Source organism: Periplaneta americana, chromosome 7, assembly GCF_040183065.1.
Source record: "Periplaneta americana isolate PAMFEO1 chromosome 7, P.americana_PAMFEO1_priV1, whole genome shotgun sequence".
Classification (NCBI taxonomy): domain Eukaryota; kingdom Metazoa; phylum Arthropoda; class Insecta; order Blattodea; family Blattidae; genus Periplaneta; species Periplaneta americana.
Genome location: NC_091123.1, coordinates 82,217,844 through 82,362,022, shown reverse-complemented (window position 1 = coordinate 82,362,022; position 144,179 = coordinate 82,217,844). Strand labels below are relative to the sequence as shown.

The window sequence follows — 144,179 nt, the reverse complement described above, 5'->3', positions numbered from 1 at the left end:
CATTGTATCATAGATGTAGAAACGTCCAATATCTTGGATCTGAGTGTAGAATCCATCAAGGAACGCAACGAGAAAAAGCTACCTATTGGGCCATTTCCAAAACATTGGATTATTCTGCTTATTTGACGCAGTGCAAGAATTCAGTAAACTTGCGTCATATAAAACTCCACAAAGGTCATATCACACGACTATGTAAACATTAGCAGCGACCCATTTGAGAGAATGTGTTCATAAAAATATAAGAACAAAATGAAGTGACGTGTGCGCCACTCCTTGGAAGGCTATACTGTATACTTATAGCCACTTTGTGTTTGTGTGTGTGTGCTTGTATTCGTTTTCAATATTATTTATCGTTAGATTTTGCTTCCAAGAGAGATATATTTTTTTCTTTCTTGGCAAGTTGGCTTCTCTTCGACCACTGTATTCTTAAGAAAAAAACTGACTTTTCTTCCACTCCACAGTTGGTCTATTTTCCTTCTGACACACAATACCAAGTGTTGCAGGGTTGTTAGGATGAGTAAGGCTTACTTACTTACAAATAGCTTTTAAGGAACCCGAAGGCTCATTGCTGCCCTCACATAAGCCCGCCATCGGTCCCTATCCTGTGCAAGATTAATCCACTCTCTATTATCATAGCCTACCTCCCTCAAATCCATTTTAATATTATCCTCCCATCTACGTCTATTTCCCTCCGATCTCCCAACTATATGCATTTCTGGATTCGCCCATACGTGCTACATGCCCTGTCCATCTCAAACATCTGGATTTAATGTTCCTAATTATGTCAGGTGAAGAATGCAATGCGTGCAGTTCTGCGTTGTGTAACTTTCTCCATTCTTCTGTAACTTCATCCCTCTTAGCCCCAAATATTTTCCTAAGAACCTTACTCTCAAACACCCTTAATATCTGTTCCTCTCTCAGAGTGAGAGTCCAAGTTTCACAACCGTACAGAACAACCGGTAATAAAACTGTTTTATAAATTCTAACTTTCAGATTTTTTGACAGCAGACTAGATGACGAAAGTTTCTCAACCGAATAATAACAGGCATTTTCCATATTTATTCTGCGTTCTATAGGAGGCTAGTAATTAAAATTACATTTTCATAATTATTTTTTATAATATGTGTTAAGTAAACTATTATACACGACGGAAGTGAAACAACATAACTTGAACTATTATTAAATATGAGAGAGAGAGAGAGAGAGAGGGAGAGAGAGAGAGAGGGGGGAGAGAGGTGGGGGAGTGAGAGAGATATTTTACGCAAAATCTGAACAATATATTTTATTACGTCTACAGCAATAATTTTCAAAATTATTAAAAATTAAATTATTTAAAAACTATTAACTAGCCCAGGAACAATATACATTGCACTTGATTACAGCTTGTTTCGCGAGTATCGACATACCGGCCGCCTAGGTAGCAGCACCAGCGTCATTCGCGCGCAGAACTGCTAGCTGTCCGGTATTATTATGGTAAGGTATTTGGTTCAACTATAGGCTAAAGACTAACATCTCTTAGTCTTTATATCTATTAAGTTTTTTCTTTTTTTTTTTTTAATTTTTCCTCTGTGTACTTTTTTATATAGGCCTAGTTTTTTTTGTTACACATACCCTAATTATTTATTCACACCATACATTCACTAAGTACACTGAAGAACAGAATGCAAAAACACACACACACACACACACACACACACACACACACACACACACACTTGAAACCAGCCATAATCTTGTACCTTGAATGTACTTGTTTTAAAGTTTTAAAGGTGCAATGATTTTAGTTGCTGTAAATTCTGATTGTTCATGGCGTTGCACTTTTGCTCAAATTTGTGACGTTCTGTTGCGAGTATTTTCAACAACTCTTCCATTGTGTGTACTGATGCCGTCAGTTGATAGTGTAGAAATCCTGCAGCAAGCCAAACCTTGACGAAAACTGCATTTTCAGCTGGAGGGTCTACTAACAAAAGAGTTTGATGCTTATCATTTAATTGTGACGTAGGCCATATCTGCTGCAATAGATGTTTTGCTCCGTCCCAAGTTGTTCTTGCAGTTCCGCAATTTGTTATTCTGTGTTTCAGCGTGTCTAAGTAACCACATGTTTTACATGCAGACGAGTCCGTCAAGTGGTGTCGGTGTTTTCTTTCCTCCGTCGGTATTATGTGATTGATGTAACAATAAACTGTTGTGTGCCATGCAGTGGGGATATTGGCCAGATGTATGTTGTGCCAAATTTTGTGCCAGCGTTGATTGGGAAATTGTTCTGTAATACGTGGGGACTGAAAGTTGTTCTCCATGATGTGTTTATAAATTAATTTGGTTTGTTGTTTTGTGTCCGATGTGATTAGTTCTGGAGGATATGACTCTATTAATTGCCATAAACTTTGTATAGACTTCGGTAGCGGGGATTTTCTGCTGCGAAATGGTAGAATTTGTCGCTCCCAGAAGTATTTGTCCATTGGATCGCTTTCTCCTCGCTGTCCTCTTAGAATGTTCCGAGTTATGAGTGCTTGGCATTTTTCCTTCACTGCTATCAATTGCAGCCCTCCTTTCCCTTTTGGCAAACACAACTGTGTTTTCTTTAGTTTGTACAGGTACCCTTTCCAAATATAGAAACTGACTGCACGTTCAAGGACCGTAGTGTATTTATCTGGAAGTGGGAGAATTTGTGCTAGGTACCACAATTTGGACAAACAGAACACATTAACATGCCATACTCTTTCAAAAAGATTTATATTTCTGTGTATCTGTTGGAACAGTGCAGCTCTTGTGAGAGCAGTTGTCTTTGTCCAGTTGACTTCAATCATTTCATCGAAGGAACCACATACTGTCATTCCTAGAATTTTCGCTTGGCGTACCGTAATGATATCATTAAATGTGTGTCTGTCAGGCCAGCTACCCAGGGGTAATAAGAAGGACTTCCGTGCGTTTATTTGTGCACCGGAGGCTGCACTGTATATTTCTAAAATACGTGACAGTGTCGCACATTCTTCTACGTCACGAAGGAGAAAGACCATATCATCTGCGTACACTCTGCTAGTGAATAGCGGGGATATTGTTCGTGCATCCGAATTTAAGTTCCGATGTGCCATTCGAACAAGAGGTTCCACACTGAGTGCAAACAGGAACATAGACAAACGAACATCCTTGGCGTACGGACGATTTGATGGGGATTCGTTGCGTAAAAAAGCCATTAATTTGGACTCGGGAATGTGCAGTACTATACATGTTTTTGATAATGTTAATTATTTTATCTGGTATGCAAAAACGTTTCATGACATGTTGTAGGTACTGGTGATTAACCCGATCAAAAGCCTTGTTAAAGTCCACTGAGAGCAATGCTCCTTTATCGTCATGATGTTCTTCAAAATGCAGAACCGTGTCGCGAATTGTGGAAAGGTTATGTATAATGGATTTTTCTTGCACACTGAATGTCTGACCAATTTCAAAAATATTCCGAAAGGCCGGTTTCAATCTATTAGCTAGTACCTTCATGAACAGCTTGTAATCAGTGTTGAGCAAAGTAATGGGGTGGTACTCTGACATTGTAGTTGGGTTAGTCGTTTTCGGAATTAAAGTCACTAGACCCTCACTGAAACCATCGATTACTGAACCATTTTCTAAAATATAATTCATCAGCTCTAATAGATATTCCTTAATTAAGCGCCAATGGGTCTTGTAGAATTGATAAGATAATCCATCAGGACCGGGAGCAGTATTCTTGGGCGCGCTTTCTAATGCTGACCGAATTTCTTCTTCCGTTATTGGTGACTGGAGATGCTGTTGTTGTTGTAGACTTAGATGTCTGCTCACACTTGTCAATATGTTTGCTGTTTCCTTCTGTGATGTTGGAGATGCAGCATAAAGTGAAGTAAAAAAATCTTCAGCTTCTTTGATACAATCTTTCGAAGTGTTTACAATATTTCCTTCGGCAGTGCGGAGCTGGCCTATATATTTTATTCTACTCTTTCGTTTTTCCTTTACCAGATGGTAAAGCGCACAGCGTTCTTCTTCGTGTACTGTCGGTACACGAGCCCTGACCATCACACCATTCATGAGTTTTTTGTGCATCTCACAGATTTTCAACTTAGTTGCAACGATGTCTGCCCATTTATTTCCCTCTGTTTTTTGTGCCTCATGAAGTTCAGCTAACATCTGGTAATAAAAATGCAATGTTGCTCTGATTTCTTGTGCTCGTTGAATCCCTACAGACTGATAAAAGGATTTGACACCAGGCTTCACTATTTTCATCCATTTTTCCATTATATTGAATTTTGAATTTCTGACTCTTATGTTTAGAGTTTTGAAATGTTGAACAAATTGGTCTCTGTAGTCAGGTATAAATAATAAAGAGTCATTAAGTTTCCAGTAGCTTTTCCCATAGAGGGGGAGTTGTGTATCTGTCTGCAGTGAAATGCAGACACAATCATGATCCGAAAAAGGTGTCGGTATGACTTTTATTCTGTATACATCTGTTGAATGCGGACGCGTGATATAAAATCGATCTAATCTGGACGATACATTCTGTCGACGGAAAGTATACTCTACATCATTACCATGAAGGAGTTCCCAGGTATCTATTAACTGTAGTTCTCTTGTTAAATTTTCTAATGCTGGCGATGGATTATATTTGCCTGTCTGGTCTTTTGCGTGTAATACACAATTCCAATCTCCACCTATAAGTAGCCGATTGTATCGGTGACGCAGGTAGAATGGGATTTCTTTACTAATAAAATTCTCTCTCTCCTGACGATAGTTGGTTTCCGAAGGCAGGTACACGTTTATAACTTGTGTGTTATTAAGATTCATGGATATGACTCTGCCACTAGGATGTGTTTCCACTTGATCGATATCCATCCCCGCACGATAAATAATTGCAGTACCACGATTATTCTCACCGGTGTTCACAACATATTCATATTGGGGACCCAAAAATTCGAAATTATCATTGTTTACTTCTTGCAATAAAAGCACATCGATATCGTTTTGCCTAATGAATGCATTAAGTAACTGTTGTTTGTGTTTCCCTTGTATACAATTGACATTTAAAGTAGCATATTTGCGTAATATTACCATCGAATAGAAGATCGAGAGGGCTGTGAGAATAAACAGACAAGATCGCTGACGTACATCCATCCTACACATTTAACGTGTCCAAGTCTGTAATAACCTCAAGATTGGTGGTAGAGTTTATATGTCCTTTCCGAGTCGATTTTGCTTCAACACAGTCTTTCTTGTTGCTGTCTTTGAGTAACTGTTGTTTGTGTTCCTCTTGTATACTAGTTATATTTAAAGTAGTGTTTTTGTATACTATTACCATTGATAGAAATCTAGAAGGCTATAAACATAAACAAACAATACCGCGGTCGTGCATATGTCCTACACAACTTATATGTCCAAGTCAGTGATACCTTCGATAGTGTTGGCAATGTTTATATGTCCTATATGAGTCGATTTGACTTCCACCCCTCTTTCTTGTTGCTCTCTTTGACTGACTGTTGTTTGTGTTTCCCTTTCATATAATTGAATTTTAGAGTACATATTTGCGTAATATTGTTATCGAATGGAGAATCCAGAGGCTGTAAACATAAACAAACAGGACCGCGGACATACATACATCCTACACATCTAACATGTCCAAGTCAGTAATACCCTCGGCAGTGGTGGTATTGTTTATATTCCCCTTCTGAAACGATTTCCCTTCAGCACCCTCTTTCTTGCTGCTCTCTTTGGTACGTCCATATATAGCATATGGATGTGGTCTCGTCGGACTATTCTTTGTTTTACTACTCGGATTTACATGTGGCGAGTTTTTATCTGTGGCTGCATTACTGGGCCCCGCGTCTCGACTTCGCAAACGTGGGTCCCTTGAATTTTCCTGTTGTGTTGTGGGTTTTAGTTTTTTTGATGGAGTTTCCGTTGGTTCTTCTAATTGTAAAGTACAGCTTACCTCGAGTGGAGCATTTCCAAATTGCGAGGGTGACTTCGATTCTGGCGGGATTACTGTTTTTTCCATTAACTCCGGAGCTGCATTTCGTCCGTCTGTGTTGACCTCCTCTGCTGTATCCTCTGTCCGGTCTGTTGTCTCCAACGTAGGCTGCTCCGTCCTGTCGGTCACTACGTTTGTGATTTCTGCTGTCTCGGAAGATGTATCTGTGTCGTCTTCCACCGGTGCGTCTCGCTCCACGGGCCGTGTCATCGTTCGCTCTTCTTTTGATGTCGATGGTCCTTGTGAAGATCTCCCCATAACTATGTCACTCAATAACATTTTCCGTGACTGAACACTAACTGATAAGATTGTTTTCCTTCGTGGGCAGCTTCTTTTTTGTGATCAGGCTCCTGGCACACAAAACATAAAATCAGTTGACCAATGTATGTAACATGTGCATTATAGCCCGCTATCGGTACTGAGTCTGGAATATTTTGTTTCACTTCCATCTTTAGAGCACGGATACCGTTATTAACAGGAAATGGGAATGCTGTGCTCCATTGTTCGTTTCTCACTGAATGGATAACACCATATCTAGTCAAAGCTGTCGTTACCATTGAGTTGGGCACCTCGGGAGGAAGATTAAATACTCTGTTATAGCAGGAGAATCAGCTTTACTAATTTTAATTTGCGTTTGTTCACCGTTGCCGTATTTAAACTTTGTTTCACCTTCATGTTTTTGTACTATTTTCTCATACACAGTTGGCGATATCACTTTTATATACAACGATTTTTCTTGCATGTTCAGCTGCAACATATCTACTTGATCCGTGTTTATGTTCAGAGTTTGTTGTATCCACACGTGTAACTCCATCGCCGTAGGGCGCGAAGCACTTGCTTCAAATTGAACTTTTATTGTGTTAACACGACGTATAGTAGCCATGTTCTGTTCAAATTGTTCGTTGCACTGTCTTTATAACACTCGAAAACAAAAAAAACTTACAAAATAATAATATATATAAACGCAAAAACACTATATATGTAAGAAGTTATACACTGGATGTGCACTGTTGTTTATTACGCGACCAAACGACTCGGCACTGTACTCCGTCAGCAATGCTCGCGTACACAATACAACTGTACTCTACCGTGGTCGACGCCACACTGAAGTTCACTAATCAGGTAATAGGGCATGAGGCAGTTTAACATTCCCATAGTACATACTGTAAACATATCGAAGATACTTTTCAACCAAAGATACGCTTGATTCGACCAAGACGATCGGTCGACTGTGATGCTTTGGTTTGGGTGTTTTGCTTTCATGCGTAGTCGGTACACGCGCAGCCAGCCTGCTCCGTATAATAATATTCAGCAACCGACCGCACATAATATTATGATCCTCGATCGGTTGTTTTTATTGGAATGCAGACCTCTAATATGTACAGATAATACAGGCTGAAGTCACATCAAGATTAGAGCATTACTATACAGCTGGATTCCATTCAGTGCTGTTCAGTTTGGTTCGTGACAATGCAGTACACATTAGTACAGCGAATCTGTGCTTATGATAAATATATTATGAAGAAATTGTACAAAATACGTACTGTATTTTTACGGAAATTTCCTGGAGTTCAATAACAATCTCATTCAACAATTCACAATTTAGTGAAAAAAGTGCAAGAAGCAGGCTCATTTATAAATAAAAAAAAAGACGCATAATCGTATTCTAACCGAAGAAAAACTTGATGACATATGCCACAGGCTAGAACAGTCTCCCAAGAAATTGTTAAGAAAGTTACCTCAACAGGCAGGTTGGTCCTATTATGTCCAAGATATAAGCTTGGAAAACGATGGAATTGTTTACACTAAAGCAATAGTTGTCCATAAATTGAATGAAACGGAGTGCCTAGCGTTCAATTCTATCGATAGAGCGAAATTCAGCTTCTGTTTAGAAATCTTTTCAAAACATGCGAAATGTACATTAGGGAGGATGGTCGATTGTTCAATACTTATTTTGAAATAAGCCAGCCACCGGCGTAGCTCAGTCGGCTAAGGCGCTTGCTTGCCGATCCGGAGCTACGTTCGGGCGCGGGTTCGATTCCCGCTTAGGCTGATTACCTGGTTGGGTTTTTTCCGAGGGTTTTCCCCAACCATAAGGCAAATGTCAGGTAATCTATGGGGAATCCTCGGCCTCATCTCCCACATATAATCTCGCTATCACCAAGCAAAATGAAATAAATGAGATAAGCCAATAAATTGCATACGTGAAGTATGTTTAAGTTGCGAGATTTTACTTCCTAAGCTGACGCTTTAAATCCTCGCTAAGCGATCTGTTACTCATCTCACTTTTCGAACGGTTCCGTACTAAGCGAAACCTGTATTCTGGCGTACACCAGTTTTTGAAGTTGCTATCACTATTAAGAGACTGCCACAATCTTAACCAAGTTTCGCATTTCTCTCCATGAGAGTAGCTGCGTTGAAAGTTTATAATAACTTTTTTTTTTGGTAATCTTTCACGATACAGGATACAACTATGAGTTACTGAGCTTGTGAAAAATCTGCAATTCATTAAACTTTTCTTTACACTGTATATCCTGCTTCTTCTTTGCTCATGCCTTTATTTTCACCGATATCACTACAACTTTCAGTCCTGTATTTACTAAAGGACCTGATTAAGTGGAAGGACCGTCGCTAATTAATATAATCTTCCATAGGATTTTTTATTAGGTTATTTTACGACGCTATATCAACATCTTAGGTTATTTATCATCTGAATGAGATGAAGGTGATAATGCCGCCGAAATGAGTCCGGGGTCCAGCACCGATAGTTACCTAGCATTTGCTCATAATGGGTTGAGGGAAAACCCCGGAGAAACTTCAACCAGGTATAACTTGCCCCGAACGGGAATCGAACTCTGGCCACCTGGTTTCGCGGCCAGACGCGCTGACCGTTACTCAACAGGTGTAGACTTTCCATAGGAACATGCATAAGCAAATTTATAAAAATACATACTAGTGTTTTTAATGAAACCTTTATACTAAATACATTTTGATAACATAACATCGAACCACGCATATTCCACACTGTGATGTGTTAGGCTTTCACGGTGTGTTCAGAAGTAGATTTTGGGGCATTCCACTGTGTGCCCGCCTGAATAGGTGACTCTTTAGGACTTTCTATGTATAATTGTCCTGAAGATGGAATGCATTTCAGAAACGTTGAAAATAACTTACGGCACATGGTGGTAATACCGAAACTCTGGTTCTGAATACTATACAGTATTTTATGAAAATGCAGAGTGATCAGTTTGGGTATGGATAAAATAAAAACACCGTAAAACATTTACTACTGAACTTTATTTGTTGAAACTTTGTGCATACAATATTGAAAGATGGGAGATTCCTCAGAGCTCAACATGACTCCCATTGCTTTTTGTTTTAGTATGTTATTTTACGACGCTTTATCAAGATCTCAGGTTATTTAGCGTCTGAATGAGATGAAGGTGATAATGCCGCTGAAATGAGTCCGGGGTCCAACACCGAAAGTTACTCAGCATTTGCTCATATTGAGTTGAGGGAACACCCCGGAAAAAACCTCAACCAGGTAACTTGCCTCGACCGGGAATCGAACCCGGGCCACCTGGTTCGCGGCTAGACGCGCTAACCGTTACTCCACAGGTGTGGACACCCCCAGTGTGCACCCTGCACAAGTCATAACGGTGATGCAATTCAGCCCATGTCAGTTGTAACATAAGAGGGGTGATTTGTTGAAAAGCTTGAGTAATTTTTACTCTCAACTCATCAATGTTCCTGAGTTTCTGTGAATAGACAATGTCTTTAACAAAACCCTACATGAAGAAGTCAGGAGGGGTTAGATCTGGGGAGTTTGGGGACCAAGCCAAAAGGTAGCTGCTTCTCGTACTGGGTTTCGCCTGCGACCTCTTGCTTTTTTTTTTTTAATACATAGAACCTGTTTCTACAAATGTTCGATACCACAACACTATGGAATCATGTTTAGGTACATTACGCAAACCATACTCACGTCGAAATTCCTTTTGAACTCTTTTATAACACTCTCAAATTTAGCATACCAAAGAACACATTGTGCCCGGTGTTGATTTGCAGTAGCCATTTTAATCATCTACGATTTTCATTTGTCTTTTCAGATTATGCATTGTTGATTGTCATATATGGAAACTCCCACCTTTTAATCATAATATAACCAGCAAGAAATTTTTCTTACTATCATAATAGCTTTATAATAATAAATTAATATTATCCATATCCAAACGGTTCAGACTGTAATATTGTAGAAATCTTCACGTTGAAAACATCGCTAATAAGACGTGTATGTGCCCTCATGCTCAGAAATGGCCGGAAAATGTAAACAATTCACTTGCACTCCAACCCTACTTTGTTTGTTGATAAATAAACACGACAGAGCCAGTGGCGGACGGTAGGAAAGGAGATAGTCTTTGCGTGTTACTTCTTCTGTATGGAAATACAATTTAAACTATACAAATAACAAATGAATCAAATTTCAATTTCATATATAATCATAACTGTATTTATGCAACTGTTATTAATAAAATAAACTTGTTTTAAGTGTGTTAAGTAAACAAATAACACCGAACGAACGGCTCTTTAAAGCCACATATCAGGAAAGAAAAAAAAAACAACAGAGAGATTTTACACCTGACTCTTCAATTTAATTTGATACGAAACAATAATTTAATTCCTCAATCCCCCCCATACACAATGCAAATTATTTAATACCTAATTAATTCTGTCACTGTTGCAGTCTACCACAGACCTCAAATGACATGACACTGAATTAATGACATGTTCGAAGAAGTCAAGATGGCACTGAAGCTCCTTGCTGAATATGCGCAAAGCTATCTCTTCAGGAGATGTATATGCCTTCCGCATATAAATAATGATTTATCTATTAATGAATGAGAGATTTGGAGCCATTTTTACAATTATACTTAATCCCACTGAAGAGTTACTTTAAATGTGTATCCGCGACTCCACTGCTTACACTACGTCGTTCAATTTGCTTAATTTGTTTTTTTTTTGTACTGCTTTTTATTATAACCTACAAAAGACGTAATGAGCAAAGACTCTTTCATTTTCCACAGTTCGCCACTGTGTCTTTCGTGTTTACTTATTAACGTTCAGCTCGATTCAGAGATTTTGGCCCCTCCAAAAAGTAAGTAGATAGACTAAGAGCAAGTTACTCATCACTGCTGGCGGGCTGGGTCACACAGATCAGGCCGCACAGTCATAACATCTAACACTTCCTTCGTATCATGTCGCGGTACACTCCGTCTTAAAACACAATATTCTTCCACACGTCCCGTTACTAACCACTTATATTTTCTTGACATGAGTGTCCCTCAGCTTCGAGCATAGTTACTGTTCTCCAACCAGGAGATTAACCGTGGAAGGAATGTGCTTACCATTGCGTCATCTATTGGAGCGAAGTAGATAGATAATACTACCGTTATAACGTCATATGCATATGTTATTTCCTGTATGGCGGGATTAAAATACCAGGAAATTAACCGTGATCTAATTTTGTAACTAGGGTAGTATAAGTATGTGCGTATCAGTGTTATCGTTTGTGGTTTGAGAGTTAGCCAGTGGAGATGCGTGTACCCACGTGTGTGTGACCTTATGACGTCTTATAACATCAACATTCATTCATAGCATCACCCTGCTGCGTCTCATTCCCCTGAGACTTTCTCCTGGTTGGAGTACAGTATTATTTTCATTCTTCCTCTTTCCTCTTCCTCTCCTATGCACATTTGTGATCAAATTTCTTTCTTATGAAGCAAGACACAGCTCGCTCACTAGCCAAACAACCAAGGACAGGGGGCATTAACGCTGAATCGAGCTGTAACTGCGCGCTTCTTTTGTCTTAAGCAGAGGCTTGGAGCATAGATATTCTATTTACGTTTTCCGGACATTTCTGAACATGAGGGTACACACAGGATGAATGACCTATTTGGAACAGGTAATTAAAATCTTTCATCTGTGCTGTTATTTTTATCATCTGATTCTTGTACTCTCTGATTCATTGCCTTCAAAGCCATTTTTTTAAATAGCTGTGTTCTGAGGTGTGATGTTCATTCACATACTGCTGTTCCCGACGAAAATAACGTAAGAACCACATATTGTTTTAGTTTTGCTACTGTTTTGTTGCAGGGAACACAAAGGTCTCGGGGAAAAAATAACGTTGTGGCATGATGGCAACATTAATCATGGTTTCCCATCGCATTGCAGGACATTTATTTCCTGCGATAAACAACACAAGACCGACGATAGATTACAGCTGTATGTTTATGCACATGAAACGTGATGCGCAAGAAAAATTTCAAACGTGTTTTATTACGCGTGCTTACTGAACGAAGCTTTAGACCCCTAAATATATTATATTAGTTAATAAGCCGTATGTGAACTTCATTAGTCTGACCTCCTCTTTATGTTTCTTAACGACAAAAGTTGTTATATACTCTCATCAATTTTACTTATTCACCGATGTAGCTCAGTCGGTTAAGGCACTTTCCTGCCGATTCGGAGTTGCGGTCGGGCGTGGGTTCGATTCCCGCTTGAACTGATTAGCTGGTTGAGTTTTTTCCGAGATTTTCCCCAACCGTAAGGCGAATGTCAGTTAATCTATGGCGAATCCTCGGCCTCATCTCGCCAAAAATCATGCTATTACAAATTCCCATCGACGCTAAGTAATCTAGTAGTTGATACAGCGTCGTTAAATAACCAACTAAAAATTACTTTGTTACATTATTATACAGAGTGTACTTAAGTACATATTTTGTACCCAGTAGTGCTGTGGTATGTGGTTGATGGATAAAAAAGAAATAACAGTATAAAAGATAAAAATGTAGGCACTTCACCGCGGAATGTAGTCATTCGCTCGATGTCAATATAAAAAAGACAGCATAGTTCAAAAAGCCGCTTTCGTTCAAACTGTATCTCACAATAAATAAATATTCGAACTGTGCGCCATTGACTTCATTGAACAACTACATATAAGCAGCGGATTACATATCCTTGGACATTGAAGATTACTGCAGGTCCTTATCTTACACTTAACCTGCAGCAGCTGTAATTAGTGCTACTATACCTAAGTTATTCTCAGTTTTTACGCGGTTCTGTTACACAAGATATCTCCAGAGAAAATAATCAAATTTCGTCAGATCGGGTGACCTTGCTAGTCAATGAACCGGCCCATTACGGCCAATCCAGCGTGAAGGAAACGACTCATTCAGGAATGATCGTTGACGGTAACTGACATGAACAGTAGCTTCATCGCATTGAAACCACATTCATCTCCTGTTACGCAGTGGCACATCTTCAAGACCTAGACATGCGTTCAGTAACACGATATTGATGCGTTTGGGACCATGTGTTTCTATCTTTAAAATGATGCTCTACAAAATATGTACTTATTTCAAAGACATTCTGTATTTTTATAATATAAGAAGTATTGTATTAATATATAAACATATTATTCGTATGTTTCAACCATTGTTTATGTTCACAAACATGAAACCACTCACAAAATTCGAGATGTCTGTCTGAGGCGTACTCATTTACAGCGTGAAGCAACCTGAGAATATAGGACCTCCACTTTGATTGCATTAAACTTTGATGGACACTCGATTTGCTTACACCTGACTGACGCGAAGCTTGCTATACCGACTTCCTTGGGGATCTGGTGAAAATCTGCAACATGCTTTCATACTACGTTCGTCCGTTTTTGTTCTCTTCCTGCAAAACCATCCCTTCTTCACATCACACAGTTTCTTCCCTCGAACTTGTCGCGTAATGTCATAATTGTTGCGCGTGATGGTGGCGCAGTATTGAATTCTGTCCTCCATTGTCTCTGCATCTCAATCATGTTTTCACATTTCCAAAAAAAAAAAAAAAAAAAAAAAAAAAAAAAAAAAAAAAAAAAAAAAAAACTTTAAAATCCGCTTCCCTTACTCGAATAACTTGTTCACTACAAATTTTGTCTATACCAGATCTGCAGAACTGTACCTCCTCAGAGCGACTGCCTTCGTACCCCTCTACCCACCCACCTTTTCTATCAGTGTGGTCATAGCGTTCTAGTTGCGCTCGGCTATATCAACATTCATTCTCGCGGCGTCAGGTACACAATACGCTATCAAGAATTACAAATAAACAAATAATAAAATCCTTAGGAACATATCTTTGGAAAGTAAGAGAAAAACGAATGAGGGAAATAAATAAGTTAAAATATTTGTAAAATAAATTTTAAAATGTGTGTGTGCATATAATCACACAACTGCAGGCATTGTATTCTTCACCTGATATAATTAGGAACATTAAATTCAGACGTTTGAGATGGGCAGGGCATGTAGCACGTATGAACGAATTCAGAAATGCATATAGAGTGTTAGTTGCGAGACCGGATGGAAAAAGACCTTTGGGGAGGCCGAGACGTAGATGGGAAGATAATATTAAAATGGATTTTGGGAGATGAGATATGATGATAGAGACTGGATTAATCTTGCACAGGATAGAGACCGATGGCGGGCTTATGTGAGGGCGACAATGAACCTTCGGGTTCCATAAAAGCCATTTGTAAGTAAGTATGTGTGCATATAATGTAAGATAGTCTACCAATGTATGTATGTATGTATGTATGTATGTATGTATGTATGTATGTATGTATGTATGTATGTATGTACACTACCGGTCAAAAGTTTTCGATCAGCAATGAAAACAACTATATACTTTATTTCAATGCACAAACACATCGGAAAAACTAAATAGACCAACAAAATATATATGTTCTCTCTCTAGCGTTATGATATATAATATTCAAAACGAAATCCCTGTTTTAAGCACAAATCCATAGTTGTGATAGATGATCGAAAACTTTTGACCGGTAGTGTATGTATGTATGTATGTATGTATGTATGTATGTATGTATGTATGTATGTATGTATGTATGTATGTATGTATGTATGTATGTATGTACACTACCGGTCAAAAGTTTTCGATCAGCAATGAAAACAACTATATACTTTATTTCAATGCACAAACACATCGGAAAAACTAAATAGACCAACAAAATATATATGTTCTCTCTCTAGCGTTATGATATATAATATTCAAAACGAAATCCCTGTTTTAAGCACAAATCCATAGTTGTGATAGATGATCGAAAACTTTTGACCGGTAGTGTATGTATGTATGTATGTATGTATGTATGTATGTATGTATGTATGTATGTATGTATGTATGTATGTATGTATGTATGTATGTATGTATGTATATATGTGTATGTATGTATGTATGTATGTTATGTATGTTATGTATGTATGTATGTATGTATGTATGTACACTACTGGTCAAAAGTTTTCGATCAGCAATGAAAACAACTATATACTTTATTTCAATGCACAAACACATCGGAAAAACTAAATAGACCAACAAAATATATATGTTCTCTCTCTAGCGTTATGATATATAATATTCAAAACGAAATCCCTGTTTTAAGCACAAATCCATAGTTGTGATAGATGATCGAAAACTTTTGACCGGTAGTGTATGTATGTATGTATGTATGTATGTATGTATGTATGTATGTATGTATGTATGTATGTATGTATGTATGTATGCATACTATATAAATTTTATGTTGATAAGTAAGTGATATGACCGGAGGTCAATGCTGTCAATCAACATTGTAACGCACTCCAGCCAAATAAATAAATAAATAAATACATGAATGAATGAATGAATAAATGAATGAAGAAATAAATGGTTGAATGACTAAATGAATAAATGAATTGAAGAGAACTGTAACATGGCAAAATCTAAAACGGCGAAGAAATACTAGTTCCAAAGGAAATGGGAATATAATAATTTTGTTGTTGAAGAAGAAGAAAGAATTGCTTATTTACTGTGTCCCACCCAATTTATTTCTACTTGTCATTTCAATATTAAACGACATTTGAACAAAGCCCATATTAAGAATTATATAATAGAGAAACTTTCGGGTAAGTTCATTATTACGAACTGTGTACTGAATATTTATTGATATACTGTTAAATTAAAGACATCACTCGTTGTGTTCATTTTGTATTGAGGTGAATAGTGACATTTATATTAATTTCAAGGTTCATTAGTTGAATGTTACAAATTTATGTTTCCGTAGGTGGTGATAGGAGGAAAGTTTTGGAAAATCTAAAGCAGGTTAGATGCAAAGAAATCTCACAGAAATTACAGACAGGAAATCTAGCATAATCGTAAACCTTGAAACGACATAACGGATTATAAATACAATGACTAATAGTTCCTCTTTGAAAATTATAATGCCGCCACTTACACAGAAGTCGATCATCCCCAATAGAAGTGGAGTGAGGGTGACGTCATATTTCCATACTAATTAATGCCTGCTCCTCGACGGGCTGCAACTGAACTAAAAACAGCAGAATGACTACACGCGCTCGCACACACTCAGCGTAGTCATTAGACCTTCAAATACAATCAAATCAGGTTGTCTTTAATACAAAAGGTTGGATAAAAAGTAATGGAATATCTTGTACTACATCAAGCACCAATAACGTCATTTCAAGTGCCATCCGCATATGTTCAATTTCAGTAACTTTGGAATGCACGTTATTATTCATTGCAAAGATCACGACGAAAATGAACATCACTCAAGCATGTGTTTACCAGTATAGCTTCATTCGGTGTTTTTGTGTGTCTATTTCATATTGTTCTAGTGTGTTTAGTTTCTGGCTTTTTGGTTGGATGTGTAGTATTTCCATGCTTGTGTTGATGTCTCTGTAGATGTGGTTAGCATTTGCGATGTGCTCTGCATATGTAGAAGTGTTTTGTAATTTTGTTATGGCTGTGATATGTTCTTTGTAACGTGTTTGAAATGATCTGCCTGTCTGTCCTATGCAGAAGTTGTTGCAGGTGTTACATTTGAGTTTGTATACGCCTGTGTGGTTGTATTTATTTGTTTGTGTTGTTTTTGTGTTGATGTTTTTGTAGACTGTTATTTGTTCTGTATGCGATGTTGTAATTTAATTTCTTGAATGAGGTTGCACCTTGTGTGTGTTTTTGTTTTCGTATGTATTTTTTGTGTTCTTGTTTATTATGTTTTGTCTTAGTTATTATGTTGTCTATTATGTTAGGGTTGTATCCGTTTTCTTGTGCTATGTGTTTGATTGTGTTTAGCTCTTCGTTGTAATCATGTTGGTTCATTGGTATGTTGAGTAGTCTGTGTATCATTGTTCGGAATGCAGCTTGTTTGTGTTGTGTTGGGTGGTTGGATGTGTTGTGTATGTGTGTTTTTATTGTGGGTTTTCTGTATGTTTTGAATGTGTGTTTGTTGTCTACTTTTGTTATTGTGATGTCTAGAAAATTTATGGATTTATGGACCAAAAACACACCCCAATGAAATTCTCAACACACAACTCAATTTCAGAACACACACACACACACATTCTTTGACTCCACATTACACCACACAAACACACCCTCACAGGAAACAAAAAAAGAGGCGCCAAGACCAACAACGACCAGTTCTGAGGATGACCCATAATAGGTCGAAACATGTTAACCAGGTACGATAGAATTTAACACAAGAAAGTCATATAATACATATTCCGAAAAGATAATTTATTTTTAAAAGCAATCATGTGTGTCCGATAACCTGTAAATTTATTAAATTAATTGAATACAATAAGTCCGTCTATACTTATCTTAAGTTAATAATTAGACTTCGTTGAATTGCCACACGCAGCATGCAATCAGGTTGCCCGGTCTCGTAGTATAAGCAGTTCATGTTAAGAGATGTGACCGGTACAAATATATATAGCAGCTACAGCTAATGTATGCCTATGTAAGCACTTGTTTTTACATTACTGTGGTTGGAATAGTCAAAGATTAACATTTGTTCAGTGCAGACAAGAATTCAATCAAATATACCACAATGAGTGTGTTGCTGTTCCAAACAATTGCCCCTGGAATACCCTTACCCCCGCAGCCAGTCTTGACCCGTTAGAAAACGTGGTTGGCTGCTGTTAATTATTATGAAAAATATTACGGCAAAATAATGGAGGTAATTGAGGCATTGGATAGCACAGACAGTTCCGCTGTTGCAGCTGTAAAATCATTGCCTTCTGAACAGCTATTGGAAGATATTCTGTTCATTGATTCTAATTTTAAAATCGTATCCAAAAGCATCACCCTGTTAGAATCGTCTAAAATACAACTCTCAGAAGCCCTTAATATAGTGTATAAAGTATCACAAACCGTTATCCAAAATAACAATTCACTAATTTCAGAAAAATTGAAATGTAAGTTGATATACATTATTGCTAAAAATTCTGCCTATTCACAACTTCGTATTATAAATGATGTACCATCAGGTCACGACAAGACATCTGAAGTTGGTGTACTAAAAAGTAGTGACTTTCCGTTCTTCAAATATGTACAGTTTCCCTGAAAAGGAATGAGACGATTGAATATTCCTAAGTCTCAGATGTAAAACACTGCGCATGATCAGAGACCAGAGCACTGATACACAAGATAACGAATATTGAGTTACTTAGATTCAAGCTATTTGGTTTGTTACTAGCATCGTTCCGGAATTCACTTCAAAAACTGCAAAAAATATGATAATATTACGTAAATAAGAGATAAATATATACGTAAACCGTGTAGTTAAATCGACAATGGACCTTCATGACTAGATCGACACTCCGCACAGAAAGTAAAGCTTTCGTGTCGTTGCAATAGCTCAGACGCTAAGCTCTCTGCGTGTTGTGTAGAAGAGAGCGAGTTCGATTCTTAGTCTATATCAACGTCTTTTTTTTTTCTAAATAACGTTGAAATAGAGTTTTACAAAGTCCTCAGATTAAGTGTTAATGATCACAGAAATTACGAAATTACAAGTTATAATATTATAAACGTTAATCTAATGAATGCATTTATACACACACACATACAATGTAAATGCATATATATATATATATATATATATATATAATTAAAAACTAACAATTAAAATGAAATTAAAAATATATTCCTAAGCCACACAGACAAACGATTACAAAGGTTTAGAGTCCTTAGGCCATGTCATTTGTTGAGTAATTATTACAATATTTTATTAGTAGCTTTCCCATATGTGTAATAAATGCACTCGCACAAAACAATTTTTGTTAAAAAAGTGTGGCTTTGGATTATTTCATTCTCACCCCTTCAGTTGATTTTAACTATTTTATCTACGTGTTTAATTTAATGTGCATTCAATTTAATTCATGTTATGATTGAATGTATAAGCACTGTTGCAGTTATTGATTAATTACATATATTAATACTAACTATTAAATGCATGTGTTAAGTAAATAATTGCAGTATCTTTTGCAAAATCTTGAATGTTTAAGTTGTCAATAATATTTCTGTACTATATACTATAAGACGTTAAAAGAATTTGCAATAGATTTGGGATCCTCTACTTTATAATCACTAATTTTAATGAAAAAATATTTTCTTTCTTAGGATATCTACAAGTTTAACTTTAATAATATTCCGAATAGCTTTAATTGCATTATCTGGATTTTGTGCTTTCTATTCAAATGTGTTCTATTTCCCTCTTTCATAAATTTTGATAAATTACACTGTACTTCTTGTAGTATTTAAGAATATGAGGATAGTTACATTGCAACTCATTACATATAGATTCTTCTTTTTAATACATGAGATTTTTAAGTCCCTGCATTATCTACATGATTTTACTTTTGAAAATTTTCACAACATTGAGTGGAGAACATCCACTAAAGTGATTCTGAAATGAAGTGAAAAATATAATACATTTACTCTTAATATCAGTAGTACCAGTAACATATACGTTTTTCCAAGATTCATTTTGTAGATATAAATGTAAATAATCACTAGATACAGCATTTACGACCCTTTTTTAGTTTTTAAATTAGTATTTTGAAATTGTTCAGTAACACTGGAAACAGGATTTGTTTATCATGTTCATACAAGCCATTGATTATAGGTGCTGCCGAATATGAATTCAGTCTAATTCAGTGTACAAAACTTTTATCAATGGCTGTGCTACTTCAGCTTGTATGCTGGTGGAGAAATGAGTCTACGACTAAGATTTCCAGTTTCAAGGAGTGAATTTAATTTACTTTTGCGGAAAAGTTCCGAGAGATAATCTATGTCTATGTCACTACAGATCACAAATTCCATATGAGATTTCTAAAGTCTTTTCTTTACAAATTCAATGTTGGCTATAAATATTAATAAATATTAAGAAATATGAATGATTGTAGTTAGAAGTCTGATTTACATTATAAAAAGCAAGAAGTTACATTCCTCGGCAAGATTCGAACTTTTCGATGCTTGGTTTTGTCGTCCAACACATAAGCACGGACCTATTCAATGCTTATGTTAATAACCTATAATTTAGCTGTAGCAATGTGGTGTCATAAGTTGGGGTTTGTTTACTTAATGTAATTAGATTTAATTTGATTAGCTTCGCAACAATTGGACTTCCTGTTATATCCTGTTATTTAAATATTTAAGTTAGAGTTGCTTTATTAACTCTTACTGTGCAAGATGACCCTTATTTCAATAATTCTATATCACGTTAAATAGTCATTGTCTACACTAAAGTATTATCATCATCCCTCATTTCTCATCTTGTTGGCGAACCGACGTGACATGAGACAGCGAGTTATAGCTCTAGTTGAGGCTGGATATGGGGCTAGATCTGCTGGGCGTTTGGTCGGTGTTTCTGGAAGTACAGCCGAGAGGTGGGTTCATCGTTACCAAAATTCAGGGGAGGTCGAAAATCGCCCTATTCCTGGGCGTCCCCGGATTTCTTCATTGGAAGAGGATGCTCTCTTATTCGAGGAGTTCGACAGGGCCCCTTTCGGACTGCTAACGAAATAAGAGCAGCATCTAACTTTCCCGGTTCTTCACAGACTGTGATCAGCAGGTTGAGGAACCGCGGTATTAGGAGCCGGAGGGCTGCGCAAATGGAAATATTGGGGGAAGCACAAGCTGTCGACCGTCTTGCCTTCGTTACCAATCGAGTCCGTGTCTATCGTGAGGATGGTCTCCCACATGATCAGCGCTATGTGCACCGACGTGAAAGATCGGGGCGCTTTAGCATATTGTCACAGTCTAGTATATACAGTCGCGAAGCTCAATACGTAGTAAATATGCAAACATTAGATTGTTGCTAACCACTAGGATCGCTAATATCGCCTCATTACAGGCAATTCAAAATAGTACCCTCACAGTCTATTGTTTCTAGCACCCTCAAAACTCAAGCTTCGTGACTGTATATAGTAGACTGTGATATCGTGTTGGGGTGGATGTCTTACGATGGATCTGGCGTTATAGAACGCATCGATGGCCGGTTTAATACGGTAACTTACGAGCACAATCTGGAAAATATATTCCTTCCTTCCGCCCCTAGAACGTTTTCCCGAAGGAACATTGCTGTTCCAACAGGATAACCATCCCGTGCACTATGCCGCAAGCATTCAAAGATAGTTTCAAAGTAGACCCGAGATCGAAATCATTAATTGGCCTCCGAAGTTACCTGATTTGAATGTCATCAAAAATTTATGGGCGAAATTGAAAAAGAGAAGGATAGCCACCTATGCCCACCGACGCCCTCGAAATCGAGACGAATTGTGGGATCAAGTTGTTGAAACCTGGGAAGATCTCGCCGGGGATTAGAATTTATTCCACAATCTCGTGACATCCATACCGGACCGACTTAGAGCTGTAATAGAAGCTGATTACATGTGGACAAGATTTTAAGTTGACAGGTCTCTTTTTGTTTCTTGTGATTTTTGTTTGAGGAAAAATACTCTTAACTTTCAAGTAAGATTTCTTTTTTGACGAGGTTCAGCCCACTTGTAAGACCCAGAAATTGGGCATAAATTATTCATATTTTTCGACAAATTAGATAGTCTAGGAACTCTGAAGAAATTAATTACACCTCAATAAAAAAAGTTTCACCTGGGATCGAACACGAAACGTTTCGGTTAAGCAGTGGAACCGACACGCTACTATACGAGCTACCGAGACAAGACAGTGACAACAGCAGTCTGGAATGTAGATCCCATAGCAGGCATTTGCCATTCGGTACAGAGAAGCAATGATAGCTTGTGATCCTAGCTATGTTGTGAAATCGTGGCCTTAAATGGCTGTCTGCTTCGTGATTCTTATTTTGGTCCTTGTCCTTGTTGTGGTCCTCGTAACAAATCTTGCTGTATTTCTCATGTTATGTATCGTTACGTCGATATCGAGTGAATCGCGCTGTAGAACTTTAACTTCCGACGATCAAGAGTCGTCTCATTCCTTTTAAGGATAACTGTACGTATTACATCGTGTGATGTTGAACGTACATTTTCCCAATATAAAAACTGTTTAAGTAACCATCGGAGGAGGTTACTTTGCAGTAGTTCAAAATGTACGTAACTCTTCACTACACATATTCAAGGATGATGTGAGTATATTACATTAAACTTTAAGAGTTAATATATCTCACTACAAAATAATTATGTATTTACATGTTTAGACATTTGCTACTTCAATGATCATTCATTATATTTCTTGAATGCAGGATACAGGTTTTATTTTTACCGCAGTATACTGCTCAGTGTTTTCATCAGAGGCATACTCTATCCGTTGCACGCCCCTTTCTCATACAGTCTATACCGCGTGCGTAGTAAACCTTACGATTCTGGTGGTAATTCCACGAAGTATATTAATAATTAATTTAATAATTATCAGAAAGAGAGTTTGTTTCATGATGGTTGATGTTATACGAATCTACCGACACGAAGTTCACCTCAGACTAAAATCTATCTTCTACCTCCACACCCATTGGTGATACAGCCACGGTACATGATAAAGTCACAGGACAGGTCCTGCCTCCTCTGTTGTATATTTATCTAGCTGAATTTTTTCTGATCTTGTAGTTAAGTAGTATTCCACCTCTTAACGTAAGAATTTAATGTCTTCTGATTTAATATTTCTTTTTTCTGTTCAAATTATACGTACCAGTCGTTTCGTCTTAAATTACATTTTATATTACTTACAGTTTATAAAAAGAGGAAATTTAGGGCGATTATCATTGTCGGAAGAAATAAAGATGCATTAACATTTTATATATTTTATTTAAAATACATAACTAAGAATTTTTAAATAAAAAATTACGAAATGGAGGTCAATATTTCTTTACACACCAGTCATTTGATTAAAAATATTGCAATGACATAAGCTATGACATAAGAAGTTTTGCATGTAGGATTAGAATTGAAAGTTAAGTATCATACACGAAGAGTCTTATCCCACTTTCCAGAATCTGTGGCTACAGGATAGGATGAGTTCTGAACAGTGATAATGCGACATGGAGGAGACAACAGATAGAAACGAAGTGACTAAAATAATAAAAGTGGGAAATTAAAGTGAAAGTGAGTGGTATAATTAACCCTTAAATTGACAAAGTATCCTATAGGTTACACAGGTTAATAGGCTATATGCTATAAATAGAACAATAAAAAAATTGGTAGGAAGATTAAATTTCACAATTCTATAATATTGTACAACATATAAAATATGGACATTGCGATAGTTGTTTTCTTTACTATCCTACAAGGTTTAATAAACTAGTATGAAAAATGAAATTTGCCAAGTTAAGGGTTAAGAAGTATATATATATATATATATATATATATATATATATATATATATATATTATCCGACCATACTATAATACGCTAATTACATGTGACGTAACTTAATATATATGAAAGTACTGCTATTCATTATGTTATTTCAACTATCGATTTACACTAAACATATGCGATTTTGATAATACCGTACGCGCAACAATCCGCAAGCCTTGAAAACAACAATCGAAAATGGCAGGCGCGATAATAATAATAATAATAATAATAATAATAATATCCTAATAAATTAAGTTCATTTCCTTTGTTTTAATGTGTGTTGCTTTGAGGTTAAAATCTTCAAACCAAAACCTGCAAAAATCAATAAATACTGCGTAGATGCAATAGTGCTCCGTGCCTGCCATCTGTTGCACTAGTCTGGAACACGCTGAAAAGACGCTCATAATCCGTGCCTGCCATCTGTTGCACTAGTAGAGGACACGCTGAAAATACACTCATGGTCACCGTTTCATTATCAGTAAAGTAACAAGGTAAGATATTTGTAAAAACTCGAAACATAGACATTTAATTATGGTTGAACAAAAACAGTCGTATGCATCTTGCCTATAATGATAATTAAGAAGCTGTAATGAACGTTATGAAACTCGCGTCGTAAGTAATATTATAGGATTGTTGTATAATATACTATTAAGGCATATTTTACTTACATTAAAATACCAGTCGTATTTATTATCTTAAAGTATTACTATAATCAATACCTTCGTTATAATTATAATGAATGCCATTTATTTTTGATAATATATTATTCACTAACATGACTATTATTATGACTGAGTTGCACTATGTGGTGTTTTGATGTATTTGTCATGTTGTAAGATTTCCTAGCCGGAATTATAGAGGATTCTTTTCCACTAAGTTCGGAATAAATTGAGTCAATACTTCTATTTTTAGTCTCTGGTATGAAGAAAATAGAAAACAACGCACCGAGCAAGCAGCATGCAGCAAAGAACCAATAAGATCCGTAAACTCCTACAAGATTGCTGAAATCGTTATAGAATCTTGCAACAATGAACGCTAAGAAAGCCATCACGAACGTTGAAATGCTTGCAGATGTGCTTCTGAGATGCGGCAAGAATATTTCTCCTAAAAGAATCATATTTATAGGTCCAAGACCTATTCCGGCGGAGAATAAGTGCACTCCAAGACATAATACCGGAATGAATCCTACGGAACTCAAGTCAAAGCCTTGTTCTAGGAGATAGAAGAACAGTCCTAAAAGTGTCAGACACATGCTCATAATGAGTTCGGAAGACACTAACAATATCTTTCTTCCAAGCCTGTCCATTAGAGGGCAGGCCAGTATTGGCGCGATGAAAAGAAGTGCTCCTACAATCATAGCCGATATATGGGGCGGGATATTACTTCCGGTCAATTGGAAAATAGATGCGATGTAACTCAATATAGCAAAGATTCCCGCAAGCATTTGCGTTGCGGACACCGCAACACCGATAATGAGGGCATTTCTTGAACCTTTATCTAGTAATAAATCCTTGATCAAATTGCTTTTGCAGTTATTTCTCTCGTCTATCTCCTTAAGTATTAGCGACATTTTCGTTAGTTCTTCTGTCAAATGTTCACCCTTTCCGCCTCGGAGCCATTTCAATGAACGTTTGGCTTCTTTGATTTTACCTTTCCTCAGTAAGTAAATTGGAGTCTCTGGCATCCATAAGAATGTGATCAGAAATAATATAGGCAGTGAGAGGCATATTATTGCGAAATCATAATATAAAGTGTAGGAGCCCACAGCATAGGCAAATAAAATACCTCCGTTTGCAAAAACTGACAAAAGCGTTCCAAGAGTTCCTCTTATGTAGTCTTCAGCTATTTCGCCAACGTAGATGGGGACTATCACAAGAACGCCACCAGTATTCAAACCCATGATGAAGCGCGCTGCAAAAATATAATAGACATCAGTGCCAAATATAATGAGGAGCCAGCTAACGATGGCAGGAACGGCTGTAAGTAACCCTGCGATTTTTCGCCCAAATTTGTCGGAGAAGAAGCTGAAGATAGGCGTGCCACATATAAATCCGATGAACATGAGTGATCCTATCCAAGATGCCTCGTCTTCTGTGATGGGAACGCTGCCCAGAGGAGTTTCATCTGACTGCAGTATTGGCAGCATTGGTGACGGCCATCCTACACTTGCTCCATATGCGAAACTGGCCAAGTTAACTGAAACAAGAATTGAAGTTGGTAACTATGTATTTTTTTGTATAAATGAATATTTCAAGAGTAAGATGCTTGAGATATTTTTCTAACATGAAAACGTTCATATTCGATGGTCAATTGAAAAACATTTTGGGACACTTTAACATCTGACGTCACTTGCTTAGTAACAGCAATAGCCTATACAGAGTGGTTGAAAAGTCGCTTTTCCCAAATACTTCCTTACATTTAATTACATTCAATTTACATTTGATTACACATTCCTTTACGTATATTGTTTAAAATGGAAGTCGTGTTTCTCAATACATAAATTTACAGATGGCAAAACAACTCACGACTTTCAACGATTTTCACGAATGACTGTTCTATCATCTATCGCTGCGGGGTATACTGAAAAATGATACTTTTGCTCATAAATCGCAGCATCTGCATCAGTTGCGACACTTTGAGAGAGGAACAGAGATTAAGAGTCTTTGAGAATAAGGTTCTTAGGAAAATATTTGGGACTAAGAGGGATGAAGTTACAGGAGAACAGAAAAAGTTGTATTCTTCACCAGATATAATTAGGAACATTAAATCCAGGCGTTTGAGATGGGCAGGGCATGTGGCACGTATGAGCGAATCAAGAAATGAATATAGTGTGTTCGTTGGGAGGCCGGAGGGAAAAAGACCTTTGGGGAGGCCGGGAATTAGATGGGAGGATAATATTAAAATAGATCTAAGGGAGATGGGATACGATAATGGAACTAGATTAATCTTGCTCAGGTTAGGGACCGATGGCGGGCTTTATGTGAGGGCGGCAATGAACCTCCGGGTTCCTTGAAAGCCGTAAGTAGGTAAGAGTAATTTTCAGTGATTTTTGTAACCATCTATGTTTTATTACTCCACGAATGCCACCATGTGTTCTGAAAATATTATAGAACATGATATAGTTTCCTGTTAATTTATATGTCTATGTGAACAACAGTGACTTGTAGGTAATTTATGAAGATCTGTTGCAATGAAGGGAGAATCTAATTTGTTTCAAAATAGTAATCAATAATTTGTAAATAATAACAGATTAATGATCACAATATATAGATGATACAATCTAAAAAACTAAAATATATCCTATTAATAGTTTCTATGAAATAATTGACGTTAATAAAGATATTTTGAGCAAGCTACATAAAACATTGTAAATTGTTCGGATTATACAAAATTACGTCCGAACCAACATTACAATTTGGTTTCTGAAACTTATGTTCCATAAAAGAAAAGGTAAATTTCTTAAACCAGTAATGGATTTCATACCAACAAATAAAATTGAAGACGAAATTATCCGGAACAATCTACAAGGTGGAGCAAAAATGTATGGTACGAAAAGAACAATGAATTATAGAAGATTATTTTCAATACATACAGTTTATTTGCAAACAATGTACACATTTTGCCATTTACTTAATGCCAAGAGATGCCTATTTTTTTTTAAATTACATCCGGTAAATGCCCTCCGTTCACTTCACGAGTGTGTAGTCGATTCAGGAAACTATCCATCACATGTACCAGCATGTCGCGCGGAATGCCTGCAATTTCATTATGGATGGAAGCCTGTAATTTCGCAGTTATTTCTTTACGAGCGGAATAGATTTTCTCCTTGAGGTAGCCCCATGGAAATAAATATGGAACTGATAAGTCTGAGGATCTGGAGGGCCAGTGAATGTCACCAAAGTGAGAAATGAGTCGGTCCGGAAACAGCTGTCGCATTCTGTTCATGCTGATATTGGCTGTGTGGGCAGTAGCCTCATCTTGCTGGAACCATGTGTCAGGATGTCCTGTCCTTAAAGGTGTTGAGCATTTGAAGGTATCGTTATGAGTTAACAGTAACAGTTCTGCCCTGGGGATCCTCGAAAAGTATGGGCCAATAATTCCAAATCTGGCTACACCGCACCGCACTGTAACTTTAGGGTTGTGTAGTGGAGTTTCATAAAGCAGCTAAGGGTTGGTGCCTGACTAGGGTTACCACCCGTCCGACAAAAGGAGGACATGTTCTCTTTTTTAATCATTTTATCCTGTCCGGCAGGCATTTAAAAAAATTGAAATGTCCGGCATTTCGTATTTGAAATAGAATTATTATGCATATTGAATAATGTGCGATATTATGCATAGAATATCTAAACAAATGGTGAAAACCTATGAAAAAATGTAACTGCTTTCAATGGTTGAAGCTAGAGCACATAAAACACATAAAATATGATGACCTATTGACATGCATTGAATTCTTACACTCTAAAAACACTCTTCTCGTAGTCACTACTCATGATTCTAAGCTATGTTATCAATTTTATTCTGCAATGTACAAAGATATGCTAACCAAGTTAATTTGGACAAAGATTTAAGTTTAGATAAACAATGGTGCAAATTCTTCAATACCAATAGTTGTGCGAGCACTGAAACTTTCTCAGAATTCTTAAAAATATATATTATTATAATGTACCGAAGTACATATGATATCTCCATGCAGATATTCTGCGTCATCATACGATGAAAGAGTAATGGAACGGAGAAAAATTCTCTCCGGCGCCGGGATTTGAACCCGGGTTTTCAGCTCTACGTGCTGACGCTTTATCCACTAAGCCACACCGGATTCCACCCCGGCGTCGGAAGAATCGTCTCAGTTTTAAGTTCCAACTCTTGGGTTCCCTCTAGTGGCCGCCCTCTGCACTACGTCATAGATATCTATGAACCTAGGACCGAAGTCCACACATGTGCTGAGGTGCACTCGTAATGAGTGACTAGTTGGCCGGGATCCGACGGAATAATCGCCGTCACTCATTACGAGTGCACCTCAGCACATGTGTGGACTTCGGTCCTAGGTTCATAGATATCTATGACGTAGTGCAGAGGGCGGCCACTAGAGGGAACCCAAGAGTTGGAACTTAAAACTGAGACGATTCTTCCGACGCCGGGGTGGAATCCGGTGTGGCTTAGTGGATAAAGCGTCAGCACGTAGGGCTGAAAACCCGGGTTCAAATCCCGGCGCCGGAGAGAATTTTTCTCCTTTCCATTACTCTTTCATCTTAAAATATGTCAATTCTATTTATTTATCCCAAGTCACAATGGAAGTGCTGAGAGAGTATTTTTCCTAATATCTGCTCAATGGACAAAAGAACGAAATCGCATGCTAACGGAGACAGTCAGAGGTATCATCATGGTGAAATATAATATAAAGGACATGTCCTGTGAACAATTCCATAGTTATTTGTTACAAGATAGAAGTTTGTCTCTTCAGGCTCTTCTGCACAGAGTGGGCTCCAGCAATAAGTAGGGTACAGATGTAATACTAATTCAGCACCTAGTGAGAAAATTAACTAAGGTGAGCCATTGTTTTATCGTTTTTTAATTTTGTTCATACCAATTTTGAAAAGTCCTCCTTTTTTCAGCAATGTCCTCTTATTTTAGATTCCATGTCCTCCTATAGAATTTCCTCTCATGGTAACCTTATGCCTGACCAATACTGGAAGTTTTGCTTGTGAACAAATCCGGTTAAATGTAAATGTGCTTCATCCGACATAAGCAAATTAGGCAGAATATATATAGTTGTTCTCAGCAATCATTTCTTGAAGATGCGCACAGAATGCTATTCTCATCTGCCGGTCAATTGGACGTAACTCATGAACAACTTGCAGCTTATAAGGATGGGATTTCAGTCTACTTTCAATATCTGGTGAAGCGATCGCCGGCCGATTTGCATTGTCAGCGAATGTCGACGGCTGAGCGCTGTGAACTTCCCTGCTCGAACACGATTGACATTCTCAGGCGTTCGGACGGTTCTTGGCCTACCTGACGATTTCTTGTTTTCCACTTTTCCATGTTCCCTCCAAGACTGAATCCATCGCACAATTATCCGTCTGTCAGGAACACGATGATGACGATGTCCTTGGCGAAAGAAACGCTGATCTTCGATTATACTGTTTAAGCGAATGAAAGTTTCCACAACCAGAATACGTATTTGTATGTATCACTGATTAATCGCAAATGAAATGGCAGACCTCCTGAAATAAACAATTCCAAAGCCGCCGTTGCTATGTACTGCCACAGTCTAGTACAGGTCTCGCAAGTAGGGAATACCGACGGAAGGAATGCGAATGAAACACTGCGATAAGGAAGAGCGGGCGACAGGAAAGGTCACGAGATAGCTTGAATGATATTCAAGAGTACAGTCGGAAGAGAAATGACATCGATAGAATCAGTCTTACGTTGTGATAGTTACATTACGATTAGTTTGTTCCATTGCATGTGAATACGTGTCTTGTATCGCAAGGTATTATTATTTCATTCGTAAACATATGTTGCGCGTTTAATTAGCTCCGAATTTTTCTCTTTCTATGTTCTTTATTTCCACAGCGATATCCTCATTTGTTCATCTTCTTGGAAGACACAGGACTTCCATCGGCTCGCACCTCTCCCCGCTCGACGTGCCTACATACTGTCCGTTACTCAGGAGAAGACGAGGGGCAAGAATGTGACCTTCTCGACTATCGCTGTTATTATAAACATCTCTCAGATAAGCATCCCAGTATCCAGGTTATTACTCGTGCAGGAAACATGAGTAACAATGCGTATGGAAATTAAACTCAGTTGAACAGAAGGAGACCTAATGTTTCCGCTTACTGCAGTACAAATATTGACGTGTTATCGTACGTTATCTGTTCACATCCCTTCCCCCTCAGTCCGCTCTCTTTTTCTCCTGAGTCACCGATAGTACACACGTCAAAACAGACAGCAACGCCACCATTGCTTTTCGGTAATCGTTCCTTGCGCGCAGTGTTGCCAACTGGACGGAAATTCCGTCAAAACCGACGGAATTTCAACGTAGAGGACGAGAAAAGAATGGTTTTGACGTGTGACGGAGTTTCTGGTGGAATTTACGATTTACATCGTCTTTTGACTTTTTAGCTGCTGACATTTTAATTGTTTAATTTTTGGGGGATTTTACTTTTTCTTTGAACAGCCCTGCCTGTGCCGTACCATGTTGAAGAATCTCCTGTTTCAGATTTCGTCGTAATCAAGCGAAAGATCGACGAATTATTATCTTAATCAAAATTGGTGAGTAAGTTGAGTTAAAATTTTCTTTTTATTTGTATATAGATATGTCAAGTGCATATATTTTTATTGTGACGGATTCTGACGGATTTCTAGGTATTAGATTGACGGAGATACAATTTATGTGTTAGCAACACTGCTTGTGCGAGCTATATATACAGTCACGAAGCTTGAGTTGTTGAGGATACTAGGAACAATAGACTGTGCCGGTACTTTTTCGCATTGTCTGTGATGAGGCAATAGTAGCGATCCTAGTGGTTAGCAACTATCTAGCATATTCCCTACTTATTAAGCTTCGTGACTATACACTAGACTGTGGTACTGCTATGTAGCGTTGTATTATGTAAATGTATCAAACATTTTGTTCCACCTTGTACAAGAAAATAATATTGTTGAATGTAGAGAGTTGAATTATATTGAACCAAATGAAGGTAACATGTAATACATTTAATGATGTAAATTATGGTAGAAAGATTGAACCGAATATGATGCCAGACCAGTTTTAAATTTTGAGTCTAATAAAGAAAAATGTTAAAATGTTATGTTTTATTTAATGATGCTCGCAACTGCCGAGGTCATATGAGCGTTGCCGGTATGCCGGAATTTTGTCCCGCAGGAGTTCTTTTACATGCCAGTAAATCTACTGACATGAGCCTGTCGTATTTAAGCACACTTAAATGCCATCGACCTGGTCCGGGATCGAACCCGCAACCTCGGGCATAGAAGGCCAGCGCTATACCAACTGAGCCAGCCAGGCCGACTCTAAGAAAGATTCATGAGACTCAAACCAAAAATGTACGTATGGTGGTGGTGGTGGTAATGGTTGTGATGATGGTAAAATTATAAGGAAGAAATAACCACGTCGAATTTGACTGCACATTATTTTTTAGCGCCATGAAATTCTTACATGACTCGTCAGGATTTCAACCTGGTCTGTCATGGAATGTCCCTAGTACTCATTTTTGTTCGTCTGAATGCCATAGTGCGGCCCAAAATATTAGATTAATGAAGAAGATCCATAACCCAATCGGGAATCGAACTCGCGACGTTCCGGATTTGCATCATTACTCTTTAACCAACCACAACTACAGCGCGTCCCCGTAGTAAATGATACTCCATAAAACACAATTGTAATAGAACGTCGATGATCTGTTTTCGTGGCCCTTCTTACCTAAAATTGCTGCAACGTATTGAGGCTGCTCTCTACGCGAACTGCGAGTATTTCTAGCTTGTTGCACTACGTTCACATCCTTCGGCGGAGTTGCTGCTACCTGTGTGTCACCCATGACCCAGCAGCAACGCAGTATGTGTGTGACTGTTAGGAGAGGACGGGTATTGTTTTTAACCTTGAATCTGATGCAAGTTTAATGAACTTTGTTCATTATGCTTGAAGTAAATCTATTGCAAGTCCCAACATTGACACCTTAAGCCGAACCATGCGTACGTGTGTTGGTTGTTTATTACAGAGTTGTCTTCCATTGGCTGCATCGAGGAGCGATGGATAAAGGATACATCATAAGACTATGAAGGCTGCATGCTTTTAAGTAGACAAACAAGTTGTGAGTTATAGTGACTAAGATAAGATTGTTACATAACAAAAACATGTGAATCAATGTCATCTGGTAATATTTAATGCGCCACAGACTGTACCACCTGCAGTGGTGATGTAACCATGCTTAGCATTACACCCTGGGTTTACAAGTTCAAACTAGCAGTGAGGGGTTTATTTTTAAAGAGAGTCAGAATCCCCTGCATTACTTCCTTCGACAGGGAAGTAGAGCTAGGGAACTCTGACCGAACAGGGTAGTCGAGGATGTATCGTTTCGGATTCACATTCGAGAGGCCATGGATCCAATCCTGAGGCCGGCTAACCTAAGTTTGGAATTTATCGGGGTTTTCCCCACTCGCAAAGGTGAATGCCGGTTTGGAATTTACTTTTCATCTACCCCGAACATTCTGTCCGTTGTCTGTTTATGTGTTCGTTTTGTCTTTAGGAGGTGGTCTGTGCTTCGAGCTGATCCTTCACCGGGGAAGTCCCTTCGTTGTCCATATCTCGTGTAAGGGTGTGAATTGAAGAGCTGTGATTTTGTCGCTGTGACAGGTTTGCCGCTAATTCCGACTGTGACTGTAGTTTGAAAATCACAGCTCCGAGAAACCCCTATCTCTACCCGATATGTGATTGATACTAATGTTGGCAAACTTACGTATATAACGTGACCACATGTGACAGCTTCAGACAACTGCTAGTCAGAAGATTCATACGAATTGAAACGACAAGATAATTGGGATCTAATTAATTATTAGTATTTATTTATTTAACCTGGTAGAGATAAGGTCATCAGGCCTTCTCTGCCCCTCTATCAGGGGATTAAAACTATAATATGAAGAATAGAATTACAATTAATATTAAATTTACAGTTACAATTACAATAAAAATTAAAGTACGACAAGATTACCTGATTAATGAAAGCTAGACAATTTATCATAGAAGTTAAGAACAAAGAATATTTTGTATTTACTGAATTACAAATTAAACCTAGAATAACAAAATTCTATAGTGATGAAATTACCATATATTGAGAGAACTATTTACAAGAAACCATGTCTGAACGAGTCTCAATTACTGACCAAGTGCCTAGTAAGTTTGCGTTTGAATTCAATTTTATTTCGACAGTCCCTGATGCTAGCAAGTAACGAATTCCAGAGTCTTGGTAGGGCTATTGTGAAAGAGGATGAGTATGAGGAGGTGCGATGGGATGGTATTGTTAATATTGTTTCATGGCGAGAGCGTGTGTTGAGATTGTGGTGGGAAGAAAGGTAAGTGAAGCGAGACGACAGGTACGAAGGAATAGAAGAGTTCGAAGAGAAGGAGAAGTGAATGTAAATTTCTTTTCTTATCTAGTTTAAGCCAACCTATTGCTTCCAGGGATGGAGTAATATGATCATATTTACGAACATTGCTTACAAAACGTACACACAAATTAGGAGTTGAAGTTTCGTTTTGTTGTCGCTGGAAAGGTCAGTCTGTAAAATGTCAGCATAATCAAAATAGGGAAATACAAGCGTCTGCACAAGGGACTTTTTTTAAGCAAGAGGGAAGATGAACATTTACCCTTTTTAGCATATGGATAATAGAATATAGGCTACTTTTCTCTTTTACTTTAATTATCGGCTCACTCTATATACGAGCGACGTTTAGCCGCCAAGATCGACTGCAAAAAGCAGTCGACCTTGGCGGCTTGTCGCGGGAATGCAGTCGGTAATGCATTTAAATGGAAAACGCCGGTTGTTTTATAAACGGACGACTTCTAGCCGCCAAGGTTGGCGACAAATAGTGGTACAAAACGTAAATCTAGCTGGACAAAATAACTTTCCTCCTATTTAACAGATTATCATGTAACTTTGTAGAGCAGTTACAAGTAGTACTTTTTTTTTTTTTGTATAACACACGAGCGACTTTTAGCCGCCAAGGTCGACTGCAAAAAGCAGTCGATCTGCCGCCAACATGAGCGGTTCTTTGACTGTAGAAGCAGTCGACATGAGCGACTCTGCAGTCGATACGGGCGTTGTGTGTCATCGGTTCCGGCGGCTGTCGAACTGCAAAAGGTGTGCCAGTTTTCACTCGCATTATAATAATGCACGTCGAGGAAGAACTATTTTTATATCTTCTCCGTCCTAAAAAAGACGTGTTGAACATAGAAAGTATTGGATACATCGGATTCTCCTTCAATGAGCGCATTATGGCAAATTTCATTTCCTTTTTCACGAGCTTCGAGCCCAGGAAGATAATTTTCTTCACTACTTCAGAATGTCAGGGTTATCATTCGATCATCTGTTGGAAAAAGTGACAGACTGTGCAGACTAGGAAACTTTTTTCTGAATCTTCTGAAAGTTATGAGAGAAGGAAAGCTAGGAACATACTGCAGACCACCGGCGTCAGTCGGTTGAGTTGCTCACCTGTCGATCCGGAGTTGCACTCGGGTGTGGGTTCGATTCCCGCTTGGACTGATTACCTGGTTGGGTTTTTCCGAGGTTTTTCTCAAACGTAAGCGAATGTTAGGTAACCTATGGCGAATTATCGGTCTCATCTCACCAAATAACATCTCGCTATCACCAATCCCATCCTAAATTACCTAGTGTTTGATACAGCGTCGTTAAATTATCAACTAAAAAACATACTGCATTTTCAAAACAAGGAGTAAATTCTCTTTCTTACACAGATGAGCTTGAATGATCAGGGAAAGAAAGATGCTGCTAATATTGTCAAGGAAATTACAAATTACTGCGTGCCACAAAATAAAAAGAGCGTACATGTCAGCTGTCATGAAGCCTATTCCACTAACTTCTGAGAAAGTTCTGCCCTTTGTTACAAAATAAATATATTACTTCTAACTACTGTACAAAATTTGATCACAATCTGTTAGATAGATGGAAACTTATCAAATTTGTCAATACACCCTTATAATGGGGTAGTTTCCTTACACAAATATAATTAGAGCTTGTATACAAAACAAATATGTTAACCTTAACTACTGTACAATTTTGATGAAAATCTGTTTCGTATGAGAAAAGCTACTAATTTTACCTAAATTCACCCCCTGCAATGGGACAGTTTCTTTTACACAAGTGTAATGAGAGTTAGTATACAAAACAAATATACTACTATAATTATTGTGCAAAGTTTAATGAAAATCTGTTAGGTAGGAGAAAAATAATTAATTCCCTATAAATTCACTCGTTATAAGGTGTAATTTCCCTCAAACTTAACAAGAGTTTCTATACAAAACAAATATACTACCTCTACTGCTACTGCTACTGCTACTGCTGCTGCTGCTGCTACAGTACAAAGTTTCATGAAAATCTGTTAAATAGGATAAAGTTATTAATAGTTATTAATTTTTCTCTAAAGTCAGACCCTATAAGGAGTAGTTTCTCTTACACACACCTAATCGGAATTTGTGTACAAAACTAATATACAAGCTGTAACTACTGTAGGTACGACGTTTTATGAAAATCTGTTAGATAGGAGAAATGCCATTAATTTTTCTCTAAATACACTCCCTGTAAGTTCACACCTGTGGAGTAACGGTTAGCGCGTCTGGCAGCGAAACCAGGTGGCCCGGGTTCGATTCCCTGTCGGGGCAAGTTAGCTGGTTGAGGTTTATTCCGGGGTTTTTCCTCAACCCAATATGAGTAAATGCTGGGTAACTTTCGGTGCTGGACCTCGGACTCATTTCGCCGGCATTATCAACTTCATCTCATTCAGACGCTAAATAACCTAAGATGTTGATAACGCGTCGTAAAATAATCTACTTAAAAACCCCTATAAGAGGTAGTTACCCTTGTACCAACGCAATCAGAGTTTGTATACAAAACAAATATGCTATCCAAAACTATTGCACAAAGTTTTATGAAAATCTGCTATATAGTCTAGGAGAAAAGTTGTTAATTTTCTCTATATGCACCTATAAGGGATAATTTCCCTCATAAAAATGTTATCAGAGTTTTCATACAAAACAAATATACTACCTGAAACTACTGTACAAAATTTCATGAATATCTGTTAAATAGGAGAAAAGTTATTAATTTTCTCTAAAAGCACCCACTATAGCTGGTAGTTCCGTTTAAACAAACATAATCAGAGTGTTTATACAAAAAAAAAAAAAATGTACTACTTGTAACTAATGTACAAAGGTACATGACAATCTGTTAAATAGAAGAAAAGATATTATGTCCAGCTAGATTTACGTTTTGGAGCACTGTGTGTCGCCGACCTTCGCGGCTAAAAGTCGTCCGTGTGTATGCAGAATAGCCAGAAAAGGTCTGCCGTCGGGGTCAGCGCACAGTCAACGTCGGGAACTCTTCGATATTCAAGCTATAAAAAATACGTCCATACATCGCCGATGCACTTGTGACATCGTCCACGAATGATTCAACTAATCATTCATAAATATTCTTGGACGAATATACTCGCTCACATATCTCGACAACACCGCGTGTTTGTAGATATTTATGAGTTTAATACGTATACACGGGAGGAGTGATAGTAGGTGGAAGACGAATAAAGTGCATAAGATTTGCTGATGATATGGCGTTGTTAGCAGAAGAGGAGATGATACTAAGGGATATTCTTTACATGCACTTACCTTGAATGCTCGTAGATGGCGAAAAACATTTTATTAAGCTATTTCTTTTCTAATTCATACGCCAAATATTGTATGTTATCCGTATTGTGTTATTGTAGTTAAAGTTTTAAACAATTTCTAATAGATGGTGTTTGTCATTAACTTTCTCCAGAGTCCGTGGATGTAGTAATGGCAGTATATAGGCCTAAATGACAATCGGGAGGAAATTAAACGCAGAATAAATATGGAAAATGCGTGTTATTATTCGGTTGAGAAGCTTTTGTCATCTAGTCTGCTGTCAAAAAATCTGAAAGTTAGAATTTATAAAACAGTTATATTACCGGTTGTTCTGTATGGTTGTGAAACTTGAATTCTAACTTTGAAAGACGAACAGACATTAAGGGTGTTTGAGAATAAGGTTCTTAGGAAAATATTCGGGGCTAAAAGGGATGAAGTTACAGGAGAATGGAGAAAGTTACACAACGTAGAACTGCACGCATTGTATTCTTCACCTGACGTAATTAGGAACATTAAATCCATACGTTTGAGATGGGCAGGGCATGTAGCACTTATGAGCGAATCCAGAAATACATGCAGAGTATTAGTTGAGAGACCGGAGGGAAAAAGACCTTTGAGGAGGCCGAGACGTATATGGAAGGATAATATTAAAATAGATTTGAGGGACATGGGATATGATAATAGCGAGTGGATTAATCTTGCACAGAGACCGATAGCAGACTTATGTGAGGGCGGCAATGAACCTGCGGGTTCCTTAAAAGCCATTTGTAAGTATTATTATTATTATTATTATTATTATTATTATTATTATTATTATTATTATTACTGTATTGATACAGGGGTTTGAATACAGGTTTGCCTAGGGCCTTGGAAATCCTAGCGCCGCCACTGTACGTATAACCAACCAATTACAACATTATACTCTTGCATCCCATATCTCCTTGATAGCTGAATGGGTACCGCGTTGACCTGCGAAGAAAATGTTCGTGTTCGAACTCTAATCCCGACTCTTCTTTATTATTACAACTTTGCAATTTGAACTCATGTTACTCAAAATTGCATGTTTTTAAATACATTTTGGGAAAATTAGTCCTGAAAAGGGTTATCTTTGCGTGTCTCACCCCAATGACCTTTGTTTCACCGACTTCTTGTAGTCGAATGGGAAGGAATACATTAATTCTGAATGTTCGCGGAAGCTTATTATAAGTCTGAAACGGTTATATAGACCAGAACAATAATTTATAATATTGTCAACTATAATATAGGCCTATGACTATCGTTATCACTGTATATTCTACTCTATAGCGAATGAAGAACGGGAATACGAGTAAAATATTTAAAACTTTCGAGCTAAATAAAATCTTCATAAATTAAATAACTAAAATTTATTTTCTTTAAATGAAACTGTCTGTTTCGTATTTTTACAACGTTAATATTATAAAAACGTTAACGATGGAATATAAAATAAAATATACCTACATAAAAGTGAAAGGTGTATAAAAAGGTTAGGCTGCGTAAATTTAATGACTGGATTTTAAAAATCATTTTTATGACGAAAGACAAGGCATAACTCATTAAGATTTTTTATTCTCATGGGATTTGAACATGGAAACTGCACGAAGAAGGAATCTCTAAACTCGTATATTAGTCAGTACACCAGGAAGTGCAGATAGAATTATTAAATAAGGAAAGTCCTGCCAAAGCTATTAAGTAAAATTGTCACTACAAAGTAATTTACGCAGCAAAGTATATATATTACACACACACACGCACGCACGCGCACACACAGACACAGACACAGACACAGACACAGACACCTGTACAATAAATTAATAAATGTAGGCATATGTCTTACTTTCCGGCATTATGAAAAAGTGTTTTCGTTACTAACTAAGGAAAAGAAATTTTATAATCTCATATTATTTAAGTGTGAAGTGCTTTGTGTGGAGTGTGGCATTGCATGGGGCAGGACATTAGGACGAAATGAAGAGAAACGAATAGAAGCATTTGAAATGTTGATATGGAGAAGAATGGAGCGTGTGAAATGGACAGACAGAATAAGAAATGAAGTTGTGTTGAAAGGAGTGGGTGAAGAAAGAATGATGCTGTAACTGATCAGGAAGAGAAAAAGGAATTGGTTGAGTCACTGGCTGAGAAGAAATTGCGTACTGAAGGATGCACTGGAAGGAATGGTGAATGGGAGAAGAGTTCGGAGCAGAAGAAGGTATCAGATGATAGGCGACATTATAGGCATTCGACAAGGAAAACTCAGTGCGCAGAAACCAGCGGGCGTGACTGTCCCGCGCAGATGACGTATGCGCCCGTTCCCAGCATGCTCTCACGCCTATTGCAGGGGGATAAGAGGGATATAGCATGCGCGCCGCCAGGAGTCCGAGCTGAGTATTCCTTTTAGGATACCTATAAGATATGTGGATCATATGCGAAGATTAAGAGGAAGGCAGAAAATAGGTAAGATTGGAGAATGCTGGGTTTGCTGTGAAAGACCTGCCAATGGGCAGAATATGTATGTGTATTTTTTATTTGTTTCAGTAGGTTATTGTACGACGCTTTATCAACATATTAGGTTATTTAGCGTCTGAATGAGATGAAGGCGATAATACCGGTGAAATGAGTCCGGGGTCCAGCACCGAAAGTTACCCAGCATTTGCTCATATTGGGTTGAGAGGAAACCCCGGTAAAAACCTCAACCAGGTAACTTGTCCCGATCGGGAATCGAATCCGAGCCACCTGGTTTCGCGGCCAGACGCGCTAACCGATACGCCACAGGTGTGGTATGTATGTATGTATGTGTGTATTAAGTACAGGAAATGATTCCATTTATATGTATGTTTGAGTATATATAAAAGAAATCATTTCCTGTGCTTAAGTAATACATACATACATACATACATACATACATACATACATACATACATACATACATACATACATACACACACACACACACACATACCACACCTGTGGCGTATCGGTTAGCGCGTCTGGCCGCGAAATATAGAAAATAAATTACAAATTATGAAATTAATTTGTACATAACATGATAATGAACTAATACGTTGAGAAACACATAAGACGTCTTTATGACAGTTTTTTATTAATGCAGAGATATATGACTGTTACGCCTACATTAATTGATATACACCCATATTTATGTAGTGCCAGCTATATTCTTAATCGCATAAGAGATTTTATACTTCAGTACATTTGAATTTAACTTATCTGCCATGATGGTTAAATGTGTTTACCTTGCATCATTTAATATCATATAAACTTTTGACATTGAACTACTTCACGATGTTTTCACTTCTTTATCTGATCGTCGTCACCTGCTTTTGGTCTTAGGGATATAATTTCTGTTTTCTTTATTTTTCTATTATCTTCTCCTTTTCCTCCTCTAAGAATCCTTTTTGGTACTGGCCCCTGATAGGCCTAAGCAAGTACAGATGCCTCAAACTAGCAAGATGCCTCGTTCGCGCAGGCGCATAGAGCACTTCTCCCCTACCACTGTCCTCCTACTACTGTGCACTGTGGACTAAAACGGTACAGCTCAGTTCTAATAACAGTTGAGAAGGCTGCATAGGGAGGGTACATCTTGAATACATTGTCAAGAGGTCAACTTTTCAGATAATATGACTATACCTGGGTATCGGAGCCTAGGTGGGCCCCCTCCGTTAGCTCTACTACTTCCCCTCTCCAGGCAGCTTCCTAGTTTGAGGCATCTGTAATTGAAGCGCAGAAATCCCTAACAAAAGGCTCTAGCTTTTCTAGCATTGCACGGATTTTGCTCACCTTGTGAACAATTTCAAGAGTAATTATACTATATTTCCACTTTTAAAGTATGAAATAGTAGCAGTTTTCAGTTACATAATTTGAATTGTGAACAGTATTATGTAAAATATCGAACTAAAGATAGATCATTCAAAACTCTGTAGTTAAAATACATCTTTGCTTCGTGCTTCATATTTCATAAATATATTTCAAAATGATTATCATTTTTAATTTTCTTCCGTATCTCTTGGTTGTTTATGTACAAACCCAGAAAGAAAATTCAGGTTGCCCAAATTTTGTTTGGATCTGTACAATTATCCTTCCATCGTCTTATTGAAGTAGTGTACCGTAACTTTATACAGAGTGTTTCCGGGCTGGTGTTACTAACTTTCAGGGATGATGAGGAAGGGCACATGTATCAATTTGAGATAGGGAACCCTGGTCCGGAAATGACTGAGTCGAAAGTTACAATCAAAAATAGTTGTGTGGAAATGAAATTGGAATTTGGCACCATGTGCCCTCCTTCCCTTAACCTTTGGAACCGTCGTGGAAAGATGGTATTGGCCGGATGTCTCCTACGTTGGTACTTGTCCCGATACAGTCTGTGAGCTTGTCTACTGTTCCCATTGGCTCGTCCGTATTCGAAAATCATGTCTGCATATTCCGCTCTCGTGTACTCCTCCATTTCACTAGGATTGATCGACTGGACACTGCAACTTGTACACATACACTGCTGTTTACAGACGTGCATATCAGGACCGACTATGTCCGTTACACATTACGCCGTCTGCATTGCTTTAGTGTAGTTTCCTGTCCCCACCCCTCAGACAGCGCACTGAACGGAATACTGTAGGTAGAGAACGTAAACAACGTCAGATGAATACAGTATGTGTAAGATGTACACATAAATAAGATGTACAGAGGAATAAAATTATTTCATTTCCACACAACTATTTTTGCTTATAACTTTCGACTCGGTCATTTCCGGACCAGGGTTACTTATTTCAAATTGATACATGTGCCCTTTCCCATCATCCCGGAAGCACTCTGTATATAATTTATTTCCAAGAAATCGTCTGCCCAGGCATCCTGGGTTGCCCAGAACACAGAATAATATTACACATACAAGAATAATAACGGATTACAGTAAATAGTTCAGTCAAATTAAATGTGAACTTAGAGCTTGAATAAAAGTTCGTTGTGCTTCCTATTTTAACTTGAAATATTTAAGTGGAACCCTATACGGATAAGATTCTCATTTTCTTGTAATACGATGAAGGAAAGAAAGAGAAAAAGAAAGAGAGAAAGAAAGAAAAATGAAGTAGGAGGAGAAACGTTTAAAAGTACTAGAACACGAGTTCTTGCAGGGAAAATTTGGACTGAGAAGAAGTGTCTTTGTGAGCTCCAAGTGTGAGAATTTTAAAAGGGGAAATTCGATGATGGACCTAACCTAATACCTACCACTTGAGGGGAGGGGATGTTGAATATCGAAAGCACGACAAAACAGCAGCAGGACAGAATCATTGAGGATGTTAAAAACCTGAGCAGAGCGATTCGAGAGCTGGGGGTGCCGTAGTCCTCAAAAGATAAGAGATCCGAGCCCTAGCGCTGTGCAAGTGACAGTCGAGTATGTTCGCCCTGTAGTACCCAAGTCGACATGCGAAAACAAAGGCGATGACATCACTCGTACCATGGAAACAGAGTTGTGGCGTAAGTAGTTTTCAGTGCGGTCCTTCTTGCTCTATTCTCTATTTAATGTGTCCGCGGCCATCTAAAAGTTATACAGACCTTACACCAGCAGCCAGACCAGACGTCACAACAGATGTGCTCGTGGCTAGACGTGCTGTCTCTCGCATTCGGGCAACTTAAGTCCTATACCAGTACGATTGTTTTTTTTTACATAATATGACAGAAATAAGGTAAAAGTGCCCTACATACCGAAACTTTAAATAAATAAACTAATTTTAACACAACAAAATTTAAATTTCAAATATAATAAAAACGCAAATGAATTGAGGTTATTCATCTGAGTTTTATGGGTGCCGTGAGAGAATTATTTTGCAGTAAATGTAATTATTTTGCGTGTAAGTAAACAGTGTTCTTATTAATTATTATTTTTGTAATAATCATTTTTCAAAATGAGTGTTCCCCAAACTGTTTCCCACAATATGGCTGACCTTTCTAACAACAATCATTAACTCGACACCACTTGTAGCCTCGTACATTTGTCATACAAGTCAGTAACCAATTTTTCGACTTCAGTTTTCTAAAGGTTTATAAAATGGAGACATAAGCATATTTACCTGGTTCTGCGCGGTGTACAACAAGAATCCACTTTTCTCGTCTTTTTTTTTTTTGTCACAAGGAAAAGAAATGTTGGAATGGGTTCTTCCTCACATGAACGGTAATTAGATGTAATTACTGGTAATTATTTTTAGTGGTATTATAGCCTTTAGCCTATGTGATATTATAAAAGTGGTTCTATATTTACCGAAAGCACGCCTTGTATGAAATAGAAGCTGAACGGTCAACGAAATACGGCTGCCGCGATGTGTCTCAGTGTTTTCCGCACAATAGTAATGGAAATGAGGTATAGGTTATGTATATACATGAATATGAAATAAAGTACACTACAGTATAGTGTTAAAGAAAGTACATATTATATTTTATTACTTCAATTCCAGTAGATATTTCACGCAATCATTAGGATTTTCTTAAATGCAGTATCATCGGATTTCATATCTATTTCAGGTACTTCAGTATTACATTTCGTTGTGTATTTGCAAGTCCGTAGAACTCGCACAGTTCTAATGCAACCCCAAACAGGGTCGTACTGGGTGTCTGTTTACAGTTTGAAGCTCCAGGCGGCGTTTGCATTGTCGATAAGCGTTTCATAGCCTATAACATCTCCTGGTTCTCGCGTTATTCAGCGGTATTCAGTGTTGAGCAGCCGTCAGAGTGGCTCGGTTTACGTGCAGTGTTGTTTTTTCATGGTTCCATATTTTGAAGAAGTATATACTTCCTATGTTAGTAGCTCCGTGTGAAGGGAGAGTTTTATACTACAAATTATACATCGTGAGAGAGGTTAGTTCTAAATTGTAAGAAGTTATTTAAGTTCCAAGGCTCTGTCTTCACTTGTTGAGTTCTTGCAATACTTCTTCTAAGCTTTTGTTTTTTGTTTCTGGAATATACACTACGTCGAAAATAGCACCCATAAGACAGATCGAAGCAAAAATCCAAAAGCAAATATGAACCCCTACCATTAGAGAGATTGTGATGAAAAATTTACCAACGAAAAATGCGAGTAGCCACAAAACAGATATGCATAGCCACGAGGCCATACCTCTTATATTGGGTGGAAATATTTCTGATATCATCACAAATGGCACTGGGCCCATTCCCACTGAGAATGAGAGAACAAATAGAGACAAACCAGAAATCGGTATCCATCTGATGTTATTTACATCAAGATCTAAATGTTTCACGTAGAAATATGAACCGATGCTAACCAAGCAGATGACCATCAACACGTTTGATATGATCATCAGAATCTTCCTACCAGCACGATCCATAAGAGGTGGACACACGAAGGAACCAATGAGTTGAAGTAAACCGAACACGATGGTGCACATGTACGGTGAGAGACCACTCTTTGATTCCTCGAACAACATTTGTGCGAAAATTTGAATAGCGAATATTCCACAGAGTTGCTGGTTTACTACCAGGGCTAGCCCTATTACCAGCGCTCTACGGGTTCCCTTCGTTGATACGAGATCTCTGGCAGTCACTCGGCTTTCATTTGTGGCTTTAGTCTTTCTGACCGTCCTAGTCAACATTTCAATTTCTTCTCTCACAACGTCGTCTTCGGCGTGCCGTAACCACCTGAGAGACGCAGCAGCCCCCGTCGGATTCTCTTTGGAGATGTGATAAACTGGGGTTTCTGGAAGCCAGGTAAATGTTGTGAGCAACAAGACAGGAAAAACGAGTGTTGTTAGAGCATATGCATGGTACGAAATAAGTCCACCGATGATGTAAGAGAATAGTAGGCCAGCGTTGATGAACAACACAAGGAATGAGCCCAGCTCTCCTCTGATACTATCTTCGGCAATTTCTGCGACGTACAGAGGACACACAGTCAACATTCCCCCGGAACCAAGGCCGATAATAAAGCGTGCGATGAGGATTGTTGTGACGGACGACCCGAAGTAAGTGAGAATCCAGCCGACGATGAAAGGGATGCACACCAGGTATCCGGCTATCTTCCGACCGAACTGCTGCAATACGTAGCTGTAGACGGGCAGGGCAGACACTGCGCCGAGACAGATGAGAGAGCCGATCCAGGAACCTTCTTCAGGGGTTATGGGTTCGATACCAAGCTGATTCTCCTTGGACTGTAGCTTAGGCACGGCTGATGATGACCAAGCCACACTTACTCCATATGTGAAAGGTGCAATATTCACTGTAACCAGACGTTTATATAACATACAATAAGCATATCAACTTCAAATAATTTAAAATAGATTTTAGGTAACAAAACTGATTACAATGAAGAAATGCTTTAAAATGAAACACAGATGTAACACATTAAATAAAACTTTATGAAAAATAAAGGAAAATGAAACCGACAAGTGCATATAGGGTAGAAGGTGTATCTATTGCATTAATTCACATTAATAATCAAGTCAATGCGAATAAGTTTTGTCAAATAAGTTTTTTGATACGTCCAATAGTTATGAGATGAGAATAGGAAATTCAACGTTTGCAAAGAGTACCAATGCTTCTTGAGGTCATTGCTCCGTAGTGGGTTGAATGTAACTCGGGAGTTCATCAGTTGAGCGCAAGACAAAATGCTACTCTCGTAAAAATGCTCGTAACAATAAATTTGTACTTGTCAGAATTTAAAATGCTCGTACCGATAACTTGGTACCGTACTTGTCAGACTTTAAAATATTTGTTTCAGTGCCAGTAATGGATTGTTTAATATCTAGATCACTTTCTTGGATAATAGTAGCCACTCTCTGTAGGGAACCAATTCTAGTAATATTTCCCGTCTATATCTACAAAGTAATTCGTCTATAATATGGTGTTTCCTTCTTTTATGTGTAGGATTGACTCTAACAGTATTCCCGTTGCCATTCATTTTAATATATCATCGTTGTTCCTGCAGTAAGTCCAATGTGCAAAATATGAAAATTTTCAGTAGGAAGAAAAAACACGTTTATTCTTCAATGGTAGTAGTGCATAGAAGATTGTGAATTCTTACATTTTCGAAAGAAAGAAATAGAATTACATATAGAAGATTTTATTTATTATTTGCTGTATCACTATTTAAGTTTTTTAATAGAGCAAAAATATGAAAATCGATAAATATGTCACATAGCCGTTATTGTCTGAACAACGACGATATGTGCTAGTTTGTGTATCAATAATTACTTGAACAAACTACTATACTGTATACGAGGGTGAGCACTATTAAAATTGAGAGAGAACGCTTTGTGGAACGTCTCACATGCATTATTAGTTCTGTCTGATGTAACAGTATCGGAAGCCCATATTTCAGGAGTAAATAACGAACCCAGTTTTATGAAATTTGATACCAAATAATCAGCAAAGGCTGTGATACTTTCATTAACAGGTTGGTTGCTAACTAAATCTTGAAGAAATGCATCTCCGACTTCATTTGGAGGAAGAAATGAAATACCGAATACCCAGTGCAACCATTTACCGTTGTCAATATTGTTACCTTTATACTCATTAGAAAGCCCCAAGGACTGAATTTTTCTTCACCAAGCGTGACTTACACTACACACGCTATGTGTCACCACTAAACCCAAAGAAAACTGACCACCGTGCTCAACTGATGAATACCCAAAACTGACCACCGCGTTCAACTGATGTATACCCAAAACTGACCACCGTACTCAACTGATGTATACCCAAAACTGACCCTGCGCTCAACTGATGTATACCCAAAACTGATCCTGCGCTCAATTGATGCATTTTTAATCCTTTCGTGTTCAATTGATGTACACCCTGTAACTCCACTTCGCAAGACTTATGAGAGGAAAATGTAAACAAAAAACGTTTCATCAGATATGTAATACTTAATACATTACTTAACATTATTGTAAACTTAGGCCTAATTTATTTTACAAATTAATTTTTAATTTCTTCGAACGTTGTTGTTTAGTCAACTGTCCGAAGACACGTCTGAACCTCTCAAATGATACCAACAAGGCGCCACTTATGAGGCAACTAGGCCAGGAGATAGTGGGATAGGATGGCCAGTTCCTTTTCCCCTCCATTGTACACATCGCCGATTAACTACATATTACACTAATCAGATTTCAGATGCATACAAACAATAATTGTTCCTCTGACACATATCAAGTGAGGTGTACTGCCTGATAATAATAATAATAATAATAATAATAACAATAATAATAATAATAATAATAATAATGATTTATTTAACCCGGCAGAGTTAAGGCCATACGGCCTTCTCTAACACTCAACCAGGAGTATGATAATAGAAGTACATATCAGAATGTGTTCCGTAACAATGCTATTTTGAGTTTACATCAAATGTAAAGGAATCTTTAATGGAAATAGTTTTGTGTTATAAGAATGTACATTCTTTACTATTTTGTAATTACAGTACATAAAAGCAAAGAAATCAACAGATACTGCGAATACTGTAAATAAGTTTCATGGTTATTAAATTTAGAGTTAAAGAGGTTAAGGGTAATAAAGAATATTAAAAATCAAAGAGTTTGCTTAAATAATTAACTGAATACTTTACTTTTTGATATACAGTATTTTGATCGAAACGTATCTGATGAGACATTTTTGTTTACATTCTCTTTTCGCAATCTTGCAAAGTGGATTGAGTTACACTCATCCCCACTGCGGAGTAATGACCTCAAGTACTCTTTGCACTGTTGCAACACGTTACATTTCGCATTCTCAAAACTGTTGAAAGTTTCAAAAAACTTATTTGACAAAACTTGCTCGCATTAACTTGATCTGTTACCTCTGTGAATTTATGTAATATATTCTCTTCCAACCTGTATAAGGATACAAAATGCAATACGAGACACATTACACACAATAAAATTAATGCTGGGTGTACATTTTAACATCGTAGTGTGCGGAACTTTGCTGAGTACCGTAGAGGTCACTTCAAGGTTAGAATCCATCTTAGGGCAAGGATGTTTTTCAATGTCAAGATATGTCCTGTGCCAACTGATATGGAGACCCGGCGTCGACGGGTCTTATTTCACAGGAGTTTCATTATGTATGCATTTTGTGATAGATAGATAAATACATAGTTCACAACTGGGCCAAGAATAAAATCCCCAAATGACTATGAAACACTGTCGGTACTTTATATTATTAGACACTGGATTTTATAAATTAAACTCTCTGTTTTAGCCTTATTACGAAATTGGATATTTTTGATACAGCTGTCGGGTGTGTAGTAAGAAAATACTTGTATCTTTTAAATAAAACATTAATGAATGTCTAATCAAATGAAAGCAGTTAATTAAATGAAACTTCATGGAGTTATAAAATTATAGCATATCTGAAATATTTAACTTTGACCTTGTAAGTATTCATAGGAATGTACAGTGTCTAAAAGTATCAAGTATCAGTCCTCACTGGTGCCGATTTTTTTTCGCGGTCTGAGATTTAAGTACGTTTTTTTTTTAAATATCTTTTAAAGGAAAGGATATTACATTAAGAGATCAGTTATGTTCAGGAAAAAAATTAGAATTGTTTCAAGTTGACCATACAATTTCCTTGTTAACCCTAGGATGCAAAGCGGGGGTCTTTGAGGCCTTTCATCAATTTTATCACTCTCTTAAAAGTGTTAAAGTATTATGAAATTGCACCAAACTTCATGTACTCTTCTGAAATATATCTAAGAACATGTTGTATGTTCATTTAAGGAGATACATCAAGATAAACTGTTCAAAATTAATTTTTGTTAATGCTACACGTATAATGCACAGCGGAGGCTTCTCAGGCCTATCCTGCTTTATTCATTATACAGCTATACAATTTTATGTTTTACTGCTAATATGTGAATATTGACACTTCTACATTTGTATCCTAGTGGCAGTTGTTGCAGCGTTTTAATTTGTATCCATTTTTGGATTTAGCATTGGCAGAGTAAGCTGCTGTTCTTAGAGCTGTGGAATGTAAGTATTTTTAGTACTCTAATTGTGTTTTTGTGTCTTACTAACAGAAAACATGTCCACAGCTGTGGTCTCGTGGTAACCAGTGGCGTATACTGGTTAAAGGGTTTGGGCTACCACTGACCCTATTATTACACAAAATATATCTAACAATTACTTTAATTTTAATTACTATGGTAAAACTAATAATACAAAATTATTACATTATGTTATATTATAACCTTTTTCTTTTGTAATTTCCTTGGGCTACCGCCGGTAGCCCGGGTAGTCCGCAAAATATGCCCCTGGTGGTAACGTGTTCGCTCTCAAATCCAGTGGGTCGGGGTTCGATTTCCCGCTTGGGACGAGTTGTCTTGGTGAGGTTTTTCAGGGTTTTTCCCTCACCCCTATGGATGAATATCAGGTACCTTTATCAGGCTTATGGAACTCCATTCTCGCCACTTCCTTTCCTCCCCCATCATCCTTTCCTTATCATTCCGGTTGTCTTTCTTGGTCTTCAGATCACGCCTGCAGCTCCTAACGGTCTCGACCGGCCTCCATGGATATCTCAAAGCATGGTAGTTGGTGACCCAGCAACGGAACCCACTCCCCTCCCGACGGGAAGGGTGGCCTACACCTCAAACCGTTGGCCAGACGGGACGGGTGACGTACACCTCAGACCGTTTGAGAGGGGAATGTGGTGGGAGCTGTTAGGATGGAATGGTACACGGAATTAGAGAGACGGGACTGGTCGCTAGTGTGTTACACGTTAGGTCGGTTCGGCGTGGGTGCTGTCTTTGGGCTACAACTCATCCCAGAGGCGCACAATAGACCTCAGGTCGTGGTGTATAGGGATGTTCCCCTCCCAGCCTCATAGAGAGAAAAAATTGAAATCATGCAAATGCTTATTCTTACTTCTATTTACATATTTATTTCTAAACTTAGAAAGTTGTATTCTTTTGTATAGAGTATGGCATCAACTAGTGGTTCTCAAGAAAGGCGATGTAGGCCTACTGCAAGTCAATACCGAAAGATGCATGGAGCTACTTCAGCACAACTAATATTGTAGCCTATTGTATACTGTACAAATCTGGAGGGACGACGTTTAACAGCCATAGGAAACAAATATGGCGCGATGTTACAACCTTGAACTTATAAGACCACATATGAAGCACAGAGTCAACAATCCAAACTTGAACATGAATATCCTTCAAGCATTTTCCCGGTGTGGATTCAAACGGCCCCAGCAGGTGGATATGGATTTCATACGCCCAAGGAAAATGCCAAGAAGAAGATGCTTTTGTGCCCACGTGACTTAGAAAGAAAAATTGCGCAGCGTTGTTCAAAATGTTCTAAGAATGTGTGCAATGAGCATAGTGTTCTTGTTTGGGAAGACTGTTTTCAGTAAAAGGGCATTGGACTTCACTTTATATAATAACTAGTGGCTTGTGCAGCAATTGCTGCAAACTAAGTCCATAAAAAGTTCAAATAAAAAGTGTTCAGATTTATTTTCAATGAAGAATATCAGACATTTTGATAGTTATTTGCTTCTATAATAGTGAAACATACTCCCTCTGAATGTTTTTTTTTTTTTGCCAAATACTTTTCCTTGAACTTATCCGTCTTCAGTTCTTGAGTTTCAATGCGAAATCGCTAGTAACAATGTCAGGACGATCAGTGGGTTTTTCATGTGGGAGTAATGCAGTAGCTATTTCGGGTCATTGCGGATTGTATGTGAAAGTTAAGAAAATGTAAGGTTTGTCATGCTTTGAACAAAAGACTTAGCATCTTGGTATAGCTGCTGCATGTTTCGTGAACTACCCTGAAATGTAGAGGGCAGAATCACTTTTTCCCACTAAGAGATCTTGCTGAGGTGATCAAGAGACTACAAAATCTTGTAGGCCTCTTATTTTATCAATAAGTAATACCTTTTGGTCTTTTCTTATGAATTGTAATTTTTTGCGCTTCTTCCAGACAGTACTGATCTATCAAATACTGCTGGATTAATTTGTGTAAGAATGAATGTTATTTCGTACATTTTCTGTAATATAGGCTGTTGTGAGGAATTTATTGCTGAGATATGGAAAATGAGGCGAATGATATGTCAGAGTTGTAGAATCTTATATGCGCCCTAAATAAAATTGTTAATCGTAAATCGTTAGCAGCTTCAGTGTTTCATTTGTTGCTGGTAGCGGGAAATAAACTTACTCATCACGGTAGCAAGAAGTGAAATGGCATGCTATTTTCCCTACAACAAAATATGCTTGGCAGCGATCACAAATCTAATCAATTAAACCAAAGAAATATGAAATTAATTTTGATGTAGTTTAAAGACGCAGCTAAAATAGGAAGCATGACTCAATTACTACCAAGGAAAGTTAGAGAATCAGACATATAAATATCTATATCACACTGCCATTACATATATGAAAAGGACCCACACCACTTGATTAATAATTGTAAAAGTATTTCATTTTTAATAACAATATTGTTACCTTACGTAAGTTTTATAGTTTTCAGTAACATAAGTTTATATAGGCTTATAGCCGTTACTCGGTAAATTATAGAAATGAAGATCTAATATAAAATATTCTTTCTCTGCGTCTACTTACATAAAGTCCCAAAGTTTCACTTTCATATATCAGTATAGCATTATGTGTTGCATTAACTATAATAATATTTCACTTTTAATGGAAATAATGTCATCAAACATTCTTAAGTTTTGTAGTTCTTAATATCCAATACACAGCTGTACTCGGAAAACTACAGAGCAGAGTATCAGACCTGTAAATTATTTTTATACGTTATCAAAAAATTGCACAAATGAAGATCGACATATTGGCATTATGATGGGAAATAATCTGAGCCGTCTGAACTCTGTCAGCAATCCTGTAGGTCATGGCCTTCGTGTAATAGCCTATTGTTTATTGTGTGTGTTTTGTTTTATTCTGAAATGCAACACGGCCGACTTGATGCTCGCTTCGCTTAAGGAAACGAACATCAAGTCGGCCGTGAATTGAATTAATTAGTTCTCAAAACTGACGAAAGATGGATTTTGGAAAAAAGAAAAATGATGTAGGAAAATTGACATTTCACTGAAAACTACTATTTTTCTGAAAAACTTTGGGTTCCAAGCTTCAAAATGAGGGGTCATTTATTAAAATCCGTTCAGCCGTTTTCCCGTAATTTCCATTACCAGTTCAAATTATATAATAATAATAATAATAATAATAATAATAATAATAATAATAATAATAATAATAATAATAATAATAATAATAATAATAATTCGAGGCACGACAGCCCCTAAAGGGACCATGACCGACCAGGAGGCTGCTCGCCTTACGTCCACATACCGAAACAGAGGTGGACGATCATCCAACCAGAATGGAGGTATCGTGTGGTTAGCACGATGAGCCCCCTAACCGTTATAGCTGGTTTGCGTAACCGGATTTCGCTACCTATCGTAGCTCCCCAAATGCATCACAATGCTGGGTGGGCATCGGTCCCATACACTGGCCGAAATTTAATTAGAAAATATCTTCCCTCATGGGGAATCGAACCAGCTCGCATTTCGTAATGCGAGTGTCTAGGCAGGATGCCTTAGACCAGGGCCGGGCATGAGAGCGGCTCAGTCTAGCCGGCCAGAGCTGCTCTCGCTCCGCAAAGCACTTCAATTCCAAGCCAGAGCACAATGCTCACGCAGTGGCGGACTCGCATTACAGCTACCTTCCCTGCATTAATATAACAAGAGCCACGGTTGTTCTAGTCATTCGGTCTGTCAGTACATAATAGTTTATAAGGATATTACATCAATCCATTGTACATTACAGAATTTATAACACTCTTATTAATTTAATGAAATAAACTTCGCTCTATGCACACACACAAATCATAACGCTTATTCACATAACCCATACGCACATACTGCAATCTCCTCAACACGATTCTACGACACAGGCATATGGCTTCCACTTCCCCTAATTGCTGTGGACAGAGTTCATCTGCCAATATAATTAAACATCGCCTGATGAATTCACCTTCGTTGAATGTTTTCAATTCCTTTGCAATTTCGTGGAAAATTTTGTAGCTAATTCTCATAGCCGATTCACTAAGTGTATTATTGTCATCCTGTTAATATATAATATAATATAATATAATATAATATAATATAATATAATATAATATAATATAATATAATATAATATAATATAATATAATATAATATGTGATGCAACGCGATGCGATATATGATATGATAATATGATGTGATATAAGATATGATATGACCATAAATTAATACAACTTAAAGAAAATGTTTCTCAGGTACATTATATTAGAGTACTGTACCTATTCGATATTTATATTGCATTATAAGTTATTATAATACATTTAGTAATATATAATTTTGAATTATACAAATATTATGATATATCATAGTATAGTATATTACAGTTCATGATATATAATATGACATTATATATCATAATAATTGTATAATTTAAAATTATATATTACCAAATGTATAATAACTTATAATGCAATGTAAATACCAAATAGATACTCTAATATAATGTACCTGAGAAACATTTTCTTTAAGTTGTATTAATTTATGGCGTTCATTACCAACATATTTGTCATATTCAGTAGCATGTTGTAAATAATAATGTCGTTGGATATTGAACTTCTTAATCAGTTGGAGTATTTTATGACAAATTAAACACTTTGCTAGTGTATGAGCGGAAGCTCCGTCTTCAAAGTTCGCCATCATACAGCAGCGTCAACACTGCACCGACACTGAATGACATACAGTATGCATACGTCACACCGCTCGCAAGACCCGCTCTTTAAAGCACACAGCGCTCATTTCTCAGAATCACGTAATGTGCCCAGCCCTGCCTTAGACTACGACCACAGTATAAAGAATACTGTGCCACGACGCCAAGGCGCAGGACCACTTTATATATTGGAATTATAATATCAGAATTTGTGCATATAGAGAAATTTTTGTCATACTTAGATACTAAAAACATATACATGGTGTATAATTATTGTTATAGCACTGTATTGATTATGTAACTGAATAAGAATATCGCAACATTAAAATTGAACTTAAAATATAAGAATATCCATTGAATTATTTATAAAGGGGACCTTTGAGGCCCCCATTATGCATTGATGTAAGTTCAACATTTAAATTGAACTTTAAAATATAAGAATATCCATAGAATTTATAAAGAGGACCTTTGAGGCCCCATTATGCATTGATGTAAGTCAATACAAAGCTATAAATCGTACAGTTAATTTCATTGTTTGTAGCAAGTCTGCCACACAATTCTACTTGTACTTTGCATTGCAAGTTTCCGTTAGTGAGTTTTCTGAACTGTATTTACAAATATACTTTCAGTCATAATTTGATACACAGTATAACAAATCATAATCCTCGTTGAAATATTCCTGTATCTACTGAAGTCGCACGAGTTATGTTTTCGAAAGTTTTCGCGGATTTTATTAGAGACCATGGGCCCCAAACACTGATAGAAGAGGAAGAATGGATTCATCTCCTACTCATTGCAAGCGCGCTTTAAGTTTAAAAACGTCACCACTAATTCCGTTCTTTCAGTGGCGGATCTACGGTTTACAATGCCATTCTTGCTTTATAAAAAGATAATAGTTGATTTTCCAAATCACATCCAAATTCTTCGATACGCGAAAGAATCGCAGATTAAAAAACATCTACTAAATTAGAGCACACTTCATCAGCTGCTATTATGAAGCAGTTTTTGATAAATTCCCCTTCACTAAATGGCGTCATATTTTTCCACCGCAAATCTATACGAGAGCTTGACAACATTCTCAATATTAGGAACATAATTTGGTATTCCCAAGAAACTAGTTCGATTAATTAAAATGTGTCTCAGTGAAACGTACATCAGAGTCCGCATAGGTCAGTTTCTGTCAGATGCGTTTCCAATTCACTGCGGGCTAAAGCAAGCAGATGCACTATCACCTTTACTTTTTAACTTTGCTCTAGAGATGCCATTAGGAAAGTCCAGGATAACAGAGAGGGTTTGGAATTGAACGGGTTACATCAGCTGCTTGTCTATGCAGATGACGTGAATATGTTAGGAGAAAATCCACAAACGATTAGGGAAAATACGGGAATTTTACTTGAAGCAAGTAAAGAGATAGATTTGGAAGTAAATCCCGAAAAGACAAAGTATATGATTATGTCTCGTGACGAGAATATTGTACGAAATAGAAATATAAAAATAGGAAATTTATCCTTTGAAGAGGTGGAAAAATTCGAATACTTGGGAGCAACAGTAACAAATATAAATGATACTCGGGAGGAAATTAAACACAGAATGAATGTGGGAAATGCCTGTTATTATTCGGTTGAGAAGCTTTTATCATCCAGTCTGTTGTCAAAAAATCTGAAAGGTAGAATTTATAAAACAGTTATATTACCGGTTTATGGTTGTGAGACTTGGACTCTCACTTTGAGAGAGGAATATAGGTTAAGGGTGTTCGAGAATAAGGTGTTTAGGAAAATATTTGGAGCCAAGAGGGATGAAGTTACAGGAGAATGGAGAAAGTTACAAAACACAGAACTGTACGCATTGTATTCTTCACCTGAAATTATTAGGAACATTAAATCCAGATGTTTGAGATGGACAGGGCATGTAGCACATATATGGGCGAATCCAGAAATGCATATAGAGTGTTAATTGGGCGGCCGGAGGGAAAAAGACCTTTGGGCAGGCCGAGACGTAGATGGGAAAATAATATTAAAATGGATTTGAGGGAGGTGGGATGTGATGGTAGAGACTGGATTAATCTTGCTCAGGATAGGGACCAATGGCGGGCTTATGTGAGGGCGGCAATGACCCTCCTGGTTCCTTAAAAGCCAGTAAGTAAGTAAGTAAGTAAGTAAGTAAGTAAGTAAGTAAGTAAGTAAGTAAGTAAGTAAGTAAGTAATAAGCTTGTGGTTTGAGATCCGGTTTCTCCTGGAAATAAGCAATCCTGAATAGTGATACAACTACTATAAATTAATTAGATGGAAATGTGATTAACTCATAACGCACACACTAACAATTTACAGTTTAACGTTGCGTTTACATGCCTGAGAGATGTTTACCATAGTCATTATGATGGTATTTATTGAAATGTTTATTGCAAAAAAAGAAAAACAATAGCTACTATCGCAATCTAGAATTCAGAGATATTCTTCCCATTCTACATGAAAGTTGTGTCTTGATGCTAGGACGACATCCTCACTGATTTACGTCACTACGGTTTAAAAGGAAAATTCACTAACGGATCACACCGCTGTTAAGAGACTTACACACTATTTCAGTTATGTAATAGGTTACGAAAAATATATTCCGTTTTCGATAAGAAGAAACGTTATCCGGAGCGTAAACACAACTCGTATGGCTTCTTCTTGGTTAGTATAGGTCTCGCAAGCAGGGAATACCGACGGAAGGAAAGCGAATGAAACAATGCGTAAGGAAGAGCGGGCGACAGGAAAGGTCACGAGATTGCTTATATGATATTCAAGAGTGCAGTCGGAAGAGAAATGACATCGACAGAATCAGTATTGCGTTGTGATAGTTACATCACGATTTTACTTTGTTCCATTGCATGTGAATACGTGTCTTGTATTGCACAGTATTATTATTTCATTCGTATACATATGTTGTGCGTTTAATTAGCTTCGAATTTCTCTCTTGCTACGTTCTTTATTTCTACAGCGATGTCCTCATTTGTTCATCTTCTTGGAAGAGACAGTACTTGCATCGGCCCGCACCTCTCGCCCCCTCGGCGTGCTTACATACACACGTCAAAACAGACAGTAACGCCACCATTGCTTTTCGTAATCGTTCCTTGCGCGAGCTATACGTTTCAACTAGAGACCGCCAAATGAGACTAGACTCACGCCCGTAACTGCCTGCCGGCAGGCTTGGGTCCCGGCGCAGCTGCACAGCAGGTTAAAAGTTGAGACTGGCCCATTCTGCCCGGGTTTTTTAATTCCAGTCCAGGTGGGACTCGAGAAAGCCTGCCTGTATGCTCGTATTGTATAGTGACTTGCATTCACGAAAGCCAGCCTACGCTGGTTAAGATGAAACAGTACTAGTTTGAAATCTGAGTTCGTTCGCTATTTAGTCACTTCAAAAAATATTTATTTTCTGGTCCAACACGGCAGAAAATTCTTGATTAAAGTAACATAGTTTTACAATTTATTGCTCTACAGAATTTCATACAATAAGATAAATATTTTACATTTCATATTTCTGCAAAGTGTATCTGACTCAAGAAATAAGGGCAGATAATTCTTGATTAAAGAAAACGGTATTACAATTTATTTCATAAAATAATAAGATAAATATTATACATTTCATTTTTCTACAAAGTGTATCTAACTTAAGAAATGATTCTTGATTAAAGAAACACAGTTTACGTTTATTGCGCCACAGAATTTCATAAAATAACAAGACAATATTATACATTTTGTATTCCTGCAGAGTGTATCTGACTCAACAAAATAGTAACATTTCGTAATTTGTGACTAGTCGAAGGGAAGGGAAGGGAAGGGAAGGGAAGGGAAGGGAATGGAAGAGGGGTGGGATGGTGAGAGGAAAGGCGAGGAGAGATTATAACAATTATTATGAATATCAACAACTATTATAGGAAAATATTCCATTTTAACTTTTTCCTTATCAACAATTAAAACCTTTTGAAGATCTTTAAGTTTAAAATAGTTTTTCGTTCTTCAGAATATTGATTTGCTATTTAACTTCTGAGGGAAAGATTTCTTTTTATTTATGAAGCTGAACGTTTGAAGGGTTTGCATTAAATTTATATTACTATGATGAAAAGAAAAGTGTAAGTAATTTATAATAACTGGTCGGCATTTAATGGATATTATGTTGACGAGACATAGTTTTCTTTGTATTTATTAATGGTACATTTCAGAAGACGACAAATTAAGTTTTCAGTAGTTTGTCTATATCCGTATACTTTCTGTCAGGTTTGAATGACTTGGTTGATATTTATCGTTCATCTGAAAGCAGCACAATCTGGCGCAGGTCGGCGAAACACAACAGTCCTTTCGGGTCACTATTAGGACTGTTTGATGTCATATGCAACCACACTGCCTGTCTGCTTGTGTGGGAAGGTTGGAGCAGGTGCGCGTAGTCCACTCACGAAGCAAAACAGTCATGGACAGGTTTGAATGAGGATTCGCCGGTCTCTAGTTTTAACAGGAAAATGCTTTGTTGTACTGTGTATGTAACTATGATTGGAATTACACCATTTCCAATCAAATTCAGGGAACTCACTAACGTAGAGTAACAATGTAAATTGTCAACATAATTGTCAAAAATGAACTTCCTGGCTCTGTAAGAATACCAGTAAGGTGGGTTTGGCTCGCTATGCATATACAGAGTGGCCAACTTCACTCTTCCACCTCCAATAGCGCGTGAAATATTTCAAATATGCACAACCCGACATTTACAAGTTAAATTATATCGAAAGGGACATCTAATACACGTAATGTGTTTTGTACACGAAGTAATTTCCAAGATATTAGTCAACTTTCTGTTTTTAAATAAAAACCTACTATATTTTGTATTGCGAATGTTGCTTTAGCTCTGTCTAAAAACAACTGACTACTTTACTGTTTGAATGTCACCGGTAAGAGTGAACATAAGCAATGTCTGACCAAGGATCGAACAGAGGGAGGACAATTGAAGGGTTCAGAGCCGTAGTAGGCCAAGCGCCATTTATTAAAAACGGAGACAGCAAGGGTTAAAGTTAAGTGAATACCATAGTTTAATGAAGATTGACATATCATTTAGCTTGAATGTGTATACTTTATATTACTTGCTATATGTTTCCATTGAATTATGGTAATAACTTCATTTTAACCCTTGTTTTCTACGATTTTAGTAAATGGCGCTTGGCCCACTATGGTTCTGAACCCTTTAATTCTGGTTAGAGTTGTGTGTCAATACTATGGAAATGTTGCACATGGTGAAGTGAGACATAAAGTAGCGTACAATAAAAAAATATTCAAAAAACAAAACACAAAATCTCCGGTTTGCAATCATATGCCTAGAAATGACTGATATATTAAATTCATTTCACGTTTAAAACATTCATACCAATCAGGTGTCCACATCTGTGGAGTAACGGTTAGCGCGTCTGGCCGCAAAACCAGGTGGCCCGGGTTCGATTCCCGGTCGGGGCAAGTTACTGGTTGAGGTTTTTCCGGGGTTTTCCCTCAACGCAATATGAGCAAATGCTGGGTAACTTTCGGTGCTGGACCCCGGACTCATTTCACCGGCATTATCACCTTCATCTCATTCAGACGCTAAATAACCTAAGATGTTGATAAAGCGTCGTAAAATAACCTACTAAAAACAATTAGGTAATTGTACAATACACTAGTGGAATGTAGCTTAACGTACTTCACTTCCACGCGCGTAAACCTTCTAGAGAGCCGTTCCGAAACACTTCGCTGATGTCTTATCGTTCAATTGTGCAGTAAAGAACTGAAGAAATAAGAGTTGTATTGGCTAGTGTACAGTACTATGGGTGTGTTCGATCTTCAGTTACGTCAACATTATGAACTAGACATAAAGAAGGGTGCGTCAGACATTATTTATATTTACTCCTACCGGTAACATTCAAACAGTCGGTAAAGTAGTCAGTTGTTATTAGGAAGAGCTAACGCAACATTTGCAATACAAAACATAGTTGGTTCCTACTTAAAAGAAATAAAGTCGACTCTAATATCCACAAAATTATTTAATGTACAACAACTACATTACGTGTATCAGATATCTCCTTCGATGTAATTTAACTTGTACAGTAATTCTCTGTTTATGTATATCTGAAATAGGCTATTTCACACGCTATCAGAGGTGAAAGAGTAAAGTGGGCCACCCTGTATAGTATTAGTATAAATTATATATTATCCTAAATGTTCGATGACTAGTAATTAGCATGCAATTTTATATTTTAGATTATTTATTTGATCATTTGGCCGGGATACAAGGTCAACCTAGGCAAGGTACACATCAATTTCAGTTGAAAAAAAATAGGTATCGATTTCTTTACGTGAAGATTAATTTTTTGGTCCTAGAGAATACATCTGTTACGGCAATTAATATTAGAGGAGAAAAAATCGCTCCGACGCCGGGGATCGAACCGGGTACCTTGGTGCTACGTACCGAGCGCTCTAACCATTGAGCTACGCCGAAGTTCAATCCACAGCACCGGATCGAATTCCACTCCTCCAGTGTTTTTCTCCTCTAATATTAATAATTGTTACCGTAACAGACGTATTCTGTAGGACGAAAAAAATTAATCTTCACGTAGATTCTTCGAGCAACAGTGTATATTACTGTGGAATCCCGGCCACCAAGTCACTCAACTGAGTGCGCTCCTTGTATAATGGCAGATGACGTAATATGAAAATGTTAACATATACTGTATGTCGAACTTGGAGTCCGGCCACAAAGGGAAATAAAAACACTGGAGGAGTTGGATTCGATCCGGTGCAACTTCGGCGTAGCTCAATGGTCAGAGCGCTTGGTACGTAGACCCAAGGACCTGGATTCGATCCCCGGCGCCGGAGCGAATTTTTCTCCTCTAATATTAATCTATTTTTTTGCCAAGTCTTGAAACTGGATGTATTAGATTTGTAGTAAACTAGTGTTGTGGAATTTAATCGATTAATTGATTAATTTCTTTTGTAAAATTAATCTATCAAAATATTTAATCGAATAATCGAGTGGATTAAAATTAATCGGTTGTAGCTGATATTAATTATTATTTTGTTAATACAAACTCATACTAAAAATTCCGACAATATTCCTCTCTGGGAAATTGCTTACTTAAAAGCACAATAGTACTGTTATTTTGTAACTGTAAACAGGTAGCGTAGGGAAAACCTTTGCACAAACGCTTCAGAAAGAGATGGAGATATGAGGACAGTGACCTAGTCTACCTCTATTGAAAGTTGAAACACAATGCGAAATCCTTATTAAGTTTTATGGTTTTCCAAGAAAAATTCCATCTTGTTGTCAGCTCATCTTCTTAGCATATGAAGTACATACTTTTCTAGGATTCGTCCCCCTCATTCTTTGTAAAATAGCCATGTCTACACTGAGTGCAAGTGAGAGCGTAACTATCTTCTTCTCTTTCTAAAATCTGGTAATTCGATTACAATAGGGGCCAGTCTTCTGTATCGACCACTGTACTTTTGCAGTTGCAGTTTCTATACTGAGTTTATATATGAAAGTTGTGTTTAGTTTGATTTAAAGAAAAAAAAATTAGTTTTATTTGGTCTATGAAAAGTGTAAACTCAGTTATGTCATATGAGAATTTGAGAGGTAAACCCGGCGAAACGTTTGGATTTAAATTGGAGAAGTGCTTGACAGAAAAAAAGTTTTCTCCTGTTTAGTGATGCAGGAAACATTGTTACTAAACTTAGAGCGACATTTAATTCGGAGCATGTGAATGCACTCACATGTTTAAAATCATGGATGAAGCAGTATTAACTAGATGAGTTTTCATACTTTTTGTTATTTATGTTTGTCTAAAACATTCCTGGAGAAATTGACACTATAAATTATAAGACTCATAATAAATGTTACCGGTATTAAATAATTAAAATAATTGTTTTGTAATATAACGATGCAATACATACAGATATACTACATTTAATAATTATGTTTATCACAGAACAAAAGTTAAATTTAACAATAATTGTGTATTACAGTATATTAAACCTTTTTTAATCTATCGATTAATCGATTAAATTCAAATAGTTAATCGATTATATATATTTTGATCGATCAACAGCACTATAGTAAACACTTTACCGTGTTTAATGGGAAAATGCTACCGTTAGTTGTAATGATAATGTACACATCTGAAAAATAATTTAATTATTGTTCAATTAAGGTAAACAGTACAATTTGTCCAAGTTACATTTCCTTGCCTATTTAAATTACGAGTAGCCTATATTAATCACAAATTGATTATGTATACAAAAAGGAATTCTATTAACACTGAATACGCCTATGTAAACGTTCTGTATATATTTAAATACCAAGTCAACGTAGAAAATATATATGAATTAACTTAGTTCAGTACCATAATTGCAGTAATTCTAATACAGAACGAAAAGAAAACTATAATCTGATGAAAACATTTGCTTAGTATGAGTTCTTTAATGTTGTGGTATCCATTATAATATAAAAACAGCGCAGCAGTTTGAGATGCGATTCTTGTTTTTATTAGATCCTGAATGATTAAAGTCTGAGATAAAGTTGTTAGTAGTCTATGATAAAGATTGCCAAGTATATATATAAAACGAGGAAAATGAGATGACGTTGGGTTTCGAATTAAAATGAACCACACAGTTTCATCAAACCTAACGAAGTTTGTTATTACTACAACCCTTTTAATAAAACTTTTGATAACTTTCTTGATTACTGAGAAACCCAAGGATTCCATCCATGTAACTGCTTTACTTAGAGACTGTCAGATTTGGAAAATTAACTTACGTCAGCTCGTTCGCCTTGCACAATATATTTTCTTTATTAAAATATTAAAATGTAAGTTAAGCGATTCCACTACACTTCCATATGAATTAGTATCATAAAATTCTATAAGCAGTTCATAACTAGTCGCCATATAATATTTCAATCCAATTTTCACGTTCATGGACAATTTGGCATTAGGATATTATTTTCTAATATGAGTATTTTACTGTAGGAATCACAAACTGTAAGTACTATTTTGAATGCTAATTAAACCTTTAAAGTAGAGTTATTTCAGCAGAAACGTTAATATTGTTGTTTGGTTGAGTAATTGTATGAAAATAACAGGTATATTTTTATCATTCTTCGTTTTCTTTTGGCAAACACATAATCTAAAAATTCATACAATGAAATTTATTGTGTTGTTAGCTCTTAAAGAAGTCATGTCAATTTGATGCCACTAGGCGCAAGCGCGCGCTTTAGAGCTCAGGAGATCCTGAGCGCTTTACAGCAGAAAGGAAAGAGACATATGAAAGAGGTACTCGTACTATATGCCGCTTGGTCGAGCTATATACAGGGACGGCTAGCAATGATTCAATAGATAAAGGGAAGAGAACTTATTAAAACTGTATCCATGTTAATTTTTAGATTCGTCTGAGCAGTATAAGTGCATTATAAGAATGTAACTTTTCATAATTAAATAATTAATAATAATAATAATAATAATAATTACTAATTAGATAATTAAAAAAATCTTTAATATTCTCATAGCTAGCAGTGCATATTTCTGTACAGATTACTGTGCACTTAACTGCGGAATCTCGGCCAAACAATCATTCAGTTGAGTGCGCCCCTTGTATAATGGCAGCTGACTTGGACATAAAACGTCAACGTATATGCCTAACTTGGAGTCAGGCCATAAAGGGAAACATCGAAGGAGGAGAGTTCGATCCGGTGCTGTGGATTGAATTCGGCGTAGCTCAGTGGTCAGAGCGCTTGGTACGTAGAATCAAGGACCCGGGTTCCATCCTCGGCGCCGGAGCGAATTTTTCTCCTCAAATATTAATTAATCCAACAGGATGGTTATTCCTCCTTCCATAGCTAGCACTTGATATCCGCGCACGACGTCAAGGTCAGAAAAATGCGCATGCTTTGACATCACTGTCTTAAAGGACCCATAGTTCCTCTAAGAAACCATTGTTCTAACTTACAAGTGTAAATGTCTATATTTCTTTATTTGTATACAACGTGAGTCATAAGTGTGATTGGAAAACGCGTGAGTATGCTCCCTAATCAAAAATAAGAACAATTCCTTGAATAAAAATTTGACGGAATATGCTTATATACGGAAAAAAATAATGACTATTGTTTTTATAAGTATCTGATCATATTAATGGGTTTGGTTTTGTTTTGATTTTATACCAGTGTTTGTTTACAAACAACACAGTGACAAGACAGTACATTGTTTTTGTTTTGATTGGACGCGGTGGTCCAGTGTCTTGGCCACCCAGATCACCGACCTATCATTAGATTTTTACCTTTGAGGTCACTTGAAGGCTGTCGCCTATGCAACACCAGTGAATGATGCAGAAGAGCTATTGCAACGTGTTGAAAATGCATGTCAATTGATCCCTGATGAGCGAACTCGCCAATCGTGTGTACGTCGTGCTCAGCATGTGTAAGCAATGGAGGGGACACATTGAGCACCTTTTGTAAACGTTAAATGACCAGTTTCCAAACATGTACTTGTAACAAAACAAAAAAGAACAAAACAGAGTATGACTATTTATCCAATAAATGAGCATTTTCCGTCAAATTTTTATATAAGGAATTGTTCTTACTTTTGATCTAGGAGCACGCTCCCGCGTTTTCCAAACATACTTATTGCTCACTCTGTATTTGTATAAATCTTTGTTATCGGTTTTAGATAAGACTTATATAATGTAATATTCATTAGAGATGGGTAAAAAATAACACAGCAGTTATTTTGGAACTGTTCCGGTGTCGGAATTGTTGCTAAAGTGAACAGTAGATCGGAACCTGCTGTTCCGAAATAACACTGTTCCGACTCCGAGCTGCTCACTTGTACAGTTGTTGCGGGCCCGCAGTGCTGCATTGCGTAAGGCATGTTCCAACTCCGAGACAACAGAGAACAGTCGGAACCCGTTCCGTTGAACCATGACAGCACCGGCTACACTATTCTCGTTCTTTATGTTGTACTTGGAACTTCGATGGAACTTGAAACTCTTACGTGGATGGATGGAGAAGCATGGAAATTGAAATCCTTGGAGTGTGATCATGAGTAATGACCAGGCTTCGGCCTAGGGACACATAATAACCAGTATGAAGTTTAGAGTACACGGAGTATAAATGACGTCATGACCCGTGTGCAGTCACCCGACTGCAACAGAACAGATGGGTCCGTAATGTGAATTACTGTTGTGTGTAGGCCTATTGGCTGCTTGGCTACGGTACGTGTAACATTCTTCGGCGTAGGGACACTTGATTGAAGGTTACAACTCACGTTAATACTTTAATTGTACTGTATATACTGCATCTGTACAGGGTGAAATATATTTTGTGCCGTACTGTGACGGACTGTTTACACGTTGAGATACGAAGTAACGGCGCGCTCCATTTCCCACTCCACTCGACCAACACAACACTATCGTCTGTGTGTTCTCACTTCATGCGTTTCTGTGCCCAGGACCGAAGCCTGGTAATGACACAGAGCGAGGTGCGATGCGAAGTTTAAATTATTACACTGGTACAGGTGCGTTTCTAACATTTTACTAAGCCAATGTGGGGGTTTCAGATTTCACTACTGCTAATATATAAATATATAGTTATATCTTTTTTATTATTTATGAAATTATAATGTAATTATTATAAATAAGCATTAAGGAAAGTAAAAATAAGTATTAATGATTTTAGTTTTTTTTTACTACGTAAACGGAGAACAAAAATTACATTGTACACGTTTCAAATGTCATGTTAAATTTTTGAGTTGGTTACCGTGTCATTATGACTTTATGTACCAAAATTAAGTGTTGCATTCTGACCTTGTATTCAACAGCTGTTTATTTACTAAACATGAAGCTTCTGCCCACATACACAGCAAGTTTCCAAAACCAATTCGAATGTGAGTTGAAACGTCATCTATTGAGAAGCATGTGTGTTTTGTCATGCCGATAACGTATTAGGAGGAGTCCGAGAGATGGGTGCTCCAACGCTATGTGGAAGCTGCTTGGGGAAGAGGGAGGGTACTCTTTTGAACGACTCCTCAAAATGAGCGAGAGTCAAAGAAATGACTCACATCAGTGAACGATTCCGACACATCTCAACTTGTAACTGTTATTTCGGAACTGTTGTTTGGAATATAGTATTTTTCCGGAACCGGCACAGTCGGAACTGTTCCGAGAAAAGAACAATTTTGCCCATCACTAGTATTATTTTTTTATACAAACAAACACATTTCTGGAGTATACTTTGTCCTCGTGGCAATCTTCTAATGAGAAAAGTACTTGGTATATTTTGCAGCTATATTTTACTACTTAATTAACTTATTATTCCCAGAACATGAATTTTGCCAGCAATCGAAAAGTATTGGGAATAAATTTGAATAAGGAAAAAAAAAAAAGTTTCCTTCCCAGGCAGATTCGAACCACGAAAATTTTAGTTACCAGTCTGTCGTGCTCTGGAGTGAACAAGGCTCTGAAGTATTAAAATGTACAGTATACATTGTGATTGTGATTTAATTGACGCACAACTGTAACCAGAATTGTCCTCCCTCTGTTCGATCCTTGGTCAGACATTGCTTATGTTTACTCTTACCGGTGACATTCAGTCAGTAAAATAGTTAGTTGTTATTAGACAGAGCTAACGCAACATTTGTAATACAAAACATAGTTGGTTCCCATTTAAAACAGAAAGTTGACTCTAATATCTTGAACATTATTTCATGTACAAAAAATACATTACGTGTATGAAATGTCCACTATGTATGTATGTACAGTATGTATGTATGTATGTATGTATGTATGTATGTATGTATGTATGTATGTATGTATGTATGTATGTATGTATGTATGTATGTATGTATGTATGTATGTATGTATGTATTTCTTTTTTCAATTTTATTTAATAATTTAGATTATACCTACTTCAAATTTAATTTGTTTCAATTTAATTTCATTAGAATGACACATTTTGAATTTTCAGTGTCCTCATATGAAATAATTAAAAATATGCCTGAATAATTAATAAATTGTAACTGATCTCGATTTATTTCTCTTTTTGTTACAGGTAAGGCACGGACTACTGCCTCTCGTATTAAAAAAACAAAGGAATGTTGAGGGATTTCATGTTGACAATCGTAAGCTTGCAGCACCGGTACAAGTGATGTATCATGTTGTTTGGGATGTAGTATACAGCTAACCACGTTTATAAATATCCTCTGCAACAAGCTATCTCAAGGCAAGTTGATTTTTTTTTAAATAAACATTAATGAAATCTCGAGTAATGAATTAGCTAGTATAGAATTTACAAGTAAAATAAGTTATTGAGTTTGACTGTGCATACTTCAGAATAAACTTAATTTTTAATTTTAAGTTTTGGAGATCATTCAGACATTTGAATTACTTGTTTATTATTTATGCCGTAATTATTTGATATACTGTACTGTATTTTGTCTTCATTGTTGATATATTTGAGCAAATATGCGTCTTTATTTATGCAATTGATTAATAATTTATTGAATATGATGTTGAGATAAAATATTTTACACCAGCAGCTTCTAATTGGAAGTAAGTAATATAGGCCTAATTAAACATACATACAGATACGAATTAATTTATTTTACGTATCATTTTAAAATCGATCGTACCTGGAAGAATATGAAAGATTTAATCGCAACGTGGCGTTTTTATCTCGAGAAAAACGTTTACGATATCCTAAATGAGGTTTTTGGGTCATTTGAACATGGGTAAACTTAAATATACCAAGAGAAATGTAAAATTAACTTAGAATTTTGGAGGGATTCACACTAGGTACATCTTTATACAATTTCCAAACTACTTACGGTATAATGTGACATTCAAACACTTGCTTTATGCTTGTAATTTACTGTTTACCAAGTACCTAAGTCGAGTTCACCTTAATGAACTGTAATATAGTGCTAATTTTATCATATTTTCATTATTTCGTCACGAATATACACCGTATCCCTCTTAGAGGGTTCTAGAAATAAATGCTCACCATTTAAAGTCAGATGAAGATATCGTTGTGATTTACATCTAACAAGATGTAGAAACTATCCAGGTTTATGCACCAATGGTTTAAAAACAGTTGCATGTTCATGCGCATGCGCACTAATGTTTATCGTGAAAACAAGCCTGGGGTCATTGGACCATTTTTCTTCATCGAGGCAACAGTCACAGGGAATGTGTATCTGGACATGATGCAGAACTTTTGTTGTTTGATCAACTCCTCCCAGAATAGGTTTTTCAGCAACGTGGGGCTCCGCCCCATTACTATGGAGCAGTGCGTGCAAACTTTCCCAATAGGTTGATCGGAAGAGGAGAACCCTTGTCTGGCCACCTAGGTCAACCGACTTGACGCCCATTGACCTTCCTCTGGAGCTTGTGTACCAACGTGGTACAGTTTACACTTTGGAAAAACTGAGACAACGAATTATAAATACAGCTGCGCTAATCACTTCACAAATGTTATGGAACACTTGGCAGAAGGTTGAGTACCTTTTGGATGTCGTCAGGGTAGCTCGAGGCGCACACATCGAGTTGCACTGACCATTTTCCGAAACTCGGAGAGTTTTTACATCAAGTTATACAAAAAGTTATGTTATAAAACCATTATTTATACTTTAAATTAGCACTTATTTCTCGATCCCTCTAAGCGGGACACAATGTATTTTCTGTTTTTGTTAGTATTTATTTACATCTCCAATTATTCTCTTTTAAAATTTCTGTAGGTATGTTCTCTTCTCCTTCGGTGTTTGTATTAATTTATTTTATTCTCGTTCACAATTTATATGCATATTTCGTATCGGTTCCTGGTTGTTAGGGCCAATGGTACAATATACTCTCTTCGAAAGGTGTAGAGAACACTTGACCATGAACATTATCCACCGACTTTTTTGTTCGCAGACAGATATGTCCGTAGTAAATTTGTGTACTCATTATATTATGCCCAGTGGCTTTTACTATGCATTCGTTATGTCCAGTGGCTTCTCTCCTACTCAGGTTTCTACACACATGTAGAAAGTTTATGATCTAGTGATAGATGTGACAGGACAAAGAATTCAGTAGAAGAATGACACTGTAAATATAAAAACCTACAATAATTCACCATGAAAACATTTAATAGTTAGTTAGGTAAAGGCCAAATGAAAACAAATCATTACTATTAAATCGACTTTTGGCAAGACGTAATATGATTGTGCATCATCCTTATAAATAAATCTTTCCACGACGTATCAAGTAAATGACATGAAATTACGATCTATGCAAGGGAAGCTGTGTCACTGACAGATGTGTCAGAGGTATCAGCTAGGGATTGAAATTTTGTGATGGAGAAATTTTCCGCGAATAAAATAATGGTACCGGTAACTAAGAAAATTAATGTTATTTTGTTTTACGGTAGCTTATTTAACATTATTACAATGACTGTATAAAGTGTAAAGAATTCACACACGTCATTAAACATTCACATAAGTAAATTATAGATCAAGGTACATTGGATATTTCTTTTAATGAACATACTCGTACAATTGTTGGACCTGGCTACTCATGGACAAACACACGTATGGATTTTAGAATTATAGACCAAAATATATTGGACATTCTTACCTATAAAATTATTGATTTCAGAACAGCACAATATATATATATATATATACATATACATATACATATACATATACATATACATATACATATACATATACATATACATATACATATACACAAGTTATGTTGAGACTGTGGACGAAAAAAGTCGCACATTCAATTTTTGCACATAAGGCGCGGTTAATATAGCTCCTTGTAACAAATTTTATTTTAATTTTTTATATTGCTAATTAGATAGACAGACAGACAGACAGATAGATAGATTTGCAAAAACATGTGGAACATGTATGGCATTGTCATATACAATTAAAAATACATGATATCATACAATGATACAAATTAAGATACATGAATATTAAAAAACTCATCGACATCATACAATGGATTTGCCAATAATATAGTCCTAATTCGTGTCCTAAAAATTCGGAATGGAAGATTCCTTATATGAACAGGTAGACTATTAAAATAATTTAAAAGCAAAGAATAAAAAACTATTTTGAGTAATACTGTATTTACATTTGTCAATATATAAATTTGTATTATTTCTTGTAGAATATTTATGAACAGAAGTACATGCTATATAATTATTAATGTTATTCCGAATGTAAAGAAGACAGGCCAATACATACATAGACGGCAATGTCAAGATTTGTGACCTTATAAAAAGAGGTTTACAATGAGTCGTATTTGGTACTCCATAAATTAATCTTAAAGCTTTCTTTTGTAATATGAAAAGAGCTTGAGCAGAAGTATGGTGACCCCAAAGAATAATACCATAATTTAAATGACTTTGTATATGGCTATGAAATATTGTAAACAATACCTTGTTAGGTAAATTATTCCTTAACAACCTTAACATATATAGGGCTTTACTTAATTTCTTAGCAACATAGTCAACATGAGTTTTCCGTCCCATTCTAGGCTCAAGAAAGATGCCCAGAAACCTAACAGCAGTATTACTAACAGTAGTAAGACGATTAATACCAAAGTTTAATTTAACAGTTTTGTTAGAATTAATCATAAGGTTATTCGCACTACACCAATCAACAACCCTACTTGATACATCAGCAAGTTCCATAGACAATATGTCACTATTTTTATGAATAGTATTAACGGCTAAATCATCAGCAAACATAAAAGAGTCAGAACATCCATTCCGAATATAGTCGGGAAGATCATTAACATAAATAATAAACAATAAAGGTCCCAAAATTGAGCCTTGAGGCACACCATGTTTTAATACCTGATACTGTGACCTTTTACCATTTGCCAAAACAGATTGATGCCTATCATTCAAATAAGACGCTAAAAATTTTACACTAAGACCATTAAAACCATAATATTTGAGCTTAAGTAAAAGTGTTTCATGAGAAACTGTGTCGAAAGCCTTTGAGAAATCATAAAAACTACTACTAATATGATAACCATTTTCAATACCCACAAAACAACGTTTAACAAAGGACACCACAGCCTCCACAGTACTATGTGAAGTCCTAAAACCATATTGACAGTTGGTGAACAAAGAATTAGATTCAAAGTAATTGTAGATTTGTTTCTTAAGCAAAATCTCAAAAACCTTCGACAAAGTAGGTATTATACTTATAGGTCTATAATTAGATATCTCATTTCTACAACCTTTTTTAAAAATAGGTATTACCTTAACAAACTTAAAAGAATCAGGAAAAACTCCAGAGTCTATACAGCAATTAAAAATATGGGCAAGAGGCTCAATAATGTATACCGAGGCAATCTTCAATATTTTAGAATTAATGCCATACACATCAAGACAAGAGCTATTGTTCATACCTAAAATAACATCATACATTTCATCAACACCAAAATGTTTAAAAGCAAATGTCTGAATAGGTTTGACTCTATTAACTAAAAAATCTTGAGCATGGTGATTTTTTGTGAGGTTATTAACAATGAAATTAACATTATCAATAAAAAAATTATTAAATTGGTCAGCATTAATATCTGATGAAGAAACTTTAGATTTAGACTGGCTGTTTGTAAGACTAGAAATAATTGACCAAGTCATTTTGGTTTTATTATTAGAAGCATTAATTAGATTTGAAAAGTAATTAACTTTTGTACACCTTAAATTTCTTTTATATAATTTTTTCGTTTCATGATAGATATCTTTAAACTCAATACCTTGATAAACATATAAATCATAAAATAAAAGACATCTCTGTTTAAGATTATGAAGCTCATTAGTATACCACTTATTATAATTATATTTCCTCGTATTTGGCACGATTGTATTATCATCAAAGGGAAAAGCTTTGTTTATTACATCAATGAAAAGTGAAAGAAAATAATTAACTTTATCATTAACATTATCCAATGTATATATATTGAACCAATTTAAATTCATAAGTAAATAAATAAAATAAGATATACTTAAGTAATTAAAAACACGTACAGGATTTGAGTACATTATAGTATTATCGGGTAAAATTTTATGAGTACTATTTATTTTAAAGCATATCGCCTCATGATCAGAGAATATAGTAGGAACAACACCTGCTGTACAAAGATTATCATCAACATTGGTAACAACATTATCTATACATGTACCTATATTTCCATTATTACCAGGGCGAGTTGGTTCAAAAATAGTAAGTCTAACACCAAAACTTATAAATAAATTAATGATATCTTTAGCATCCTGATTATCAGTGCAAAGAAAATCAATATTAAAATCCCCAGCTAATACAATATTAATATTTTTATCAATTTTAAAAGTTGATTCCAGAAGATCATTCAAACTATTATAAAATATATTAAAATCGGTTCTATTACAATCAGGAACTTTATAAAACGCCACACACAATAAGTTCATAGCAGAAATGTACGTAGAACATACTTCAAATAAGTAAGATTTAATCACCGATGAAAGATTAATCACACTATCAAATTTTAGACCTTCTTGCACAAACATAGCAGAGCCACCATGTTGTTTCGATAGAGGTCTACAAAAACTGTCAGCCAAAACAAAACCAGGTATATTCACTAAAGACAGTTCTTCACGATTTAACCAGTGTTCAGAAATACATAAAATATGAACATCGTATTCCTTAATAAGAACTGAAATATAATCAATCTTATTAGATAAACTTTGTACATTCCAATATAAAATGTTAGCAGAGCCATTAGAGGTTAACTTACAACCTTGACTCAGTCGCTCAGGCGGTATCTGATTATTATTAGGTGGCTGGAATAACTGTTCATTTCTAAGAACACCGTAAAATTCTGACACAAAGCAGCCTTCAGGCCAACACTCTGCTGAAAATACACTATCAAAGTTCTGTTCGTCAATTTCAACATGGAAGGAAGCATAAGAATCATGTTTTGTTTTTAATCTCGTTACTTTGATAGGCTTTAAGTTACGAGACCGAAGATATTGATTTATTTCAGACTCTGTCACATCTGGTGCAAACCTACTTACAAAAACAGCTTTATTTCTTGATACTTTCGAGATTACTTTGAGATTACTAACGGCACTTGTACCACAAAAAGCAAGTTTCTGATGTTGTTTACCTGTCTTCATCTTCCTTCCTTTTACAACATCAGCAAATGAAACTTTATTTATATCACTTCCATTGCTAGGATCCGAATTGGAACCCACTGTCGAAGTACCCGGATTTTCATTTGTAGTTTGGACAACCTTAATGTTACTATCACACTTAGGGCTCGTGTCTATTTTCATTTGTTTTAGTGAAGAACCATCCTTAACCATAGTTAACAACTCTACGTGTTGTGTAAGCAATTTCACTTTTTCCCTAAGTTCCGCAATTATACAATCTTTCTGTCTAATAATATATTTAAAGATATTAATATCAATTTTACCCTCATTATCCGTTATTCCTTTCAACATATTAGAAAAAACTTCGTCACAATCATTATCTTCTTCCATATCACAACATTTGACAGTATTGGCATCCAAGATCTTTATGTTAGTTATGAAAGACGCTACATCTCACTAGCCCAGACCTGCAGAACTGTAGCTCCTCAGAGCAACTGCTTTACTTCCCCTTCTTACCCCTCCCACCTTTTCTACCAGTGCAGTCATACGTTCTAGTTACGCTCGGTTGCATCAACATTTATTATCGCGGCGGCAGATATACAATACGCTATCAAGAACTACAAATGAACAGATAATAAAATCCTTAGGAACATACCTTTAGAAAATAAGAGAAAAATGAATGAGGGAAATAAATAAGTTAAAAAACATGTAAAATAAATTTTAAAATGTATGTGTGCATATAATGTAAGAAGGTTTACCTATGTACTTTTCGTCCTATTACTAGTAAAACCGATTAAGTTCACTTTTTGTGTAAAATAAGTTTAAGTGCAGTCCCCGACTTGTCATTCCGTACTCTGTATTCTACTAAAATGAAATAAGTCCGAAATGTTGCATGCAGGCAACAAACCAATTACTTTATTTGAAGAATTTATTATGATTTTTCGTGCATTAATAAAGTTTTTAATTCCTGCTTTTACAAAACTTGCATTACTAGTCTTAACTGGGTTTACTAGTAATAGGACGATAAATAAATTGCACGTTGATAAGTGAATGATAGCTATGTGACCGGATGTCAATGCTGTCATTCAACATTGTAGCGCACTCCAGCTAAATAAATAAATAAATAAATAAATAAATAAATAAATAAATAAATAAATAAAGAAATAAAGATTACCTTAAATTCTCCAGCAATATATTTAATATTTGCGCTGTTTTCTAGGCGCTGAATAATATTTACGTTGTCAAAATTACGTGATGCCTTATCGGTATGCGGGGGCTTGGATTCTCGTCACAATAACAGACTATGTTATACTGTTTCTGATTTCTTTAGATTCAAATGCATTCTACCAAATCGACGAACAATGTACTGTTTAAACACATACTGAAATGTTTTATCACTAGAATGCAAGTGTTTACTTAAAAACTAGCAGTAACAGCATTTACTGCTTTTTATGCACTCCATCCATTGTTACATGAGCCAAAGTCGAATTAGGTTTTTAATGTCTGTGTGTGTGTGTGTGTGTGTGTGTGTGTGTGTCTATAATAATAATCTGCTTTGCCATATTCCGCTTTGGTGCCTGCTAATGTCTGTGTGCTCAGTGGTTTCATTCATCGACGGATCTCCAGCACCCGACGGCTTTTCAGCTCTCAACATATGCATCACAACGGACTGGAATCGTGTTGCCCTCATGATTTATGAAGTGAAGGCGCTGAGTTTCGTACTGAAACGTGTCACAAACTGACAATACAGTCCATCTTTCTTATGGTTAGACGTAGCAAGATTAAATAAATCTGTCAAAAGAACACTCCGTAACTCTCCATGTTTAAAATCCCTTGATGGATTCATAATCGTTGCAATAACAAAAAATGTAATGTAATTTTATCTTGACTTCTGGTTTAGTTAGTTTCAGAATTTAATTTGTTATTTTGTTCTTTACATTCCCAAGTACAAGTACAAGTACAAGTTAGACGTAAGGGCAGTGTTGTGGTGGCACAAATTATTATTTGTATCTATAAGCAAGCATGAGTTGAGGCAGGGTGTCTGTTGATGAGATTTATATTTGTTACTAGCCATATCCGAGCGCTTCGCTGCACTTATTATAAATATAAAGTAATTACATATAATTAAAATAGGACATTTGGTCCATGGAAAATCCATGTTTGATAGAAGGGAAAATCGTTTAATATGTTATTTAATTGAAATTGTATTTAAATAATTAAAATATGATCATTTTGCTTCAGAGAACACTCATTTGGTGCAAGGATAATTCCTTTAACACGTTTCTTAATTGTTATTATATGCAAGTAATTAAAATAGAATCATTTGATTCAGGGAACATCCGTTCTTGGTGCAACGATTATTCGTTTAATATTTTTCTAAATTAGTCTTGAATGCATCCTTTAATAAATCACTTCAAAGTAATGTCAATATAGAGTGGGTTGTGTACGAAGATAATTTTTTATATTGGCTTCACTGTATATCTGTTTTTGTTGTCAAGTTTATTTATAAACGCTTTAACATCTGTGGTCATGTCGCGTGTTTGGAATGTGTGGCTGTACCAGTAGGCCGATTTTACTCTTGTTGAGTTCGTGTTTCTATTGTGTGTTGTAGATGACTTTGTCCATGTAACTGATGATTTTGATTAATGTTTATCGTATTGGTAAGTGAGGCGGTGATGAATCGTGGCATGTAAATTTCCAATTTGGCATTTGCCTTCATTACTAAGGGAAACCATGAATAACCCAAGTTAGATCGGTCGGCCGCAGAGTTTGAACCCGTGACTTTCCGAATGCGATATCAAACTCTACTGTCTGAACCAACTTGCTCGGTTGTGCATCATTGTTTATGCAAATAAAAAAAATGAAAATGGGTGTGGTACTTAAATATTATTTTAAGAAACATAGGAAACGAATATGGGTAAATTATGAGCGCAGGAACACGATTTCGTGACACTTTGTAAAATAACTCGGCTCGAGTGAGCTCAACTGTAAAATGCTAATTTTTACTCTGTACGTGCTGTATTTTGGTCCAGTAAAAATACTCATCTTTACTACAAAAGTCTTAAAAATACTATTATGTTCTGTGGACAAAAGAAACTGAAATAAATAAAATTAGAGTATTTTATGTTGACCAAATATAGTTTAAATAAGCAAGTAATAAAGTAATTGCGATGGAATATCAAGATTTCTGTGCATAAACATAAAGAAACCACACATTCAATTAATATTGAAGGAATTATCCAAATCTGTTAAGTATTAAATAACATTCTCTGGGACAAAAGTACTACCAAAGAAAATAAATCATAAATTAAACATTTTAAAGCAAAAGTAAGAAGTATAGTAACGTATGGAACAGAAACTTGGCAGCTGAAACATCTAACAATTTCTAAATGATTAGCTATGGAAATGTACTTTTGGAGAAAATCGGCATTAATATAAAAAAGCGACAGAATTAAAAACAATATAATTAAATCTAAAATGGGAGTAAAAAATTCAATCTTGATTATGTACAACATAAGCAATTGCAATGGTACGGTCATGTAAAAAGGATGAGTGAAGAACGATTACCAAAAAAAAGTGTTGGAATGATTGCCGCCCGAGAGGTTGAAAAGAGGGAGACCTAATACTACATGGATTCATGGAATTAAAACAAATTAAAACAACAATGGAGGAAGGACAGTGGGTTAACAGAGAAGATTGGAGAGAATGTTTAAAATTATAAAAAAAAGAACTCAAATATTGGGCACTGGAAGATGTGTACACATTGTTAAACTAGTTTTAGATAGATTATTGGTAGGTGCATATTCCAGACTATAGAAATGTTGTGACTTTACAAGAGAAAGGAATCGATAGGAGTGTAATCGAGAAAATATTGATAGATTTCAACTTAAAAAGATGTGGTAATTTTAGCCTGTGCTAATATGTATAGATATGAAGTAATTGTCAATTATTCATTCATTTATTTATAGTTTTCTTTCCAAGGGCTGATCTTTCACTGCAAACCCAGCCTTCTCCAAACTTCCCTATTTTCCGCCTACCTCTTTGTCTTCACATACAATTCATATATTATCTTAATGTTGTCTGTCATCTGACATCTTCTTCTGCCCCGAACTTTTCTCCCGTTGACCATTCCTTCCAGTGCATCCTTCAGTAGGCAGCTTCTTCTTAGCAAGTGACCCAGACAGTTTCTTTTTCTTTTCCTGATCTGTTTGAACATCATTCTTTCTTCACACACTCTTTTCAACACAGCTTCATTTCTTATTCCGTCTCTCCATTTCACATCCTCCATTCTTTTCCACATCTACATTTCAAATGCTTCCAATCGTTTCTCTTCACTTCGTCCTATTGTCTATGTTACTGCCCCATAAAGTGCCACACTCCAAATAAAACACTTCCCTAGCATAGGCGGAGTTATGGGAGCGGGGGTATGAGGGGCACTGCCCCCCCCAAACTTGTCTCAACTCTTTTTTTTTTTCTATTAACGTTAGAAAATATTGAATTCAAAATATCCTTTTTGCTTTTGTTTATAATTAAGTTTCTGTGCTTAAATTGATGAATTAATGTCTTCAGATCATGTGTCTGGACTATTATATTTATTTTAAATTCCTGAATGTATAAGAATTTCTATACCACATTTGAGGAATGGAAGCACTGTAATTTTTTTTGTAATAGCTTGTATACTCGTGTGTTAGAAATCTGCAGGTGTTCAGGCCGCCACTTGGAGAAATATGAATAACATGCTGCACAACAATGCAGAAAATTGAAAAGCGATCCCGGTATAATGTATAAACTTAAAGACGAGATTAAATAAAATAATTAGAGTTTACATTTCATATGATATCTTCAGGAAGGTAAACTTCATATAAAAGAGTTTCTGTTAGGACTGTTATGTAGTTTTATTGATTTATGGAGATGTTTCTGTAAGAGAGAGAGATAAGAGGGAAATTGTTTAAATTACGCCGTATTATAATTTGTAGTAGACCTACAGTTCAAGCCTTCCTACAACTCTGTCCGAAACATCGCGGATATGGATATAACACTGTAAGAAACATGCCTTCGAAAAGACCTTTATTAAATGATCATATTTCGATAAATTGTACCATGGTCAAGCTATAATGGGTAGAGGAGGTAAATGATGTCCCCCATAACCCCGTTATATGGAGATTCTTTGGTTTTGCTTTGCCCCCTCCCCAAGGAAAAGGTTCTCTCTCTGCCTATGTTCCCTAGTTTCTTCCTTAGATTTTTTTTCCAGAGGTCCGCAGAGGATGCACCTTTTTCTATTAAATGCTTCCTTTGTCATTGTTATCCTCCTTTTGACTTCCTGGCAGTAGCTCATGTTACTACTTATGGTACAGCCCAAGTATTTTAAGCTGTCCACTTATTCTGCTATTTCATTTCGAATTTGAAAGTTGTTGTTAATTATAATTTTTTAAAGTTAGAAAACATTTATTGTACTATGATTTAAATGTGTAACTAGGAAAAAAATGTCCTAATATTAGATACCAAAATTGAAGGTCTGTTATTCGATATACACTTTTTCTGACATGGAAAGTAAAACAAGTTACATTATTTAAAACTTAAATGTTTATAGTAATAATAATAATAATAATGATAATGATAATGATAATGATAACGATAATGATGATAATAAATAATATATAAAAAAGACAGTGGAATAATAAAAACTTTGCTCCCAGTTTAGAAGACTCGATATTCATACATATTTTCTCTTACGCATTTTCAAACGATGATATGTACTGTCAGATTTCAAGTGATATATTTTTTTGCAAGCTTTCTCGCCCGTGACCGAATTGTTAGCCTTTTCGCCATCGTGACTACCCGGGTTCGATCCCATCTAGGTTACGAAGGAAGTTGTGGCTGGAAATAGAATGTTAGAATAGAAGAGAATGTCTTATTTTCGCTGGTAGAGTTAAGGCCGTAAGGGCTTCTCTTCCACTCAACCAGCCTTAATCAATACAAGAGTTACATATATTTAAATTATGAATATTTATGATTCTCCAGCAATATTCTTCAGTTAAGTTTTAACGACTAGTACATGTTTATTTAAATTGAGATAAACCTATAAGAAAAAAGTAATAACTTAATTTATGAGCTAATTTAATTAAAGTCAGTCTATATGCAATATGTAAATAATTATAATTAAGTTGTGATAGCTAGTTGGTTAAAATGATGAGAATTAATTTAATATAAAGTTTACTAGAACTGTGTTATAGGGAGCAAAATATATATCTAAAATATATTGATGTGAGAATATTAATGTAATGAAATTTTGCCATTAGAGGTTTTGTATTCTATTTAGAGAACTTAATGATAATAACAAGAATGGCAGGTATTAGTTTCATTATAAGTAACAAATATTAATCAATAATTAATCTGTTAAGTAGGAATTTGTGCAATTTTGATCTAAATGAAGTTATTGTCCAACAACCCCTTACATAACTCGGAAGCGAGTTCCACTTTCTAGCACCTGAAACTGCATAGGATGAAGAATATAATGAAAAGCGGGCACGAGGAGTTATCTCAGGGTTCATTATTATTCCAATACTCCATATTCATCTTTTACTCTGCTAGGTACCGAGCCACACCTCCAGAACAAATAAAAATGACCGATAGTTGTACACATTCGTGTTTATCTGTCTGTTTTGTTTCTTTTTCAACAGTAATTTATCTTAAATTATTGAATGAAGTTCTTTGATATTCAGTATCTATTAGTAATTTTTAGCAACATGGTATTTGAAATAAAATATGCGTAATGACACTCAACTTCAAGAATCTCCAGACGATTATCTTCATAATTTTTTGTATTATGCAGAATACGTTGACAAAGAAAACTATTCATTTGGTATCTGTAGAAATAAATGTTGCTAAAAATTAATTGTTACAATTATGCTAAATTATTTTCACGTTCCTTTGCTAATTTTGTTGAAGTCAGAAGTCTAGTCTAACTTGTTTATTGTAACAGAAGCCAGGTAAGATAGTTTTGCGGAGCGAGGAAGAGTGTTATACAGGGTTGTTTTCGATCTCTGATAACGAATTTGAATGACATCATGTGCGTCAGGAATCACACCGACAGCTGAATTGCGGCGAGAGGTGACAGATCAGTAGTGAGTGATTTCATAATCAGAGTGCACGGTGTATCACAGTAGCAATGCCCAAGAAAATCGAGCCTTTTTGGGAGGGGTACATAACAACTCTTTCCGATGCCAAGTACAGTTACGCAAGAATCAAGGAGCCTGCAAAAAACGTGGTTTCATTATTTCCAAAAAAAAAAAAAGCATCTTGTGTGTACCTAATAAGACTGGCAAAGCTCGGATGGGATTAATTCCAGAGTGGAAAAAGCAAGCAAATCCACCTGAGTCGCCGCACCCCACGAGATGATACAAATTAATTCCATTCGAACTTTACCAATCTTATTAAGTACACAGAAGATGCCTTTCTTGGAAATAACGAAATCTCGTTTATTGCAGACTTCTTTTATTTTCACTTATCTTTACTTGGCATCGGAAAGGGTTGTTATGTACTCCTCCCAAAAAGGCTAAATTTTCTTGGGATTAAAGGGCAATGTTCTTAAATGGAAATTTATTAGAAATTATTACAATATACATGTTACTATTTTATGTGCATTTGCACAAAATTACTTGCATATTTATATTTAACCCGTACAAGTTATATGTTAGGATAATAAATGTGTAATTTGTGAAATTAATGACCTAGCCTACATCTACTTAAACTTTACAGTTTATGAGCAATACCTACTGACATCGTTGGATGATAAAATTGATTTTTTTGTGCAATCTATAAAAAGAAGGTTAATTTCTTTACTTGTTTACTAAATTATGTCTCTTTATATTAATAGATTGTGAAGATAAAACTATAAACGATGATATGTATCATTCACAAAATGATAAAAGGACTGCATTGTTGAGTAACATGCAAAAAGTGTAATGAGAAAGTTCACTGTATTATGTTCGTGACATATTTTTCATTTTATTCTACAGTAAAACATTTTATATGCTGTGTGATTCTATTGGAATCTGTGTTTCTTAATTCACAGTCACTTCTACAGGTCACAACGAACATCAGAAACATTATTTCTACTGCCTGCAATCTAGTCGCTTGTCTTTCACTAATTATCCGTGTTGTGGACGAAAATCGTACCTATTAGGATTTTTCTCCAGAGACTATAAGTTTTACCTCTCCTAATTAGGCCTACTCCATTTCCCATTATCATCTCATTATCATCGTCTAACGCGGAAGTGAACTGCGTCACTAGGGAGCTTTCTAATTAATTCTGCACTACGCTCTGGTAATAGGGAATTTATATCTGACATTAATGTAACAATTTTGTTACTTAATTATTTGAAGAAAAAACCTCTTTCCTCTATTGTTTATTACCGAAATTTCTTAATAAAACGAAGCATAAAAATTCTACGTGACACACAAACGCTATTCTTTGCCTTGAATTAAATTATAATACTCATGATACTTTCCTTACTTATTATCGCAGCTAGGTACTGCGGAAGCTTCTTCCTACGCCCGGTATTTGTCTGTAATTTGTCCACTTCGCCTTCAGACTGTTTCATTTCAATTCCTTTGTTGTCCATCTTGTGTTATTAATCTGTAAAAAGTACAAACGAGTTAGAAATTTGTAATCAGAGGCATGCATATAGAGAATGAACCGTAAATAATGTAATTAATTTCCGGGGATTATTCTTTGAGATAGTTAATTGAAACAAAAAAAGTTTAATATAATTTTGCTCATTTTTGCGCCCTTTTCGAGATAAAAATTGTTTTATATTAAACATTTCATAGCGTGTTTTGGGAAAGCCATCGATATAATTTCCAATATGCTCAGTCAATTTAAGAGAGCAGTGTATTATGATAATAAATTATTATTGAAAGAATTTTAGTTTTGTCCTTCAAATGTGCAGAAATTCGATCCGAACAAATGTGACATTGTAAAAATCTTTTGCAGAAGGAAAGTTATTATTATTATTATTATTATTATTATTATTATTATTATTATTATTATTATTTATATATTATCAGGCAGTGCATCTCACTTGACGATATGTGTGAGAGGAAGAACAATTATTGTTTATATGCACCAGAAGTCTGATTAGTGGAATATGTAGCTAATCGGCGATGTATGCATTGGAGGGGGGAAAGGAACTGGTCACCCTACCCCATTATCTCCTGGCCTAGTTGCCTCACGAGTGATGCCTTATTGGTGTTACTTATGAGATTCAAACCTGTCTTCCGACAGTTTATTATTATTATTATTATTATTATTATTATTATTATTATTATTATTATTATTATTATTATTATTATTATTATTACCTACTTAGGAGAATGTAATCGGGTTTTATTTCCGGCAGGAGTGTGCTTGTGTGATTATGCGTGTATAATTTGTTATGTAATTGTCTTAACTTTTTTTGAGCGATGACCTTGCTTCGTCATAACCTGTTGATTAGAAAGACGCGTTTGTAAATGCCTTAAACTGATTCTTAACTCTCACAAGAATGAAGACGAAACGAATCAAAGGGCTCGATAATTCTAAGTAGATTATTATTATTATGATTATTATTATTATTATTATTATTATTATTATTATTATTATTATTATTATGAGAATGTAATCGGGTTTTATTTCCGGCAGGACAGTTCTTATGTGATTATGCGTGTATAATTTGTTATGTAATTGTCTTAACTTTTTTTGAGCGATGACCTTGCTTCGTCATAACCTGTTGATTAGAAAGACGCGTTCTGTTTGTAAATGCCTTAAACTGATTCTTAACTCTCACAAGAATGAAGACGAAACGAATCAAAGGGCTCGATAATTGTAAGTAGATTATTATTATTATTATTATTATTATGATTATTATTATGATGATGATGATTATTATTATTATTATTATTATTATTATTATTATTATTATTATTATTACTTAGGAGAATGTAATCGGGTTTTATTTCCGGCAGGACAGTTCTTATGTGATTATGCGTGTATAATTTGTTATGTAATTGTCTTAACTTTTTTTGAGCGATAACCTTGCTTCGTCATAACCTGTTGATTAGAAAGACGCGTTCTGTTTGTAAATGCCTTAAACTGATTCTTAACTCTCACAAGAAGAAGACGAAACGAATCAAAGGGCTCGATAATTGTAAGTAGATTGTTAATAATAATAATAATAATAATAATAATAATAATAATAATAATAATAATAATAATAATAATAATAATATCATCATCATATGTTTTGATGGTAATAAACAGTGGCCTTGTGTACCAGATTAGTATTCAGGAGATGTTGCGTTGTCAGTCCTGATATTTTTTATTGTGTTCTCTCCAGAGAAAGAAGGGAAGTTTCTTAAAATATTTCAATTAATGTATACCCATATATTCGTTAATAATCTTCAAACAAGTGACAAACTTGCTATTGTAAATAAGTTGCAAAATGTATGGATATCTACGTCTACTATTGACATATTGTTTAAGTCCATGCATTATACAATGGTAATTGAAGTAAGTCAGCTATGAATTTTACCTTGAAATGTCTCTCCGTGTGTCATTAGCACTACTGCACTGTGTTATATTCCATCATACAACTGACCTTAACAACTGCTTATATTAGAACTAAAATCAGATATTAATTATCTCTGAGAACAAAAGTGACATTAGAGTAGTGTGCATGATTCGTTTAAATTGTTGGCTTTTTTAAGTTCCTAACTATTAACCCGAGAAGATTCAGGTATTTACGTCATATGACAAACTTGCTGCGCTTTGTTAGCCACTGTCGTTTATAAATTTTCATGAAAGTCCTCTATATCAGTTGTATTCGACCGAGGTGTACCAAGGGTAAGCGAAGACACCTTATAGGGCAAGTAAAGTCTTTAAAAGCCTATAGATATTATAGACCAGATTCAGAGTTAGACATAGGAAACCTAGATGTAAGTTCTTGGAATTTCGAGCGACATAACTGCCTGTTTATTGCAAACACCGGCAATAATATCTTACCGCTTACCTCGTGCACTGGCTTATGTTTGTAAATATAGGTAATTGGCTGTCTGAATCTGAATTTGGTTTTTTGCTGTTCTACCCTAACTGTTTTTTCTACTGTGTAGTCACTATTGTGAAGTGAAGGTTCGGTTTCTTTACCTCTTTTTAGTCTGGTATTTTCGTTCCGGGTACTCAAGAACATAGGCTAGGCGGAGAGAGAACCGTTTCCTTGGGGAGGGGGGGGGTAAAGCAAAACCATAGAATCTCCATATAACGGCATTATAGGGGACATCATTTACCTCTTCCTCCCGTTATAGCTTGATCGTGGTACAGTATATCGGAATATGATTATTTAATAAAGATTTTTTGGGGGCATGTTTCTTACAGTGTTACATCCATATTCTCGATGTTTCGTACCAAGTTGTATAGGACTTGAACTGTAGGTCAACTACAAATTATAATAGAGAATAACTTAAAACAGTCTCCCTCTTTTTTTTCTCTCGTACAGAAACATACGCATGCACCAATAAAACTACGTAACATTGCTAACAGAAACATCTTTTGATCTGAATGAAGGGGGGGGGGGAGCAACGGTGAATTTTTAAATGATTGAGCTGTTTGGACTTCTTCCATTGCTAATTAAAAAAAAATTGTAACACAACGTTTCGAAGAGTGGATCCCACTTCGTCGTCAGGTGAAAACCTACTGTGGGGATCGTTACAAACAGCTAGCCTATCAGACTGATCGTCGACCGTCAGGTGCGAAAAATAAAGACGAATGGCAGTAGTAGTTTCATTGTTTCCCCGCTCATTTATTTATTTATTTCCTATTGCTTCGTCATTTCACTATTTCCACTGTTGATCATTAGTGTCTACTATTCCTTGTTGTTGGTGTTATTGTTCCATATAATTACTTCAGTTACAATCACGGAATTCTTCTTTTCATTCTATATATTTCACGTTACAACAGCTTATGACATCGTGTGTTCCGTCTTTATATTTCGCACCGACCTGACGGTCGTCGATCAGTCAGACAGGCTAGCTGTTTGTAACGATCCCCACAGTAGGTTTTCACCTGACGACGAAGAGAGATCCACTCTTCGAAACGTTGTGTTACAATTTTGAAAATTAGCAATGTAAAAAAAATCCAAACAGCTCAACCTTTGAGAAACATTTTATATGAAGTTTACCTTCCTGAAGATATCATAATATGAAATGTAAACTCTAATTATATTTTATTTAATCTCGTCTTTAAATTTACACATTATATTGGGATCACTTTTCTTTTTTCTGCATTGTTCTGCAATATGTTATTCATACTTCAAGTGGCAGTCTGAACACCTGCAGACTTCTAATACATGAGCACAGGCTGTTACAAAAGAAACATTACAGTGCTTCCATTCCTCAAATGAGGTATAGAAATTATTATACATTCAGAAATTTAAAATAAATGTTATAGTTCAGACACATGTTCTTAAGATATTAATTCATCAATTTAAGCACAGAAACTTAATCATAAACAAAAGCAAAAAAGATCTTTTCAATTCAAAATCTTTTAACGTTAATAGAAAAAAAGTTCTGCCCCCATACCCCCCACCCATAACTCCGCCTATGGTCAAAAATTAAGAAACGCGGAATAGATTATAAATGCATCAGTCATTAATCATTCAGTAACTTCTTGTTAATGCGGAAGTAATTATTTCACTTTCCGTATTGCTTTATTTAGGCTATACATTTATTATAAAAGGATACGTAAAATAGATGAATAAAGTGAAAATTACACAGATTTGTGCTATGAAAACTGAAAAGCGTGACAGTTTGTTTGTAATCTAACATGGAATATCAGCATGAATAATATCGAATCATCTGAGAGTTTATCTAAAATAAAAAAAAGTCAATGTATATCATCTGGAAACATAATAAATATTACTCCAAGCTCTGATACAAGTATAGATCTCAGAATTCATGACATGGCTCAAGATGTTGAGAAAATTGTAGAGCACATCAAACTGGACAAAAGATTTGGAATTCAAATTAATGAATTGGTGGGTGCTTCCGATTAAGCTGAGTTCCTGACGCATATTCCGCATTTTTGTTTTAAGATAGGGATTATTGATGAAATTCTCGGATGTAATCAATTACCAGAATGTATATACAAAGGAAGAGGCTGTTGAAAATTCTAGACAATATTATAAGATTACAATTAGATTTTCTGTGGGAATAGTGTGTCGGTATGTCCACTGATAGGTCTGCTTAAAAAAAGGTCAATAAAGCGGTCATGTTGCTTGTACTCCCAAAAATTAATCTTAAAACCAGCTGGCAACATTGCATCATATAGAAACAAAACTTGCACTTGAAAAAATAACTTATAAAATTGCTACTAAAGCGATGAATTTGATCAAGCCGAACTCCCATATTTAAAAAAAAAATGTGCGAGCATATGGGGTCCACTCACACTCAGGGCCTGATTTGCAGTTTCAGAGGCACTGAGCATAATTTTCTTCATAAGGCTCTCATTTTGACATGTGGCAACAAGGTCTATATTATCTTATTTAAATATAACAAATGACCTTGACAGAAAGATGTCACACTACTATACTTAATCACAGCCACAACACTTTTTAAAACATCTCTCCAATATGTACAGTAGTGGCAATAAAACGGACCGACACTTGTAGCTGATTTCAGAGCCTTCTTCACTCCAGAGCACGATAGACTGGTAACTAAGACTTTCGTGGTTCGAATTCTGCCTGGGAAGGAAACGTTTTTTGTTCCTTATTCAAATTTATTCCCAATACTTTTCGATTGCAGCGATATTTTACTACTTAATTAACTTATTATTCCCAGAACATGAATTTTACCAGCAATCGAAAAGAATTGGGAATAAATTTGAATAAGGAACAAAAAAAGTTTCCTTCCCAGGCAGGATTCGAACCACGAAAGTCTTAGTTACCAGTCTATCGTGCTCTGGAGTGAACAAGGCTCTGAAATCAGTACAAGGGTCGGTCCGGTTTTTTTGCACTACTGTACATTCGTTATCATAGTCTGAAACCATAGCACAGTCAATTTCACTTTTTTATGATGTAGCAACTGCAGAGAAAACAGACTGTATATGAGAAAAAGAAACTTCATGTCTTTTAGTCTGATAATAGCATGATTTCAATCTGAAAGGCCATTTTTACCTAAGACTACACCATTATTACTAAAGAGTTTGAAAATGTATTAGTATACACTAAAGACTCCCGTTTTAGGCAAATAAATGAGTCAGCGATGTACGAATACCATGAAATGTAAATAAATGCAATACAATACAGTCTTGAGGTTATTTCACATTATTTCTTAAGAGCGATTCTATCACCTATCTCCTTTCACTATGTATTTATTTCCTCGAGATTTTTATAAAATCTCGATTTTAAGGAGGAGGATTAAAAATAAAGTGGTCCTATAAGATATCAGTGATTAAATGTGGCCATAAGGTAGCATCAAATTTTCTTCTAGTACAATTCAGAAATTTGAGAGAAAATTTCATTTTTCCTAAATTCAGTGTCGGGCTTACTTTGGCTGTCCACAGTTCAATAGTTGTGATGGATTGTTGTCCTTGTATGCCAGAATCTTCTGCATGATTGTGTTAAATTATTTTTATCTTGTGTAACTGGAAATCTCTGTGGGTAAAGTTATGCTAGTAACATCTGAAGAAACATAACGCACTTGCTGAGCGATGAACGTTGCTTTTCTTATAAATAGCCTACATTTTACCACTACCACTACACACCGTTAATAGGCATACACCAACAAAAATTAGATAACCAGCAAGGAACACCAGCACTAGGCACTTGGTTTAACACTCATTACAAAAACTTACCTGTTGTTGACTTTGACTGCTGCGTTTATGATCGGTTATTTAAAAGACCTTCTCTTACACTGTTACAAGTTGAACATACTAAACTTTGCAGTCAACTTACTATCACTCTAAACTTAAAAGAATAAAGTAAGAAACGTAAAAAATTATATATTACAGTTATATGAACACTAATAAACTGTAATATATAATTTTTTACGTTTCTTATCAAATCTATGAACACTGTATAATTGGCCCAACATGTGTGGTTTACCTTTGATTAAGAATAAAGTAAGTATTGACGCTGTTTCTAATATAATAGTCTATTAATTATGTAATTAAGCCCACCTGTTAATAATTACTTACTTCCTCAATTCTGATTTTCAGTCGGCAGAGTTTTCATCTATTTCATTTTGCATAATTCGTTTAAAAAAGTTTGTTCCTGGATTTTGAGGCCCCCAGAATCTTGAAGCCCTGAGCAGAGGCACCATAGACTCCTGCCTAAATCAGGCCCTGCTCACACTCAATTGTTATCGCACCCCGCGGTGCGATGGTTATCACGAGAAAGTGTGTTGACTCTGCATTTTGGATTGAAAAACGAAATAGTGTTCCTTTAAAATTGAAATTTGATATTTCGCTTATTTTCAAAATATAGGCTGGATTTATCAACTAGCTCATTTGGTAGATATTTTCAATAAATTTAATGAAACCAATCTTCAACATCAAGGATTTGACAGTATTATTTTTAAAGCAAGTTAGAAGCTGAAATGATTATATAAAAACTTATTTTTTGGATGAAGAGAATATTACAGTTTTCCTTACTGTTTTACTGCACAAAATGAAGTTAGTGTTACTGATGTCGTTATACAAATAATAAAGTGTCACTTGAAAAATCGCGTAAAACAATTTCCTAAATATTTCCCAGAAATAGAGAGAGAAAAAACATCCAAAATTGGAATAAAATCATTTTTAAACCATCGGCATGAATTCCTTTGACCTTCCCTTGAATTTAAAAGGAAACCTGTTGGAAATGTCCATTGACTGTTAAATGGAAATAAAATTCGAAAACAAGTCAATCCACGACTTTTGCATTTCTGCTCGTAAAATGTTTACGGAGCTTAGTAATGTTGCCATTTCACACCTCCGCCCATTTTCCTCAACGTATTTGTGTGAACAGAGTTTTTCTCACTGATATCAATCGAAACAAATAATAAAAAACAGTTTGAATTCGGAACCAGCTTTAATCCTCACCCTTACGAAGATTCGTTCCTGAATTGAGGTCCTGACAAACTCAGTCATTTTATTAGCAAGTTAGAACAACAATTAATAACTTACATATCTGTTTATTCAACTGATTTGCTTCGCTATAGTATGCACCATTATTACGTTTATGTGATAGGCAACAATATGTACATTTGTTATTTATAAGTAGAGCACGAATTTTATGTAATATGAAAATAAGAAATATGTAGATAAAAATGGCGAAATATGTAGATATGTAATAAATAAAAATTATATCTTGAATGTTGCGTACACTATTTCTAACACTTAAATATAAATGATTGATTAAATGGCAAACTTACTGGTGTTAATTATAAGTTTGCCATTTAATAAATCATTTATAAAAATTATGTAATTTTAAATCTCAGCTTCATTAGATGTATTCTTACGCACTGATAAAAAAATTTGGTGCACATGTGATTCAACCTCATTTAATTATTGTTTGGAGTCGCAAATAATAATTCAATATTTTTCCATATTTTCTGCTATCATTGATTGTTTCGTCAACTTAGGAACCGCCAAGTTAAGCTCTAATCGTTTCCATTGTGTCATATAGCAGGAGTTCAAATAATTTTTCCGGACTGCTGATTCTTCCGGAATATTGAAGTTGCAGTATATGCGTAGGCATTAGAGATGAACAAAACTAACTGCCGCTCTCGTTCGCTGTGTTCGTTGCATTTGTCTTTCGTGTCTCGTCTCGTCATTCTCGTGAGCTTCGAGTCTCGCTCATCATTCTCGAAATAACATTTGGTCGGCGTGGAAAGATTTCGAAATAAATAACATTATAAATGTTTATATTTTTTATTTTATTTTATTATTTTACGACGCTGTATCAACATCTCAGGTTATTTAGCGTCTGAATGAAATGAAGGTGATAATGCCGGTGAAATGAGTCCGGTGTCCAGCACCGAAAGTTACCCAGCATTTGCTCGTATTGGGTTGAGGGAAAACCCCGGAAAAAACCTCAACCAAGTAACTTGCCCCGACCGGGATTCGAACCCGGGCCACCTGGTTTCGCGGCCAGACGCGCTGACCGTTATTCCACAGGTGTGGGCTAAATGTTTATAAATGTTAAAGTAAAATCAGAACAGTATCTTAGTTATCAAAATGTTCTGATTCTATTATACCTATGGTTATATAAATAGAAAAAAAATTCTAAAATAAATTTGCATTTCTAAGAAACATAAAACATAACGTTAATATCTTTGTACCTGAGATTGCACACTTAATCTCAAACATATGAAAAGAAAATTCCTAGTCTTTTAATAAGGGCCTAGTGATTAAATAAAGACTGGGGAACGGATTATTATGCACTGAAAGGTAGAGATGATGTTCCAAACAGGCTACTTGATTGTTTATACCGGTTACCAAAGTAGATAAAAGTTCAATCGGGTGTAAACAACTGCGACGATTCAAGGCTGCTTAACGTTCGGGACTACGAGAGTGTTCAATCTCGACGTCTCGAAACTCTCACAAGCAGTCTTTACGTTAACGACGCGACGTATATAATATTGTCGTGCGTGTTTTCGGCTCTGCGGGCGCTGTTAGTCTTGCTTTCTCGATCATTGTTCATATCTAGTAAGCAAGCTTAAAAGTTTGCGCTCGAAGCTTATACCACGGTATGCTTACAGCAACCATTGCCATGCACAAATCTTTATTAGATTCACTGGTAGAAGACGAAGAAGGTTCCAGCACCACTTGTGTAAGAAGAACTTGTTTTTTCGACGGAACACGTTTTATATTTGTGACATGAAGTTCAGTTTTTAAATAAGTTTGTCACACACTTTGCATAGCACGATTTTGTAGTCACTAGTAAAGACACCGTCAATTTAAATCCAATCTTTTAACTTGGATGTGACTGGCGCCATAGCAGTAGACTAGCTAGCTGTATCATCTGATGTCAGAATAAGCTTCTCAAAAAAACTAAAACAAGTACTGTTTTCTTTCAAAGCAACTGATTGGGGGTGTTTTTACCAAACGGCGTAATTTACACTCTGCCCTTCACCGCGGGTAGCAGTACAGTGACCCACTCTTGGCATTGGTATTTGTTCCTACTTTACCGTTACCGGTACTTCTTAAGAGATACACAAAATGTTAGCATGGCAAAGGGATGTCCATTTTTTTGACGGAATACGTTATTGTTTTCAATTATTAAATTAATTTTGTGCATTAAAGACGAAGAGACAAGCTTTATAAACAATTTTAAAACGTATAACTTATGAGACGACCTCCAGATATGGAGGGTAGATGCGAAAATATTGAATAAGCAGTCGCAGACAACCGATAAGGGGTGGTCCTCCAGATTGAGTGTTGGGCGAAGGGCTAACAACCCATCACTATAAAAAACAGCTTGTTACGAAACCACAACATAAGTTTCGGAATGGGACTGAATCTTTGGTGCGACCACAGCAAAGGAATAAGGTAATGAGATTTGGTACTTGGAATGTAACTAGTTTTTATAGAACAGGAGGGGCAACATTAGTAGCAAAAGAACTAGCTAGATATAGGATAGACTTCGTGGGAGTACAAGAGGTTAAGTTAGATGGGAATGGCATATCACAAATGAAGGGTGCACAGGAAAAACGAACAATGTCACATTTCCATTAAAGGTGAGATAATGATTATTTCAGTATATTACTGCAAAATCCATTGATATTTCTACTTGAAATGAAGGAAATGATGAGTGTATAAGTGGTTTTAATTCTCCTTTACCACTTTTGGTAAAAACAACACTAAAGTTTGTAGTAATACAGTGAATTAGATAATGACATCACCCTTAACAGCATTGTGACATTGTTAGTTTTTCCCGTGTACCCTTCAAATAGGAGATTACTTTTTGTAATATGGGGAAGGAAACAATGATCACCAATTAGGAATAGGATTCTTTGTTCATAAAGGAATAAAATCAGCAGTAAAAAAGGTCGAATTTATTAGTGGCAGGTTGTCATATTTAGTACTTAAGGGTAGATGATGCGATATCGTGGGTATAAATGCTCACACCTCTACAGAAGACAAAGACGACCATATAAAGGATAGCTTCTATGAGGAATTGGAACACACTTTTGATCAGTTATCTAGATATCACATGAAAATTTTAAGAGGGGATTTCATTGATAAAGTAGGACGGGATATTTTTTTGAAACCGACAATTGGAATAGGGAGCTTACACGTAACTAGTAATGATAATGGAATTAGGTTAGCCAGCTTTGCCACATCAGAAAATTTAATTGCCAAAAGTACAACATTTTACCATAAGAATATACATAAATATACTTGGACTTCTCCAGATGGATTGATGCACAACCAAATAGATCACATCTTGGTACATAAACGGAGACATACTAGTATAGTAGACATCAGGTTATTATTTTGTAATTATATTGTAAAATGTTTAAATTAAAGCAGGTAATAAACATGTATATCTGTTATAATAAAAAGAGAAAAGCACAGCACGTGTAATTAAAATTGTTAAACCTGTATTTCGCTTTTCTCAATTGGCATTACTGAATAACATCCAATTTCTTTATTGCAGTAAACGATATTAATCTATTTTAACTTCACAATGACTGAATAGGTTAAATATTCGTAAATATACAATTATTAACATTTTTGAGCGAATTTTAGGGATATATTATTTACATTTTTATTTTATTCACGAAATAGTCCCAATAAATGTCACTCGAGATCTGAGATTACTATAGAACACTTACGAATCTTCCGATACTGTTCAAGTTTTAAGGCACTGTAAATGCTAAGGAGATCATCATCATAATATGTACTTGTCTTCTTTCAATTTGACTGTATAAAAATCATTATTTCTATTTAAAACTCTGGAGATAAATTTTCTGAAGTTGCAGATTCAGGCCAACAGAAGAGATCTAATTTGGGTCGGATGTTGGATCATTTCCAGTTAATGTCGCTGAACACAATTTTTTTTAATAACCAAAGTTTTCAACATATTAACTACAGTATACGTCCTTCGTGTTCCATACATTAGTATGAACTGAAACTTAATGTAGCCTACACCGTCTTCCATGTCTCCATGGTAAATGCCAAATGTAAATTCCTTCCTTGCCATCATACCTGTAAGAGCGTTCGGAGTTCAGAAAATACCATTGGGTGTATATATATATATATATATATATATATATATATATATATATATATATATATATTTTTTTTCCTCCCTTGTACGGAGGAGGGACCCGAAGCCTTACACTGCAGCCTGTAACCACTTCTATTCTGTGAATGATTGGGTAGTCGAACTGCCGCGCTTTTGTACAAGTACAGCACACCGCACCGTTAACTTAACCCAGTCTATGGTATGAATGATAATATGTGAAATAATGATGGCGAAATATATGTATCTATGGGTCAAAAATAAATTAAAATCTAACTTCAGGTCAAAAGAACCTACTACTGTTGGAGAGATTTCAGAAAGAGTTGCTATCAAAACTAAGGAAACGTAGGTAAAGGCATCTATTCCGACAGTCAGTCATACAAGAATGTTACAACTGATTCGTGCTTACCATGATCAATACAGAAACTTAATGAAGCCTTGTAAGAAACGACATAGTGACTATAGTGATAAAATTGCAAAATTCAAAGAAGAAGCAAACAAAATATTTGATATAATTACGCATTTGCAAATACAAAAAAAAAAAAAAAATTAATACTGTAATTGTGTTAAAGCGCAGAGTTAAAAAAATCAGATTGTTTCACAAGATCAAAGAACAGAAAGAAAGCAGATAATTGGACCTGTTGATTTAGTTATCACTCAGAAAGAAATGATTCATCAGAGGAAGATTCTGTCTCGCAAGAAGTTGCCTTCCTTTGAAACAAAGAAAAATTACTCATTGTGATATGTTTTCTGAAAGTTTTCCAACAATTATTTTTTTTAATTAATTATCAGCTTCAGTTATGATTATTCTTCATTACTCCTAAATAAAAATGTAAACCAGATCTAAACTTAAGTTAGACCCTAATACTCTCATGGCTATGTAAAAAATAAATGCTAACTAAAAGAAATAAACAGAATCCGCAACGAAGACCTGAGGAAGATGACAGGCATCAAAGACGCAGCAACATCAGCTTCCTACATCAAATGGAAGTGGGCGGGCCACGTCATGAGGATGGACCGCAACAGACGGGCACACAAAACAATGGCCTGGGACCCAAGAACCGGACAAAGGAGCGTAGGCCGACAGAAAAAAAAGATGGGCGGACATCTGAAACTTCACTTTAGATACAACTGGACAACAACAGCCAAGGACCGCCGAGAGTGGCGACTACTGATTGATGCAGCATCAAAGGAATGAGGATCTTTCCCGATCTGGCTACGCGGGAATGCCAGAATAGCCACCTTGCCAGCCAAGAGGCCCTTGCCCTACAGGGATTCTACGGGCTAATTCTAATTCTAAAAGAAATAATTGGGCTCAAATGACACTTTTGTCATGTTTTACGTAAAATACTATTATACGAGTATTTTGCCCCTTTGGGTCTCCTCAAAAATACTGTGTACTGCAACCTCAATTTAGAGTCTCTCAAATAAAGTTTAAATATGTGATTTTACAGCAATTTACTAGCTATGTTATGAAAAACAAAATAATGGAGCAAATATATGAACAGACAAAAAATCATAATTGTAACTCACTTCAAAGCCCTTGTGATACCTCAAAAATTAAATATAGAAACTACATATTTTTCACATTCCTAAGTTAAGTGAAGAGACAGATTTTTGCAACTATTACATTTAAAAACCAGATAAAAACAATTTCATGTATAGATTCACTCCACTCTACTGTGTATTGCTACAAAGAATAGTAAGATTTTGTATTCCACAAATTGTATTTTTTAGTCAAATACAGTGTAGGAGAAGAATGCACAAAAAATTATGACTTTTTACATAAATTGCACCTAAAATGGAATATTTACTAACATTGAAATTACTCTTAATGTTATATAAATTCCTGAAAGTCATAAATTGGATTTTATAAAGCTCTAAATCTCTCTTTTTTAGCACCTAGAAACCAGTTCCCTAATTATAAGTTCTCTGGAAACAATTCCAACAAAGTATTGTTGTGTCATCGCTTTATACTGGAAATCCTGAAGGGTTTTGGGACTGATTTATTAAAAAAAAAAAAAAACATCAAAATGCTTCGTATAATGAGAGAGTAATCGAAGTAATGGCATTCAAAGCAAAATTAAAAGTACTCATTTAAATAAAAAATGAGTAACACGAAACAACACAAACTTCTTCACAAACGTGAAGGCGCCTTCATAAACACTTTCATTATTGAAATACCTTCTTTCACCTAGGATATTACAACCGAATTTCCCTCCCCTTCTAAGATTAATATGGAACGAACTTGCCAGACCAGTATTTGTAAGACAATTTTTTCACAATTTAAATAGGGTTTTCGTATTTTTGTTTGGAATTTTTATATTTTTAGTACCGGTGTTTTTTATTTTAAATATGCACAAAATTGGTACTAAAAGAGTGTTTCAGCCACAAACATATTTTGTAGGCATTTATAGGAGCTTATAGTTCATTTAGGCGTTTTAATATAACATTTTTATGGGAGAATTCTGTGTACATGAAACGTAGAGACATCTGAATAACATAATCTAGTATGTAGCAAACAAAATAGGTACGGAACTAGAAATCCGTTCCCTACTTATAATAAAGACTTTCTTCGCGTAACTTATATCTAATATATTGTGGAATGTGAATCAGGTATGAAAACCCTAAGGTAATATTCTCGTTTTTGAGTTTCGTGCATTGAAATCGAGTCAGTGGAAGGGACGAAACATTCATGTGAGAGGACGGTGTTGGCAATTGTCCAGAGAGGAAAAAAAATCTCTTTCCCCGTTCTTATGTCATCTTAATATGTCAGAAATTATTTACTTGATAACAGATTTATTTACATTTTACTAATCTTTACTAAGCCATCAAGTTCGATTGAAAACAAACCACTTTTACGTACAATCACAGTAATAGATAATTAGGCTAGCAACTTCTATTAGAATTATAAAAATTAACTGGATGGATCTCAGAAACTGCTGATTGTGCCTGTTAGTTTTCAGTGGTTTTCATAATAAACTTCAGAAGAAAAGAACCACCAAGAATTCAGTAATTGTACGAATTAAAGCGTTCATCTGTTGCTATTATTATTGCCTTAACCTTTCTAAGGTTTTAATTACCTAGGGTGTAATATTACATATGATCAACCAAGTGATAATAAAGAAACTAAACTCTCCGGATTTCTACAGCTCCTGGAAACAATGAAACAAATTCTAATGAAAAGAGTCCGGAAGGAAACAATACTGAAATGTTATAAGACAATGGCAATACCATTGTTAACATATGGAGCCGAAAATTGGGTACTGACCAAACAACAACGTAGAAGAATAGAGACGGCGGAGATGAGATTATTGAGAGCTCTTGCTGGTTACAGTTTGAAAGATCAGAAGAAAAACAGTGAAATTCGTGAAGAATTTCTAATACAAAGTCTTCTTGACTTCATAAACTTTTCTAGACAGCAGTGGTACCAACTTCTGATGAGAATGGACATAAACCGCACTCCTGTACACATGTTCATATATCAACCAGTTGGTAAAAGGGATCTTGGCAGGCTCAGAAAGAGATGGAGAGAACAGTTCTGATTTCCTGGAAATGGAACAGGGCCTAAACCATAATATATTTGATGATGATGATGATGATGATGATGATAGATCTACTTGAACTTACGTCACTCATCCGGGGTCATTGCCTTGCCTCCAATATTAAATTTTGATATGGGCGATAAATAAAAAGTAAATTTTATCTGAACACTTCTCATTTAAGGTGAGGTCTCTTTTACTTGTCATAAGTGTCTCTTCTGAAAGAAGTCTTTCTAAGGATTTGTATTGCGCTACTGCCCTCGATCAGGCTTGAAGATGTGGACGTTAGATCCAGTGATGGAAAGAACTATGAATCCGAAAGTCATGATTTAAACCCGAACTTTTGAAGGGACGAAAAAATTGTTTAATAGGAAAGTAATTTGAACAGTATCATTTCGTTATTGCGAGTATTGTTATATACAAAAAGGTGAATTAAACTTTATTTTTTATATATCGATGGCCTAGATCTAATACCACGTATGTTTTTTTTTTTTTTTTTTTTTTTTTTCAGAATTCTCAGGAGCGACATAAAATTATTTATTATTTATACATTCTAACTATTTGAACCACTGAAAAGCACAATAATCGGTAAGAATGTAGTATCCTTACTGATTATTGTGCTTTTCAGTAGTTCAAATAGGTAGAATATATAAATCATAAATAGTTTTATATCTCTCCTGAGAATTAAAAAAAAAACATACGTGGTATTAGATTTAAGCCATCGATATGGTGAATGAAGACAAAGAGAAGCGAAGAAAATGAAGTAAAGGGACAGCAATGTAGTGGCAATAAAGTTAAGGGAAAGAAAAGAGAAATAAATTAAATGAAGGTACAGAAAAGCAATGGAAATAAAAGAAGTGGAAGTGAAAGTGAAAGTACAATGAATTGCATTGATGGAATGGTAGGGAAAGAAATGAAATCAAATGAAGTAAACAGAAAGCAAAGGAAATGAATGGAAAGAAAATAAATGACAAGAAAGGAATATAATTTGAGACAGAAAAGGAAAAGAAAGGAAAGGATGACAGGGAAAGTTAGAAGGGAGAAACTAAGGAAACCAGGAACAGAAAATGGAAAGAAATGTTGAGGAAATGGAAGAGAATAGAAAAACGCAATGAATAAAGGGAAGGATGAGAAATGGAAGCAAAGGCAAAGTCAAGAAGAAAAGAATAATGAGAGATAAGACAAGGAAAGGTAGGTAAGGACCTGAAATTGAAGAAGCCTGGAATCAAATGGTTTACTTTTCAGCATAGCATGGTAAATGTTATAAATTATCATATGTTGACTAAAGCTATCGTGTAGTACTTCGGTCACTTCTTGAGTTATCTTTGAAACGTCTGACTTCTGGTTAATTTGTTATAAGTAATTATTTCTTCATTTTTTTTTGTGCCAGAAATGAGAATCTTTGGCCTCTTCCATGGGCAAAGTGTGTTATTAAAATTGTCGCCAATTTACACAGACCGTCTTGCATCTCGTCTTACTATTGGTTTATTTTTGTTGCTACGGTAGACGTTAGGGGTAATTTATTTTGATGTATTCAAATTTATTCTACCACGTTTCATGTCATTCTTAATTCAACTCTCGTGTCACGGTTCCTAGTTTCGTCCCTTAAATATAGCCTATCCTCATTTTGTTACTTTCTCTTGGCACCTAATGGGACTTGTTATTTTATTTAAAATCCTAATTTTATGCTTTTACCATAGTATAGTTTCTGAATACCTCTTTTTGCAGCAATTCATTGAATTATGTTTCGGTAAACCTACGTTATTTCCCAGATTTTAGTTCATTTTAGGAAGTGATGTATCACATACGAAGTATAAAATATTATTTTCGCCTCTATTACTTAATTATTAATATTATTCTCACATGTTTCGCCTCAATTGACAGTATGTTAATTTTGGTCTTACGTTTTCTGAATTAAAAGTATAGACCTATGCCTAGACCTAAGCTTTTTAATTTCAGAATATTAATTTTTTTTCAAATGCTTTTAATCTTAAAAAATTAGTAATACTGCTAATATAATGATGTTGACATATGTTTACTTATTGTTTTCAACTTGTGTGATCTCTAGACTTAATTTTTTAAACATAAATATGAAGGAGAATGGGATACAAAACCAGATGCATGTGTAAGTACGCTTATTAAATACAGTGTGATCGAGAAGTCTCTCTGCAGTGCTTGTGTAGCCGAGAATCCACTAGGCAGAGAATTAAAGTGTATTTGGTGGAGAATTCAAATGGCAGCACTGGCCGCTAAGCGTATAATGGACTGAAAGTGTGAGGCTGTCAAACCGGAATTAATTGGTGGGGAGGGGTGCCAACTTTCTACAGAGTTGTATTCCAGAATTACTAGAACTAATAGAGCTGCGGAGGAACTTTTCGATCGCATTGTATTATAACAATGTTATCGCTTAGTAATTTTTTGTATCCAAATTTCCCGCAAAATCATATTGGTTTAAAATTTCTCCGACTATTTTAAACTCAATTATCTCATCAGCCTTTTTGTAGTGTGAGAAAATAAGAACAATATTAAATTAAACTCAGTCTCTATTTCATTTACTAAGAAATTTGTGGATTTCTCACTCCTTAAGTATTTTATCTAAAAAATTTCAAATCGAGACGTAGAAAGCACTATTATTATTATTATTATTATTATTATTATTATTATTATTATTATTTAAATATAATTTAAGACTGTATTTATTTCGTTTTAATGAGAGGCCAAATAATGACCTGTTCAGAAGTGTTATAGCTTGTATTTTTTTTCATAGCTAGTAAATTGCAACTTGCCACAGGTATTATCTACTTTCGTCTTCAAAACAAGGGTGTGGAAAGAATACATTACTCATTATGATCGTTATAAATGGTTATAACGCGACTGACGAAACTCTGAGCCACAGCCCTCATCCCTTTGTTCATCCATGATGCAGCTGGATCCAAAATTCGAAGAGTTATGAATTTATTACTTCACTTGAAATAGAAAAAAATCTTCCAAGCATTTGCATGAAAAGAAATTTAGAAGTCTGACTCGATTATTTCTGTACATTCTTAAGATTTAATGGGTTAGGTACAGCTTACAGGAGTAAAATTTTGGAAATAATAAACATTTTTTTTCTTCCATTACTGTATATTGTACAATAATGAATATTAGTATGTGTAAAACTCTGTCCTGCTATATGAAAAAATATTTTTACGATTAAAAAAAATTATTTATATATATTTTTTCAAAATTCAAAATTGTGGGAGTTCATTGTGCAGTGATTAAGCGTTTACCTCGTAACTCAAAAACTACCCAACGTTCTGTGATGAAATATTTTGTGTGTATTTATGCATGTCATATCTACAATATGATGCAAAATCACGTTTATACCTTTGATAGATTGCCTGATAAAAATAAATTCGTTTTAAAAATGATCAAATATCAGTATTTTCTTCTAACACAAAATAAAAAAGAATATTTATTAAGGAATGTAGTTGAAAGAGCATGATATTGCAAACATGAGTTCTACCAATAAAATAAAAGAGAAAGAACACGTTTATAAGTTATGAGGGAAACGCTTTTTTTAAATCGTAAAAATATATATTTTTTTTGTATAGCAGAAGGACAGTGTTTTACATATAGGCTACCAATTTTCATTCTTGTACAATATACAGTAATGGAGGGAAAAACTGTCGAATATTTCCAAAAATTTTAATGCTGTAAGCTGTACCTACTGTAATCCCTTAAGACAAAGTAATGCTGTTTTATAGGTAAATAATTTTATTTCTTATTCACATTTTGTTGCTGTATTTATTTGTAGATATTCAGTTTGGTAGAAGGTTGGGTGGAACTCGGGACCGTTCTGGAAATGTTGGCAGTTATTTAATATTAATCGTAACATTGTTAAGAAGAATAGGCTATACACTAAAGGACGGTAGGCAGATGACGTGTTAGGTACCACATTTTCGTTATCACGGCTAAACACAATTATTTACTTCAAAATATAGATATGGATTCCTTGCGCCGTCACAATGCTTTCGTGTATACTTAATTAATGAGAAAGTAAGAAATTGTGGGTAGAGTAATCTCTGAAATTCGAGAAAGTCCATAATGGCTTAATACCTAAAGTAGTAGAAGAAAAAATGGCTGATTACTTTGTATGTTCAGCTTCTTGACAGACATGGATTTATTGACCGATAGAAAGATTTACTTTCTTTCTTCATCATTAAAGTTGCACTGCTGTTAAACAGAACATGTCAGAATAATATTTTAAACTTTCATTGTGATAAGGTTCAGAAGAAGACTTTCTGGGTATGCCACCGTTTTCTGGCATGTCTAATTAACATGTGAATCGTTTCGAAAGTGCATACAGATTACTTCTTCAAGATAATACAAGGTCTTTCATAAGTAACGAGTCTGTCGAAAAATCAACTATTTTGGATAATTTTTTGAAATGATGTTCATCCTCACAAGAAAGAATCCTTCCCGGTGCCGTATAGTCGATTTGGAAACAAACACCTCCTCCCCTCGCCGCCAGAGTATTAAACGAACGAATGGTTAGTGTTTTAAACCTTTATTAAAGCACATAAATGTAAAAAAGTTTCAATTGTTGACAAATTATGGTGTACAATTTTCAAAATGTCTTCCGTTCTGCTGAATGTACAAACGTAAGCGACGTATCAACTCTTCATGGACTGTGGTGAGCATGTCAGGCGTAACGATTTGTATCGCATGTTCAATTCGTTCAAGTAATCAGGAATGGTGTGTGGCTTAGTCGAATAGACACGATCCTTAATGAGTTCCCAGAAAAAGTCCAGGGGTGTCAAATCAGGTGATCACGGAGGCCAACGGATTGGGCCTGTGCGACCGATCCACCTGCCTGGAAACATTTCATCTACGCAATAAACGCTTAATTTGAGCGACATTGTTTCCAAGTTGAAACCAGTCAGCAATTTTTCTCTTCTGCAATAACGTTAAGCGGCCGCGTGGCATTTTATCATTCCAGTCTGTCACAACAATGTGTGTAGGCATGGCCGTAGGCCATTATTCTTTGCGTATAGAAGGCCATGCTCCAGGTCATTTTAAGTCCTGGGCGTATAGAAGTCCATGCTCCAGATCATTTTAAGTTGACATCAAATGCACATTACACATGGATAAGTAATTTCCTCTGGCAGCGAGGAGAGGGGGTTGTTTGTTTCCAAATCGACTTTACGGCACCGAGAAGGTTTCTTTGTCGTGAGGATGAACATCATTTAAAAAAAAAATATATATATTCAAAATAGTTGATTTTTCGATAGACTCGTTATTTATGAAAGACTCTGCATAGCAAATTTCAAGATCCGAGTCGTTTGGAGTACACAGGCATAATAGATCAACAGAATAGATGACTCTTCCTTCCCTTCCGAAGATGGAACCTGATTGCAGTGCCGAAACGTTGGAGATGTTAAGTCCAAGCACGTGGTAATGTAACCATGAACTTTTGACGTAAACACGTATTTAAAATCAGACCGACACATTGGGGTACCAGGACGGAAACGGCGATGTAACGTTTGCAGTGTGATCCATTCCGACACTAACTTCGTGACAAATAACACGATTGAAATAAAAGTGGTCTTGTTCGATCGGGTATGTGATACGATGCGAGCACGACCTTGAGTTGGCTCCTCGCGGCTAGTGGTGGCCATTTCGGACTTGGACGAAAATTTCCGGGCAGTGTATCCCGCTACTCCGATATGCTACCGCGCTGATTTTGGTGCCAAATAATACTGTAGATCTCGTATAGATTTTTCGATTTAAGCCAGACGCATTCACGTAAATCCTACGGCCATATCCCTGATATATTTGGGAACGTGATTGGAAAAAGGAATAATTTAATTTTAATTGAACAACTTTACATAGCGAAATCATATATATGTTTTGGGATTATTGTAGGTTGAATAACACCAGAGAATTTCTGGATTGGTAGATGTCCAGACGGCCTTATCTCTACCAAGTTAAATAAATAAATAAATAAATAAATAAATACTAAAATAAATGTCTTTTTGTAGCACACTCTTCAGTTAGTGACTGATTTTGCTATAACCGCTTATTTCGGATATGGGAAGAATTAAGTTACTTCTTTTAGACATAAGCGTCGTGCATGAAAATAGTTTGAGGTTAGAACCCCAGTAACATTAATACAAAATACACAGTTTATCTCAATATGTGGAAACAATTTTAGAGGCGGGTTAAGGACCTTACGACAACAAAAATATTTACATGAACATAAATATAAATTTACCTTGTTTAGAATATTTTTTATATTTCAGAAATTCTTTCTGCGCACTATTGAAATATTTACAAGTTATAATATCATTCATTTATTGTCAATGGGAAAATAGAGAAGCATTTAAAACGTATGCAACCTTACAATGGAATTTGGCTAAGAAAAACTGAATATGTGAGCTCCAAGCCTGTTGGCCACTTGTCTCACTCTGATTTTCGCCTTTGCACTGAATTAAGTTCAGAGAATTTTGAAGGAGAAAACCGGAAAGAAGTAACCTATTAAGCTACAACAAGAAGAAAAGAAGCATGACCGAACAGCAATACGTCAGGGACCCCGAATATGTTAAAAGTCTGCACATCGAGTAGGGCTGCCGCAGTTCTCGCATGAGAAGGGTTTCGAACCCTTGCACCGTGCGAGTGACATTCGAGTAAATTCGTCTCAAGTACCGAAGGAAATATTGGGAAGCCAACACTCATAATCGAAGACTTTAATTTGAAAAGATGCAGAAATTTGTGGGGAAGTAAGACGTAGGATTGTGATCCATTTCTTTTAGGATTCATCCTGACATTTATCCTAGCGCCTTAGTAAAACCACAGATAGGACGAGTATGTCATTCGAAGAGGGTGGTGTAAAAGTAAATCTCATTTATTCTAAAAAGAACTTAGATGCGTTATAGCAGTTCGTCCAGTTATTGTGGCAATTGGGACAGATATGCGGACTCGTTGATGAATCCCCACAAAAAGAAGTCACAGAGACCAAATCATCATCGACAAATTCTCGTTTCCAACAGGCCGATCTTTACGTCCCGGAAGAGTGGCATTGAGGTATTAACAGTTTCTCGGTGGAACTGTGGAGGAGAGCCGTCCTGTTGGAAGATTAAATCGGGAATCTCTCTCTCCAGCTGACGCATAACCATGGCATTAATTCCCATCATGGCTTTATTGAGAGTTTTATTTAAAGAAAAGCAAATACTCAGACACAGATGCACAGTGGACCGAATATTAAAACGCATGGCCAAAAATATCTCCCTACTTACATCCTACATTATGCCATGTTCAATCAACAAACAATTGTTTAAAATGAGAAATGTAATGAATTTCAGCGACTTACATCTATACCGGACCCCTCCTCCATTACTCGTCTTCAGAATCAGAATCTCCCGAGCCCTCGCTGTTGGGCCCTGCAGGTGTAGAGAGTTACTGGAGCACTTGCAGTGGTAACTGTGTTCTCTTCTTCTTGGGGAGTTCTCTTAGGTTGGAAATTAAAGGGTTTGACGCAAGAAACAGTCTGTGAAATAAGTCAGAGTTGGTAGTAATTCTTAACGCCTTTCTGGTTTGATCTCGAAATCTTCGAACAGTTTTGTTTAATGATTTCATTGCTTCCATTGTTCTCCTATTGGTAATAAAGCTGATTTTACAATAGTGCCCCACGAATAAGAATTTTTTCTGCCGTTGGTGGCATATAATACCATGGGTACAATTTGACGAATAGCTCTGCTGTCTTTCTGCAGTATATATTGAACCGCGAATCACATTTTGAATACATGAAATTGTAGTAAGTGTCACACTGAATCGTGAAATTAAATCATAATAAACTCCAATTATTTTAGTTGCTTCTTTAGCATTTTCGAAGAATCTTCTTGCTGTGTTCCCATCATTTGTGGTCCCATACCCAGGCTTTGTGTATCTATAATTAGCCCTAATCTATTTCCAATGCATCTTGAACAGTTTTCTTTATAATTTCTCGACTTCCTTCTTGTACATTTGCCTTCCATTTATTAAATTCAAGCCGGTAAGATATAATTATATGGGGCGCTTAGAGCACAAGGGAATCAAGTCACAAAAATAAACTTTTCAGAAAATTAGACTTAAAATCTTTTATGTATAGTTAATTGCCCATTAAAGGTGAGTGTGATTTTAAACATCTGCACTATTGCAAAGATTGTGAGGACATGATTCTTTTATGCTCTGAAAGTAGCCGTCTAACGTATATACAGACTGAATATCTCCCAACTGACCAAACGTGGACTTGATTCCCTTGTGCTCTGAACACCCCATATGTAGTATGCATTCAAAAACCTTATATGTGTATGTAGAATTGATGTTCCAAAGATAAAATTGGAGATATCTTCTGACTGTTGTATAAATTCAAGATTATTCATTTGTGAAATTTTTGCACCATACTGGATGACTTGGCTAATGCATTGCATATTTTCCCGTTTATCATAGTTAAAAGTAGTGAAAACGGAGTTCTAATGTTACGTAATGTAAATGGTTGCAATTCCTGTATCTTCTTTTCTACATATTCTCTCTCTGCTTGGGCTATTTCTGTGGTCTCGTGTACCCACTGAAGGCGAATAGGTCTGCAGAATCGAGTTGATGAAGAACGTGGATTCTTCCTTGCAGCATCTCCACTTTCAGTATCAACCAAGCGCAGGGGAACCAATGACGTAAGAAATAAACTTCCGTCACTTTTCTCTTTTTGATTCCATATCTGTTTATATTGCGAATGACCAAAGCTGCCGTCAAAACCGCTTTTACAATGTAACATCTAGTTTTATCCGTGTTACTTAAAGGTGCAATATTCAAGATTCTATAGGCTGTATGATGTAACAGAGACTGTAATTTGACCTCATATTCATTTCGGTCACTTGTATGCCTTTGTGTAAGTTTCTATTTTAGCTTCTTACAAATCATGGTTATATGTAACTGCCATTTTTTCTGATTGTTTTGTATTGATGTCTGGACAGGTTTGAATCTATTATTAATGAAAGAGATTCTTCATTTGTAAGTCCAGTACTTTCCTTTTTTTTTCTTTCCTCCAAGAATAACGAATTCTTTTGCCTCTGCTTGGTGTTGTGGTTGTTACTTCTTTTAACAATTTGGCTGCTGCTTTGTCACCTTCTGACCTTAAACGCATTACTGTAGCATGAGAGAGCTCTTGAGAAGACACATTTTCTCTCATTTCTTTTGCTTTTCTTCGTTTACTTCTTTCACTTAGTTCCCCAAATACTTTTGTAGGACGACCGCGACCCAGCTTTCCCGATGTTTTTGGAATATTGGTATGTTTTTTCGGCGTTGATACACATAAAATATTTTCAGTATGCAATGTTCTATAATGATCTAACCAACGAGAATATCTGTTTAAAAAATTGTTTCACTATAACCACACTTCATCCATTGCTGATAATACGGAAGAAAGAAATGTAGTCAAATGAAATGACATTGTATAACTTTTTTGTGCCATTAGAATCAGTATTGATTTCAAATTTATTAGTCAAATATGACGTGACATAATTTTTTTGTTGCTTACGATTCATTTCTCCGTTATCTGTTTTTATCGTGAAGTTCACGGCGACTCTCAGAAAAATTCATTTTGCACCTGCACAATAAACTCACTCTGAACTACTGAATACAGTTAGTGTTTCAGTCAGGTTGGAAAGAACTCCCTCTTAAATGGAAAGTAAACAGAACGCGAGTTATGACTATAAGCTGTTACAGTTATGGCACATGAGAAAGGAACAGCGCTCAGAGAGTCTAGGACAGCCAGGGCTCGTAGAGGTTACCCTTTGGTAACCTTGGAGATGAAACCTTTAACATTCTCTGAACGAAGGCTTCCCTTAACAGCTGTAATTTGACCTCACATTCATTTTGGGTCACCTGTATGTCTTTGGGTAAGTTTCTTTTTTAGCTTCTAAAAGAGATTGGTAACTGGGATGGAGATCATGGTGAAGCATAAACCCTACGGCTGTCTCCCCGATATATAGTCCGGGTCAGCTTACTTCATATCCTAAGGGTGAAACCTAACAATTTTTTCCCTCATTACTACTCATGCTAGTGGATTATGGTGATTTTCTAGTTTGCAGGTTGAATTTTCTTTTGCCAACTTCGTTTCGAATTTCGATAATGACAAATATTACAAATAGTAGTGATTTTGTAACTGTTATGTTGGCAGCTGAGACACGTTGTCGGCAATGGAGTTCCATGGAATTAAAATTGTACTAGATATCTGAGCCAGATACTGGAAGTTAATGAAATTTAAACATAGTAATAATTAATTAATATCAGTATTAATATTAATACGTTATAATAGTTATGTTTTGCGTTGTTGTTACAATTCAAGACTGTAGTCAGGTAAGCTTAAGTGTAAATAAATATAACATACTTGGGTGTGATAATGCAGGTGGGTGATCGATAGAAATACCATTTCAGATTTTAATTAATTTCTTTCGTGTTTAGATTTCTATTACAATAATGTCAAAGAGAGGAAAAAGCATGACAGTGACACCACCAAGAAAAGGTAAAGTGTACCGCGAGAGTGGGGATAACTTCCCCTACTGGAGTTCTGTTCTTTCAGATTTAACTGAAAGAAGATAATTAAGAAGAAATTATGTTCACGGAGACAGCAATTATAACTAGAATAGCAAAATTATTAGGAGTAAGTATTCTTAAGCATACATTTCATGGTGGTTTTCGGAGTTAGTACTAATAATTTCATGTGGTGAAACAAAATACATTTTTAGGTTAGGTCTCGTGAATCAATTGTCTAATCAAACCATGAATTTCATATTGCCAGACAAAATACCTAACATGTTGATCTCTTTCTCGTATAGTATGCCTAAGAAAATATGTTACCAATTATTTAATTATTTAGAAGAATCTTCCAACATAAGGGTAAAGTACGGTAAGTAAATAAGTCATTAAGTACGTAGGATCGTGATTTTACTTCATATGGTGATATCTAGTAACAGTTGGCAACATTGACAAGACGGCAGTATTTGCTGTTTAGGAACTGTTCTTACGTGACCCTCACTATAGCCTACTCCGATTTTTTTTAGTTCTGGACGACACTGAAATTTTTGTTTTATCATTTCATTCAATGACTGGACTTAGGCGCTATTGCTGTTAACCTCCTTTGTTATGGCATGTGGCACACACATTGGACCATATGCCACGGCCAAGGAGAAAGCGATAAGCTGATAACCCTACAGTCAACTCAGAATGGAGTGATCATTCTCCATTTAATAACACTGCCTCTTGTCACAACTAACGATATTATGTGGAAATTGATGTTATGGCTATTTTGTGGAATGCTGGAACACGGTTAGTGTTAACCAACGAAAATCACGAGGGAATTATATCACAGTAAGCAATTTAACAGTTCATGCATAGTGAACGCCCGTCTTTAGGGCTCATTAACACGTCAGTTACCCCGGTGTGTGTTGTTAGTGCTCAGAACCGTGTTGCTAAAAGGTTAAGCCTCTGCGACGACCGCGCAGTATTAATAAACCAGTTTGCTTTATACGCCACTGCAAATGGATGTCCTTTGACCTTTATATACGTGTGTGTGTGTGTGTGTGTGTGTGTGTGTGTGTGTGTGTGTTATATGCAGCCGTAGAGGTAAAATTTATGAATAAAGTAATATTTTATATCTTTTGAATAATATATAGAAATTTTTAAGTTAATGAATGGTGAAAAACGCATCCGAAATTCGACGTCTTCTTCTGAAAAGGAACTGAATTCAATCTCCAAAATATCTTGCGATATTTGTAGAGAAAAATATACTTTTTGAAGATAGTTTCTCTCTAACTTTGCTTCATTATTGTTACATTTGCATATTATAATCGAAAAAAAAAAAAAACTTTTTGAAGATAGTTTCTCTCTAACCTTGCTTCATTATTGTTACGTTTTCATATTATAATCGAAAAAAAAAAACTTTTTGAAGATAGTTTCTCTCTAACCTTGCTTCATTATTGTTACGTTTTCATATTATAATCGAAAAAAAAAACTTTTTGAAGATAGTTTCTCTCTAACCTTGCTTCATTATTGTTACGTTTTCATATTATAATCGAAAAAAAAAAAACTTTTTGAAGATAGTTTCTCTCTAACCTTGCTTCATTATTGTTACGTTTTCATATTATAATCGAAAAAAAAACTTTTTGAAGATAGTTTCTCTCTAACCTTGTTTCATTATTGTTACGTTGTCATATTATAATCGAAAAAAAAACTTTTTGAAGTTAGTTTCTCTCTAACCTTGCTTCATTATTGTTACGTTTTCATATTATAATCGAAAAAAAAACTTGTTGAAGATAGTTTCTCTCTAACCTTGTTTCATTATTGTTACGTTGTCATATTATAATCGAAAAAAAAACTTTTTGAAGATAGTTTCTCTCTAACCTTGCTTCATTATTGTTACGTTGTCATATTATAATCGAAAAAAAAAACTTGTTGAAGATAGTTTCTCTCTAACCTTGCTTCATTATTGTTACGTTGTCATATTATAATCGAAAAAAAAAACTTTTTGAAGATAGTTTCTCTCTAACCTTGCTTCATTATTGTTACGTTGTCATATTATAATCGAAAAAAAAAACTTGTTGAAGATAGTTTCTCTCTAACCTTGCTTCATTATTGTTACGTTTTCATATTATAATCGGAAAAAAAAAAAAAAAAAAAAACTTGTTGAAGATAGTTTCTCTCTAACCTTGCTTCATTATTGTTACGTTTTCATATTATAATCGGAAAAAAAAAAAAAAACTTTTTGAAGATAGTTTCTCTCTAACCTTGCTTCATTATTGTTACGTTTTCATATTATAATCGGAAAAAAAAAAAAAAAACTTTTTGAAGATAGTTTCTCTCTAACCTTGCTTCATTATTGTTACGTTTTCATATTATAATAGATTCTGAATATGTTTTGTACACTTGGTCAAAATGAAAGTGGCCGGTCTCTTGAGTAGCGAAAATTTTCCAAGGCTCTTCGAGTGAGCGCGCAGTCCACTACCGTAAACCTCCGTGTGCAGCTTTAGTTAACTCCGTAATACAAGGCGCTGATTTGGGCTACCTCAGGAATGCAGAACTGGCGAGAGAGGGGTGGAAAGCATGGGGAAAGCGTTGGTTCCCCGTCCACAGTCCACCGGCGTTGAATGACGTATCTGTGGCCCGTACGCAATCACATAAGACAGGCACTGAATACAAATCCCCTCCCCTACCAAGTCAATGACAAGGGAGGTGGAAGGAAGGGGTGAGTGACGTATCCGATGAGTGACGTAACGCCACAATTGTCGCCCAGCTCTGCAAGCTGGGCTACCTCCACAGCATGCTTCGAATCTCCGTAGTGAATTTTTTGTTTTGTCCTTTCTTTTACTTTTTACAACTCCTTTTCGTGTAATATAATCAAATAATGTTGCTAATGTTAATTCATGTTACTTACAAATAATTACAAAATTGGTGAAAATTTGTGGAAATCAGGATATATTTTGTCATCAGAATTATGGTTTTCTTCTTGTTTACAATCACTACGATTAGGCCCTGGTGATCACGGATTTAGATTAATATAATAATCATATTCCATGTAGCACAACTTGCAAATTAATTACTACCATTTATTTAACCGTCAACATATTTACTGAATGTTACTTAGGCAATAGAGTGCAAAGCAGCAGGAATTAATAAAATAATTAACCGAGCATTTTAATATGAAAGCCTCTAATTGTCGTTTTTAGTGTTACTTCCATTTAGCATCAAAAGTTTCTATTAACACGAAAAAAATAATAAAGTGAAAATATTCTAATAATAAAAAAATGACGAAAATCTGTTATATTTTCGCTGATGCATTTGAAAGGCAACAGAAAAAAAACTTAGTAACTCCACGGAGATTTGATCTTAAAACCTCACGAATTCTTAGCTATCGTTCTACAAACTACGTTAAGAGTTTTACTGCAGTAAGAATGGCATTGTAACGAGCAATGGTCATACTCCATTTGAGAACCTGTTATTCACTGTTTAAACACTCTGAACGATCTGTCTGTTTTAAATCTTTTATATGAATTATTTTCTCTGAAGATTTTAGTTACTAATAGTTGTGTTCCCCATTATAACTACTAGAAGAATATACGCAATCTTTTGAGCAAAGCCTGGCTATCCCGAGCGCTTACGGAAATACCCGATTCGAACTTAGTCTCTCAGACGCCGGCCACTTTCATTTTGACCAAATGTACAGTAGTTCATGTAGGTAATACGTAGTAGAGTCTGCGATCTCGTGTTGTGCTGCTATGCTTAATCTCTCAGAACACATTATATGCACAATGTATAAATTCGTCATGTGTTAAACGTTCATGAGTCATTTGTTTATTAAGACATGTAAAACTTCTTATACCCCAAACATATCTCAAAATATCGTATGATGTTTTTTTTAATAGCTAATGTCTTCTTAAGGTATTTGACTGTGGGAGAATAGTAGTGCTACATCTTAAGTCCTCATTTAAAACAAGGGCTAACAAATACTGAGAGGCTGTCCTTACGATGCACATTGTAGATCCTTATTCATCAGAGAACAATTTTACACATAGCTATGATACTTAACTGTTCTTAAGAAAACTAATATATAAAGAAGTTACAGCACGTGATATAAAAATTAGCAAATGCTAGACTGAGTAAATGAAAGAAAATCTTTTTAGCTCGGTTGCAGTTACTGTGTTAAATAAATTTCCACAACAAGCACCTATTGTACATTTTAACAAACTGAAAACCATATTGCTACGATGGCTAATAGGAGGTTAAAATAGGTTTTCTAAGTCCTGATAGTATATTATATTATTCTGTACTATACTTCAAACATGATTTTGATATAAAATGTATGTGCAGCGACCTGAAGTATAGTATAATATACTTTCATTTGTGCCCTAACTGTAACCTGCAGAATTTTTTCAGCATTTTTCCTGTCAGTGACTTTTTTGAAGTATAGAATTATATTGAACTTTAAAAATAAAACAACAAAATCTCAGGACTCAGGAGGTTTCATTCATTCATTCATTCATTCATTCATTCATTCATTCATTCATTCATTCATTCATTCATTCATAGTGTTATGGCAAAGGGCAGGTTTTTCACTGCAAATCCAGCATTCTCCAGTCGTTCCTATTTTCTGTCTTTCTCTTAGTCTCCACATGTGATCCACATATCTAATGTCGTCAATTATTATTTTGATATCTTCTTCTGCCTCGAACTCTTCTCTCGTTTACCATTCCTTCCAGTGCATCTTTCAGTAGGCAGTTTCTTCTCAGCCAGTGACCCAGTGAATTCCTTTTTCTCTTCCTGAGCAGTTTCAGCATTATTCCTTCTTCACCCACTCTTTCCAACACAGGTTCGTTTTTGATTCTTTCTGTCCATTTCACACGCTCCATTCTTCTCCATAACCACATTTCAAGTGCTTCTAGTCGTTTCTCTTCACTTCGTCGTAATGTCCATGTTTCTACTCCATACAAAGCTACACTCTACACCAGTGGTGTCAAAACAAACGCATTTTTCTGACCTTGACGTCGTGCGCGGGCTTCAAGCGCTAGACATGGAAGGAAGAAGAATTATGTATATGAATAAGCAGCTTGTTGGATTAAGAAAACAGTGATGTACAGTAGCGGCAAAAAAACCGGACCGACCCTTGTAGCTGATTTCAGAGCCTTGTTCACTCCAGAGCACGATAGACTGGTAACTAAGACTTTCGTGATTCGAATGCTGCCTGGAAATGAAACTTTTTTTTTTTTTTTTTCCTTATTCAAATTTATTCCCAATACTTTTTGATTGCTGGTAAAATTCATGTTCTGGAAAGAATAAGTTAATTAAGTAGTGAAATATTGCTGGAATCGAAAAGTATTGGGAATAAATTTGAATAAGGAACAAAAAAAAGTTTCCTTTCCAGGCAGAATTCGAACCACGAAAGTCTTAGTGACCAGTAGACTATATCGTGCTCTGGAGTGAACAAGGCTTTGAAATCAGCTACAACAATCGGTCCGGTTTTTTTTGCGACTACTGTACAAATTTCAAACGGAGCGTGAAATTTTATGTCGTTATTTTTATATGGCTTCTTTCTGTTTGATATTATTATTGTCTGTAAAAGAAAAGTACTAACACCAATTTCTTAATATTGGAGTTGTATTTTAAACGTTAATACCATAATAAAAATCATAATAAAAAGTTAAGAAGGAATATTCACATAAATTCCACAGTAGTACAAGTATACTGTAATAAATGAATGAAACACATCATACATAAAGAAATTGATATAAAAAAAAGAGAGAGAGATTGAGTATGACATAAGTTGGAATTGATATTGATGGTATCTTTAGCCTTGTAAAAGTAATCAATAAACTAATCAAAGCAATATTATAGTATAAAGCAAAGTTGCCTAGGTACTGTATATGTTTTATCTGTAACTAATAGTACATAACAAAACTTTTATCGCATTATGCTTTTAAGGTGATATTGGTACGCAACTTCCTATCATCAGAATATTACATTATTTTCTCGAAATCTGCTGAAGCTATACAGCTGGAGTTTTACCAACACATGGACACATATGTTTTACTTATGATGTAACAGTAATTGATTCGTTAATTCATTTCCTTACAAACATTTTCCATGCGAATATTTTCAAAATTTTCAATACACTATCTTCAGTAATACGTATTTACGATATGTTAGATTTACGAAAACATTGTTTCAGTACCTATAAGGCTACTAAATAAATAGGTCTATATCTGAAAATTTCACTTGTCTGTAAGAAAAGTTGAGAAAATATTCCTTTTGAATAAAAAAGCAAACTTGTGAAAAATCAGTATTACAATTAAAGCTTACATGATAACGGATATTTTCTGTAGGACAAAAATTAATCCTTACGTACAACTTACATTATTATAAGGCACTTATACTTCTCAGACAAATCTAAAAATTAACATGGATACAGTTTTGATAAGTTGTCTTCCCTTTATCCATTGAATCAGTGTTGGCCATCTTTATTAATAGTATATATTGTTAATTTTATTTTTATTTCTATTTTAAAACATATACAAATACAAATATAATTTAAAATAAATAGTTTAAAATGTATTTGTCCTATCTTTGCATTTTGCATTTCTTGTCTTTTTTGTTATAGTTTATAGCTGTCGATACTCATTACTAGGGACGGAAGTTTGAACAACAAAACATTGCCTAGAGGCTACAGGTTTAAGGAACACTGCCTATAGGTTGACGTTAGCTGTTTACTTTAATGATGTACCTTCATGTTCGTACGTAAAATGAAAGATGTCGCGGTGCGGATTTTGTATGGTTTACTGCATTCTAATAGGTTGTTTCGACACAACATGTCTGTTTTTTGTTTGAAAAGTAAACATTTCGTAAGGAGTTCAATTGTGATCTAATGAAGGTACTGTGGAAATGTATTAAAATGTCGTAAATAAAATCTGCAACTTTGCCTATGCTTGTAAAAGATTTCGGAGATGATTATTTTAAAATCAATGAGGAAAATATATTATGTTGTAAAGTTTGTAAGTTAATAAGCGTCGTGATTTAGTAAACCATAGTGACTATAAAAACCCATCGAACATCTGAAATTGTTAAATGATTCGATTTAACATTGCCATAAGAAACCTATGTATACAAATAATGAAGAAATTTCTTAATCGGTGGGCCATGTTTATAGTATTCATCACGTAATTTGGCGGTTTGGGCAAGATGCACCGTGGCAAAGACCATGACGTCATGTCGTATTAACCAACTTCTTGTATTGACATCCTATTTCAACATTACGACCTTTGTCTTCAACCTGCTAACTTCACTGACGCAGCAATATTGCTGAATGTAGCTCTTTCTCTCTTGGCGCGGCCAACCGCCAAGTTACGTGACGGATTTGACAATTATTAATTTGTAACAAAGAGATCAGGCTTTGACTTAGCAATTATAAAATCTCTTGTTTTATAAATTGTCAAAGCCTGCTAATTTCAATTGTTTTTATACGTAAATTTCTGATGGCAATGTTATACGTATATCTAGCACTATAGCCAATATATATATATATATATATATATATATATATATATATATATATATATATATATATACACGGTATGTTACATGGATAAGGTGAAAGGATCTGTTTATTGTTCATTTAATTGCTAATATAACTTAGCACGTTCCATACATGTTCGAAACACCTAAGAAGTACAAATTCTGAAATTGTATATGTTTCAAGAACGTATGTACGTAACAATAAGGGATATACATATCTTTTATCCCTGGATGTAAAGTTAACCAATATCAATGAAATATGTTACGTAACAAAGATTAAAGACGAAGATAGTGTATCCACTTCCCACTAAATGCCTTAGTAGAGGACCAATGTTTCCTTGCATAATATACTATCTATTTCGTATTCCAAGTACCAGTTTTGTAGAGCTTACTTCATTTCACGATAGAAATAAAAATTCATCACGATCAGAATGCACGGTTGCTTGCCGATAACCCAGCCTCCCTGCTAAGAAATCGATATCCTGCCGCGAGTCTGTCCATAAAAGTGTGCTCAGCAGACACAACCTGACACTTCCTCCAAGCACGCATCAAAATAAAGTACTCCGCGCTCAATTTACTCCACGGATGTTTCGATGAGACCAGCGACGTGTTGAACTGAATTCCGTCTTGAATATTTCTTCTATGGCATTACAGATCGATATCGAGTCTGGAATTTTTTAGGTCGGACACATTTCTAGTCGAACATGTGGTGCATCTCCCAAGACGTGGAGCCTGAACAGTAATCGTCCATCTATGTAAAACAACATGATATCAAGTATAAAATCCACAAATACCTATAAAAAATAGGCTATACTTTCTGCCTTGACGTCAGTGAGGGATTTGAGTTGCACGTTCACCATGCCTATGTATCCTAATAAGACAATGCTTTTCGCGCGACTTGGTTCATACGTGTCACCTTCTTTGTGGCTACAATATTTTTTCTGGGTACATGTATTATTTAACTTATCATTAGAGCCCGGATTTTATGTAATATGAAAATGATAAATATGTTCATAAATATGTAGCTAAAATGGCAAAATATGAAGATAAATATGTAATAAATAAAATATATGTAACTTAAAATCTAGGCTTTATTAAATGTATTTTTGCACACTGATAAGAAAACAGAATTGAAAAAATTACAAATGCACGTGTGATTCAACCTCATTTAATTGTTGTTTGGAGGCGCAATTAATAATTGAAAATATCAAATATTTGGGAATCACTTTTCATGATGAAATTAAATTTAATTCTACAGAAATTATTAATAAATTGACAAATAGTCTTAACCACCTAGTGTCATCACCTTTGATCATTCCTGATCAAAAAATAAATATTTTAAACCAATATATTTGGCCTCAGCTTATCTATCCATTTCAATGTGCTCCGTTAAAGGATCTTAAATTAAAAATTCTTAATGATATTGATACACTTATTCGTAGTTCTGTCAAGGAAATCGTTGGCTTACCGACAGATGTACCTGATGCAATGCTATATGCACCTCGAAATTTGAGACAACTTGGTATTTTTAAAGTACAGTGAGAAGCTTTTCTCCAACATCTTAATGTTTGCAGATTATTAGTTAAAGAAGACAACCCTTATATTATTCAAACTAGGAACCTTCAAGCCGAAATTACTGACAGCCTTCGCCACTTACCAATTAATGTCAACGATATTGGAACCATTAATCCACGTAACATCCGTAAACAACTTCGTGTCACTTCTTATAATCAGTGGAGCGCATTACCTGGGAAGGTAAAGGAATTACATTCCACTCTCACTGGAAAAAAGGTAACACCTGGATTAGCAATAAGAAAGGTCTATCTTGTGGCCAATGGACCGAGGCCATTAGATTGAGCACCAATGTTATCGCAGTTATATCTCTCCGCGGTAGAAGCCTTAGCAATACCATTGCAGGAGATGCAATGAGCATGAAACGTTACCCCACGTGCTAGGTTTCTGCCCTCAGGGCGAATTACTGCGAATTGACAGACATAACACAGTCCGCTCAATAATTGCTAACAGATTAAGGGAACATGATGAATACGAAGTATATGAGGAAGTTCAATGTCTTTCTACGGAAGGATCTACACGGCGTGCTGACATAATAATTGACCGAGATAAACAAAACTGGTCTCATTCTTGACCCCACTGCAAGGTTCGAAATTAATGAAGATCAAGCAAAGCAGGTACATGAAGAGAAGCGCGCTACTTACCTTCCATGCTGTGATGATCTCAGTCATAAATATAATATTCAAGATTGGAATATCATTGGACTTATGTTTGGTGCGCGATGAACAATTCCCAAATTTACATTGGAGATCCTCAGAAAATTAAAGGTTCCTGATAAGACTCTTCAGACAATTGCATCAACCATTTTAAATCTCCACTGAACATCATCAATCACCATCTCTATTCATATTTATAATATTCAATGTATATTATTTATTTTCAATAAATTTTTACCGTTTCGATAGCCACCACATCTTGTCGCAGAATATTCTTTTTTTTTAAATTTCATTATGTATTTTTTTAACATGAATTTACATTTTCTTTTTTGTTCATTTGAATTGATTAGGATGCCGATATTTTAAATCCAAGATTTGGACGGCTATCATTTCGATGATATTCTCTCCATATTTTCTGTGGTCATCGATTATCTTTTGTCTGTTAGAATGTTCTTATAAATAAAAAAACGACCTCTCAATTTCACACGAAGTAACTGGAGCGTATTTCAGATGAGGAATGATACTCTGAACAATCTCCTCAGGGAACTGCACACACTTACCTTTAAGTATTTTGCATAGAGTGGAAAAAGTTGAGTGTCCTGGGTTCTTTTTCAATACAGCATTAAATCTTACTGAAACACACTCACCGATACTCTCACGCTGGTTAACAACACTGCTATAAATTCTGATGCTTTTTGAGAACAAGAAAGGAAAACGTTTGAAACGAGTCATTCCTGGCGGCATCGACCTGGTACTATTTAGCTCAATAGTGTTCAAATTATTTTTAGTTTCTTTAGTATTAGATAATTGAGTATAAACTCAAAATAAACTGAGAAATTATTATTATTTATTACTATTATTATTATTATTATTATTATTATTTTATTATATTAATAATAATTATTACTTTATTTTTATTATTAATAATTATTATTTTATTTTTATTATTAATAATTATTATTTTATTATTATATTAATAATAATTATTATTTTATTTTTATTATTATAATTATTATTTATTATATATTATGCAGTAATGTTAAAATATGTAAAATTATGTAGTATGATGTGAAATATGTAATATTATACCAAATATGTGAAAAAAATGTAAAATGAAATTTATGGACAAGATCCTACATGTGTATCTCATCAACATTTGTCTTTTATTCGTGCATATATATGTAGCATTAAAATATGTAATTACATAAAATCCGAGCTCTATTTATCATTACTAACAGCGACTGAGTCTTAACTTACAACTAGGCAAATTTCCTTAAGTGCGAATGACTCGTGTTGTTCTGGGCTGCTAAAACTGCGCCCTTCATGAACTAAGTCGTATGAAAAGAGGTACAGTATAAGGAGTTTATCAGTTATGTTAGAAATATTATAATACTAATATTGTATTTGTAACAAATGCAATATTATATCTAAATTTATCTGACATTTATTTTCCTTCTTCTTCATTTCATGGTTTGGACTTACGTCAGTTTCGATTTCACCACCATTTCCACGATGTGTTAACAATATCTTTTCAGCTGCTTTGTATTTCAATAGTTGTGTGGGAATGCGCGTGTGTTTCTCTTTTTTATCACATGCGATTTACAGTTTTCCCTGTTTTCTTTTATCCGAAGTGAAATCACCAATAAACTTGTTCTGTCTTACCTTTTAGGCCCAGTTGTATAAAAGTCACGAACTACAGGTTATTTTTAACTGAGCATCAGTAAATAACTCGAGGTTAGTTTCAACATAAATGCTGTATAAAAATACATTTGAATATTTTAACAAGGTTTAATATTAGCTGATATTTGCAGTAAAATATGTGGCAACATCGCGAAACATGAATGAAATTCGTGTGTAAAGCCACGTGATTTTTTTACTGTTTCCCAAGAAGAGAGAAAACATAATCATCACCGCTTCCTGAATGTGCGCCACAATACGTGTGAGGAGGATCATGAACATTGGATTCAGAGCATGATTTCGTTTTGTATGTGGTTGTAACTGAGGACGTAACATTTTCGCAAGTTCTTCCATTATAAATTTTGATAACCGGAATCTCATTTAAAATTGTTTGTCGTAGAGTTCAATTAATGAATTTTTTCGCTCGTGGAAAACACGAGGATCATAGCGAAATTCAATATCATCATCATCATCATCATCATCATCATCATCGTTTCACCAAAATCGGTACATAAAAAATTAACAAAAATCTGTCTAATACAATGAAAATAAACTTTTCTCTCAGAAATATTTTCTGTAAACTTCAGTTAGTATGATTAACTTCAGAAGATTCATCAGTTATATTTAACTTAAAGTTGTTGTTTAGTCAACTGTCCGAAGACAGGTGTGGACCCCACAAGTGATACCAACAAGGCATCACTCATGAGGCAACTAGGTCAGGAGATAATGACAATGATAATTGTGTAAGCATGTGTATCAGTATATTGACCAATAATAAATATATTACACAATATGTTTTATAAGTCATTATTAGGGAACGGAATTTGGAGCAGTAAAAGCTAGTATTGGCATCTACACAGCCATTTGTTTACAACCCTTTATACCAAGTCCTCCCCTCCATGACATACTCGCAGCTCTCTGCACGTCAACAGCAGGTGAACGGAACAGTTATCGCATAAGAACTTCAACATGCTGGTTTGCATTTCAGACTATGAAGTGCGGGTACAATGCCGAAAGTGAAACCAACTAACAATACAAAATTGAAAGACTAGCCTATATTTGTAAAAGCTCCAGATCGAGTATCAAAATTCAGGAAACAATTCCCTAAATTGTCGCTCCCCCCATTTCCAGTTCTTAAGAGCTGGGGGTCATGGTTAGAAGCTTGCAATTATTACGCACATCACCTCCAATCTGTGAAGAAAGTGGTCCAGTCTTTCAATCCCGATGACGCGGCTGCGATTCAAATACGCCAGGAACTGCTAAAGGATAGAACAATCGAGAAAGAAGTCGTGGATATTAAGTAAATTTTTTTTATATTTACCGGATGCCATTATTCGATTAGAAAAGTCAGAAGTAGAACTAGTTGAGCAAATAAATATTATGAGGACTATTGTAAATAAACTGAGTGCAGTAGAAGGTGAAGTAGGAAACCGTGTTGGTGAAAAAATGAATAGGGTTTGATTAAAAATGATGGATACGATATTCTTAGTCGGATTTCAGATGTACTAACAAAGACGTGTCCCAATGACGTCATTCAACATGATATTTACAATTGATTACAACAAGGCACAGTAGGAATAATTGTTTCATCAACAAAACATAGCATTAATTGAAAATGCCATTTCGTTTGGTTCTATATTTTGTTCAACTTTTAATGATACTACATTAGGCTATGTTGTAAACATTGTAGTATATTGCATATATTGTAAATTCTGTAGTATACGTTGTATACATATTATCATATTTCATTACATTGTAAATAAAGGTTTTAATTTAACACGCTCCTGACAGAAAAACATACATGTTCAGAGGCGGGTTCCATACAGAAGACAACTGTCTATCAGCCATCAATGTTTCCACTGACACGCGAGGACGCAGAGATTGATATTTAATTATGTATATTTGTAATGTTGTTTATTGGTGTCTTGTGCGTTGCCAAGAAAAACACATGTAGTTCAAAATGAAATGCAGATTATGTACATTATGTAGGCCACTATATATCATTAAACTATAACATTTGTTTATTCTGCAATACGTTTACAGCACGTTGCGTGTAAGTTTGTATGAAGTGGACTGTACTCGTCCATGCTCTGTGACGCAACTCTCTTGACAGTCACTGAGCTACAAATATCTATACTACGTTTCACCATTCTTTATAATACTCCAAATCCCTTTCCCTGGTCATTATTAATGAAAGTTTATTGGCAATAGCACAATGCACCTATGATGTTATTGTATTAAGATTTAACTTTTGTGAGTCATCATTACTTATTCTTCAGCAACATTTTATAGCCATGTAGGCTTGTGAATTTTAACATTTGACATGATTATGTTTTAATAAATTGTATGATCAATATTTGTCACTATGCTGAATACTTACATATACTATCACTTCAATAAGATTATTATTATTTTCAAACATGAGGCCAGATTATTTTAATTGATTTTAGATTGATATTGTAAACACTTCGTACCTGAAGATGCTCCATGAGGGCAAAAACGTTTGTAAGATGACACAATACGATGTAAATATAGAAAACATTGAATTAATTTTATTTGTATTATATTAGTGTTAAGCCATAAGATTGAATAAAAAGATTTAAACTTATTGATATTTAGCATTAATAAGGGGCTTAGCTGACCATTCCAAAAGGAATTGTAATTCTGAAATAGTTTATTAAAAATAATTACACAATACACTATTGACTTAGCCGAAGGAAACTTTAATTAATATCCACATATGGTGCTCAATTTAATTGTTTTTGTATTGCACAACGATATTTTGTAGTGTTCAAAGGCATAAAGATTGTAGAGCGAATTTGTTGAGTTGAAAAATATCAAATATTTCAATAACAATGCCTAATTGTCCATTTCTCTTCATAATTTTCAATTTTTATTATCATTACTTCTAAAAACTTCATTAACTTTGCTTCTAAGAGCCGAATTATTTTAATTGAATTTCAGTTGCAAATTAAAAAATACATGTTGTAGTGAAATAATGATTTCTTCCTCTGTAATAATAAATGTAGTCTATTTATAAACCTAAGCAGCTATGAGATTACTTTAGGTTAAAACCCTGGAGATAATTGCAAGGTTTAATTAAAAGAGAGAAAATTGAAAATGAGATTAAAGTTTTAGCAGATATTGTTTCCCATCCGGCGAGGCGTAAAATATAGATTAAAATATTGTCAACTTTGTACGCGTATGTGTAGACATAGTGGTTTTCTTGGTGAAAATATTATTAGATTTGTAAAACTGAACGATTTTCATAAAATTGTAATTGAATTATAGATAATATACTTAATAATAATTATGTTAGTCGTGAGGTCAGAATATTAAAAGGTATTGCAAACTTCTCTTATCTCTCTTCCTCCCTAGCGCAGTTATTTTTCCTCTGACCCAAATAAAATCGCTCTAAGCACAAACATAGCCTTGTGTTCCATATAAGTAGGCCTATGGCATAAATACGAGAGATGGCGGGTTATTCATGTATAGTTTACTACGTTAGCAGCACCAGAAAACTTCAAATTGAAAATGTAATGAATATGATACTTAATTGCAGAGTTCCAGAGTCATGTGAAGTATGATCCTTGCTTTAAGTTAACCGGAATCAAGAACATTATAAATATTTTCAGCAGTTGTACAACGCTAATATAAATAGACTCGAGTAGAGAAATCAAGGTTTAGGAAGAAAACTTTCTCGACGCACCTGATCACAAGCCAATTTAAAAACATTTCTCGTTTAAGTTGTCAAGATTGATAGAGAGATAGATAATAGTAAGTAGCTACTTACACAAAAATTAAGATGTGATGTATCATGTTTAAAGATTTGTAACATCTTTCATTTTTGAACATGTGAACTAGTTCGCCATTTCTATATTCCTCTCTCATATAATCTCCTTTGGTAGCATTTATACTTCAAGTCTTCTTATATACCATACCAATCTCTCAATTATTATGCCATATTATACAATCTTAGATTAGGTTAGATAACGGTGACCAGGAGTTAAGGACGACCCTTTGCACATCGGCCATGCTGAGGCCTGTTGTGCATCTCGAATTTATGGGATGAATGAGGATGAGGTATACCAGCCCACCGGCCGCATGTGACCCCCCTCACCCGCTTACCCAATGGGGGCCCCCTACTCCCCACCCTAAGTTCATACCGCCAAGGTGACAAAGCAGCACAGGATTCATTCCAACGGCCCTTTCAAGGTGTCGAAGCGCTCTTGGAAGTGCTCTTAAGCAATTAATCCTGGCAGAGATTTTGAGAAAGGCTGGGAATCCAGGAACGGTTGCGGAGAGGACGCTCCCTCCCCCGTAAGCGGAGAGATGCGTCTTGACCTGAATATGTCTATGGAATGAGATGAAGATGATGAATGTTATGTAATCTAAATTCTTTTCTACACGGGAAGGGAAGGGAAATGGACCGTGGCAATGAAAATTCCAACTCCGCATTTGCTAAGTAACCGGAAAACCACGGAAAAACCACAGTTAGGTTGGTCGGTCGGTCGGTCCGGGAATCGAACCACGGACCTCCCAAATGCGAGTCCCCTGCGGAACACATGAGCCACTTCGCTCGGTTATACAATCTTAACATGGAAAGCGCATACATTAAGAGGCAGAGGCGTTGAGGTTTTTGCATATCACCCTAAAGCCAACTTTTGGGCCAATAATAGGAAAGATTTATCAATATCGGAATGGACTAATGCTCTAAAAATGTCCTCTAACATTGTGGCGGTTCGAGCAGTCCCTTGTAGATGTCTTAACACAATCCGCTGTCGTCATACTGACTAGCGAGAATGAAACCCTTGACCATATGTTGGGCTTCTACCGTAAAGGAGAACTACTAAGAAACACTCGCCTTCGTAAAGTAAGATCAGTTAAGATAAAAAATGGCACATCTACGAAGAAGTTCAATGCACCTCTTCAACAGGATTCATCAGAGGAGTTGATATTATAATCATTCATCCGAAGAGAAGCAAAGCTGTAGTTCTCGATCCTACAGTTCGTTTCGAAACAATTGACCAGGGAAAGGAAGTTGACTTGAGGAAAAAAAAAGTATTTATGAAACATGTATTCCTGACTTGAGCATCCATTATGGTGTACCTCCTAAAAACTGGTCAATCATGGCACTACTTCTTGGTAGCAAGGCTAGTACATCCAAATGTACATTAAATGCATATTAAAAACTTTTGGTATTCAACACCAAACTGTGTAAAAGTTAGTATATACATCATAAAATATTCCTTGAGTATTCCGAATAATCAACTTTATTTTAAATTCTAATATTTTAATTTGTTGTAGGTACATTTTATTTGTCACATATATGTTATATATTATTATTGTAATAAAATATATACTGTATTTGATTAATATTTTATGGGCCTGAATCAAAATGTTCAGTTTTAATAGAAGTTTGCTATCATTTTTAAAATTTATTACTATTTTTCAAACACTAAAAAATTTCCCTTTTATAGATTTCAGGATCCTTATGGTCTGTCAGTGTTATTGGTCTGATGTTTTTCGAATAAAAAGTATTATTATATCAGATCAAAAATCGTGCTAGGTGGAGATATAATTGAGCAAGTATCAAGTTTTAATTATTTACGTTAACTATCACTATACAGTGTGTTTCAAAAGTGATGATAAAAAATTTACAAATGAGAAGTAAAAACAAAAAGACCCAAAAAATTCCAGTAAACATAGGTCCGCAAATTAACCGTTTAGAGATAATGTCATTTTTTGCTGGTTGGATCCGCCAGTGAAACGAGCACCTGAATACGGTAAAGCGGCGATATTCATGCTTAGTACGTATGCCACAATCTCCCCATCCCATTTCCTTCTAAGTGTGAGACGATCTCTAAACAGACGATGTGGTGAATGGTGGATAGAGGAGGACCTGTACCTACATTACCTAGTTTAAATCTTTTGAATTTTTGTGTATGGTGTTATACAAAAAGCTTAGTTTTCACAACAGACATCACCACACCTGAAGAAATACAGTAGCAGATAGTAGATGCCTTCCAGAAAATGAAAAATGACCCAGAATTGCTTGGGCTAATTCTTTGATATATGCGGAGAAGACTAGACAGACGCATTCAAGTGCACTGTCAGCATTTCGAACACCTGCAGTAAAATTCTTCAGTTAACATGTTCATACTGTACTGCACCTTGTTTATTCACAAACTTTACTGTTGACCAAACAAAAAACTTTGTTTTGTGTATGTCTAATTATATTTATATGGTGTTGAAACCAAAATTATGAATTTTGCTGTCTCGTGATTGATAAATTAAATAAAATTACTTGTCACTGTTTTCGTTGGTATTCAGCGGGCCCCAACCAGCACAAAATGGCATTATAATTAATTTTATGTAATTATTGTCAAGTCCAACCGACATAAATATAAAAAATTGATTTTACTCCTTAACTAAAGCATAATATTATTAATTGAGATAGTCATCTAGACTGCATTTCCTTGGACAACCATGAACTACCTGTTCATTAAGTTCCCATATTGAATGTTTATCGAATATATAGGGAGTTATCTGGTCATTTAGCTTCAGATAAGTTTTGGGAAATTTTATGTAATCGATAACTGCTATCCGACGTTTCAGAAACACTTATCAAACAAATACTGCTATCGAATAAATATCTGACGTTCCAGAAACCGGCTATTAGTCTGAGATATCACCAGCATAATTGAGGAACATTCTCGTAGTGAAGCGTGTCCTAAGAACTCCTGAAATCTCTGAATGTCGTAGTCTGGATATTATAACTTCTGAAGTTATAGCCTGTCAGTACTTTCAGTAGCTCGTAATAGATTACTCGTATATGTATATTGTTATGAATATCTTTCTGTCACCATACTTGTCCTCCTCAACACCGAAAAGATCAAGAATCTGTTGGTACTATAGGATCGATCACGACTCCCATATTTTCATGTGCAAAGATGGTCTTTCCATCTTTTCTTTAGATGTCCGTGTTGTTCATAGACTCCGACTTATAATTTTTTCAATGGCTGCTCACACTTTGGCACTAATACAAATCAATAGAAGTAAATTCTTATTGCCTACATTTCTTTTATCATACTGCTGGCCACAGAAGCTGCAATATTAAGCAACATTAACTCCTTTTTCAACAAAAGAACACATCATGACAAGTGATCTATGCAAGGAGCTCCTTTAGTGCACTTTAAATCGTGTAATAGCTTTATCCCAAGAAGAAACCCCTTCTATAACAGACGCCTTTATTGCTCTTTGGTCCGCAACAGAGAGTTTCAAGTCTCGGATTAGTTTCTAGAGCAATATATAAGAGAGTAATAAGATGATAATACAAGTTGATATCGACTTCGTCTGAGAATACTAGCGAATGCTCCCGCACATTGCAGTGAAGGGGAGATTAACTACCCTATATCGTCAATTTTAAATTTGCTTAATTAATTACCCATTAACTCAGAAACTACTGGAGATATTTGACTGAAAATTTTATAGGATGAAGGTACAAGGTTTCTAAACAAACGGACGCAGATTAAAAAAAATACAAGTTGAAAAAATATATGATTTTTTAAAATAATATTGATTTAGTTTTGTTATTTTATGAGTAAAATATATATAGATTTTTTGATCAGACTATAGGTCTCTTAATGTGCGTCCATTTCCTTATTGTACACTACTGTTTGTGAAAAGTGCAACACCCAGAAAGAATGGCCTGAACGATTCCAAACTCGGGAGATGTGTAGAACAGTGTACCACCAATAATAGATTACGTTTCCAGAGAGATAGCATATACATAGGCCCAACAGTGACGTTTCTTGTATCACCAGCAAGGTCAGTGTTATGCCTTCCAAACGAAGTGAAAACGTGAAAGCTAGTGCAGGTATGTCTCGTCGACGTGGAAGGGCGCAATATCAGCACGTGAGTGAGTTCGAATGGAGCAGAATGGTTGGTTTCCGGGAAGCAGGTTTGTCATACAGTGACATTTCGGCTCGTACAGGGCATGCTGCTACGACAGTGATGCGTGTGTGGAACCAGTGGATAGAAGAGGGTCGTACACAGAGACGAGCGGGTACTGGACACGTAATGTGACCACAGCACGGGATGACCGCCATCTTGTCCACATGGCCGTGACGAACCGTACAGCTTCATCCACAGTGTTGAGTCGACGTTGGAGTACTGCAACGGGTGTGGACCTATCTGCGTCAACGGTTCGTCGCCGTCTTCTAAGGGCTGAACTAGTGGCTCGCATGCCATTGCGTCGGCTTCCATTGTCCAGAAACCACCAACGCCTCAGATTGCAATAGGCACGTGAACGCCGTCACTGGCGTGCTGAGTGGCAAAATGTAGTGTTTTCGGGCGAGTCCCGCTTCAGCTTGTCCTACAATGATGCCGCATATATATTAGACGCTACCGTGGTGAACGCAGTCTGAGAGCTTGCATTATTGAGCGGCATAGCGGACAAACGCCTTGTGTAATGGTTTGGAATGCCATTGGGTACAGTATGAAGAGTCCACTGCAAAAAGGGGGAATGTCGAATGTATTGCATTTTGCAAACCTTCATCTCATTTTTCAGAAATTTGCGACTTTCATCCTTTTTGCAATGGACTCTTCATATGTGATCACGCCTCCTACATATTCAGGGAAATTGAACAGCAACCGCTACATTAGGGAGGTTTTAGAGCCCGAGGTACTGTCCCCCTTCAGGTAACTTTATATGCCATATTTCAGCAGAACGTTGCCCGGCCACATGTGGCGAGGATTGTGCAAGCCTTCTTCGAAGAACGACGGGTATAACTGCTTCCTTGGCCTGCACGTTCGCCAGACATGTCGCCCATTGAACATGTCTGGGATATGGTTGGTCGGTAACTTATTCGTCATGGTCCTCCAGCACCCACTTTTGACGCTTTGAGGACTCGCGTACAAACTGCGTGGAGGGATATTCCCCAGGAACATATCCATGCCCTCTTTGATTCCATGCCATGACGCTTAGAAGCTCTGATTGCAGTGCATGGCGGCTTCACATCATACTGAAATCTCACGGTCACAGATCAGATACAGTTCTGTAATTCTAATCATTTGTACATATTGTCATGTACAGTTGTAAGAAAAAAAGTGGTCGCACTCGTGAACAGCGAATAATTTCTAAATCCACTTCGGGTCACGACGATGTTACACGATGCATGTGCTTGTAGAAGCAGTTCCGGAACTATGAAATTATTTCATATCTGGGTCTTGCAGACCAGCGGTAGAGTGCTCGGTAATGATTGGAAGGTTGTGAGTTCGGGCCTTGTTCTAGTTTTCATTTTATTTTTTAATCGTTCATTAGCGATATAAATAATATTCAAATTATCATTTATATTCTGCTATCGTTCTTTATCGATATAAATAATATTCAAGTTAAAATTTTTTGTATTCTGTTATCGTTCTTTAGCGATATAAATAATATGCAAGAAATCATTTGTATTCTGTTATCGTTCTTTAGCGATATAAATAATATTCCACTCATCATTTATATTCTGGTTTCGTTCTTTAGCGTTATAAATAATATTCAAGTTATTTATATTGTTATTGTTCTTTCGCGATATAAATAATCTGTATTTTATGTGAATAATTATTATAATATAAATAACCATTTTTCTTTGTAAAATAGGTTATTTTATTTAAATAATTAATTATATATTATATAATATCTTATATTAATTAAACAAACGATATTTATCATTTATATTCTATTATCGTTCTTTAGTTTTTTTTCTTAGGTTATTTTACGATGCTGTATCAACATCTAGGTTATTTAGCGTCTGAATGATATGAAGGTGATAATGCCGGTGAAATGAGTCCGGAGTCCAGCACCGAAAGTTACCCAGCATTTGCTCTTATTGGGTTGAGGGAAAACCCCGGAAAAACCTCAACCAGGTAACTTGTCCCGACCGGGATTCGAACCCGGGCCACCTGGTTTCGCAGCCAGACGCGTTGACCGTTACTCCACAGATGTGGACTCGTTCTTTAGTGATACTGTATAAATAATATTCAAGTTATTTATGTTCTGTTACCGTTCTTTAGCGATATAAATAATATTCAAGTTATTATATTCTGTTATCGTTCTATAGCGATATAAATAATATTCAAGTTATAATTTTTATTCTGTTATCATTCTTTAGCGACATAAATAACAAATTTAATATTAGGTTTGGAACAATACAGTTGCATAATACTAGTTAGTTTTTGCTTTTTTTATTATTACATTATACTATCTTGAAACACAATAAAATAAAAAAGGAGTGACGAGGAATTGAATCTGAAACGTTGACACCTAAATTCCGACGTTTTTCCAACTGAACTACGAGGGCACGCGTATAGAAATATTTCCGGAAACCAATCCCCTCCAAGATTTTCTGATGATTTGTAGAAGCCAGTCCAGGATGCGGGAGGCAAAGGCTAATTGGGTTTTCCCGGTCTTTGATCGGGTCAAAAATCCTGATAGAACTAATATTTAACCCTTGCCTTGAATTTCGGTGGGGTATGGAGGGCCCAATTAGTTAAATCCACTCTCCTCATCTCCACGCTTGGGCTCCCTGGGATCTAATAAGATGCGAAAGAGACAGTGGTGTGCGGAAAGCAATGGGAAGTTACCGCATTTATCCTTCCCAAGAAAAACTGCAAACATGAGCAAAGGAAGCTTTTAATAGAAAAAGGAGCATCTTTTGCGGACTTCTGGAAAAAAATAACTAAGGAAGAGACTAATGAAGTGCTTTGTGTGGAATGTGACATTGTATGAGGAAGAAACATGGACATTACGACGAAATGAAGAGAAAAGAATAGAAGCATTTGAAATGTGGATGTGGAGAAGAACGGAGCGTGTGAAGTGGGCAGACAGAATAAGAAATGAAGTTGTGTTGGAAAAAGTCGGTGAAGAAAGAATGATGCTGAAACTGATTAGAAAGAGAAAAAGGAATTTGTTGGGTCACTGGTTGAGAATAATAATAGACGACATTAAGATATGTGGATCATATGCGGAAACTAAGAGGAAGGCAGAAAATAGGAAAGATTGGAGAATGCTGGGTTTGCAGTGAAATAATTGCCCGTGGGCAGAACACGTATGTATGTATGTATGTATGTATGTATGTATGTATGTATGTATGTATGTATGTATGTATGTATGTATGTATGTCTAGGATGCTTGGAATGTCGTGTCCGAGAAAGTCGCTATTTGCAAAGACTAGTCGATTCCATGCCCACTCGACTGCAAGATGTGATCGAGATAATATTATTAATAATATTCGTTTATTAATTATTATTAATTTATTTCTTAATAATTCACCCTACAACAATGGATACTTCACTCAACATTGCAACACAATAGTTGTTATTACACTCCACACGACGACAATGACAATACACGTGTATTATTGAGAAGAAGAACAATGTACTCTTAATTTCAATTAATGTTCACAAAGCATTAAGTGCAGAACAAAACTGTCAGTTCTCAGTTCACAATTCGCTTGCCTTGGGTAGTTTCTTCTAGCTCACTGTTCAAGTTCACTGCACATCGAACTCAGAACCTCCGGATCCGTCGCCTTCGCCTCTCCACTGCCACAGTTACGGACTCAAGTTCACTGCACGTCGAACTCAGATCCTCCGGATACGTCGCCGCTATTCAAAACAAGACTTGAAGGCTGACTGAAGACTAACTAACTTACTCGCGACTGACTCAAGACTGCTTCTCGCTTTTATTTATTAAATCGTAACATCTGGAATCTTCGATTCGCGTGGCTTTCTGAACCTTCGAGAGGGATACGTTTCTAGGTTTTTCCACTGCTCTGTCCGCTCCGCGCCGTCACCACAGTTCTTTCCCCTCGCTCCGTGCCGCGCTACAGCGCCTACCGAAGTTCGAGTTTCCGTTTCCCCGCGCTTTCCTTCTCGCTAGATGCGCGCGCAACCAGACGTGACTAGAACGTTCCAGACGGGTGCCACAATATTATATGATACGTAATAAAGTATATTTGAATGGGCTATTTGTGAAAGGGCCTAAGTCTTGAGTACTAAATTGTTAGCAATTTAAGAAAAACTGCTTACTGGCCGAAATTTTTAAATTAAGGCTGAAATAAAAATTGGATCATAAATTCTACTAAGCATTATAGTGTGTGAAACTTAGTCTTCTTCATATCTAAATCGATGTATCTACACCCAAAAAGCAGTTATGACATTACAAACTCATTTTCACAAAATTAGCGACATAGGCCCTTTCATAAATAACCCATTCATTTATAAATTCGTTGTGACTTATTTTATTATGTTAGTTTATTTTAGTTTATTTGCATATATGCCGAAACATTCCACTTCTGTTGGAAATCTCTGATGAAGCAAGAGAGAAACTTATAAATGAAACAATCTTCCATTTTCAGACAGACCATAGCTCTCTAGTGTAACAAGTTTTCTTACGGTGTTTACATTAATAAGAATAAATTGCGGAATATCACACAATATTATCGCATTTTCGGCTCTGAGATAGGGCAAGGACAAAGTTGATATTTTGGTTACCAGCTGGGCAAACATCAATAATGCCTTGTTAGCTTGTGGAACGGTTGAACACTACGTAATGACGATACTGCAACTAGTTTCTTTTGCAGAAAGCTAGATTGTTAGATCCAGGCAAAAGTAACAGTGTAACAGCGAGTAACTAGTTATTTCGTGTTCACGTTTTTTTTGTAACCGTGACAAAGTAACTGTTACGTTATTTTTCACCCTTCCCCAATACACTTCTTTATTCTTCTGTAGATATCTGTTAAGAGATAATGGGTCATTAAACAAGCAAATTTAACACTGGCTCGTAGGCTTACGGTAGGGTAGTTAATATCCCCTGAAAAATAGTTCAATCCACAGCTAACGCAAAATTTTAAAATTACATCGTGTAAATTGGATAGATTATATTCTTTTGTAAAGTCTAAATTAGTTTTTCGCCCCATCGTGGCAAGAAAGTTAAAATCGAAATTAATTTCGGCACAAAAATCCAGTTAGTGCTCAGCGCCCATTAAATATATCTGTTGGGTGCTTGAGTCCCGGAGCACCCATGTAGTCGACGTCAATGGTCCTCTCTCTCTTTCTCTCTCTCTCTCTCTCTCTCTCTCTTTTTGCGAAATGTGGTAATCTGTTACTCTGTTAACTCTAGTCTGTACTCAATTTAAACGCATTTCTTTATATTTTAATTCATGTTTTTATCTAACAGTTTGTGAGCACATGTTCCTTTCAAGATATATTGGAATGTTTCAACGTTTTATTTCTTATAATTCGTTTTTTATATTGATCTAATATTTTATAAAGGTGGTTCTGGTTGACAAAATATACTCGGATTCTCCCATTGCTCGTAAGGCAGTAATTCGTATTATTTTAATATGTATTTTTCATTCGTCAGGTCTTGTTTTATGTTGTTTTGCATTTCCGTAGTGTATTCTATCATTGCAATAATAATAATAATAATAATAATAATAATAATAATAATAATAATAATAATAATAATAATAATAATAGGTCTAATAAAAATAAAATAATCGTCATAATCATCATATTACCGTCAGAGTTGAATTCCTTAAGATCGATTATTGATTATAAGGTAACGGTAATAAAATAGTTAATATATTTTCAATAAATTTCCTTTAAATGAATAATTACATTTTATTATTTAAAAATAAAGAACAAACTGAAAACGTCATAAAACGTAAAATTATAATATAAAATCACTAAACATTAAGGGCCGTATTCATAGACATTTTTAGCGCGAGTTTCCGGTGGATGATCAGCGTTTTTCGTATTCATAAACCACTGTTAGCGATATGATATGATTTGAATTCTGTACAAGTAACCAGTCGATAGCCGGGGCTAGCTTAGTACGCTCGTAGCGTGTGCTGCGAAATGTCTATGAATAGCACCCTAAGAGACTAAATCCGAAGTATCTAAACTTAACAGAACGGTGTGTTAAGGATGCATTCATACAGACTATTACATAGTTTAACTACGAAAAGATGAAGGCTACGGTCGACCTGGTTGGCGAGTTGTTATAGCGCTGGCCTTCTATGCCCAAGGTTGCGGGTTCGACCCTGGGCCAGGTCGATGGCATTTAAGTGTGCTTAAATGCGACAGACTCATGTCAGTAGATTTACTGGCATGTAAAAGAACTCCTGCGGGACAAAATTCCGGCACATCCGGCGACGCTGATATAACCTCTGCAGTTGCAAGCGTCGTTAAATAAAACATAACATTGAAGGCTACGACGTCCACGAGAAGGATGGATAGATTTCCTGAAAATAGTTAATCTATCCTTTACCATATCCTCTGAGGTTCTGTCTGATATGTACATCCGTTATCAGACAGTGCGTCTCACTTGACATGTGTCAGAGGAAGAACAATTTGATTACATACATCTGAAGTCTGATTAGTGTAATATGTAGCTGGTCGGCGAAGTATGCAATGGAGGCGGAAAGGAACTGGCCACTCTACCCCATTATCTCCTGGCTTAGTTGTCTCATAAGTGGTGCCTTCTTGGTATCACTTATGAGGTTCAGACCTGTCTTCGGACAGTTAACTAAACAACCCGAACAGTGTTTTGGTTCATTCGTGCCGTCTATATTATTACTTCCTTCCTTACTTACTTACTTACTGGCTTTTAAGGAACCCGGAGGTTCATTGCCGCCCTCACATAAGCCCGCCATTGGTCCCTATCCTGAGCAAAATTAATCCATTCTCTATCATCATATCCCACCTCCCTCAAATCCATTTTAATATTATCTTCCCATCTACGTCTCGGCCTCCCTAAAGGTCTTTTTCCCTCCGGCCTTCCAACTAGCACTCTATATGCATTTCTGGATTCGCCCATACGTGCTACATGCCCTGCCCATCTCAAACGTCTGGATTTAATGTTCCTAATTATGTCAGGTGAAGAATACAATGCATGCAGTTCTGTGTTGTGTAACTTTCTCCATTCTCCTGTAACTTCATCCCTCTTAGCCCCAAATATTTTCCTAAGAACCTTATTCTCAAACACCCGTAGTCTTTGTTCCTCTCTCAAAGTGAGAGTCCAAGTTTCACAACCATACAGAACAACCGGTAATATAACTGTTTTATAAATTCTAACTTTCAGATTTTTCGACAGCAGACTGGATGATAAAAGTTTCTCAACGGAATAATAACAGGCATTTCCCATATTTATTCTGCATTTAATTTCCTCCCGAGTATCATTTATATTTGTTACTGCTACTCCCAGATATTTGAACTTCTCCAGCTCTTCAAAAGATAAATTTCCAATTTTTATATTTCCATTTCGTACAATATTCTGGTCACGAGACATAATAATATACTTTGTCTTTTCGAGATTTACTTCCAAACCTATCTCTTTACTTGCTTCAAGTAAAATTCCCGTGTTTTCCCTAATCGTTTGTGGATTTTCTCCTAACATATTCACGTCATCCGCATAGACAAGCAGCTGATGTAACCCGTTCAATTCCAAACCCTCTCTGTTATCCTGGACTTTCCTAATGGCATACTCTAGAACAAAGTTAAAAAGTAAAGGTGATAGTGCATCTCCTTGCTTTAGTCCACAGTGAATTTGGAAACGCATCTGACAGAAACTGACCTATACGAACTCTGCTGTACGTTTCACTGAGATACATTTTATTTAATCGAACTAGTTTCTTAGGAATACCAAATTCAATAAGAATATCACATAAAACTTCTCTCTTAACCGAGTCATATGCCTTTTTGAAATCTATGAATAACTGATGCACTGTACCCTTATACTCCCATTTTTTCTCCATTATTTGTCGAATACAAAATATCTGGTCAATAGTTGATCTATTACGCCTAAAACCACATTGATGATCCCCAATAATTTCATCTACATATGGAGTTAATGTTCTCAAAAGAATATTGGATAAAATTTTGTACGACGTCAACAAAAGTGATATTCCTCGAAAGTTACTACAGTTAGTCTTGTCCCTCTTCTTAAAGATAGGTACGATAATGGACTCCTTCCATTGTTCTGGTACAATTTCCTTTTCCCAAATAGCAAGTACAAGCTTATAAATTTCGTTAGATAATGCGCTTCCACCCTCTTGTATTAATTCTGCTGGAATTTTTTATTGATACCTGGAGACTTATAATTTTTCAGATTTTCTATCGCATTTTCGACTTCAGAAAGTGTGGGTTCGGGTATAAATGGCTCAGCAGTTTGTATTACAATTTCGTCCCGATCATTTCTATTTGGCCTATATATATTTAGTCATTATTATTATTATTATTATTATTATTATTATTATTAGCCTATTATTATTATTATTATTATTATTATTATTATTTTCAAAAGAAAATCTCTTATTCTGTATGAAAGTTTGAGATAAAATAGCTCCTAAATAATTGAAATAAAAAATAATAAATCGAGTAATTGGTGAAAACTCAGCCTCCTATCAAATGGAGTACCGGGTGTTTTCCCGGGAGTAAAAGGCGATCAGAGCGTGGTATGCCTACTATACCACCTCATTCGAGTGCCGAGGTCAGGAAGCATGGGACTCTACATCATGCCTTCAAGTGTATAGCCAGCCGGAGGATGTCAATCAACATTATCTGCCAACAACTGATTACTTCAAAGCAAAATACCAGCTTGAAAACATTGAGGTGATTGGTCTTCTTATTAGAGCTCGTGGTGTGATTCCCAATATCTTTGAAAGCTTCAGGAAGACTTTTGAATTACCACAGATACTTACTACTTCAGTTTTGAAACGCCCTTGCCAAATTCTGAGTCATCATATTCACTCTGTTTAATTTCTTTTTCTTCACTTTATAATTCATATATGTTTATTTTAATTATCTATCAACAAATTTATGTAAACATTTAATATTGTAAAATTCATGTAGGAGAGTATACTGAGTCCTTCTGCGCTACCTCCAATGGGAGGTAGTTAACAATTTTAATTTTTTAAAATCATGGCATGTGAGGGGGCTACCTTTACCTTTATCTAATTAGTGGAAAATTGTGAACAGATAAATAGAAGCTAAAAATCATTTTAAAAGTGGGGGATTCTGAAAGCAAATGTTTTTGCTGAAAAGTAGAAATTTAGCTCTCTCCCCATTATCACACCTTTTTCAGGACTTCACATTGTGTTTAATTTAAAGACGTATAAATGATTAGTAAAAATTAAATCTCATGACCCGGTTGATTTCGCACATAGATTGCGGACCAGGCATCAATCTGTCAGCGGTTGTTTGGTCGTAGCGAGATGGTTGGCACTCGTGTGGAGTATAAAGGCTCCCATTATGTGCACCGTGATTGAATGGAGGGAAACACTCAACCTGTAGAATAGGAATGTGGAGGAGAGCTCTACTATAGCACAACTTTCATCAAAATGTCTGGTGACGACAGAGTTAATATGTTCCATTCTATTCTCCACCTCTACGAGACCGTGTGGAGTGGTATACCTGTGCGAACACAGGATGTGGTGTTCCGTGTCCTGGCAGACAAGAATAAAACGCCGCGCGTCCAAAGCATTAGAATGCGTCCCTATTCATTATGTTCCCTCCTCTTTGTAGGATTTCTAGAGCATTTTGTTTGTATAGTTACAGTGTTCGCGTTACCACGAAATTTACGAGAGGTAAGTATAAATTTCTTTTCAGGTATGTTTCTTTACATGCACTCGTTAATATTGTTGGTTCCTTTTTGTGTGAATTGCTCTTTCTCTTAGATGTCCTCACCTTGCTTCTGGATTTCGTACTCCCAGATGCTCTGGAACTTAGAGAATCATTATAATCTTTATCCATTTTTAGAATGAATGTATTGACCGCCCAACAAGTACAGAGAACTGGTGAGGGGTAAAACAACGAGTTCCTTCCGGCGCTTTTATCTTTCCTTCCACTTATAAATAATAATAATAATAATAATAATAATAATAATAATAATAATAATAATAACCCGTGGCGCTACAGCCCGTGAAGGGCCTAGACCGACCAGCCGGCTGCTGGCCTCACGCCCACATGCCGAAGCAGAGGTGGACGATCATCCAACCAGAATGGCGGTATCGTGTGGTTAGCATGATGATCCCCCCAGCCATTATAGCTGGCATTCGCAACCGGATTTCGCTACCTATCGTAGCTCCACAAGTGCATCATGATGCTGGGTGGGCACCGGTCCCATACACAGGCCGAAATTCCCTGCATTTACATCTGTATATACTAGTTGCGGACCAAACCAGAAAATATATCCTACTTGCGTACTCGCAGTAATTATAGGACATCCGAGTTGCGTACCCGCCCGATTATTGTGACATCCAAGTTGAGTCTCGCCATTTAAAAATCACAAATTTCCCTTCCCACTTAACCAGACTTAGGACTGGCAGCAAGTAGTACTACCACAGTCGTACTACTTAGTACAGACCGATTATTTAGTCTGACAGCTCGGTGACGCGAAAGAGGGAAATTAATAGGAATAGTGGGAAGAATTCCAGAGTAGAGTAGAGTTCCAGGGCGAGCGATCAGTAAAGAAATGCAGTACAGTTTAATTGTACTGGAAATACACCGCTCTACCGCATGCGTGACATCCGATCGCTCTGAATGCAAGCGATTGACTAACCCGAACACCCCTTGGCGTAACTTAATGGACTCACCTAACCCAGGCACATTGTCGGCGACTGTCAGGACTAACTAATTGTACTGTAGGTGTGGTTAAAAATTTATGACTTAGAGTTCAACATTTACTGAAGAAATTTGCAAGTTACAGTTTTGATACACTGTAACCTGTTGCTTTGTCCTTGTGTAAATTGGATGATTTTGTGTAGTATAAATTCCTCCTTATTGACTGTTTTTTTTTTGCATCATCTGATGTTTATAACATTCACACTATTTATTTTTACGTCAAGACATGTTTTTGAAACTCGCTGATTGTTCCTAATAATTGAAATATGTTAGGTATGAATAATAAAACATAGCGTTCATCTTTGAATGGAAACTTTCGGAAGCATTCGTCGTTCGAGCCAGAGAACAGGATATATTCTGTCGATAGTGGAAATTTACAATCGGGTTCAATGTATTTTTTTAAACATAATCTAGAAACTGCCGTTTAGTTCTGTCGTCTGGTTGACAGTCAGTACACAAGACAAACTTGACAAATTATACTGACATATCAAATTTTTAACATTATTTTCACATTAATATATTGTTATAAAATGTATTTTAAACATGTTGTACTGAATTGTAATGGTGCATTAGATATTGTAACACCAAAATGTAGACCTGATAATGACGGAAGGCGAAAACATTTGTTAATATGAATACACTGATTGTCAATTGAAGTGGAAATTTTTCTTACTCGTCCTTCTTGATAAGCCATTAAGATAGAAATATTCACATAACAGTTTTGATGGGATTCTTATCATTAGATTTATCGGATCTATAATTCCGACGTCAGTTGTAAAAAATGTAGTAAAGAATATTAGAGTGAGGAAAAACCAAGATCTCAGAGGTCGTCACCTTTCGGTCGTTTACGCAACCATATTGCGGTCCATAATATTTGACAGGAAACGTAAACATTGCCGGCAGAGGAAGGGAGGAGGATCATAGATTCTCAACCAGTGACAGAAGTCACATTCCAGGCTTACCTTGAAGTTAGGCGGAGGTAGAACTTTACTAAAGATGTTATTATTTTGGTCCAACGGAATAATATATGTTATGATGACAATATTTGAGGGAAATAACACTGTAGGAGGAGAGTTCGGTCCGTTGCTGTGGATTGAGTTCGGCGTAGCTCAGTGGTCAGAGCGCTTCGTACGTAGAACCAAGGACGCGGGTTCGATCCCCGGCGCCGGAGCGAATTTTTCTTCTCAAATATTAATCGGAGGTAGAACGCTTCAGACCGCCCAACTTCAAGATAAGCCTGGAATGTGGCCTCTGCCATTGATTGAATAGCAGTTATCCTTCTCCATTATTCTGCCAGAAATGTTTACGTCGCCTATTTTTTTTTAATTTTAGTAGGTTATTTTACGACGCTTTATCAACATCTTAGGTTATTTAGTGTCTGAATGAGGAAGGTGATTAATACCGGTAAAATGAGTCTGGAGTCCAGCACCGAAAATTATCCAGAATTTTTTTTATTTTAGTAGGTTATTTTACGACGCTTTATCAACATCTTACGTTATTTAGCGTCTGAATGAGATGAAGGTGATAATGCTGGTGAAATGAGTAGGGAGTCGAGCACCGAAAATTACCCAGAATTTGCTCATATTGGGTTGAGGGGAAAACCCCGGAAAAAACCTCAACTAGGTAACTTGCCCCGATCGGGAATCGAACCCGGGCCACCTAGTTTCGCGGCCAGACGTGCTAACCGTTACTCCACAGGTGTGGACCCGTCGCCTATCAGACATTATGGGATGTATAGTATTTTTACGTTCAGCCATGAATCTGCAGCTCAGATGTTTATTACATTGCCTACAATGGGTCCATCAGCGACTACTGTAGTATGGAGTCACTTGAGTAACGATAACTTCCGTCAACTTCTTTTACTCCTGCACACCACTAGAACTTGTACAAAGTCTAATTGAGGACGTAGCTGCAATAAGAGCCCATAGGCCCTTTTTTCCGGAGAATGCATAAATCGATTCTCCGTAGTTTCTTTGTTATACCAAGAAAGTTTCGTTGAGAAATTTTGAACAGCATTGCTGATAAAACTGTTTATTTTAATATATGTTGTAGGCCCTGCACTGTTTAAAAAAATGTCAACTCTATATATCTCAGAACAGCATTTTTGGAGTATGGGCCTTTATTGCAGCTACGTCCTCAATTACTAAAGATACCCGATGAGTGTTTTTGACGGATTGAGAGGGCGAGCATGACATAGAAAGCGGTAGAGAGGGAAGAAATTTGAGTAGTGAAGATAGTACTTTATAAGGTACGGTGCTGCCATAAGGCTCGAGCGGTTGGGTGAACTGTAAAAAAGTTTTCCTTTAAGCAAAAGAAGCTATTCAACAAAATTAACACAGGAATGGCGACGGTCTTTACAAGAACTCTGCACAGATGTTCTCCTAAAGAAAATTTTCAAATAGCAGTAAACAAAAATGAATTCTTTTACATCTGGTACAAGAGTAGGTCTGAGGAATAAATTGCTCGAGAGTAAAGACAGAGCACGCAGGTGTGTTTAGAAGTGGAGAAGGATATCGATATCTTACACTAAAAACTCTACTGCTCTGTAGTGAATCCGTCACATTTTGCTTTAACTGAACAAGTACATATGCTCATTGTCGCCTTCACATAAGCCCGCCATCGGTCCCTATCTTAAGCAAGATTAATCCAGTCTCTACCATCATATCCCACCTCCCTCAAATTCATTTTTATATTATTTTCCCAACTATGTCTAAGCTTCTCGAGGTCTTTTTCTCTCCGGTCTTCTCTGGACTGCCGATCGTGCGAGAGACGGTTTGTCGTGTGTTACATGGACTTCGTGCCGGTCGCGCGCCTTCCGGTCGATTTACATTATGTAAGCTAATGGTCTGTATTATATTTTGTACTCTGTACTTAGAATCAGACTTTTGTTTATAGAAAAATAACATTTCAATAGTTACAGTATTTTATATGAATTTCTGAAGATCAACGACATGCATTCACTTTAATCTTACAATTCCTTAAGATATCTTGCTTTTTGAGTTATGTAGAGTGTATTCGTTTGCAAGGAAAAATAAAGTTTTCCCCTTATTTGGAGACATTGAAAATTATTTAGTTCGTATATGATTGTGCAATATATATATATATATATATATATATATATATATATATATATATATATATATATATATATATATATATATATAAAGTACGAGTATAAATGGGAATTCAATTTGGACAATGGCAGAGGAAATGAATATTAAACTTACTAAACGCCCAAAGTAAAGAAAACACCTGTGTTTTAAATTGCTTCATACGATTTTGCTACTAGTCCTGAAAGCTGTAACATGGTCACTGAAATGAGTATAACCTATAACATTTTAATATATTTTTATATTTTGCTAATAGTGTCATTTTCAAAGTTTTCAAACTGTACTGCTATGTAGGCCTATTGTACTCGTAATGTATAGGCCTATATGTGTGTATAGGTATAATCCCCGATACTGAGGACCATTCTGGAAACGACATTGTTATCCAAAATGGCTGTGAATGCGTTCCAATATAGTATGAAACCTAAATTCAACTAATGGTCTAACACAGAGAAAATTGAACTGTATATATAAGGTTTGTATAGGCTACGTAATAACAGCTCGGCAGTAAGTGGAAACTTAACGCTTGTCGTTGCTTTAATGTGAAATATAAATTGAATAGTCTGGCACCTAAGAATAAAGAAAATCAGCCGCACGATGCTCGACGCACGTCTCATTCTTTATTCTCTACTCGAAGCAATTCGATTTCCGTGTCCGAGTCAATAGCAATATAAAGGTAGTAATGATCCGCCTTATAGTATATTGCTGCAGCGAGACGTAAACTCACACCGAGTTTGTTTCGAGTGCTGCTAGTTCTTAAGGAGCTCGCATTCTCTGTAAGTTTTTTCTAGCCAAAGACCCTGGAGAGCAGGAGCACTAATGGACTGTTAAGATCTTATCAACTTCCTGACCCCAATCTCTTCTGACAACCCCTATAGACTCGCTATCTTTTCCTCCCCTTAAGTTCGGCTTCCTACACGGCGCAAGGTGATTTCCTTTTCATATAAGAAACGAAAAACGGGTTTTCTGTGTTTACGAAATAATAGTAAGGAAAAATAATGTCATGAAAAAAAAATAAACCTTTTTCTGCTCTAATAACGTAGCAGTATGACAATAATGGCTGAGAACAGAAGTCATGCAGATGTAAGTCATATGATGCATGGACTTTCCCTAAACGTAATTTTGTGAACAAGGAGAATGTAACTTTTCACTTCGTGTAGATTCTGGTCAGTATGTAGACCTACGACTACTTGGAGAGCACTGGTAGGAACAGTAGGATTGGTAGCAGTGCTACAATGATTATTATATTTTTCTATTAATTAGTTCATTTTTACGACGCTTTACCAACTGCGATGGTTATTTAGCGTCGGAGTGAAATGAGTTCAGGCCGAAAGTTACTCAGCATTTGCTCCTAATGCTTGAGGGAAACCCGGAAAAATCTCAACCAGATAACTTTTTCCAACCAGGATTTGAACCCGGACCCACTCGTTTCACGGTCCGAAATGCTAACCTTACTCCACAGCGGTGGACGTGATTGTTATAGAACGGAATCCAATGTCTTGTCTACTATTTATTAACAACCAAACTAAGATAAAATGGTAAAATTCGCAGGAGACTTACCTTGATTGTGAATATCACTTCATATGCTGGAAGTAACCGATGTTCTCCGCTAAGTATATTAAGGGCACTGGGAAATGATTGGGAATAAAAATCGAATTTTAATTTTACCTAATGAAAATCCAGAAACTTTTGTTTAGTAAGCATGTTTTGTTTTTAATTTGATTTCAGACATTTAAATGCTTGAAAATGAGGTTTTAAAAGAGGCGCTCTGGCTGCCACAACCATTGCTGTGCTTTCTTTTATTGCCTTTTTCCGTAATTTCTTATTTTTCAACCACTTTTCCCAGAAACTATGGATTCTTTTCGGGCGCATGAATTGTATGGAATGAGTTAATGTGAGGTTTAATACTTTTAGCCTCATTTGATTATTCACTAATGTAAGTAAAAAATATTAGCCTACATGTGAAAAATTCATGAAATCAGATCAAATAAGTTAATGTTTTTAAAAGCCAGTAAGTAAGTAAGTAAATTGTTATGTTAGGTGAAGAATGCAATGTGCGCAGTTCTGCGTTGTGTAACTTTCTCCATTGTTGTTGCTATAGATTTTTAAATTCTCAATGGCAGGATGAACCTCTTAAAGAACTCTACACAGAGTTTTTAAATGGTTCCTCTTGCGCCAAAAAATAATACAATCGCTTCAATTTCCCCGTAATAAGCCTATTATTATTTGTCTTCGGTCCAAAAATATTAAAATGTGGATTCACATATATTATGCTTTTCCTCATTTACTAGTTGAGATTTATCATATTTTGTTGTCTCGAACCTCACTGTTGGGTTTACAATGAACATAAAATACACGAATCGCAATTACACCTATTTATAGTGGGAGTATGGTGCGTCATATCTGGTTTAAGGTTTATCGGACCAAATTTTTCGGGCATATGGTTGACACTAATGTGTACACGGTACAAGAACATATCCACATAGTTTGTGGAGCAACCTCATGATATAGAACAAACGTAAGGAAGAATATTTTCAGCAAGATGAGGCGACCTGCCACACATCCGAAGAGTCAATAAGAACTATATCCAGTTATTTTGATAATCGAATCACCCCTGCTGGCCTCTGACCACCACGTTCGCCCGGTCTTACTAACCCTGTTTTCTTCTTGTGATCAATCTTAAAGATAGAATTTTTCATGACAGGCCTTAAGATCTTGGGATAACTGGAGGACAACATCTCTAAGGAAATCAGGAACAATGATGGTGCGATGTTGAACGAGTAAAGAAAACATGAAGTTCCGTGTATTAAGAGCACTGGGAAGTGTTCTGCATGTTTTCGTGTTAACATAAAAGAATTTTTAAAATTAACTATAGGCCTATTCAATGGATTTTGAGTCAGGATCATAAAAGTTTTACCATTTATTCATCAGCAGTTTCTTATTAAATGTGTCTAAAATTAAAACTGTAGTATATACGAGGGGGGATCGGTAAGTAACGCACAATAATTTCTTGTGCGTTGGTATTGCGGGTGAGATATTCATATTTCGCCGAAATATAGTTTGACGTTTTCACTACAGATACAATTTGTTTTGCATTTGCAGCTCTAGCGAGAGACGCGTGAACTACGCAACAAAGATGGCGCGCATATTACTGTCGTCAACTTGTGAAGAGCAGCGAAGTGTTGTGCGATTTTTGTGAGCTAAAGGACATAACCCGAGTGAAATTCATAGGGACATGTGTGGCTTGTACGGTGAAGACTATATGGACCGTAACAACATCTTAGGTGGTGCTCATTCGTCGCAGACGGCCGTGAGAACCTTTGTAATTCGCGACGTTCCGGGTGGCCAGTTATAGCTGCAATCCAGCGGAATGTCACAGGCATTCGAGCGACAATTTTGAACGACCGCCGGATCCAACTGCGAACCTTATCTCTGTAGTTCAACATTTCATACGGTGCGGTGTACGATATCGTGCATTACAGACTGAAATTTCATGAAGTTAATACCCGCTGGGTGCCTAAGAACCTGACAGACGACCATAAGGGCCAGCGAATGAGGACATGCTTG

The 144,179-nt window shown here is 35.9% G+C and overlaps 2 protein-coding genes across 3 annotated transcripts; both read right to left on the bottom strand.

The window, feature by feature from the left end:
• Positions 1-23,134: 23,134 nt before the first annotated feature.
• LOC138703226 (facilitated trehalose transporter Tret1-like) lies at positions 23,135-32,312 on the bottom strand. Of its 2 annotated transcripts, XR_011333006.1 has the most exons (3): positions 32,153-32,312; positions 24,120-25,902; positions 23,135-24,064 (listed from the first exon to the last, which is right to left on the bottom strand). XR_011333006.1 is itself a non-coding variant. In XM_069830938.1 (2 exons), the coding sequence occupies exons 1-2, from the start codon at positions 32,265-32,267 to the stop codon at positions 24,470-24,472; spliced, it is 1,548 nt and encodes a 515-aa protein (XP_069687039.1). In that variant the 5' UTR covers positions 32,268-32,312; the 3' UTR covers positions 23,135-24,469. The 2 variants fall into 2 exon arrangements, 1 of the variants encoding a protein (XP_069687039.1); XM_069830938.1 differs by having other exon boundaries at positions 23,135-25,902.
• An 11,239-nt stretch (positions 32,313-43,551) lies between these two features.
• Positions 43,552-83,712, bottom strand: LOC138703227 (facilitated trehalose transporter Tret1-like). The gene is made up of 3 exons (XM_069830939.1): positions 83,622-83,712; positions 81,566-81,688; positions 43,552-45,372 (listed from the first exon to the last, which is right to left on the bottom strand). Exons 2-3 carry the CDS (start codon positions 81,672-81,674, stop codon positions 44,045-44,047), a joined length of 1,437 nt encoding a protein of 478 aa, XP_069687040.1. The 5' UTR covers positions 81,675-81,688; positions 83,622-83,712; the 3' UTR covers positions 43,552-44,044.
• Positions 83,713-144,179: the final 60,467 nt, after the last annotated feature.

What these genes read in the sequence shown, in the direction of transcription:
- LOC138703226 (XM_069830938.1), bottom strand. Translation starts at nt 32,267, where the DNA reads ATGGGTGACACACAGGTAGCAGCAACTCCGCCGAAGGATGTGAACGTA. An exon ending in ATACGTTGCAGCAATTTTAG is followed by an intron (nt 25,903 to 32,152) that starts GTAAGAAGGGCC and finishes TTCTTGTTTCAG; the next exon opens with TTAACTTGGCCAGTTTCGCA.
- LOC138703227 (XM_069830939.1), bottom strand. Translation starts at nt 81,674, where the DNA reads ATGGACAACAAAGGAATTGAAATGAAACAGTCTGAAGGCGAAGTGGAC. An exon ending in GTACCTAGCTGCGATAATAA is followed by an intron (nt 45,373 to 81,565) that starts GTAAGGAAAGTA and finishes GTCTGGTTACAG; the next exon opens with TGAATATTGCACCTTTCACA.